Source organism: Lampetra fluviatilis, chromosome 29 (genome assembly GCF_964198595.1).
Source record: "Lampetra fluviatilis chromosome 29, kcLamFluv1.1, whole genome shotgun sequence".
NCBI classification, from domain to species: Eukaryota; Metazoa; Chordata; class Hyperoartia; order Petromyzontiformes; family Petromyzontidae; genus Lampetra; species Lampetra fluviatilis.
Genome location: NC_136303.1, coordinates 4108725 through 4252465, shown reverse-complemented (window position 1 = coordinate 4252465; position 143741 = coordinate 4108725). Strand labels below are relative to the sequence as shown.

Below are 143741 nucleotides of genomic sequence, written 5' to 3'. Positions count from 1 at the left end.
AAGTCCAGTTTACCATTGCAGTTCAGTTCACCACGGGAGTCCAATTTACCATTGAAGTTCAATTCACCATGGAAATCCAGTTCACGATGGCAGTATAGTTTACCATGGGAGTCCAGTTCACCATCAAAGTCCAATTTACCATGGGCAGGAGTCGGCTCATGAAAGACTGCTTGGTGACGTTATTTATTTATAAAGGACCGCAGTCCCGTATTCACCACACACAGCGTATTCACACTCTTGAAATAGAGGGGGGAGGGGGGTTACCGAATTTGAATGAATGGCTCTTCTTGTTACTTTGGTTGCTTACCTAACACGATTGACTCACTAAGCAATCACAACTGACGAGACACTCACCAGACACGCTCACTACCTCTGGGATACGCCGTACAGTATATAGAGACAGGCGTAATGCACACACACCCACTCACCCATGCACACACAATCACCCACACTCACTCACCCACTCACTCACTCACGCACACTCACTCACCCACACTCACTCACCCACACTCACTCACCCACACTCACTCACTCACCCACGCACACACACTCACACACACACCCACGCACACTCACTCACACTCACTCACCCACACTCACTCACCCACAAAGATCAAAGACAAAGATACCCCGTAAAGCCTTAACAGACTGTAGGGGCAAGTGCTGTTAGCGAGCACCTATAAAGGCCGGCACGCCACACGAGGGGGTGGGTGGCCAACACCACGCCCGGCCGCCTTTGTCTCCCTAGCAGCGATGTTTAAACATCGCACCAAGTACTCATTTGAGGCTGAGTCGATCTAGGGGAGGCCCAGGACCGGTTCAGATAATCGTCACTGATGTTTGGCGTGAGCGGGAATCGAACTCGGGTCGCCGGGTTCGTAACGCAGCGCGCTAACCGCTACACCACCGCTCCCCACTCACGCACACTCACTCACCCACACTCACTCACTCACGCACACTCACTCACCCACACTCACTCACTCACTCACCCACACTCACTCACTCACGCACACTCACTCACCCACACTCACTCACCCACACCCACGCACACTCACCCACACTCACTCACTCACCCACACTCACTCACTCACGCACACTCACTCACGCACACTCACTCACCCACACTCACCCACCCACACTCACTCACTCACTCACCCACACTCACTCACCCACCCACCCACCCACACTCACTCACCCACACTCACTCACCCACCCACCCACTCACCCACACTCACTCACCCACACCCACGCACACTCACCCACACTCACTCACCCACACTCACTCACTCACGCACACTCACTCACGCACGCACACTCACTCACGCACACTCACCCACGCACGCACACTCACTCACCCACACTCACTCACGCACACTCACTCACGCACGCACACTCACTCACCCACACTCACCCACCCACACTCACTCACTCACCCACACTCACTCACCCACCCACCCACCCACCCACACTCACTCACCCACACTCACTCACCCACCCACCCACTCACCCACACTCACTCACCCACACCCACGCACACTCACCCACACTCACTCACCCACACTCACTCACTCACTCACGCACACTCACTCACGCACGCACACTCACTCACGCACACTCACCCACGCACGCACACTCACTCACCCACACTCACTCACGCACACTCACTCACCCACACTCACTCACCCACACCCACGCACACTCACCCACACTCACTCACTCACCCACACTCACTCACTCACGCACACTCACTCACGCACACTCACTCACGCACACTCACCCACGCACACTCACTCACCCACACTCACCCACGCACACTCACTCACCCACACTCACCCACCCACACTCACTCACTCACCCACACTCACTCACCCACCCACCCACTCACCCTCCACTCACCCACCTACACTCACCCACGCACACTCACTCACCCACACTCACTCACCCACACTCACTCACCCACGCACACTCACCCACGCAAACTTACCCACACTCACCCACACTCACTCACCCACCCACTCACCCTCCACTCACCCACACTCACTCACCCACGCACACTCACTCACCCACACTCACTCACCCACACTCATTCACCCACACTCACGCACACTCACTCACCCACACTCACTCACTCACCCACGCACACTTACCCACACTCACCCACACTCACTCACCCACCCACTCACCCTCGCACACTCACTCACCCACACTCACTCACCCACACTCACTCACCCACACCCACGCACACTCACCCACACTCACTCACTCACCCACACTCACTCACTCACGCACACTCACTCACGCACACTCACTCACGCACACTCACCCACGCACACTCACTCACCCACACTCACTCACGCACACTCACTCACCCACACTCACCCACCCACACTCACTCACTCACCCACACTCACTCACCCACCCACCCACCCACTCACCCTCCACTCACCCACCCACACTCACCCACGCACACTCACTCACCCACACTCACTCACCCACACTCACTCACCCACGCACACTCACCCACGCAAACTTACCCACACTCACCCACACTCACTCACCCACCCACTCACCCTCCACTCACCCACACTCACTCACCCACGCACACTCACTCACCCACACTCACTCACCCACACTCATTCACCCACACTCACGCACACTCACTCACCCACACTCACTCACTCACTCACCCACGCACACTTACCCACACTCACCCACACTCACTCACCCACCCACTCACCCTCGCACACTCACTCACCCACACTCACTCACCCACACTCATTCACCCACACTCACGCACACTCACTCACCCACACTCACTCACTCACCCACGCACACTTACCCACACTCACGCACACTCACTCACCCACCCACTCACCCTCCACTCACCCACACAACCTTAAACATCTCTCACCGTGGCCCAATGCGCGTCTGGCCGGAGGCGCGCAAACAGGGCGGGGATTTCCGTCCGCGTCACTTCGCAGAAGGTCGTCCCCGTAACCCGCTCGGCTCAGCGCGACTCCAAAAGTAAAGAGAGAGAGCGAAAACCCCCCAACGCCGATTGTTTGGTCGTTTTTGTGTCGTTGCTGCTCGTTTCTCCGTCGGTTCCCGCACGAACTCCACCACCAAGCCCGACAACGACAACCCGGACCCATGCGCGCCCTCCGTCCGCCGCTCGTGGTTCCACGAGCATCTGCCGGAGCTCGAGAGGGTGAGTGGAATTAAAGGGCACGACACGCACGCACGTGGTCATCGTCGGCACGAACAACACAAAAACAAAAACGGACACGAAGTCGCACTCAAAACACGCGCCCGTGTTGCCCCGCAGTCCGTTACAACAACCGGTTCACACGAGTCGGGAAACCGGTAACCGTTTCGGGTGGAATTTCAGGGACGAGAGCGGCCAAGCGGCACGGCGGTTGTGCGAATTTGATTTTGGTGTGTTTCGTTTTTGTGAATTGTGCGCCATCATATATGTTGAAGACGGATCGTGTCGATTGACATTATATCCACGCGGATGAGTTAAGTTATTCTGCACAGATGTGTTGAGTTAAATTGTCTCACACGGATGTGTTGTTAATTGAAAGTATATTACGAGCTGCGCGTCGAGCGAAATTATCTCATACAGCTATGCGGAGTTGTTTTAGCTCATATCGGTGTGTAGAGTTAAATGATCTCACAGAGACGTGTGATTGCAAACACTATACAATATCTGTAGACTACGATCCACATCTATAGATTGTTGTACAGTATTGAGAAGCGGTGGTTACGAGTAACGCAAGCTAAGTGGAACTATAAAGTGAAAACCACACCAGTTGGCGATGGGAGTTTTTGCTGTAGTTGTACATTATTTACATTTACGTTGTAAAAGTTTTTTCCATCAGCAAAAAAAAATCTCTTTTAGAATTATTACGCTCTTACAATCACGCAATTGTGATTCACGGTTCTTTAATTCAATCTACCGCTGACCGCTCTTTGCGCTGTGAAGGCCCATTACCCAAAACGTCGGCTAACATTTATTCTAGGCAGTGTCGTATCGACGCTTGCTTCGAGTTTCGATTTTGCTGTACCTGTTGGGATAAATGCCTGTTACTGACTGTACAGAGTGGTCCACATGTCTTATGACCCCCCCCCCAATTAATCATTATTGATCCCTAACTTTTTCCTTTTTACATATTAATTTCTGCTTTAAATAAATAAATACCGTTTTTGAGAATTAAATGTGGGGGGAAGGGGGGGTCACACGACATCTGTACCACCCTGTACACTACATGCCTTTGATGGGTGGGGTTTGTTTGAGCCATACTTCACCACGTTGGTCACACAGAGGGATGGTGAAGAGATGGATCGGGCACCGGCTCACTTCGCACTCCTATCGTGTTTTTTTACATTGTTTGTTTGTAACTGTTTGTGAGAAAAGAGCTTCATAGCTCATCGGATTCCTCCAATGTCAATAAGTGTTCTGATACCGGTACATCACTTCGCCGCTGACGTTAGCCGTGACTCCTGACGAACAGAACCGGCACCTCGAGTTTCTATTTTGAACGGAGGAGACAGCCGAGGTGTTGGTTTTGTTGTGTGGATCCCACCATTTCGGTGGCTGTGGAAATCGAACCGATGACCATCAGTAACTCCACAGCTCTCCCTCGGAGGGATTGTCACGGAGGCGATTCACGTTCAAGCCACGAGAACAACAGGAACCACAGCGGCAATTACGCCGTACACTCAAGACACACGCTCTAACAACTCTTACACAGTTAGTACACTCTAATACTCATACACACAGACACACGCTCTAACAACTCTTACACGGTTAGTACACTCTAATACTCATACACACAGACACACGCTCTAACAACTCTTACACGGTTAGTACACTCTAATACTCATACACACAGACACACGCTCTAACAACTCTTACACAGTTAGTACACTCTAATGCTCATACACGCGCCCTAACAACTCTTACACAGTTAGTACACTCTAATACTCATACACACAGACACACGCTCTAACAAGTCTTACACAATACACTCTAATACTCATACACACAGACACACGCTCTAACAACTCTTACACAGTTAGTACACTCTAATACTCATACACACAGACACACGCTCTAACAAGTCTTACACAATACACTCTAATACTCATACACACAGACACACGCTCTAACAACTCTTACACAGTTAGTACACTCTAATACTCATACACACAGACACACGCTCTAACAACTCTTACACAGTTAGTACACTCTAATACTCATACACACAGATACACACTCTAATAACCCTTACACAGATACACCCGGCCGCACCAGGGTCGAAAACGGGTACCCGTACCCTACCCGATACCCGGCCGGGTATCGGGTAGGGTACGGGTAGGATGACCCGATTGCGACCTCTGGGATGAAGCCATGTTGCAGGCGCGGGTGGGTTGATTCTAGGATCTTGAATTGTGAGAAGAGACAAGACGTTGGGAAATGAGTGACAAACGGTGACTCACCAGTGACTCACGGCCTACCCGTACCCGGCCGCACCAGAGTCGCAAACGGGTACCCGTATTCGGGTAGCCGAGTATCGGGTAGGGTACGGGTATCGGGTACCCGGTTGCGACCTCTGCCTCGTGTGGTGCTGGCCGCGTTAGAGGCAGCAGACAGGCATCGCACTGGGGAAGAGAGAGAGACACGCGAGATGTTTCCGAGAAACCAGTGAGTTCCTGCTGTGCTGCTGTCATTAAGGGGAATTTCCCAGCCTTTCATTGCGTGTTCCAGTAAAGCCCTATTCAAGCCACAGCCCCCCCCCTCAGGCCACCCAACACCACAAATCATACAAACACGTCCGCCGTAGTATTACTCATGTAGTATTGGGCTCATACAAATATCCCCCCTATAGCCTTAACAAACTGTTGTGGGCAGTTATGAAGGGCAGAAGCAATCTGTCTCCCCGGTGGCGACGTTTAAACACGGCACCGGGTGCTCGTTTTGAGGCCGAGTCGACCTAGGGGAAGCCCAGGACCAGGTGTTTGGTGTCCGTGAGCGGGAATCGAACTCGAGTGTCCGGGTTCGTAGCGCACAGCAGGGACAAGCAAAACATGTTTGCAACGTGTCACAGTTGAGTTGCTAAGCTTCTAAAACTCGCACAGTGCTACAGTCAATGACTCACGCACCACACACTTACTCATTCACACTCAACGTTTTTCCGATTACCGGGTAAATTCTTTTTTTTAAAGCTCATCCTCCATGTCGATATATTAACTTTTTTTTTTCTAAATAATCGTCTATAGAACGTCTTATTTCGTCATTTCAACTCAACGCGATTGTTAATTCCTTCACGCCGGAGTGAAAAAAAAATCCCTTGCTGGCCAAAGATAGTTTCGGTTGCTGTATATGTGTTGAGAGCGATTTTCTGAAACAACAAGTTCATCTTAGGACCCCTCCCTGAGCCCGGCCCTGTTGTATACGGGTACAGGTTAAACAAGGTCGTGGGAAGAACCACATTTAGTCGAGCAAACTATGCAATGTCAGGGGCTTTATCATCGCATTCTATTCGTACGAATGATGGCAAATGTGTTCGGGAGCTGAATGCCAATGTTGAGGGCTGCTAGCCACAAGAGCGCTTGGGGAGAGATGTCTCGTGTATAGTTATTCTGCAACTTGAGTCACTACTTATGAGATCTTCACTCAAAACTGCTCTAGAGGAGTTGTACACCTCCCTAGCTGCCACTGCAATTTAGTGGCCTAAAATAAAATGTTTCGCTCCAGATGATCGCTGCAAAGTATGATCTGTGTTTTGATTTAGTGTGCTGATCTTAAAGGTGCATTGAAAAATGTTGACACTCCGACTGATGCTCCTGCTGTTGTGGAGTGACTCATGCAGCCAGCTATGGCTGCAGAGTTTGGTAGTACATGTTGTTTCCGTCGTTTATTGTGAAAATTCGGTCACAGTTCCTATGATCACTGTTTCATTGCTTTTATGGCTTTATTTTGGTGATTTTCGATACGTTTTTTTGGTTTGGCCATGTTTGTTTGTTGTAGTACAGAGTTAGACTGATGGCCTTAATGTAAGTTGTCTTGTGGTTGTTGTTGTTTGACTTGCATCCCACTGGGATTTTTGCACATTTTTGTGTACGGTGCTTTTTCTGCAACATTTTACTGTCTTTTCTTGGATTTTCTGTTTTCACTCAGTCACATATTCACTTTAAGATGTTTTTTGTTCATGTTTTTGTTTTTTGTTTGTTGCGGTTGCACCCGATTCAAGAGCCGAATGGCTCACAGGGCTATACCTAATACATGAACTTGAACTATTCCTCCGTTGAAGGGGCCCATGGCCACATCGGTCCACGATATGGTCCATTAGTTTGGGTTGCACGGCCACACTCGGACTACGGGCAGATAACCCCGTAGGTGTCCCCGACTGCACGTTTCTTAGCTGTCAACAGCACCAAATGCGGGTGGAGCCGTGTTCTTGTGCAGGGAAATTGAGTTTGCAGGTCCACACGGCGTACAGCCGTTTTAATACGAGCACGTAGTTTTGTGTTTGTTTGTCAATTTGTTTTGTGTTTTTCCCTTGTGATGGGACTTCGTAGCGCGAACGTTGAGATTCATAAGGGACACGGGGTCATCAATAAGGCCTGAATTGGGTCTGTATAAGTTATTGCACTGACAAGGGGTTTACAGGTGTGTTAAAGTCTCCCATAGACTTCAACGTTAAATTATCTCATAGACTCCAATGTTCAAGTCTCTCAGATTCCAATGTTAAAATCTCCCATAGACTCCAATCTTAAAGTCTCCCGTAGACTCCAATTTTTTATTCTCCCATAGACTCCAATCTTAAAGTCTCCCGTAGACTCCAATTTTGTATTCTCCCATAGACTCCAATGTTAAAGTCTCTCATAGACTCCAATGTTGAGGTTTATAAGGGTCACGGGGTGACCAATAAGCTCTGAATTGGTCTATAATAAGGTAGGGCACTGACAAGGGGTTGACGGGGATGCATTCTGTAGGTACGTTTCATCATTTGCAGGTAAAAGGTACGGACTGAAAATACTGGAGTCTAGCCGTAGAGAGCATGGGTTGACAACCTCTCAAAGAATAAGAAGATACATTTGTCATCTCTTTTAGTCTTTGACCAAAATAATTTGAGAACCGCATCACACGCACAACTCTACTTGTCCACAAACAGCAGCAGCAGCAGCAACAGATATACAGCAAGACAACAACAACAACACACAGTCTGAATTAATAAACAAAATAGGTCATGGAATAAACCGCGTCTGTTTAGTGTATAATCCTCCATTGATTAATCTTTAACAATGCAGTTTGTACATTTCGTTTTCACCAAGACATTCCATAGTGACCCCATTCCCTGCCATATTTAATCAATTATCTTTACACTAATTCTAGATTTGAAGCTTTCGTGATTGCAATGATTCATACTCTTAGTATCTTTACACTAAATTAACTTTAAGATAAGAGTAAAAAAACACAACGGCTGACGTTCATAAAAGTTGAAGGCGGTATAGTACTATATTAATAAAGCAAGTGCAGAATATCTTAACCGGAATTGATATCTTGAAAGCATTTAGCGCGGGGCCCTTGAAAGTGCGGGGCCCGTAGCTATGCAGTATATGTAGTAGTAGTAGCTATGTAGTAGCTACTACATATGTAGTAGTAGTAGCTACTACATGTGATGTAGCTACTTTTGCTACGAGGAAAATCCGGCACTGCAAGAGCCGCAATGCAACGTGGTAACGAGAGGGTCGTGGTCTTCGATAAGTAGCGTCACGAAGCGGTCCTTTAAGGAGCCACCGCGTGCGCCTCTCCGGAGCCGCAGGTTGTCGAGCCCTGGACGATGAGCTGCATCTGATGCGTGGCATGACCAGGACCAGATTATGTTTGATACGGGGGAGGAGGGCACGGGGCTGTTTAAATCTTTGAGAGGGGCTCCTCTTTGCATGTTCATTTCCTTCCCTTCGGGGCCGTCCATAAATGACGTCACGCGCCTAGGGGGGGGAGGGGGAGTCAGACATTTGTGACGATGTGTGACGAGGGGGGTGGGGGAGTGAGAAATGTGACGTCACGTCAAAATGCGCGACTTTAAATAAATGTAGACAACACGTTCTACTGAATTAAATAGACTTTTTAATAAATGTTTTCTCCTACAACATCAGAGTGCAGCGCCACATTAAATACGCACTACAATGACAATAGTTTAAAGCGACTTTGAGCATCTTTTATTTTGGGGGGGGGGGGGGGGGCAGAGCTTTGTGACGTCATATTTGAGGGGGGGGTCTGACTTTTTGTGACGCCGTGTCACGAGGGGGGGGGGGGGTCAAAAATCGTCCAAAATCGCGTGACGTAATTTATGGCCGGCCCCTTCACTGTTTAACCGGCACACTTCGTTCCACTCATTGTAAAGCTACGTCAGCGTTCGGACGAACTGTAACAAACAAGCCATTTTAATTTCGGCACACGACTGGTGTAGTTGTAGTAGTAGTATAACAAGCACAGTGATGCTGCGGCTTTAATTACTACAGAACCTATAGGATTCATCTTCTTGGTTCTTTCGGTAAAGTCACGTAGAAGGGAAATAATAAAATAATAAAAATTAAACATAATAAAATAATTCTCACTTTACCGAAAGAACCAAGAAGATGAATACCGGCAGTCACGAAAGCTTTATATCGAAATTTAACCTATAGGATGTTTCAGAGTACTACAGGATGGCGTTTCAGCCGTTAAAAAGCCCATAAACCCCTCCTGCGTTATTCCAATTAACGATGTTCAATTTCGCCTAGATGACGATACAAATCAGTAATGTGTTCAGTGTAAGACGAACTCACTTAACTGTCGGACCACGGGAAGGCTACCGCGCATCTCTCCGTGAATGAAAAAATCAAAGACACAGGCCGCCCCAGTAGTCCGATTGTGGCCGTGCAACCCAAACGAATGGACCATATAGTGGACCGATGTGGCCATGGGCCCCTTCAACGGAGGAATCGAATGAATAACTGCACAAGACATCTCTCCCCAAGCGCTCTCGTGGCTAGCAGGCCTCAACATTGACATTCAGCTCCCGAACACATTTGCCATCGTGGTCCGTGACATTGCATAGTTGCTTGACTAAATGTGTTTTTTTCTACTTTACCCTTTTTCGTGATGTCATCACACATTTATTTTTTATTTTTTATTTGAAGCTTTCGTGACTGCAGGAAATCATACTCTTATTTTTTTACCATTTTCGCCTTTAATCGGTTTCACAACCTCGGCAAAACACGCGTCAGCAATGGTGCTGACACGAGCAAGGGCAGCGTTTGACGAATCAATTCGTAGATTTGTCAATGAAATGCTTTTTAATAGAGATTGTGATCAGAGAAATGAGCATGCAGTGTGGGTTGATATATTACGCACATGAATGGTCTCATGGAAATGAGTCAAGCTGTATATACATTTGCAATCTACTCCTAATCTTCTCAGCTTTCTTTGGCATGGGTATGAGAGGCCACACACATCAGGGAATATTTTAATATGCGTAAGAGCAACATGTGACGTAACTTCACGTGACTGATTTGATAATGTTGAAGTTCTGTGCAAAACTAGCTACTACTGGCCAAGACTAATTAGATAATCTATCCAAATTTAAGGAAATAACAATTATTTGAACCTTTCGGATAGCTACCGATTTAGTGCTGCGTGGAGGCGAATCATCAAATAATACATTGTTTAAATGCATGCTTATACAGGCCACTATACTTCATTAGGGATTACCGTTGGTCGGGCTATTTTAAACAACACAATAGACAGGAAGGACAAGCTCAAAGGGTTTACACCATTGGAACCTCATTTGCCAGTAAACATATGATCGGGCGTGGACCAATCAACTTCAGCTTTAAAGCTGACTTGGGTGTGGACCAATCAACTTCAAGGACAGTGCACATCATCAGAGTTATGTTTTTTGTTTGCATTATGACTGCAGGTATTGTGGTCTATGTAAACATGACTCCTTGTAAAAAAGGTGTCAGTTTTGTTGCCAGATAGAAGGGTAAAAAAACCAATGATCAAGTTCAAAGGGCTCGCATAATGCACATGCATAATGTACGTTGACTCAGTAATCCGCCCCTCCCCCCCGCTTGCCGTTCCTTTATTCACAGCTTCTTGAGAAAGTGCCTTTGCTGGGTGGCCGTAATGAGGGGAGCAGGTGACCTCCTCCTCCTCTTCCTCCTCGTCGTGGGTCTGGAGTCCCAGGTGACCCTGCATGCCCTGTCCACGTCGGCAACGGGTAGGTCTACCGGCTTGACCACCTTTACTCGGAGGACATTCAAATTGGTCGCTTTGGCTCTGAACGACACCACTCTATATGTCCACCTCACGGTCTGTGTTCTATTTAAAGCTTTCGTGACTGCAGGGATTCATCTTCTTGGTTCTTTCGGTAAAGTCACGTAGAAGGGAAATAATAAAATAATAAAAATAAAACATCATAAAATAATTCTCACGACGTTTCGGCCACAACGCAAGCAGCCGTCCTCAGGTGAAAAACAGGTCTGTCGGAAAGACAGGTTCATTCAGACGCTGTGAACTTTCCCGAAAGACCCAAATAATATTCGTTTTCAATCGTAACAGCAATAAATACGTCAACAAAAGGTGGCGATTACAATTTTCTCACTTTTGTCATAATACAATTTATGTATATTTTACTAGGCCTGTGTCAATCTACTGTCGTTTGCAGGCCTCTTCCCACACCCAGTTGGTAATGATGGTTGTTTGGTTGAGGGGCGATGCCCAGGATCGGTTCACATATCATTCGCTACTGATGTTGTCTCTGCCCAGGAATCCAACTCAGGTCACCTTGGCTCCATGGTGCAGTCTGCTTAGCACCACCACCCCCACCTCCCTCCTCCAAGAAATATATTACGTGCAAATGTTCAACTGCATATTCCGATTCCTGCTACAGTTTTAACGTAACATTTTGCACTTCGATCTCCCAGTCATGAGGCATGCGTGCGCGTGTGCTCTTCTGGCGGAACGGTGGCGCAGTGGTTAGCGCACAGCGCTACGAAGCCACACACCTGAGTTAGATTCACGGCCATGGCTAACACGGGTGAACGAATGATATCAAAATCGGTGCTGGGTCTTTCCTTCCCTTGGTTGATGTAGTATCTGGTGCGGTGTGTATAAAACATAAGCACTGGGGGAGACGGTGCAGCTGGCGGCGTGGTTTTTCGGCCACGCCACCACCCTGGTGTTGTGCTGCTCATAAACAGAACGAGCCTCAAACCAGCCCGTTGACGGCTACGCGGGGAGCGAGATAAACGGGGGGGAATCTGTCTCGTGCGCCGTTGTCGTTGTGTGACCTGCAGGCCACGATGGCGTGCACGCAACGCGCGTGTCGTGTTCGTCTGAAAATGTCAACTTGACCTGGGATGCCCGGTGCACATGGACACCGGGCCGTGACGCCAAAGCATTGAACGTCACCTACAGAGTCTCCTTTTTAGACCATCGAAGGTAAAAAGGAAGTGAATTTAATTATAATGTGTGCCCCCTGCATTCATGAATTGCACCATTTGAAGTTGTGGTGATCTTTCGATTTAAAGCTTTCGTGACTGCAGGGATTCATCTTCTTGGTTCTTTCGGTAAAGTCGCGTAGAAGGGAAGTAATAAAATAATAAAAATAAAACATAATAAAACAATTCTCACGACGTTTCGGCCACAACGCAAGCAGCCGTCCTCAGGTGAAGACCAGGTCTGTCGGGGAGACAGCGTCTGAATGACAGACCTGGTCTTCACCTGAGGACGGCTGCTTGCGTTGTGGCCGAAACGTCGTGAGAATAATTTTATTATGTTTTATTTTTATTATTTTATTATTTCCCTTCTACGTGACTTTACCGAAAGAACCAAGAAGTTGTGGTGATCGTTTCAGCATTTTGCTCCCACTGGCGTTCAAATCTGTTACGTGGAAATCAACGTGAAATTGGAAATCTGCTGACCTCTCTTTGACTACGTTGAAATGCTGACTTCGACCTTATCCCCAAAACCTTGCACATCATAAGCTTTCAATTGACTCCTCATCCATTGAAATCGGTAGAACAGACTAGGAGGAGTTATCTCGATAAAGAAGCACGCCTGAGATCGATACATAACCAATAGATGCGTACTGTAAATATATTTATATATATAAATATATATTTATATAAATATATTTACAGATTATCCACATGCGGTTTATCCGATTCGCGGACAAAACCGCACACCTGACATTTTGACATAAATTAATAACTCGTGGATTTTCATTTCAGCTCAAATTCATAATCTAAAAACAGCTATACATTGTTATTCTTGGAAATGTTGATTGCAAGTCGCGTGCTTAAACAGAACAAATGTGCTCTGGTAAATCCGAAATCCACGTGATTGCATCTACAGTACAGTAGTTGCATATCTCTACAACGGTGGGCGGTGTTTGATTGATGTTGATTGGCGTGGCTCTGCTGTCACCCACTTAGTGGATCGAGTCTTCTGCGCGGGCTCAGGAAAGTGTCATCACTGAGTGCGCGCATCGATCGGTCGACCGTCAGTATTTGTTCATTAACAAACCCAAATTTCTCAACGTGAACATCATGTCTACCTATATTAGTGGTTTTTGGCATAGAGCTCCACGTAAAATGGCTTTTTTTTATTATCCGCGATTTTGAATTATCCGTGGCCATTCCTCCCCGCCATCATAACGGATAATCGAGAGTCTACTGTACATTGAATTGGAGTGTCATTTCCATACTGGAATATCGCAGTTTTACAGTCATACGTGAATACGACGTTAATGAGGAAGCATGCTCGCACGTTCTCGTTTATTCCGCTCACCCCTTCCGTCCTTTAAGGAAAGCGATCCTGTCGTGCAAGTGCGAAGATGATGCGTCGCCTGTGGCCGGTGGCAGTAAGGGCTGCTGGGACCACTGCCAAATCAACAACTATTTCGGAAGTTCTAGCTCAATAGAATTCGTGAGCGTGGCGCCTTGGAGCCATGGAGTGAGCGAGAAGCAGCTGGACGGTGTCAGTGACCACCCCTTCAATCTGTACAGATACAGTGGGTACCCTGCACTCATTTTATAGCTGATATACGCATCTGTGTACGTATGTTGAACTTCTTTCGCGCCGTACGTAGCCCACCGTGCTAATCGGAGGTGCGCAGGGGGAAGAAGAACTAATCGCGAAAAAACAGTTTTAAAGAAATGAGTTTTAAATCGAGATTTAAAAGTGCAGAGCTCCAGTGGCTTCCTAATACGTGAGGGAAGAGCGTTCCAGACGGCCGCACAAGCGCACCCGAAAACGCGCGATGCGGTAACCGGCTTTGTTCGATGGCAGCCTAAAAGCCGCTACTGCTGCGAGGATGACCGGATGATCAGTCATCGTATCTGCCTGAACTTTACAATTCTTATGCGTTTGGCGTGTGTTGTCTGGGCTAATTCCCCAATAGCAACACAACTCTATGCAAAAGTGAAATTTCGATTTAAAGCTTTCGTGACTGCAGGGATTCGTCTTCTTGGTTCTTTCGGTAAAGTCATGTAGAATGGAAATAATAAAATAAAATAAATAAAACATAATAAAATAATTCTCACGACGTTTCGGCCACAACGCAAGCAGCCGTCCTCAGGTGAAGAACAGGTCTGTCGGAAAGACAGCGTCTGAATGAAACACCCCAGGTTTGGAGCATCTATTTAAGCTGGGTTGGAGGGAGAAGAGAGCCTAGACAAAATAATTTGCATATCAAGAGGAATTTAGCATATTTATGGGAAATGCAGATATGCGATTAGTACTACTGCTAAAGTTGTTTGCATATTTGATTATCTTAACACGAGTCACAGTCCCTCTCTCCCCACCTGTAATGTCTGGACGCACAGAGATTGTTCGAACATGTTTTCAGCCTTATTTGAAAAGCTTAATAAAGTTTGTCAAATGTTTGGCGAACGATGTTACGTGTGACAGGCTGCGTGTGCATGTCGAGATTTTAATGCGGGAATATTCAATTTCATTGCAGTCATTCCGAGCTCACCGACTGGATTACGAGTGGAAGAGACCGACAACATGATGTACAGAGTGTCATGGAATGAAAAACATGGGTTTCACGTCGTTCATAATTATGAGGTCAGCTACCAAAAGGCTCCAGACGGAAAGTGGAAGGTAAACAACCACCAGTACTCTTTGGTTCTTTCGGTAAAGTCACGTAGGCGAAAAATAAAAAAATAGAAAAAAAAATAGAAATTAAAAAACAACGACGTTTCGATTGCAACACAAGCATTCATCATCACAGCAAGGACATTTTTACTGAAGTGGGAGATAAACCAGGGTTAGGGCAGTTAAATAAGTCAGAGAGGGGGAGGGTGGGGGGGGCGGCGGGCGAATGGGGAGAGGAATGGGAGCATTGCAGGGACGCTGAGAGCAAAGAGGCACCACGATCACTGCCAAGATCGATGATGGCGTCCAAAGCAAAATAGCCCACTGCTAAACGCTGAGGATGCAATTAACTCGGTAAAATAGACTAATACCCGGTATATAAGATGGAACAACTATGAACAGTGAAATTTTACTACCAGTACTCTCAATGGTTATGGCACGATAAACACCTGCTTAATTACCGTCGGTTATCTTCTTGGTTCTTTCGGTAAAGTCACGTAGAAGGGAAATAATAAAATAATAAAAATAAAACATAATAAAATTATTCTCACGACGTTTCTCAGGTGAAGACCAGGTCTGTCTTTCTGACAGACCTGGTCTTCACCTGAGGACGGCTGCTTGCGTTGTGGCCGAAACGTCGTGAGAATTATTTTATTATGTTTTATTTTATTATTTTATTACTTCCCTTCTATGTGACTTTACCAAAAGAACCAAGAAGATGAATCCCTGCAGTCACGAAAGCTTTAAATCGAAATTTACCGTCGGTTACTCTACAATCGATCGGTGGGTTGCTTCTGGTTGGGTGTAAAGCGTGGGCACTCGCACCTCGCGTAATAATGTCCGGCCAACGTAGAAGAGTAGGCCAAACACCCCTCGAGAGAACGGAATTTTTTAGTTTGTTTGTCTTAGAGCTCCCTGCAGTGGGACAACCCTTCCACCCAGCAGTGCTGCGAACGAGCACTTGCAGGGCTGCGCCTTGTGATATTAAACCCTTTGGCCCGATTTTGTTTTCATCCGCGGTGTCTCGGCACGCGCCGTCTTCCGTTGCCGTGGGCCACGCGGCACGACGAACCCGGAGACGAATTGAAATCCGTGCAGTCTGACAGTTTGTTTCGGATTTTTTGGGATTGTTAGCGACATCGATTCCAAGTCGCCCGCGTACGCGATGGGAACAACTGACGAGGAACATCGCCCCCCGCCCCCCCCCCCCACACCCTCCTCGTACAGGCAGGATAATGTCCACTTGCCAGGGTCGGCGCTGCATATCCCTTGTGCAGGGATAAGCTGCCATTCGGCGAGTTCCACCCCTACGGCATACCCCCCCCCCCAGGGATCCCCTAGCGTTGGTGTACGGTGTTTTTTTCCTGCAATATTTCGCTGTCTTTTATTGGATTTTCTGTTTGCACTTAGTCACATATTCACTTTAAGATGTTTTTATGTTCATGTTTTTGTTTTTTGTTTGTTGCGGTTGCACCCGAATCAAGAGCCGAATGGCTCACAGGGCTATACCTAATAAATGAACTTGAACTTGAAGTCATGCCCCTATGGTCCTCATCCTCCTAGGAGAGGGGGGGGGGTCCCCTAGGCGAGATTAATTGTGGCCGTTTTTGCGTCCGGGATCTTTCACGGGGTTGTCGAGAGCGGGGCTCAGGATTGTGCGGGGAGTTGTGTTGCGTTACGGGCGCGGTAGAAATGCGGGTCATGCCTACCATCTATTCATTCAAACGTTATTGCCGCGTCCGTGACTGTTGAATGCAGACGATGCGTGAGACCGACATGGACTACCTGATGTTTAATAAGAATCATCTCGGGAGCGGCGGCGACTTTAACTTGCGAGTCCGAGCAGGAATAAGGAACACAACGTTGTACACTGGGCATTGGGGCCCATGGAGCGCAGTGGTCCCGTATCAAGGTGATCTCTTTTTAAATATTTTATATTAAGTTCGCTTGCTTGCTTACGACCGTGCAAATCTTTCGGTCGTTTTTTAACCCACTTCCCGTGATCCAATCGAGCTGACATTTTCCACACAGACTCGTTGTGCGTGACAATTACACTTTTTTAGGACAAAAATATTATATTTAATTACCAATTGCTTAATAGTGCAATGCAATCATCTGACCCATAGGTGGCAGCCATCTCAAGCCAGAGGACGAGAGGACTCTAGCCGCCCCGCATATAAAGGATTTATAGTGAAAAACTTAGTTTTTACGGGTTATACTTGTTAATGATCTATATTAAAAACCCATTTCTTTAGAAATGCTTTTTTGTGTTTAGTTTGTTGTCCTTTCCCCCACTCCACACGCCTCCGATTAGCGCGGTTGGCTATGTACGGTGAGAAAGAAATTCAACATTCATGCATACAAACCACACCTCCAATTAGCATGGTTGGCTACATTTAACGTGGAATATACACTCCCCCGCTTTCACTGAAATATTCCATTTCAAATGCGTGACGATGAGACGATGCGATGTCAAAGTGTCCTGAGATATCCCTGCGTATCGGAAAGCGTTCTATTCAAAACAAAGCGTCATGAATCCGCACTAACCATCGTGTTGAAGAGGGGGCACAGTGCCACCATGATGAGACCCTCATACAGCAGTGGATTGATAATGGACTGGAAAATGTGTCATTATCGTTTAAGATTACTGTGTTATCATAGCTGTGGAGGAGTAAACATGGCTTAGTGTGATATTTTGGTATGTAAATTGCAGTGCCACCTTGCCTTAAGGGTCATTGAGAATTTCGGCAAGTTATTATAGACATCGTCACGAACACATTTTTATGAATAATCTGCATAGTAAGCGGCTAATGTGGATGCATGTTTTTTTCATATTATCATTATCACGTTCTGACCCCTTGCCCCTACTGGACATCTGTGAAAAAGAGCTTTATAGTTAATCGGATTCCTCCTGTATAAACACATTCTTCCTGCGGAGGGAGCTGGTAGGAACGTTGGGTTGCTCGGTCAATGGCCAGGGTCAACGGCGGCGTGGTGTATTCCGCAAATATGCCCAACTGTGAGGGCGGGCACAAGCCGGCGTGAGTAGGTTAAACATTGAGTTTTATAAGGGCACCACGGGGTGACCAGCCCCTCCCCACCCAGCCCCACCCCTCCAACCCCACCCAGTCCCTCCCCACCCTCCCCACCCAGCCTCTCCCTACCCTCCCCACCCAGGCCTTCCACCCCCTCCCTAACCAGCCCCTCCCCACCCTCCCCACCCAGCCCCTCCCCACCCTCCCCTCCCCACCCAGCCCCTCCCTCCCCACCCAACCCCTCCCTGCACGACATACGGATGGACACAATAATCCCCTGTGGGCTGGTGGAACCAGTGGGTTCCTACCAGTAATATATATTATGATTAGCATTACCATTTAATGGTGACATCACCGTCCCCCTTTGCACACTTTGTGCCAAGCATTATTTATGAATGGCATTTTTGTTCGTATGCTCACTGTTATCCTTATTACACATTTACACCCATTCGGGTAAAAGCCATTTCACAACATCGCCTCCCTCCCACGCCCACCCGCCCCCCCCCCCGACCATGAAACAACCGCAGACGACACCCGCCTATGAAGCACGGCGCCTCGCTCGACACTGATGGCGCGATAACCAGTGCCGGATGAAGCTAATGCGGGGCCTGTAGCATATGTTATAAAGGGGCCCTAAATAAGAAGAAAAATATATATAAATATTAAAACACACATTTTTTTACTTGCATAGTAAAGTAATTGTATTTTTTCATTTGCTCTACAGCCAGGTAATACGACAAATCGCTATAACCTTAAACACTCAGTCATTCATAAAAGTTGAAGGCAGTATAGTACTATAGTAATAGAGCAAGCGCAGAATCACTGAACTGGAATTGATAGCTTGAAAGCATTTAGCGTGGGGCACTTGAAAGTGCGGGACCTCGTAGCATATGTACCAACTTTTGCGACGAGGATAATCCGGCACTGGCGATAACCAACGTTCGCTCTTTTCGTCTTTTGATTTGTTTGTGGTGTGTGCTCAGTCACGGTTCCTAAAGAAGGCTCGCTGATCGCTTTGGTGATTCCCATCTTCGCCTGCCTCATCGTCTGCGGAGTATTGTCGGTGATGTGTCTCGTTTATCGCAAGAGGTAAGAAGAAGCGGTGGATTTTATCAAAACTACTGGCGCAGATGCCAAGACTTACGATTTTTTTGCAAAAAAACCCTCGTACCAATTTTCAAATAGAAAATTGTGTCGAGGCATTTCTTTCCCCCAAAGGTTTTATTTTTATTTCATGAAGCTGTACGATTGCCCTCAATAATAATTAGCCTACTGCGTAAACAGGTAGGCTTGGCAAGTGCGCCACAGTGCAGTGGTGCTGTGTCTGACTGAGACTGTTTAATATGAGCCCATAACATTTGCTCATGTCTATTTGAATGTGGCTGATGATGACTCTTCAACAAAGTCAGCAAATGCCCTCTTGATCAACTTTGCTATGAACAGCACACCCATATAGCTAAATCAGCTCAAGCCTCCCGTATATCACGTGACGTCTACGTGGCCACCCCCACTCTGAACCCCTCTCCCCGCCCACTGTCAAAATGGACGCTGTTCCGTACAGCAGCAGCAGAAGTGTAGTAGGTTCAATGAGACTTGGACGACGTAGTCGGAGGCACACTTATTTATTAACCATTTCACTCCATACAGGCCAAGGTATACAACACTCGAAGGGGTATCGGCCCCTTCACCCGTCTAACTGGGAGATCCCACAATCTCTATCCCGGCTAACCTACTCCCAGGTCCTCCACTCGAGAGCTAGGGGAGGCTAGCTGACCCAGCTCTGGCCAAGCTGGGATCACGGCACCCTTAGTCACTAGACCGGCTCTTACAAGAGCATCGGCTCTGGGCTCTCGGGGCCACGCCACTGGCTTGCCCTGGTCGGTCCTTAGAAGGACGGCGATCCAGGGGAGTCCCAGGGCCTATCTAGCCGGTCTTCCTTCTTCACTGGCTTAAGCTGAACACTGAACCCCGAGCCCACCGGCTCACCGCCTTATATAGCAACTCCCCCCCCCCGAGGGGTGGGGCCTTGGGGGATCACAGCGCCGTTTCAGCCCCCCAGGGCTAACCGATGTGGACGTGGATGTAAGCATCCTTCCGCGTGCGGCATAACCACCCCTGGTGTGTTTGTTCGCCCTCCCGTAACACCTCTACAGAAGCACCGATGCCCTGATGCAGCCTCTCCCTCCTCCTCCCTTTGCTCCCGTGTCTCTGTTCCTTTCCCATCCTTTACGTCTCATCCCCCGTTCCTCCTCTTCTTCTCTCTCTCTCGTTCCTTTCTCTTTTTCCTTGACAATATATTGCTGACTCTACCTCCCCTTCCCGTGGTGTGACATGGGTAACAGTTAGCCAGTTAATACCATGTGTTTGGACTTCATTAGTCCCTTGATCAACCATCAGCCGCCCTTTTGCTACGCTCCCCGTCGTTAACCCCACATTGAGCAGCGCGGTGAAAAATTGTCCAATTAACCTCCCAAGGCTCATATGGCCCTCATCCGTCAGTGACACAATGACTACGTATGCATTTGCACCTTGCACTGCAGAGTAAAGTTTATACTGCGTAAACTACACGTGCAGCACTTGCTTAGCTATGTTTCACCAATGTTACGAACAAAATCATTCCAGTGCAAGCACATGACAGTTATTATACGCAGTAAGTGTACTCAGTGGAAACACTCATTCGGAAACCCGCAGCATGCTTTGCATTTCAGGATGGCATCACCGTTCTTGCACACGTTCGGCACGTGGCCTTGCGATGGTCACCACATACTAAAGTGCCTGCCACAGAGTCGGCACTCTCCCATTAGCACGGTTGCCTGCTTACGGAGCGAAAGAAGTTCAACGTACATTTATACAGGACCGGTTCAGATAATCATCACTGGTGGTGGCTGTGAGCGTGAATCGAACTCGGGTCATCGGGTTCGTAGCGCATCGTGCTATCTGCTGCAGCACCACCGCTCCCCCCACACACACACGCGCACGCATGCGGGCGCATGTGTGTGTGTGTGTTCTGCGTATATACCGCACACACTATCCAACGCAGATGTTTTACTGCTCGACACGAATCGGGATCCGTCTCTCCCTCCACATCCATCTCAACCATCTGTGTTCGTCCACAGGCTGAAGAAGGAGTTTTGGCCGAATATCCCCAACTTCGAACCGTTCATCACGAACATCTTGGAAGGCGACGATCTCCGTTTTCAGGTAACTCATCTTTACTCGTGCCGTCATTTGTCGCGTTTGCCGAATGGCACCCCCCTCTCTCTCTCTCTCGAGGATACCCTGGGACGCTTTGGCACTGCCTACCTGCACTGGCTGTCCCTAGGGCTCGTTGTTATAATAGAGGCGCCACAGTGGCGAGCTGTTAACTACATTGCCTGCTATGCAGGAGGTCGTGGTACCGTACCCAACGCTGACGCCTGTATATTTGGAGTTTGCTTGTTCTCCCATTGGTTGCGTTCAGTTTTCTCCGGGTCCTCCGGTTTTTCCCTCCACATTTAGAATCGACGTGCGTGCAGAGGATTTGTCTGCTATAACTTTCCACGCGATGATGATAAGCCACTTCGTTGAGCTATCATTCGTGATAGCCAAGTCGCGTCTGAAAAAGAGCCGTATAGCTCAGTGGGCCTTACCTGGTAAAATAAAATACGTTTTTAAATAGTTTACGATAATAATGATGTCAACTTGTAACGCGTTGCCACACGGTATTCCTATTCTTGGTTTTTTCGGTAAAGTCACGTAGAAGGGAAAAAATAAAATATTTTCCCTTCTACGTCACTTTACCGAAAGAACCAAGAATATGAATCCCTGCAGTCACGAAAGCTTTAAATCGAAATTGACACGGTATTCCCTCACTCTCGAAGAGAGAGAGGGAGGGAGAGCGACTTGGAGGCACGATGAATCATCGACAAGCGGGAAAGGCAGCAACCAGGCGGTGAGCCGGCGCTACCAACAATTGCCCAAGCTCTACGGTTCTCTACATATATTTTTTTATATTTTCGGCCGATTAATGAGTGTTCGTGCGTGGGGGGGGAAATCGGAGCACCCGAACGATGCCTCGATGCCCACGGGAAGGAGGCAGTTTCGCAGCATCGGTGCGACCCACCAACCCTCTTCCGCCTTCACAGGCGTTCGCCATCAGTTGCTGCGTGTGCCACGGCGTTCCGTCTCTCTCTCTCTCTCTGCAGCGTTGCCCTGCCCTGACCCCTCTGCCCCTAATCCTCCTTCTTCACGAATGTCCAGTGTGGTCCGCATGTCTTGTGACCCACAATTAATTGACCCCCCCCCCCCCCCCCCAAATTTAGTTTCCCCCCTTCGCTTATTGATTTCTGCTTTCACATCTGTTGGTATGTGAAAATATTAAGAAGTTTTGGAGAACTAAACGGGGGTCACAACACATCTGGACCACCCTGTACTTTGCTCCGATTGCATGTCGATGCCGTGAACGTTGGCGCTGTCGTTGCGACGTCTCACGACCTTCAGCCGGGCTTGGCCATCGCTTTTATTTAACGGCGTTTGAGCGGCGGTGAGAGCGGTTCGCCAATGTGATTCCTGCAACTTTCTCTTCATCCCGTAGCTCTTCCAACAGAAGAAGCCTCAAGGCTGGATCGTTGAAGACCAGGCCCCAAGTAAAGTGGAAGTGGTCTCGGAGGTGGAAGTTAACGGTGTGGAGAAGCTGTTCGGCCTTCCGGTACCTCTGTCTCACCACCTCAGTCAACTCCAACATATGCAAGTCCGATACAGCAGCATCGCGCGCCCTAAAAAGACAATGCCGCTCTTCACCATCGTGCCGCCAGGGCACCGGCCCTTGCCAGCGGCCTCACGCGAATCAAACGACGCCGGCGGCGACACCGACACCGACGACGACGCGACGCCGTACTTTGGCCGCGCCGACGACAAGCTCCCGTTCCTCGACGGCACGCGGGCGGCGCCGTCTAGGGCCGCCGCCCTGGCCGCGCGGGGGACTGCTCCGCCGCAGGGGCTTCTGCCGCGCAACGTAGGCCGAGCGCAATCCTACGACAGGCTCCGGGACGGAGGGGGCTCGCGACGAGGAGGAGGCTACTCCGTGAGCGGCGCGAGTGGCGCTGACGACTACGTCTCTCCCTCGGCGCTTTGGAGGGAAGACGTTCGGCCGATCATCGGCTTCGGCGAGGCGGGCGCTGCCGGCCTCGTCGTCTCGATAAGCGCGGCTGCGTCGTCTGAAATGGCAACTGGCGTGGAGGGTAACGGCGCAAACGGCGGGTTAAAATACGTGACCTTGATTCACAACCTGATGCCCTTGAGTAGCGACGGACAGCTTGATCGCCGCTCTGGCTGCGTGGAATTTGAAGAGCGGCTTTCATTGGCTGATTACTGCAGGGAAGCTTTCCTGTCTGGCCCAGAATGCAAAATGACAAACTCTGGCGGTGAGCTTTGCCAAAGCGTCAGGGATCACATTGCGGCTGAAATAAGAACCGCAACGTCAAATTATCACGAGCTGCAAAGGTTGGAACCGCTTGAACAGGTGGCCAGCAGCGGACGGGTTGAATCGTGCGCCTTCAATCACGGCGTTGAAATGCACAACGGGTACGTTTCGGAGGCGGCAGCGTTTGACGGCGCCTCGGCAATCGTGGTGCGCGCGGGCGACGCCCCGCAGTACATCCGCATGGAGACGGCGCCACGGCTCGCCGAAGGCAACGAAACGGAGCAGGTCGCGCCCGGACGCGTGGTCGGCGGCGTCGAGCAGTTCGCCGGAGGTCGCCCGGCGCTCGCCGCCGCCGCCGATGACCCCAAGGGCCTCGCCGCGTCGGCGGAGTTCGGCGCCGGCTCCGCGCTGCTCCCTCTGGGCGGCTCATTTGCCGCCTCGTTGACTCGGCTCGCCTGCCCCGCGGCGAGTGCGGCGACCGCGGCGTCACCGCAGCCGCAGCCGCCCTCGGCGATCGCCGTCCAGTTGTACGCCGACGCGGTGGCGATGCAGAGCTACGCGAGCGTGCTGGTGGTGGAGTATCCCGGCGCTCACTGCCTTCCGTTGAGGTGTACGGAACAGGCGACGGGCGACTGGGTACCAGGGCACCCCCAGCAGGCTCTGTGCGGCGTCGTCGCTTGTTCGAGCGCGCTCCCTCTGGCTCGCGCAGGAGCTGTTTCCACGTGTGGCTACGTCACGCTGCCGTGACTGACGCGATGATGTTTTTTTCCGGCCCTTTTAGCCGTTGCGCTCAGGAAGCTTGCCTGTGGAATATCGCAACGGGGAATAATGGCACGCCGAAATAAAGGCATCGATATAAAACATCGACATGAAGAAAATGTACGAGACCAAAAACAATGATGTCTTTTGTTTCGGCGTCTTTTTTTTTTCTACGTCGAATATTTACAGCGAAGAGGAGTGTCTACAATTAATACCCGAGACGGAATAGCCCAGCCAGACTGCTCATTGTTGAAGCTTCTGCGACAGACGATGGGCGAGCGGCCACCGAGACCTTGCCCGCGAGCCCTGGGCGGTGCCAGTCGCCGATTCAACTGGCCCAGGTCACTTGTGCAAATAAGACCCTGCTGGTGGCTCGAGTTCTCACCTGGCTACATGGCGAGATGTTAGCTACCTCGCCTGGTATACAAGAGGTCGTGGATTCGATCCCGACCCTGACACCAGTATATTTGGAGATTGCATGTCTCTCTCTCTTCGTGTGGATTTTTCTCCGGATCCTCCGGGTTTTTTCCCTCCGTATTTAGAATCAGCATCACGCGTTGACAATATTTGGCCCCCAGAAATTTAAGCCACTTCGTTGAAATATCATTTGTGGCCAGGTCACTTCTGAAAAAGAGCTAAGTGGGTCTTACCTGGTAAAATGAAAAAAGTTTAGTTTACATGAACTGTGGCGTATATTGCTCCTGTTCATGGCTATGTCCCATTGCCTAAAATTATTTAATTTGCATAGCCCTTTATCCAGTGCTGGATAAAGGCTAATCCTGGCCAATTCTGTCACGGGGTTGTGTGGTAAATCACAACGGTCGTCAGTGCGAGTATTTAGTGACCAGGGGCCTGCCCAGGAATGGTTTAGATATTGACTTGCTGCTGCTGCAGGTGTTAGCTGTGGCCGGAAAACCAACTAAAGTTGTTTGTTCGGTTCCTAGTGCAGTGCACTGCAGAAGGTAATGTAAACTTTAAATAAGCATGCTCAGGCAGCACGAATGTGGACACATTTGCTCGTGGGAATATTGTAACTAAATATTACGCATCGCATTGCATCTCATGTTCTGTACCAAACTGCAAAAATGACATTAATATATTTTATTGAGAATAACATTGTTGTTCTGTATGAGTGTCTTCTGTTAACACCACATCACACCATTGATAAGGTTTGCGTTTTAGACTGAAAACACATTCCTGCGGAGGGAGCTGGTAGGAACGTTGGGTTGCTCAGTCAATGGCCAGGGTCAACGGCGGCGTGGTGTATTCCGCAAATATGCCCGACTGTGAGGGCGGGCACAAGCCGGCGTAACTAGGTTGAACGTTGAGTTTTGTAAGGGCACCACGGGGTGACCAGCCCCTCCCCACCCAGCCCCACCCCCACCCCTCCCACCCCCCACCCAGCCCCACTCTCCCTACCCAGCCCCTCCCCACCCTCCCCTCTCCACCCAGCCCACCCCTCCCATTTTTGGATGCACGACGGACGGACACAATAATCCCTTGTGGGCTGGTGTAACCAGGACGTTCCTACCAGTATAACTGTTTAGCAGCTCTCTGTGTCTATAAACACATCATTGCATCCGGCACTGCATGTCTGTGTCCAAATATATTTTTTACTTTTAAACATTCCAGTAATCGGTGCTTGACTGTTGTATATGTAGTCCTGTATATACATTTTGCAATATACTATTCTATGAATAAATAACTGATTTGCAGTGCTATACAAGAGTGAATGGTGTACAATCCACGAACATGTTTCTATTAGCTGTACAGATAAAACAACAATAAGAGATGCAACAAGACTTGATATTTTGTCATTGTATTTACACATTTCCTCCAAAGTCACAATATTTACAACAATAAAATTCAAGATCTTGTCGCCGGTTGTTGGGCACAACGCCGTCCACAGCCATCGCACGTGGTGGCGCTAAACCCACTCACACTTGGACCACGTGGTCCAGCCGCACACAGCACACCTGAGCGACAAGGGAAAATGGTCTATTTAACTTTTTTTTTATTTACCAGGTAAGGCCCACTGAACTATATAGCTCTTATTCTTGGGTTTTTTCGGTAAAGTCAAGTAGGTAAAAATTTTAAATTAATAAAAGTAGAATAAAAATAAAATAAAAATATTTGATACAGCAGTCGTGCTGTGACGGTTCCACCTGAAGACGGAAGCTTGTGTTGCCTCCGAAACGTCGTGATTTTTATTTTATTTTTATTTTACTTTTATTAATTTTTTTTTTACCTACGTGACTTTACTGAAAAAACCCAAGAAAATGAATCCTTGCAGTCACGAAAGCTTCAAATCTAGAATTATATAGCTCTAAAATTCGGAGGCGACCTGGCTAGCACAAGTAATAGCTCAACGAAGTGGCTCATCATCGTGTGGATATTTACAGCGGCCAAATAATCGAAGCGCATGTTAATTCTAAATGTGGAGGGAAAAACTGGAGGACCGGGACAAAAATCCACGCGGCCACGGAAGGGAACATGCAAATTCCACAGAAACAGGCGTCAGGGTCGGGATAGAACCCACAACCTCCTGTATACCAGGCGAGGCAGATAACATCTCAACTTAACGAAATGTCGTGAGAATTTTTATTTTATTATGTTGAATTTTTATTAGTTTATTATTTCCCTTCTACGTGACTTTATCGAAAGAACCAAGAAGATGAACTTAACTTTTAACAACTTTTTCCACTTCTCGGGGAAAAGGCGCCTCAGATGACGCACATCGCACGGGGAGACAAGCGTTGGGCAATAATGAAATCGCACTCAAAATTAAATGAAGTCAAATGTTGTATTACCACAGAGGCCTTTGTTCTTCGTGTGACCGGGCAACCGACCTGGCAGACACGTCAAAACAATTCACGCGGCCGAACTTGGCGTAATCTCCAGAGGGTTCCCGGTGTAGCAGGCTAATATAACCCCTGCCCCGACTAAACCCGGGTATAGTTTCAAGTTCATTTATTAAGTATAGCCCTGTGAGCCATTCGGCTCTTGAATCGGGTGCAACCGCAACAAACAAAAAACTAACATGAACAAAAAACATCTTAAAGTGAATATGTCACTAAGTGCAAACAGAAAATCCAAGAAAAGACAGCAAAATATTGCAGAAAAAAGCACCGTACACCAACGCTGTGTGCAAAAATCCCAGTGGGATGCAAGTCAAACAACAACAACAACAACCACAAGACAACTTAGATTAAGGCCATCAGTCTAACTCTGTACTACAACAAACAAACATGGCTAAACCAATACACTTTTCGAAATCACCAAAATAAAGCCATGAAAGTTTGTCCCAGGCCAGAGTATATCCGGGGGGATAAAGTGTCCTAGGCTGAACTCTACCCCCCGGGGGTTTAAACTAGACTGGGCCAGACCATATCCCTCCAGGCCAGAATATGCCCCATGTGAAAGTTCAAACGAACTTCAATCGATATCTAAAAAGCGTATAAATGGAAGTAAGAATCTCAGTTTGATCAATTGAAACATTTTTAGGGTTAGGGACAGGGTTATTATTATTAAAGTTTTTCTGGTTGAAGCAATCACAGTCTATGTGTTTACAGTTTTAAATAAAATGTTGGAAAAATTTAGTAATTCATGTGTTTATCGCTCAACACCATTACTATCATGGGGGTATGATTTGGCCTATCGGGGTACAAATTGGCCTAGGCCATAATATACCCGGGTATAATCTAGCCTAGGTCGTTTTAACCCCGGGTATACTACGGTCTGGGGGTGTACTACGGCCTGTTACACCGGCATGTAAAGCCAGGGCTTTAGTGATGCTGGCTCCGTTTGTCAAGGTCCAGACGGTCGCAACTACTTCACACCGAGAGAGATCCAGCACTGGACTGGCACCCAGCGTGTCTCACCAGTGCTAGCTAAGTTACCATCAGACATTGTTCACGACATTATGAGCCCCCAGCAAAAAAAGATTAGGCAACTGACGAGGCGGGGGGGGGTGAGAAATGTGATGTCACATCAAAATGCGCAACTTCAAATAAATATAGACAACACGTTCCACTGAATTAAATCGACTTTTTAAATAAATGTTTTCTCCTACAACATCAGAGTGCAGCGGCACATTAAATACGCACTACAATGACGATAGTTTAAAGCGATTTGATTATAGATTTGAAGTTTTCGTGACTGCAAGGATTCATACTCTTAGGTTTTTTTCGGTAAAGTCACGTCGTGATTTAATTTAGTTGTTTTCTCTTTTTTTTTACCTACGTGACTTTACCGAAAAACCCAAAGAGTACGATTTGAACCATGTTTTATTTATTTTGGGGGGAGGGGGCAGAGCTTTGTGATGTCATATTTGAGGGGGGGGGGAGGTCTGACTTCTTGTGACGCCGTGTGACGAGGGGGGGGGGTCAAAATATCGTCCAAAATCGCGTGACGTCATTTATGGACGCCCCCTTTGCGCACCGAGATGAAGAGACAAGAGGAGAGAGAGCGAGAGAGCGAGAGAGCTGCCTCCGAAGTCACCCACCATCGCGACGTGGCTTGAGACAACCAGCGCCAGGCTCCATGTGGCGAGACGCGAGCGCCACTTCATGGGCCAAGTTGGAAACACTGAGACAGCCGAGACAACAACAAACAATCTTAATTTTGGAACTTTCGTGACTGCAGGAATTATTCTTTGGTTATTTCGGTAAAGTCACGTATAAAGATGCTATTATTTAATTTAATATTTTATCTTTATACTGTGTGTATGCTATTATTTAATTTATTATTTTATCTTTATACGTGACTTTACCGAAAGAACCAAAGAATAACAGCAAACAACTTCCCGGGAATGATTGTTCAATATTGATTTGAAGTTCTAGATTTGAAGTTTAATACAGTAAATTCACCTGATGACGGAGACTTGTGTTGCCTCCGAAACATGATTTATTATTTTATTTATGTTATTATTTCTATTCGTTTTATTATTTATTTTCATTATTTATTTTTACCTATGTGACTTTACCGAAACAAACCTAATAGTATTGATGTCAAGCTTTCGTGACTGCAGGAATCCATACTCTTTGGTTCTTTCGGTAAAGTCACGTAGGTATAAAAGAAAATAAATCACGACGTTTCGGGCGCAACACAAGCGTCCGTCATCAGGTGGGTGTTAAATGTCAGGGTGTTAGGGGCCGTCCATAAATGACGTCACGCGATTTTGGACGAGTTTTGACCCCCCCCCTCCCCCCCTCGTCACACGGCGCCACAAAAAGTCAGACCCCCCCGCCTCAAATATGACGTCACAAAGCTCTGCCCCCCCCCCCTCCCCCCGAAACCATATTTCCATTTTGAAAATAAAACATGCTTCAAATCGCTTTAAACTATTGTCATTGTAGTGCGTATTTAATGTGGCGCTGCACTCTGATGTTGTAGGAGAAAACACGCATTACAAAGGAGGCGTGGGAAAGCTGCAATTGAGCATAAAATTCACTTTAAAATATTCAGCGTCTAACTAAAACTGCAGATGTTCACACTATTATATTGAAATTCTCTTATAATTATAAAATATTAAAAATAATTATAACTATAAAAAATACTTTAAACTTTGTCGTAGAACGAAGCAAAATGGAGAGTACAATTATAACGATCACATGTTCATTTCGCAGAATGAAAAGCCCTGGTAGAATCATTAGAATCAAAATGTTTGTCATCTCCGGCCGAGGCGTTTCGTGTTGCGAGGGCGTGAAGGAGGCAAATGATCGACACACTTCACCGCGCACGAGGGCAACGCGACCACTTGCGCGGAGATGGAGCGGAGAAATCAGCTCGTTTTCAGCAGCAGCAGCAGGAGATGGTTTGTTGACATCCATTGCAGGGTCGCGTGAGATCTAGAGGCCTCTAGAGAGATCACAATATTTATTTAGAACTGGGGGAAATCCGATGAGCTATAAAGCGCTTTCCCACCACCCCACCCCCCACAATAGGGGCACCGGGTCAGAACATTACAACACGAATACAAAAACACAACAGAGTGCAAAGTATGGGAAAGGTAAACAAAATCACTTACAAAAATAAACACAAATAAAAACTAAACAATGTTTTCATTGTAACAGGTCAAGCCCACTGGAGCTGTCGGCTTCTTTTGTACTAATAGATTAACAACGACGGGTGTTCGATTATATTAATTTGGTGCAAAATTAATTCCCTTTCAACAAATGTTCAGAAAGGAGAAGAAGAAAACAAATTCGATGTTAAGACACGCGGGACATTGAGTACAATTTAAATTAAATAAAAATGATCAACAACGAGACGACAGATCGTACAAACGTATCACGAGAAACGAGACAAAATCGATTTTTTTACATTTTGTGAAGTCGAAATCATTGAATGGGTGGGGGGGTGTCGGTGACGTCACTAACACAATCCCCCTACCAAGATGGCGGCACATGGGAATGGGACCCCAAAGGCGCCATCGTCGTGACGTCCCGCGACTCCCCCCCACCCCGCACCAAGATGGCGATCTTCAGCGTCTACATTGTCAACAAGGCGGGGGGCCTCATCTTCCAGTATGACAACTACGCCCCGAAAACCGAGGTGGAGAAAACCTTCAGCTACCCCCTCGATCTGGTGCTGAAGGTGCACGACGAGAAGATAGTCGTCGCCTTCGGCCAGAGGGACGGCATTAGAGGTGAGGCCCCGGTTAGGCCCAGGTTAGGCCCGTCCCTCCGTGTTTGCCTGAGAGGCGGTACCGGGTCTAAGGCCCCTCGGGCGGCATGAGGATCCAGCCGAGCCCGTGGTCTAGCAACGGCCTCCCTGGTGTTAATTGTAAACATAACGCTTCTGCCACTACTATACGTGTGGCTTTACATTATCGTTCTATCCGGGTATGCTTAAATTGACATTTGTGTCGATAAAAAGACCCGTGGCTGACCTTCAATTCGCAATCGTAATGTTGATGCTGAAACTGCTGCTTGTGGTAGACTTTGTGTTACTTCCTGTCATTGCCACCATCATCACCATCTGTGGTATATAAAATAAGTACTGCTTTGTGGATAGCCAACACACGGACGTTGTGTGTGTGTGGTCGGAGTGTGGACAGAGAGAGTCACGTACAGAAAGATCCCCCGTGTATGCCTTAACAGACTTTGTGGGGTCACACACACAGAGAGAAGCACGTAGGGTCAGTGAGAGAGACATTGACCCAGGGCAGGAGAGACGTACGGGGAGAGACAACAACAACAACACACGGATACACGGGAAGATAGACAACCACAGGGAGACGCACAGATGAAGAGAGACACACACTGGGAGACAGACATTGCGTGCAGACACGAAGGAGAACACGGAGACACGGAGAGACCCGGCCACAGACAGCATCTGTGGCAAGCATCTGTGGCATTTTGGCCAGACCAGCCCGGAATGTTACGAGAATTACATATTTTGAAGTTATTCGTATTGAGCCATGGATTTCGAAAAAATATATACTGACAATAGTCAAAATATTAATATATAGGGTGAGTCCATGCGTCCAATTTCATACGTCTGTTAATATGATTATAGTGTACAATATAGGAGTATGCAAATGCATACCTTGTACTCTAGTGGTAGTGCCTTACGCCTACAATTACTCTTATGAGACAGCCTAACAGCGTCTGTAAAATAGTGAAATGAAGCCTTGTTGGTGAGTCTTAGCTAAATTAAATCACGACGTTTCGGGCGCAACACAAGCGTCCGTCATCAGGTGGGACAACCACAGCGAGAAACAATTGCTGAAGTGGGCAAAAAAAAGAACCAAAGAGTATGGATCCCTGCAGTCACGATAACTTCAAATCTAGATTGAGTCTTAGCTAAACCGATTCCGCCCGCCCCCAGCCACTTGATCAACTCGCACCAACCAGCGTAGTGAAGTATGTTCAAACAACCCCCACGTCCCTTGCAGCGTGAGGACGCCCTCATCCAACATTGAAAGGGCTCCATATGTCGATACAGTATGTCCACTAAAAAATAATGCTCACAAGCAAATTCCATCCAAGACTATGGGAAGCTTGTGTTGCCTCCGAAACATCGTGATTTGAATTTTATTTTACTTTTTATTTAAAAAAAATTTTACCTACGTGACTTTACCGAAAAAACCTAAGAATATGAATCCTTGCAGTCACGAAAGCTTCAAATCTAGAACAAAACGTAGGTTTAATTTGTTGCGTCAGGGCCCATGCCAATAATTGCCGTCCGCTCTAAATTGAAAATCTCTCAACGCCCGCCGCCGTGTTGTTTCTCGCTGCGCCACTCTCTCCCGCAACAGTGGGGCACGCGGTTCTGGCCGTGAATGGCCTGGACGCGGTGGGACGCACGCTGCCGGATGGCCGAGATGTCCTGGCGGTGATCAACAACCCTGACAGTTACCCCTTGAACCTGCGCTTTGGTCGCCCGCGCCTCTCCTCCAACGAGAAGCTCATGCTCGCCTCCATGTTCCACTCGTAAGTACCCCTCCCTCCCCCCAAGTCGTGATGTGCGACTTGAGCGACCAGACGAAGCCGAGATCGGCATCAAGGTCGTACATATTGAACGGTCTCCCCGCGCCTCCGATTAGCACTGTTGCCTACATACGGTGCGAAGGAAGTTCTGCATGCATACATACATGAAGGAAGTTCTGCATCGCATGACATAGTCACTTATATCGCTCAGCAATATATATTCTAGATTTGAAGCTTTCGTGACTGCAAGGATTCATATTCTTAGGTTTTTTCGGTAAAGTCACGTAGGTAAAAAATTTAAATTAATAAAAGTAAAATTAAAATAAAATAAAAATCACGACGTTTCGATTGCTGTATCAAGTAAGAGTCTTACTTGATACAGCAATCGTGCTGTGACGGTTCTACCTGGGAAGCTTGTGTTGCCTCCGAAACGTCGTGATTTTTATTTTATTTTAATTTTACTTTTATAAATTTTAATTTTTTACCTATGTGACTTTACCGAAAAAACCTAAGAATACAGCAATATATAATTACACTTTTTTATTTTACCAGGTAAGGCCCACTGAGCTGTATAGCTCTTTTTCAGAAACGACCTGGCCACAAATGGTAGCCCAACGAAGTGGCTTATCATGTGGAAATTTATAGCCGCCAAATACTTTAAACGTATTTTTCTAAATGTGGAGGGAAAAACTGGAGAACCTGGAGTATCATCCAAGCGACCACGGGACGAGGTAATATGCGAACTCCAAATATACAGGTGCCAGGGTCACGATTGAACCCACAACCTCCTGTATACCAGGTGAGGTAGGTAACATCTCGCCACTAGTGTGAGTGTCCCACGTACCGACAGCCGGGTCGGGGACAGTTGACCAAGCCGGCAAACTCGGTGAGGCGCAGTGATCCACCTTGGTGATGAGAGGCCTCATCAGCCATGGGGCATTTATGGAACCGATATGTGACATATAATGGTGATGGCTCCTCTCATCTGAGACCCTAATACCTGTATACTCCTATTATTTACGGCCTAAATAGTGTCAAAAAATCACATGTTTGTGCTTGTCTATGGATAGGTCACACAGAAGTGGTCACCCAGGAATGTTAAACGAATCCAGATAAGAGGAGTCACCTGGAAGTGAATGAAAACTTGTCCTATTCGTGTTTATCCATGGATAAGTGATTGCCGAGAATCACTCAATTCATCCGTTTGTACAGCACCATTTTCAATCCACTGCTGGATGATGGCAGGACCTTCCTGAATGTAGCAGGACCTTCCAGAAAAAGAGTTTCGGGACCCCGTGAAGTTTTGCTGGATTAAGATCGTAAACATTGCATGCGTACGACCTTTTGTCAATCCACATTGGTCAGTGCGTGCTGATGAAGGCGGGCAACATAGACGTTCTGATCTAGTACAGTTCAATTAATTTTTCTGCACTGCTCTAATACTAACAATTTAGGGCGCATTATTGTTATTACACCGTTTAACAATGTACACGCCTTGCCTTGTCTGTGTTATGCAGACTCTATGCTATTGGGTCTCAGCTGTCTCCTGAGCTCAAGAGCACTGGCATAGAAGTCCTGGAGACCGACACATTCAAGCTGCACTGCTACCAAACTCTTACGGGTGAGTGCTCGCATGCTTTACATATTTAATAAAGTGGTGGGAAACCCGATGAAATTCAGTGGTTGTAAGTGACTAGGGCTTGTGGATACCTTTAGCGGACTGCGCTACAAACCCAGACACCTGGGTTCGATTCCCGGCCACAACTACCATCTAGCGAGTTGTCCTGGGCCTCCCCTAGGGCAACTCACCCTTAAATGAGTGTGGAGCGGTGTTTAAACATCAGCATAGGGGAGACGTATGCGGCTGGGCGTGGTGCTAGTAAGACCACCTCCACTGGTGCCATCGCAGCCTTATTAGGTGCTCGCTAACCGCAGTTAGGCCTCAACAGCAAGCGGCTTTTTGATGCGCTTTCCGATTTGAAGGGCACGCTTTTCGGCATGATGTCCCACGTTTGGCTCCAATATGCTGGGAGCTTCAGGAAACGAATTAAATTCCATTCAATTGAATTAGTTTCACTTGAGACATCAAGCTGAGACATCGTGCTGAACAACAGGGTGGGGTACAACCGGAAATCTCATCGGAGAGCCATAGAGCACAACTGCGAAAACCTACATGTAAGCCTATGAGGCTACACCAAGTATCATGGTCTTTGTGTATGTGCGTGTGTACTGTGTTGTGTACTGTGTGCAGGAGTGGTCGTGTAGCAGTTAGAGCGCGCTGCGTTAAAAACCTGGAGACCCGAGATCGATTCCCACTCACGACCAACACCAATGACGATTATCTGAACCGGTCCTGGGCCTCCCCTAGGTCGACTCAGCCTCAAATGAGTACCTAGTGGGGTCTGTTAACATCGCCGATGGGGAGACAAAGCCGGTCGGGCGTGGTGTTGGCCACCCACCCCCTTCGTGTGCCGCGCCGGCCTTCACAGGTTCTCGCTAACAGAACTTGTCCCAAAAGTCTGTTAAGGCTACACGGGGTGATCTTTGTCTTTGTGTGCAGGAACCAAGTTCATGGTGCTCTGTGAACCCCGGCAAGCAGGGATGGACGCTTTGCTGAGGAAAGTGTATGAGTTGTATGCGGACTACGCCCTCAAGAACCCATTCTACTCCCTAGAGATGCCCATACGGTGAGAGCCGTTGCATTCTGGGGCACACGGTGGTATCTCCTTCACAGGGTACTCCTTGCCAGTGTAGTGGGTTCACAAGCGACAGAGACGATGTAGTCGAGGCACACTATTTATTATAACTTCACACTCGGCACAGGGCAACGTATACAACACTTGAAGGGGTAACGGCCCCTTCACCCGTACTGGACTGGGATACACCCCTAGGCTATCTGCCTAACTGTTCTGCTCCCAGGTCCTCCGCTCAGGGTGCTAGGAGAGGCTATCTGACCCGGCCCTGGTCAAGGCACGGGTCACGACACCCAGCCAGACAGACCCGGCTCTTAGAAGAACATCGGCTCTGAGGATGGCGAGTCAAAGGAGTTCCAGGGCCTATCTGCCCGGTCTTCAGTCTTCACTGGTTCTTCGCTCCTTAGCTCCCCAACACTGCACCACGAGCCCTCTCGCTCCCCGCCTTTTATACCAATTTGCCACCGAGGGGTGGGGCTGTGTGGGATCCCAGCATCCCCCCACAGCCCCCCAGGGCGGTAACCGTTTGCGGACGTGGACACCCCTGTGGGCTTGTCCGTTTCCCTCCCGTAACACCCCTACACCAGTGAGCGTCATTGCGGGCGAAACCTGGCCGAATATCCAAGACATCGGAGCAAATAATGTCGGGGAAATGTAACATGGTTCAGGGGTGGAGTATTTGGCGCAGTGATTGGCGACTTGTGCACTGCTCTGAAACCGATGACCTGAGTCAGATTGCCGGCCACGACTAACATCAGTGGTGATATCTCAATCCGTCCTGGCTTCTACCCCCCCCCCCTTTCGCGAGTCCACACTAACTGGTATGCAATGTCGTAGGCTCACAGATTCACTCGCTTGTTGGTATGTTGGGTTTTGAAAAAGCTCCCATCTTCGCCACCCATGGTTACCACGGGAACACCCACAGTGCTGTTAAATAATCTCGTCAAATCTCAGAAGCTCAGCAGGATTTTAAGCTAGATTTGAAGTTTTCGTGACTGCAAGGATTCATATTCTTAGGTTTTTTCGGTAAAGTCACGTAGGTAAAAAATTTAAATTAATAAAAGTAAAATAAAAATACAATAAAAATCACGACGTTTCGGAGGCAACACAAGCTTCCGTCTTCAGGTGGAACCGTCACAGCACGATAGCTGTATCAAGTGGAAAACACCTAAGAATATAGGATTTTAAGCCTAAAAAATGCTCGGATGGGTGACCACCACGCACATGCAGCTTGTTATAGGCTGCACCTGGCCATCTGCCCTTTTGATGATGGTTAAAACCAAAGTGTTTGCCTTTGCTCGCCAAGGCGACATTGTCATCACAATGTGGCATTGCGAGATGACGGAATTGAGCGTGGTGCATTTTGCGAACTCACACGTCATGTGCCGCGTGACAACAATTCGTGGGCCACGTAATCTCACTTTATCATTCATTAATCACGCTTGTGAAGCCAACCGCACGTTGTAAATCGGTACAGAATCCATGCGTACGTGTGATTTTTTTTTTCTTTCTAGTATTTAATGGACATGCAAAGGGAGCCCCGTTGCAAGTTACTCATTCTTCATGATGATCTCACCTTCGCCCCGATAATCTGCCCCTTGCAGGTGCGAGCTCTTTGACCAGAACTTGAAGGCCGCCTTGGAAGCCGCTGAGAAAGTGGGCACGGCAGGGCCGGGTATATGACCTTGAGCCGTACGCGACGACATCACAACTGCAATTCCCCTGACACCGTTCTCTCCCAATGGAGTCTCGCCACGCCCAGGGTTTCCGTAATCTCATTTTTCGTGCTCGGGAATTTTCCATGTAAATTTACACGACATGACAAATAACACTGGTCAGCACACACTTTTTCTGGCATAAGGTATTCCAACGGTTTTAAGGTAATTTTTGGGGTGCTGATTCCAAATCTGGCATCAGATATCAAATATTGCATTTTCAATAAAAACTGCAGAAGAAAAATATTAAATAAATGTGGATGTCAACATAAAATTATATTATAAACACACTATCCTAAAAATACAGCACCATATTTTAACACTAAAGCAGTCACTGACTCGCAACAACTTGCAATCATAAGTGACAGAGTTAAGTTCGGGTAAAATCAATGAAAATGGGGTATGCCGATAGCATAAAATAAGATGTGATAGAGCAAATCTGAGATCAGATTTGGAATCAGCACCCTGAAATTAGTCTAAAACAGCTGCAAAAGTCCAGGCCAGAAAAAAATGTGTTTTTTTTGTTGACCAGTGTTTCTATGCTTTCAGTACGAATAAAGGTAAAAAAAGTCATTCGACTGCAGTTCGCTGTCTGTAAGACATCTTATATTCATAGCAAATGTACAATCTGTACGATGTGTATGTTGTAGTATCACCATATCGCGGCAACTCGACACCTACTCCCAACCGTTTGTACTGATCTCACGGGATAACTTTGGGCAATGTAATTATTATTATTATATGTATAAATGTTTGCCAGTTAACAAACACGTTTTTATTTATGTCTTTTTGTTGGTCCCTTGAATAAATTACTTCTGTTTCAGACGTTTCTTCTTAGATGTTCATCCTTTATTTTCTTCATGAGCACTCTCCCTCTACGTTCTATTTAGACGCAGGGGACTGTGTACAGAACGTCGATGATCTGCCCAGGTGGTGTGGTGACAGAGCGAGCTATCGGAAGGTTGCAAGCTCAAAAGCTGATTGGGAGGTTGACCCGACCCATCATCCCCTCTGGTGGTTTATCAACATGAGCACCACTCTGTGTAGAAGTTAACAGCAGTTCTACTATGCTAGACCTTCCCCCACCATGGGAATGTGGGATTACCACCACTGGCTCGGCTGTAAACGGGAGATGAGTGCTGCTTCAACACTCACCTGGGCAGGCAACCCCCTTTGACTTGACACTTTCACTGAACTTTGATTCTGTTTACCTTTGCACGCACATATCCTTATGGAGATAACTCGTAGACCAATCTACCAATTTCAATGAGTCATTTGAAAGCTTGCGATATGTATTGCATGCCGACAGGTTGAAAGTTGGTAATTGTTTTTTTTACCCTTTTATCTGGCAACCAAACTGACACCTTTTTTTACAAGGAGTCATGTTTGCATAGACCACAATACCTGCAGTCATAATGCAAACAAAAAACATAACACTGTCCTTGAAGTTGCCAGATAAAAGGGTAAAAAAAAACATTTTTCTACTGGAAAATGAGGTTCCAATGGTGTAGGTTGAAAGTTGTCAACAAAAATATTGACCCATGACCCGATAATTCAGCTCCGAGCACTGCGCATGTGTTCTACGACTTCCGACTGGATCATCATTTAAAAATCATGTGATGGAGAGCCGTGTGTGGAGAGAGCAGCTGGCATTGAATCTCAGCTTGTATACACTGGTGAGGTTGATGACAGCTGAGTGGCGAGTCAGGTGAGTGGTGAATGTCAAGGTGTCGTGTCGTTCCATCTGAAGGATGTGCTAGCCCTCGTGTGTATGAAAATTAATGTCATCTATTGGCAAATCACATCACTAGTAACATTGTATTTATAAAATGTGTATATATCACCAGACGTGTCCTTTACATACCTATCTCCACGTAACGAAAGTATTTCTTTACACAACCCATGGTGCCCACGGCCTTCTGGGAGTGAATACTCCCAGCAGCATTCACTACCAGTTTCGATACAAGTCTCAATTTATTCTTGTATTACCAAAATATGAGGGGCTGGGTGGGGAGGGTGGGGTGGGGAGGGGCTGGTCACCCCGTGGTGCCCTTATAAAACTCAACGTTTAACCTACTCACGCCGGCTTGTGCCCGCCCTTACAGTCGGCCATATTTGCGGAATACACCACGCCGCCGTTGACCCTGGCCATTGACCGAGCAACCCAACGTCCCTACCAGCTCCCTCCGCAGGAAAGTGTTGATTGACTATGATGCTTGGATCGCGGCTTTGCCAGGGAGGGTGCATCGTGGACAGCAGGGTCAGGACACGAAAATTGGGCCCTTTTTTAGTGCCGGTTTACATCTCAAAAATATGAAGACAATCCTCTGATCAATTTGTCCAGTCTCTTTTAGAGTTAAGTCCCAAATGGCAACAACATACTAACGTTTCACTTGTATTGGATCACCTTTACGGGCGTCTTCGTGTCCCTGTTACGGATGGACCGGTGGTAAAACAGATGGGCAAAGTTAATGCACACACGCTCTTACCGGAGTTTTGGCGAGGCGTTAAAAACGAACAATCGCACGAACCGAGCACTACACATTGTGGGGGACATGGCTCCGTTTATTGAGCTGACACCAATGTCCAACCGGGTCGTGCCTCCAACCGAGTCTCGGACACACAACCGCGTGGCACAACCGCGTTGGAAGTAGTTCGCGCGAGGAGCGGTTTTGGCACGGTGCGTATACAGAAAATGTCGCACCTCGTTTTCATGACCACTGGGAAACCCGCCTCCTGCCGGCCCAGTTCTAGCCCAGGTATATAGCACCAGGGCCTGGCTTCGCGTTCCCTTGGCTACGTGTCCCCACGGTGCGTGAGCCACGATGCTCCGTGCACTCGGCCCGTCCTACTCTACAAACCCCTGACCCTTCCCGTCCGCCTAACCAATGCGCAAGTGGCGGCGCTTGGAAATCGAGCTTACAAGTTGCCGACAAAGTTTGAACGCACGCATCTGCGTGTACAGCCCCTCTGTCCACACGCTGCTGGATGAGGGCCTCGCCTCGCAGGGCAGTCTGTGGCGGTTATTTCCCCACACTTTCACCACGCTGATCGGTGCAGGGCCGGTGAAGGTGGGCTGCATAGAAGTTTATAATAGCAAAGGAATCGCCGCACTTCCCTCCGTTTGCCAAAATGACGTAGCCGTGCAGGCGGCCGGCAATATAATAAGCCGTCGTGCGTGGCAGTCGCCGCCCATCCGAGGGGGTGGGGTTGCCCCATCCACCTGTTCTTTCAACCTTAACCGCAAAAGCAAATACAAACCCAGAAGAGCAGGTCACCTGACCGGGTGTGCAACCTCTAACAACCAGCCGTGCGTGGTGATCACCCCCCATCCCGAAACATCGTCCAGGATTGACCCCCCCCGCCACTTCTGCTCGGCTCTCAATATGTGACGAGATCGTGAGCACTCCGGCCGATTTGTTCATAGGCAGGCGTGGATTGGGGTGAAATGTGCAAGGTTCAAGTCACCTGGGTCTTTGTGTGCCGATGGTGGTGTTTTGTGTGTGCCGATGGTGGCTTACTTGCCGTGGCGTTGAGCAGCAACCAATAATTAATCCAGCCTGCGCGTAGAGATATGTTGCTTATTCCTTTCGCCCACCGACGTACATTGAACTTCTTTCGCACCGTACGTAGCCAACCGTGCTAATCGGAGGTGCAATAACCGAGAGGTAGTGGAAATTCGTTTACCAAAGGGTCCTTGGGGGATCTACTTGGAGGGAGCGGTGGGGGGTGAACCAATTGGGATTGATGCGGCCCTGGCCGGACTGCTGTGGAGACACGGGATATCCGGCCCAGCCTCGTGCCAGCCGCTCTTGAGCTAGGCCAGCTCCCCCCTACTGGTGGTTTGGGGGGGACACACACAAGGCATCAAAGGTTGGCAAAATCGTTCACAGCAGCCAGTTGCGAGAGTCCGTGTTCTATAAGGGGAAAATGCACAGGAATGAAATATCTCCACATTATCTCTTCCAGAGATGCATATGCTATGCCGGTGGGTTTCGCACTCACAATTCCTCAGGCCATACTCTGGGTCCACGTTACATGGTCCCTCCTGCTCGTCGTCGTACAGCTGATGTAGATGCAGAGCAGCGACTACAATTTCACGTGCAGGTGGTCAAGCCAGACAGCCGCGTCAGGAGCAGGGGAGTGTATCGCTGTGAAGGGTTCTCCAAGAGGATGAGACGCGTAAGAGTGCAGCCATGTAACGCGTGTGGACAGAAGTCTGGCTGATGTGAAGATACGGACTGGAGATAGGTTGTTAGGACTGGAGTTTGCCGACCACTGACTCAACACCGCTTACCGTCGAAATTATCTAAATCCTATTGTTAACAGCAGCAAATCTCAACAATCTAAGTTTTTTTTCCATTAAATTAAAATTATCTTAAAATACGATTAATAGCATGCTACCCTAGTTCCAGCATCGCATTTTAAAAACAGCAGCTAAAATTACCGTGGTCGTATTGCACGAGAAGTCGCCAGGCGTTTTTCCAACGCGCAGCGCAAACGCGGCCAGTGCGTCAACATTTCTCGCAATCTTTTGCAGTCGCTCACATTTCTTTTTTGCAAAGACGCATTCGCCGAACAACTCTGAATACTGCTGTCGCTGACAATAAAACACATTTGATCTGCTCACGCGGCCTTAGCTTTCACATTCAGCCTCGGTGTTTCTCACACACGCGCGCACACACACACACGCACACATTGCACACCTCTCTCACACTCACTCCTAGTATCCGCCCCCACCCTCCTCCGCTGTAAGCTCATGCTGCCCGCCGCCGGCCAACCTTGCGGATCCCGGTTCGACTCCCAGTCGTGGTGCGACGGGGGTCGGCCTGCAACGAGAGTTTGCGGGGGGGGGGGGTCGTGTTATGGGCAGAGGTCACGTGATTCGGGCACGAAAGAGTATGGATTCCTGTAGTCACGAAAGCTTCAAATCAAGAACGAAAGGCACTTTTATTTTATTTTACCAGGAAAGGCCAACTAAGCTATGTAGCTCTTTTTCAGAAGGGAAATGGCCACAAATGATAGCTCAACGAAGTGGCTTATCACGTGGAAAATGAATGCAGCCACATACTCTAAAACGCTTGTTGATTCTAAATGCGGAGGGAAAAAACGAAGAAATATCCACGCGACCACGGGAAGAACATTCAAACTCCAAATATACAGCAGCAGGCGTCAGGGTCGGAATCGAACCCACGACCTCCTGCATACCAGGCGAGTGAGTTAACATCTCCTAGCCACCGTGGTGCCACAACACAACAAGACACGATGATCAGTTCGGTTACTCAACGAAGAGGATAACACGAAAACAGCTCGGGGGAAAAAACAGCTCACCTCTGTTCCCACGTGTGCCGCTGGACGGGAGGTGATGGGGGGCGGGGCTGGGTGTTGCGTCGCGCTGGGCGTGGCTTGTCGGAGGGTTTCCTACCTTCTGGAGGCAGGACGTCAGGGTGGCCGGCGATTTTTAAGGGGAATTAATAATCGACTAGAAAAGCATCAGTCGATCACAGTGTTTAGGTCGATCGATCGACTTAATCGAGGAATCATCCCGGGAAGTAAATGGCGCTCTTTTCTTTACGGACTGGGACCTGCCAGAGGAACTTGGAGCGTCCACCAAGTTGTGTAGAACCACCAATTTAAGATGAGTGCGGTGCCATTGCTCCTGTGAGCAGGGGGGACGCGTTCATCTAACGGCAGCCAAAGTGTCGCTGCACTCAAAGCAGAGGTCGCAACCGGGTATCCGATACCCGTACCCTACCCGATACCCGGCTACCCGTTTGCGACCCTGGTGTGGCCGGGTTCGGGTAGACCGTGAGTCACTGGTGAGTCACTGTTTGTCACTCATTTCCCAACGTCTTGTCTCTTCTCACAATTCAAGTTCCTAGAATCAACACACCCGCGCCTGCAACATGGCTTCATCCCAGAGGTCGCAATCAGGTACCCGATACCCGTACCCTACCCGTACCCGGCCGGGTACGGGTAGGGTACGGGTACGGCCGAGTACGGGTACGGGTACCCGTTTGCGACCCTGGTGGCAAGAAAATGTTCTCTCCCTCTCCTGGTGCGCAGTAGGTCGTGGGTTCCACCTGGACCCTGACTCTGCCTATTGTATAACTGAAGTCGGCGTGTTCTCTCTCCCCATGGTGGTCACGTGGCTTGTTCTCCAGGCACCTCCGGTTTTGCCCTCGAGCACGTTTAGAATCAACACGCATTGTTTAGATCGTTTGGCTGCTCCTATAATTCCCGCGCGCGATAATGTTACGAGCCACTTCTATGAGCCGTCACGTGTGGCCAGGTTGCCTCTGAAAAAAAAGCTAACAGGTAAGTGGGTTTTACCGGTAAGTCGGTAAATAAAGCAACCGAGTATAGTTTAATTTTACAGCGGCTCACAACACACACCACACCAGTGCTAAACTACCGGCCTTACAAATCCAGACTGTTTACTGCGTCGTTGGCAGCGTGCAAACGCACTCGTGCGTATACAAAGCCTCTCAGCCTTATCCAGACCACTGGCTCAAAATAACTGCATGTGTGGCCGTGTTGTCGTTTTAGACCACCGACTCAAAAAAGTTTATGAAACTTAGGCCGTCCCATCAACAGGCAGCGGTGAAGTAAAGAGTGACACAACTGTAGATTGGTGTCGTCTTAATTAGGACTCACAAGTACAGTCACAAATGTTCGCCGCTGCCATAACACTGGTCAACACACTTTTTCTGGCACAAGGTATTCCAACGGTTTTAAGGTAATTTTGGGGTGCTGATTCCAAATCTGGCATCAGGTTTTTGAGATATCAAATATTGCATTTTCAATCAAAACTGCGGAAGAAAAATATTAAATAAATGTGGATATCTACATAACATGATATTATAAACACACTATCCTAATAATACAGCACCATATTTTAACACTAAAGCAGTCACTGACTCGTAACAACTTGCAATCATAAGTGACAGAGTTAATTTCGGGTAAAATCAATGAAAATGGGGTATGCCGATAGCATAAAATGAGATGTGATAGAGCAAATCTGAGATCAGATTTGGAATCAGCACCCTGAAATTAGTCTAAAACAGCTGCAAAAGTCCAGGCCAGAAAAAAATGTTTTTTTTGTTGACCAGTGTAATCATCCGCGAGCCCCATATGTGGGGAGCGCGTGTACCTTGACGCTATCTACCGGAGCCTGTGCACTTTGAAATCTCGCTTCTTCAGAACCGCTTTTTGAGTTTAGTTCATTGTCCTTCCCCGCACCTCCGCTTAGCACTTGATGAGAAAACAAATCATCACATCCTTGCAGCCGCCGTGCTGACACGCACCTGGAGAAGGAAGGTGGGGAGCGGCTGGGGCGGGGGAAGAGGCTCCGTCACTCAGTCCTCCTTCTCGCCCACGTGGCCCATGCGTGTGCGCACGTTCCTGAGCAGTGCCACGGCGACGGTGGTGGCGCCCAGCGCCACCTCGGCGAGCCAGAACGCCGTGCTCCAGTCGTAGTGCTTGGCCACGGTGCTGAACGGCAGCCCCGCCAGGAAGCCGCCAACTGCGGGAGCAGCGTTCGTTTAGGTTTTGACCAAACGCGCCAGCAAAAAAATTGTTCTGCGCCCCGGTATTTATTTACAATAAACAAAAACGTGAGGACGAACATTTTCATCGGCGATCATTTTTTTGACGAAATCAACGCTGGTCGTTTGCGCGCCATCGACGGACATCGGTAGGCGATTCGTCTGGACCGGTGCCGGGCCTCCGCCTAGGTCGAATCAGCGGTGGCGAGATGTTAACTACCTGGCCTGGAATACAGGAGGTCGTGGGCTCGATCCCGACCCTGATGCCTGCTGTATATTTGGAGTGTGCACGTTCTCCCTGTGGTCGCTTGGAGTTTTCTCCGGGTGTTTTTCCCCTCCCACATTTAGAATCAACGTGCGTTTAGAGTATTTGGGTGCCATAAATGTACACGTGATAAGCCCTTTCGCTGGGCTATCATTTGTAATAGCCAGGCCGCCTCTGAAAAATAGGCACATATCACAGTGGGCCTTACCTGGGAGTAAGTAAAAAATGAAAGTTACGTTTTTTCAAAAAAATTTTGGCTATTAATCGCGGGCATCCCTTCGCTGATCGTGCGGAGCGGGTGAACGGGGAGCTGCCTTGCCGTTCGCCATGAGCGCGACGATGGCGTGGGACGTCCCGCAGAGGTTGTGGGGGGCGCTCTCGTTGGCGATGACCCCGAACAGGGCGATGGGGCCGTAGGAGCAGAATCCAAACGCGAAGCCCAGAGCCAGGATCAGTATCTGGTTAAGAAGAAGAACAGGTAAGCGGGGGGCGGGGGGGGGACCGCTCCTAGAGTGAGCCGCAAGCTACGTCTGCCGGCATTCTCATCGTTGGCCCACCGCCGTTACCATCGTTACTGCAAACTTGAATAGGCGTTGTCCTAACGACATAATGTCATCATCAGCATCAACATTACTACAAATAATAATCAGCAGTTCGCCTGCTGTATTTCTTCACCTGAAGACGATTGCTTGTCTTCTTGGTTCTTTCGGTAAAGTCACGTAGAATGGAAACAATAAAGTAATAAAAATAAAACATATTAAAATAATTCTCACGACGTTTCGGCCACGACGCAAGCAGCCGTCCTGCTTGCATTGTGGCCGAAACGTCGTGAGAATTATTTTATTATGTTTTATTTTTATTATTTTATTATTTCCATTCTACGTGACTTTACCGAAAGAACCAAGAAGATGAATCCCTGCAGTCACGAAAGCTTTAAAACGATTGCTTGTGTTGCGATCGAAACGTCGTGATTTTTATGTTATTTTTCTATCTACGCGACTTGAAAGAAAGACCCAAAGAGTATGGATTCCTGCAGTCACGAAAGCTTAAAGTCAAGGAATAATAAAAATGAGTGTAATCACCACCACCACCTTCTGTACCATTATTAACTGTTTCACAACACCAATGTCACCACTATCATGAAAATCATCACCATCATCATCATCATCATCTTCATTTATACCATCACAGTCATCGTGATGGTGACCAATATACCACCATCCATTATGACTACCATCAATACCACCACTGTCACTAACACCACCATCGCACCATCATCTATTGACATCACCACCATGACCACCACCGCCAACACCACTCTCACTGTCATCACCACCACCACCACCGCCATCATCGCCACCATCACCACCATGGTCAATGTCATCACCACCGTCACCACCACCACCGTCACCACCACCACCGTCACTGTCATCACCACCACCACCGCCATCATCGCCACCATCACCACCATGGTCAATGTCATCACCACCACCGTCACCACCACCACCGTCACTGTCATCACCACCACCACCGCCATCATCGCCACCATCACCACCATGGTCAATGTCATCACCACCACCGTCACCACCACCACTCTCACTGTCATCACCACCACCACCACCGTCATCATCGCCACCATCACCACCATGGTCAATGTCATCACCACTGTCACCACCACCACCGTCACCACCACCACCGTCACTGTCATCACCACCACCACCGCCATCATCGCCACCATCACCACCATGGTCAATGTCATCACCACCGTCACCACCACCACCGTCACCACCACCACCGTCACTGTCATCACCACCACCACCGCCATCATCGCCACCATCACCACCATGGTCAATGTCATCACCACCGTCACCACCACCACCGTCACCACCACCACCGTCACTGTCATCACCACCACCACCGCCATCATCGCCAACATCACCACCATGGTCAATGTCATCACCACCGTCACCACCATCACCACCACCATCACCACCGTCACTGTCATCACCACCACCATCACCACCACGGTCAATGTCATCACCACCGTCACCACCACCACCACCACCACCGTTCCATAACAAACAGTCGGTGACGTTCGTCAACCAGGGACTCGTCGCGCCCCCCCGCACCGACCCCACCTCCCTTGTCCCCCGCAGTCCCCCAAGTTGAAAGTTAGTGGTTGGAGTTGGGCACCTGGTGTGAGTCCGGTCCGACGAACACGCGGAATGCCCACAGCGACACCGCCATCCCACCCATCATGCCGATGAGCAGTCCGTGGCGGGGGTTGCCATGGGAGCTGAGCCCCACCTGCACGGACCGGAGGGCGCACGTCGTCAAGGCAACAGGGGTTGCCACGGTGTCGAGATGATGTCACCTACCTCGCCTGGTATGCGGGAGAGGGGTTCAAAAATGAGGACCGATTCTCAAACGTACTCTTTAAACACATTTCGAGGGAGGGAGGCCAAAACCACGAGCTCATCCGAAATTCCCTCCCTTTCTCTGCAACGGTTACATTTGACGCACGTACGTATTCCGGACTTCTTTCGCACCGTACGTAGCCAACTGCGTACCCCGGTTGGCTACGTGCGGTGCGAATAAAGTCCAACATACGTACGCACAACCATGCCAATCGGAGGGGCGTCTTACGATCACATTCACGGACGGCGCTAAGAGCGTCCAGGGTAACCGGACACCGAGCCCGCTTCTCTCTCTGCCCACCCCCCACTCACTTCGAGTCGCCGTGCGTTCCTCGAGCCTCAGAAACTGCCAAGCAATGGATTTTGGAGCTGTACGACGTCGACAGCTGCTGGTAAAGATAGTCGCCCTCGCCACCGTGGTACCCGCGTGGCGAGGGGCACCCAGCCGCCTCGGCTACCGCCTTGGCAACGCTCTCGGCTGCACTACCGGTGGTAATGAACCAGCCCAGCTGCACTACCGATCCCACCTGCACCACCAATCTCTGCTGTACCACCGATCCCCTCTGTACCATCGATTCCTGCTGCACTACCAATTCCTCTGGCACCACCGAACCCCTGCTGCACAACTGATCATTGCTGCACCACCGATCCCACTTGTTCCACCCGATCCCCTCTGTACCATCGATTCCTGCTGCACTATCGATCCCACTTGTACCACCAATCCCCTGCAGCTCAACTGATCACCGCTGCATAAATGATCACGGTTGCGCTACCGATCCCACCGTCACCGCCGATCCCAACCGTCACCGCCGGGCCTCACCTTGGCCACGGCGCGGTCGGAGAGGAATCCGGCGGCGATGCTGCCGATGAGGCCTCCGAGCTCGAGGGCGCTCAGGAACGAGCTGCCTGCGCCGTCCGCCGCCGCCGCCGAGACGTCGTCGTCCAGCGAGGTGTCCAGCGACAACGAGGTGTCCGCACGCGCGCCGCGCGCCGAAAGGTGAAGACGATCAACGGTGAGCGAGATTGGAATATGGACCCGGCGGCTCTGGCCACAACAATGTGGAATTTCCGCGTGGCAGCCGTCGCCCCGGAGCGTACAAACGAGACGGGCGGTACACGAATGATATTGACGGTACGCACGACACAGTTAAACAACATGAATGAGACGGAGCAACACAGCGTGCAGATGAGACCTAGAGTACAAACAAAACAACACACACAAGACAAAAATATATTCCGGCCGCCTGCCACAACCTGCTTCCCCAAAGGTGGGAAACCCCACCCCCCCCTGCAAGCCCCCCGCCCATGACCTCCCGACCAGCGGCACACACGTGAACGGCAGCTTATTTTGTCCCCCCCCACCCCGCAACTATTTTCGTGGTTACGCACTCAGTCGAGTAGACGAGCCAATAATCGGCACGGTGATCGGCTACACCCAAGTGATCGGATTACATCGCGGCTCCACTCGCGTGCGTGCACGTGCATGCGTGTGTGCGCGCGCGTGCGTGTGTGTGCGTGCGCATGCGTGTGCGTGTTTACCCATGAGCGGCGAGTGCGTGCGTGTGTGCGTGTGCGCGCGTGTGTGCGTGCGTGTGTGCGTGCGCGTGTTTACCCATGAGCGGTGAGTGCGTGCGTGTGTGCGTGTGCGTGCGTGTGTGTGTGCGCGTGTTTACCCATGAGCGGCGAGTGCAGCTTCTCCTGGATGAGCACCAGCTGACCCCAGTCCGACAGGCACGTCTTCACGCCGAACACGACGAGGTAGGCCCCGGACAGCACCCACAGGTACGGCGAGGTGAGGAGCTCGCCCAGCGTGCTGTCCCGCACGCCGCCAGACCCTAGCCGGGGGTCACGGTCGGGGTCACGGCCGGGGTCAGGGGTCGGGGTCAGGGGTCGGGTCGGCCCGAGTGTTAAAGGGGGTGCCAGCGGTCTTGATGAGTTTCAGCGTTGGGGTCACTTTGAGAGTTCAGAATCAGAAAATGTATTTATACTGGAGAAATGCAATGAGCTATAAAGTTATTTTTTACAGATGTCCACCCATTCCCTTTCTGCCCAAAACCTTGCCCTTGCAGCCGATACTCTTGCCGTCCGTGCCCATGCCGCCCGTACCTTTCCCGCCCGTGCCCTCGCCACCCGTGTCCTTTCTGCCCATGCCCTTACCCTTTCCACCCTTGCCAGTGCCGCCCGTACCCTTACCCTTTCCACCCTTACCCTTTCCACCCTTGCCGGGCTGCACGTCGATGTCGGGGAGCCCCACGTCGCTGGGCTGGTCGCGGAGCAGCGCAGCCGCCGCCACGGCCGTCACCACGGCGACGGCGCCGGAGCCCGAGAGCACGGAGCGCCAGCCGAAGCCCAGGGAGAGCAGCAGCGCCGCCAGCAGCGGCCCCACGCTGCCGGCCAGGTTCATGCTGGTGGACAGCACGGCCCACCACGTGCCGAACTGGGACGGCTCGAACCACTAGGCCACGGCGGGGGTGGAGGAGGAGGTGGGGGGTGTGGGGGGTGCGGGGGGTGGTACCAGGAGTTAACGATAATTAGGGGACCAGTGGCCGCCATCCGCGGCACTAAAGGTGCTGCTGCCTGCTGTGGGTATTTGATTACACACATTGATCACTTTAAATCAACAAGTTCCTCCTATGTAGGGCTCCTTTCCTTTTCAGGACACGCCCCTTCTTCTATAGGCCCCACCTCTGTATGTTTAGGCCCCGCCTCTGTATGTTTAGGCCCCGCCTCTGTATGTTTAGGCCCCGCCTCTGTATGTTTAGGCCCCGCCTCTGTATGTTTAGGCCCCGCCTCTGTATGTTTAGGCCCCGCCTCTGTATGTTTAGGCCCCGCCTCTGTATGTTTAGGCCCCGCCTCTGTATGTTTAGGCCCCGCCTCTGTATGTTTAGGCCCCGCCTCTGTATGTTTAGGCCCCGCCTCTGTATGTTTAGGCCCCGCCTCTGTATGTTTAGACCTCACCCCTTCCCCCCGGACACGGCGTTGAGATGGGTTTGGGTCGTGGTGGAGGGTCAGGGGTGCGGCGGCCTTGACGGTGGTGACCGAAGTCCCTCTCAGATCAGCGAGATAAACTGAACTAAACTATTTTTTATTTTATTCAGGTCAAGCACACCTAGCTACATACTATAGCACTTTTTCAGAAGCGACCTGGCTGCCACAAATGACAGCGTGACAACAAAGTGGCTTATCAAGTGGAAATTTACAGCAGCCAAACACTATAAACGCATGCTTCTAAATGTGGAGGGAAAAACCAGAGCACCCGGAGGAAAATCTACGTGATCACGGGGAGAGAGAGAGAGACACGCAAACTCCAACATATAAAAGGCGTCAGGGTCGGGATCGAACCCACGACCTCTTGTACACCAGGCGAGCTAGTTAACATTTCACCACCGCCCGCAAGCCCGTGGGTGCAAAAGCACAGCCGTTGTCAACTCGGATTCCAGGGCACAGCTGACGGCTGACGTGAGTGGCGAGTGAATACCGAACCTGTCCTCGGTCGCTCCCTTCACCAACTGGCAAGCGGAAAAGCGCGGCGAAGGTCGATCAAAATATCCCCGTGACTGGCAAGGCGTGGAGAGGCGCACCCGAGTGGTTCTGTGATGGAAGGTGTCATCTGTCCTGCAAGTAATTTTGTTTAAGCTTTAGTAATCACAAGAAGGGTGTCCGTAAATAGAGGGCAGCAGCAGTCCTCGCACAACGTGGTGGAAGTGGATAAGATGGCGGTGAAGGCAATGGGAGAGCCAAATAGAGAGATTTTAGAGAGATGCGGGGGGGGGGGGGGGGGGAGATGGGGTGAGATGGTGGGGTGAAATGGGGGAGAGTTGGCGGTGAGATGGAGGGAGATGGGGAGGGAGGAGGATGGGGTGAGATGGGGATATGAAGTTAAATGGGGGAGATATGACAACGAAATTAAGGGAAACATCTTCACAATTCTGTCGGACTCAAATTGTAAATCTTGTGGGTTTACTCTCCAACACACCAGTGTGCTCCAGTAGTAACTAATTGACACGTTTTGTTTACGTCACAAACGTTACTAATCTTCTGTGTCAGGTGGTGGTGGATTAATGACACATTTATATTTACGCAATCTAACCCCGTAAAAAAATCTTCATGGATAATATTGGTCGCGAAAAGCCGACTAGGATTTCAACTGAAATTAAGGGAGTTGGAGACGGATAGAGATAGCGGGGAGATGGGGAGATGGGGACCAGGGAGAGACGAGAGGAGACCTGGGGGAGAGGCGATTGGGGTCAAGGAAGTGCAGTTGGCGAGACAAGCACATGGCGTGCGAGTTATTAAGTTCACACCGAGGTGGGAATGATCAGCACGCTGCTGCCTGCGAGAGAGAGAGAGATGGCTTCGCGAGCGAGGGGCGAGCGAGGGACGCGCGTCAGCAGGAGAGGGTGGCCGGAGGGGACTAGCAAGGACAAGTGATTCAAGGCCCTCCCCTCCCCCATCCCAGAGCTTAGACCACAGCAGGGCCACGCACAATATGAGAAAATATCTGACCAATCCAATATTCAGAAGTCTGGCCAATTTCTGCTTCATCAAGTGATTTGCATGTTGGAGGAAGCTGTGTCCAGAGAAAGCCCAACCCGTTTTAAGGGGAGATTTAACGGGCGTACGACTTACTTGCTGTACTTCCTCATATACGGCCGACTCATTGCCCAATTAAAAATCAGTCGTGTTGTTACAGTATACGCACATTTTTTGGGGGGGAAAATGCCATTAACTTGTCTTCGTTTTTTTTCATTTTCTTCGTTTTTTTTCATTTTCGTATTTTAAGGGGTATTTTATGTGCGTGGCAGATAGACCAGAAAAACCTGGAGCAAATCCAACGAATGCGCGCAACACCCCACATCTTGCCTACCTCGCAGAGTTTCACAAGCGATCCACTAACCCTGGCCTCCAAAAGCGCCGGTTCAACAACTTGCGTCACCTCGCCCAGCTCCGTAATATCAGAATGAGATTATTTATCTAGACTGTAAGAATCCGTTGAGCTACAAAGCTCTTTTATCACAGATGTCCAGTGGGGGCGGGTCAGAACGTTACAACAACAAACAATACAAAAGAAACACGATAGGATTGTAAAGTATGGGGAAAGTTCAACAAATTAATTAAAAATATACAAATAAAAACTAAACGATGTTGTTTTTTAATCTTGATTCGAAGCTTTCGTGACTGCAGGAATCCATACTCTTTGGTTCTTTTGGGAAAGTCACGTAGGTACAAAATAAAAATAAATCACAACGTTTTGGGCGCAACACAAGCGTCCATCATCAGGTGGGAAAGCATGGTCTGCTGCTGAGGCAGACTGTTTTATGTTGTTTTTTCTTAACTTACCCGGTGAAGCCCAGAGGTATGAACTTATTTTTTCGTTCAGAGGTGACCTGACACTGCACACGACATCCCCGCTGTGTCACGGCTACACATGAATGTTCTCCCTCCTGTGCCACCCACCACCCACCACTGTCTTGCCAACGCTTTATTTATTTCAGCCGAGTCTTGCTTATGTCATGTCGATGGTCTGGCCATACTTCACCACACTCGTCGGTACAGGGTTGTTGAAGAGGGATGGCCCAGGACCGGTTCCAGATATCATTCATGGGCATTAGCCGTGGCCGAGAATCAAACTCGTTTCAAAGCTTTCGTGACTGCAGGGATTCATCTTCTTGGTTCTTTCGGTAAAGTCACGTAGAATAGAAATAATATAATGTTTTATTTTTATTATTTTATTATTTCCATTCTACGTGACTTTACCGAAAGAACCAAGAAGATGAATCAAACTCGTGTTTACAGGCTCACAGCGCAGAGCTAATGTTCCAGTCAAAGCAAATTCATTCATAGAAGCAGATATCCATTGCAGACCAATTTTGTTCATCTGAAATGACGAAAGCCTATTAGGGCTCTGAGAAGCATGTGTGTTTGTGTGCCTGTGTGTTGCCGGGCATGGTGCTGGCCACCCACCCCCTTCGTGTGCCATGCCGGCCTTCATAGGTGCTACTCGCTCGCAGCACTTGCCACAAAGAGTCCGTTACAGCTACATAAGGGATCTTTGTCTTTGTTGTGCGCGTGCGAACATGTGTTTGTGAGGTTAACACGTAGGCTTTCGCGACCAATATTATTCATAATCAACGTTTTTGGGTTTAGATCGCGTTATTTATAAATGTGTCGAAACCCTCCACCACCCGACACGGCGAATTGCCCGATGATGCTGGATGCAATTACCAGCGAAACGTCGTGCTCAAATTGTAAATGTTGTGGTTTCACGCTTCAACACACCGGTGGGCTAAAGCAGTGAACTATTTGTCTTTTGCAAACGTGACACTTTTTTACTGATTGGCCGTGTCGGGTGGTGGAGGGTTACGACACATTTATAAATAACGCGATCTAAACCCAAAAACGTTGATTATGAATGTGTTCGTGAGCCTGTGTGTGCACTCGCGTGTGTACGGCGGGCGGTAGCGTGGTGGTTGGTGCACTGCGCTACGAACCCGGCGACCCGAATTCAATTCCCGCTCACGACCAATAAAACTGTTGAATAATAATTGAACCAGTCCAGGGCCTTCCCTAGGTCGACTCGGCCTTAATTGAGCATCTGCGTAAAACAGACAAAGACGGCCGGGCGCGGCGTTGGTGGCCACCCACCGCCTCGTACGTCGCACCGGCCTTCACAGTTGCTCGCGGACAGCGCTTGCCCCCAACAGTCTGCTAAGGCTACACGAGAGGGGGGGGGGGTGGCGGCGAGTGGGATCTTTGTCTCTGTGCAAGCAGCGTGTTTACGCCGCTGGCTCGAATGAAACGTTGCGAAAACTTCGCAATTAGCGGCGGCGGGGCGGCGGCGATGATATTTCTCACGAGAGCGTGCGGTGGCGCAACGCGTCCCTCGAGCCGCCTATTTTTGGGCCGCGGGCGTTCGCCCCTCGGCGGCCGGCCTGGGGAGAGGGGGGTTACGTGACAGCGCCGGGGGGGGGGTGGGGGAGCGGCAAGAGAACTGCGAGGTCAGGCGCGCAAGTGGGCACGGCGAGTCCCCGGGCGGGGAGGAAGCGGAACGCGACACCGCCGTGGGCTGCGAGTGATTAGTGGGCACGCGAACAACACAGAGATCCCCCCCCCATAGCCACGCGGGCTCGAGGGGAAAGTTCTGTTAGCAAACACCGATTGAGACTGGCGCCGCGCACGACACGACGGTGTGTGGGGTGTGGGCAATGCTACGCCTGGCCGCCTCGGGAGATCCGGCGCCAATGTTGCTTTTCACATTGCGCCAGGTAATCAGGGATGGATGCCCAGGGCGTGGTTAAGATATTCGCCGCTGATTTTGGCGGTGCGCAATTTTTTTTTTACCGAGGTAGCTCTTAGCGCAGTGCGACAATCACTGTCGTAGCGCTCCCCCGCACTCAACACAAAAAGACAAAGATCCCCACGCAGCCTGAACAGAATGTTCGGGCAAGTGCTGTTAGCGAGCACATGGCGCACGAGGGGGTGGTGTGACGAGCACCACGCCCCAGCCACCTTTTTCTCCCCAGTGCTGGATGTTTGCACCCCACGCCAGGTGCTCATTTTCAACCCAGTCAACCTACGCATGGTCCAGAACCGGTGCGGATGTACGCCACTGGATGTGAGCCGTGGCCTTTCTATAGAGACTCCGAACAGCCACACGAACGCTGGAAGGTAAAACATTCCAACAGGTGCGCAAGTAAAACCGAGCGAGCATGCCCCGAATGCACCTTCGATAAGAACAGGCGTTGTGTGTTAACCAGGGCAGGCGATGCGCTGCGGAGCAATGGGGCGAAGCGGTTCGCGAGTAGGGCGCTGTGAACCCGGCGGATTCTGAGTTCAAATCCCAGCCACGGCTAATGTCAATGGCCAGTGATATCCGAACCGGTCCTGGTACCACTCCGCCCCTCCCCCCCCCCCACCCCTTCGTTATTTCGCGTAATAATTGCGTCTGATAATTTTGTGTGGTAATTGTTTTTTCTTCACGCCAACAAGTCAGCTGTTTCTCAGACTTGTTTAGGCCCGCGGACCACTCAGGCGATGCAAACACTTTGCGTGGGTCGCCCAGCCCCTACCACCACCACTCCTGGTGACAAAACGAATTCACTTTTCTCTCTAAATACCACTCGTACTAAACGATTCGTATTTACCGGAACATAAAAGCACTTTTTTTTTTACGCAGCCATAATTTTCTTTTTAGGGGGGCATTTAGACCTTAGGGTTAGGGTGGTTTAACCAGGGTAGTTTACCCATTTAAATATCATAAGTAAAATATGAATGTCATTATTGTCCGGATAAACCTGCGTTTACATCACAGCCCCACGGACCACCTGGAGGACCGTCAAGGACCACCGGCGGTGGGACCGGGGGACCGCACCGTGACACCCGCCGTTCATAAAAGTGACACCTTGAGAAGCCACAATCATTCGAGGGAGAGTCTTTCTGGTTACGGGGGTGTACGGCTTACAGCAGTTAATGATCGCTAGAAAGTCAAAGTGATTTCCTACTCAAATGAGCACTGAGCTATCGGTGCTCATCTCCCACGGCGGGAATTCCACATTCCTATGCCGAAATCCAGCTGACAGTGAGTCTGGCTACTGCGAGATTTTTTTCCCCGTATATTGTACGGAGGCGGGCTGGCGGCGAGCGCACTGCACTACGAGCCTGGCGATGCGAGTTCCATCCCTAACGTTGGGCTCTCCCCCACCTTCAACAACCTCGCACACCGATTATTACGGTGAAGTATGGCCAAACCCTCCCCCCGCCCGCCCCGCCCCAATAACCGACACGGCGTGGGCAGACCTTCATCCAGCAGCGGATCGACACGGGGCTGTACATCACTTTCACTTACACTCAGCAACGTTTGGCTTGACAGCCATTACCGGGGTAACAGAAAAACCACCCCGGGGTAACCGCAGTAAGCCATTACAAATATTAACTCGACTTGCCCACAGGCATCAGAAGTGCGGTGCCAGCATTAGCCGTGCTCGACTTCTGACGGTGAACGGTTTTGGCCGTGATCTTTTTGCCGGATGCACTTCACCGTGAGAATAATGCGTCACCGGTGAGAGAGACGCCATGCACACGCTGGAGGCCTAAGGTAGCACCGTCCTCTTGGACGCGTTCCCTCCCCTCGCTGCCATTCCGTCGCCAGTCTCGTCCGTCGCGTCCAGTCGTGCGTCCTGCCCAGGCCCATTCACTCTTCTTAACCTTTTCCCATTCCGATGACGTACACGGTAACGTACGTGTACTGATGACGTACGTGTACTGTTCCAATGACGTTACACGTACGTACACGTACGTCATTGGAATGGCGTTAGAATACAAACTAAACTAACTTTATCGGTACCGAGGCTCCCACAAGGGAGGGAGGGAGGGCGTGTGGCACAATTTGGCGCCAGCTTTCATAAAGTCCGGTCATGTCGCTATAGTTCTCTGCGGTGAGTACAATGTGTTGAATAAAAAAAACGGCGCTATGCCTCGCTAAATAAAATTACCGCCAACCGCTTTCCCGTTCCGTGATTCAGCGGCGAAAGGGGAACCCCACCCTGCAACTTGCAGACGTCTCCGTACGGGAAAGGGTTAACTTTAAAAATGATTTCGATTTAAAGCTTTCGTGACTGCAGGGATTCATCTTCTTGGTTCTTTCGGTAAAGTCACGTAGAATGGAAATAATAAAAATAAAACATAATAAAATATAAATTCTCACGACGTTTCGGCCACAACGCAAGCATCCGTCCTCAAGAAGATTTCAAAATGATGTCCACGCGTTCTTCTCCCTGCCTCTCGGTGTCGTTCCCGGGGGCAGAGGTCAGAGCTGTTTAATATTTGACCCGGGCCGAGCGCCCCGGCACGGCGGTTGGGCGGCGGCCCTGTAGATAGACACTCAACGCAGCCAGCGGCTCAAAGGTGGCCACGTGACGCGGCGTGAAAGCCCACCAACGGCATCTGCCGATGGCAAGGGTCCCAGACCACGACAAATCTCCCTCCCGCCCTCCTTCCCTCCGCCACCAGCCTCCCTCCGCCACTCAAACCGTGACCTCCCCCCCCCCACACTCCCCTCCCTACTCCCCCCCCTCCCCTACCCCCTCCCGCCAATCGCCGAGGTCTTTGTGTGTCAGCAGGAATGTGCGTAAAAAGGGCAGCAAACATGTTTTGCTGGTAACAGATAATGTGGCCCAACCCAGACCCTGCTACAGGCCGGGTCAGCCACCAAACTGCCCCACCCCGCTGCTGTTGTTGTTGCTGCTGTTGTTGCTGAAGCTGCTGCTGCTGCTCCCATAGACTTCTGTTTTTGTGTGAAATCTCCGTGTTGGGAGCAGAGAACATCAAGAAGCCGGACGCGAAGGAGAAATGAACAGAGGGCTCCGCGCCGGGAGTGAAGAGCGCGGAGGCACTTCAACGAATCTTGACGAGGAAGGAAATCGGGGGTTGGGCAGGTGGTGGTGAGAGGGAATGAACTGAAGGAGGCGATTGGGGCAGGTGTCGTGTATAGGGTAGTGTATAGTAGTGTGGTGTATAGTAGTGTGGTGTATAGGGTAGTGTATAGTGTGGTGTATAGGGTAGTGTATAGTGTGGTGTATAGTAGTGTGGTGTATAGTAGTGTATAGTAGTAGTGTGGTGTATAGGGTAGTGTATAGTAGTGTGGTGTATAGGGTAGTGTATAGTAGTGTGGTGTATAGTAGTGTATAGTAGTAGTGTAGTGTATAGGGTAGTGTAAAGAGTAGCGTATAGTAGTGTGGTGTATAGTAGTGTGGTCTATAATAGTGTATAATAGTAGTGTGTATAGTAGTCTAATCAAGGCACGAGGAGGTGGGGGAGGGGAGGTGAGTAGCAGGGACGACAGTGAGGTGAGGAGGAGGGGAGTGAGGGTGAGGGAGCACGGGGCAAGCCGATTGGTGGTGAGCAACAAGGGAGGCTGAGCAGGGTGGAGGGCAGAGGTCGCAAACGGGTTTTGATTCCTTACCCGTACCCGGCCGCACCAGGGTCGCAAACGGCTACCCGTACCCGTACCCGGCCGGGTACGGGTAGCCGGGTATCGGGTAGGGTACGGGTATCGGGTACCCGGTTGCGACCTCTGTTGGAGGGTGGACACTGAGGTGATGAGGGGTGAGGAGCGGGAAGCTGCGGTCAGGTGACGAGCAAGGTTAGCATCGGAGTGAGGAATGGGGTGAGGAACGGAGTTCGTGTTCGCGGTGAGCAGCAGGGTGAGGAACGGAGTTCGCGGTGAGCAGCAGGGTGAGGAACGGAGTTCGTGTTCGCGGTGAGCAGCAGGGTGAGGAACGGAGTTCGCGGTGAGCAGCAGGGTGAGGAACGGAGTTCGCGGTGAGCAGCAGGGTGAGGAACGGAGTTCGCGGTGAGCAGCAGGGTGAGGAACGGAGATCGCGGTGAGCAGCAGGGTGAGGAACGGAGTTCGCGGTGAGCAGCAGGGTGAGGAACGGAGTTCGTGTTCGCGGTGAGCAGCAGGGTGAGGAACGGAGTTCGCGGTGAGCAGCAGGGTGAGGAACGGAGTTCGCGGTGAGCAGCAGGGTGAGGAACGGAGTTCGCGGTGAGCAGCAGGGTGAGGAACGGAGTTCGCGGTGAGCAGCAGGGTGAGGAACGGAGTTCGCGGTGAGCAGCAGGGTGAGGAACGGAGATCGCGGTGAGCAGCAGGGTGAGGAACAGAGTTCGCGGTGAGCAGCAGGGTGAGGAACGGAGTTCGCGGTGAGCAGCAGGGTGAGGAACAGAGTTCGCGGTGAGCAGCAGGGTGAGGAACGGAGTTCGCGGTGAGCAGCAGGGTGAGGAACGGAGTTCGCGGTGAGCAGCAGGGTGAGGAACGGAGTTCGCGGTGAGCAGCAGGGTGAGGAACAGAGTTCGCGGTGAGCAGCAGGGTGAGGAACGGAGTTCGCGGTGAGCAGCAGGGTGAGGAACGGAGTTCGCGGTGAGCAGCAGGGTGAGGAACGGAGTTCGCGGTGAGCAGCAGGGTGAGGAACGGAGTTCGCGGTGAGCAGCAGGGTGAGGAACGGAGATCGCGGTGAGCAGCAGGGTGAGGAACGGAGTTCGCGGTGAGCAGCAGGGTGAGGAACGGAGTTCGTGTTCGCAGCGAGCAGCGAGCGGAGCGACGAGCGAGCGAGCCGTGGCGCCCTCACCTTACGCAGCATCTTCCCGCAGGGCGGCCAGCCGAAACCCTGCGCCAGGCCGTTCGCGAACCAGATGGCCGCGAAGGCGGACGCAGAACCGGCGCCGGCGAATGCCACGTTGGTGAGGCCGACGAGGGCCAGTCCCAGCGCGAAGAGGGCCCGCGCGCTCAGCCGGTCCGAGAGCACGCCGCTGCCGAACTTGCTGATGGCGTAGGCCAGGGCCTGGCTGCTGGTGATGAGGCCTGCGCGCATCCCACGGGGTGGTGGAGAGGGTGGGTGGGAGATTGATGAGGTGGAGAAGAAGGTTGCGGAGGGAGGGGAAGGGGGGGATATTACATTTGGGTTGGTTTTTTTACCCTTTTATCTGGCAACAAAACTGACACTTTTTTTACAAGGAGTCATGTTCGCATTGACCACAATACCTGCAGTCGTAATGCAAACAAAAAACATAACTCTGATAATGTATGCACTGTCCTTGAAGTTGATTGGTCCACACCCGAGACAGCTTTCCTTAGAGCCTAGTCTCACATGGTGTTGGACCAGATGCCACCAAAAGGCGCAACATGACTCCTTGTAAAAAAGATAAAATGGTAAAAAACCAATTATCATATTTTTCTACTGGCAAATGAGGTTCCAATGGTACATTTGGGTTTTTGCACGGCGGTCAAAATGTGTTGGAGTCGGGCGGAGAGGATGGGGTGAGGGAGAGGTTGAGGGACGGGGTCAGGGTCATTCACAACCCAGGGGCTGCCAGAGCTCTGAACACACCACGAGTGAAAAGTGAATGCAAAGAGAAACGGCTCAACTTAGCGATGGGGGGGTAATGTTAGGGTTGGGTGGCAGAGCTCACTCACCAACCAGACTTTAGCCATACCACGAAGCCTAATCATTCTCGTCAACACAAGCCACTAACCACATCAGTCAACAAGACGTTCGCCCGACATCTGGCCTACTACTATTTATTTAATGCGACTTTGTTTCTTTGACCAGGCAAGGCCCGCTGGACAACCACAGCCAAACGCTAATATAACATCACACACACACAAAAACCACCCACGCATTAACCGTAATCCTAACCATAACCACACTAGCCATCTAGACCCTAGCCTTACCCCCGACTATAACCACACCAGCCAACAAGATGTTATTCTACCCAGAACAGCATCAGAAAACCAGGCCATGGCACAGCGGCCGCACATCCGTTAGCCATATGCACGGAGTCAGTCCCTCGGCCTAGATCAAATGCAAGAATAGATAAGAATAGAATAGCATGCATGGCAAGCGATCAATCACAGACTGCTGCGATAGATTAAGTTTCACTTCGCCATAGCCAAAAGAGAGGGCAAGACGCACAAACTGGCAACAATGAAGATCATCCGCACCCATCAGTTACGCTCGTACCTTTCTTTGATTTGACCAGTTACGTGTTAATTGTGCGCCGTGTATTTTTCTAAACGTAGTTTTTTTTCCGGCCGTACAGAGAGTGCAGCACAGGTACACAGACGAAACACTTTGCTCACTCGAGACCCAGACATCGCAACCTCCTGGCTTTGGCAATCGTCCTCCTCGACGACACTGGGGGGTGGGATCATCAACTGCATCATCAGAACGTCACACCAAGCAGGCCGATGTCGCACCACAAGACACAAGCCAGAGTGGCGATTGTGGACATGCAACTCACACTATGGGCCATATATTAAACCCGAAGAGGCATAATGATGCATAGACACTCAATGAGACTAATAGAGATACAATAAAGGGGCCCGTCCATAAATGACGTGCATTTTGAGGTGACGTCACATTTCTCAAACCCCCCCCCTCGTCACACATCGTCACAAATGTCTGACCCCCCCCCACCCTAGGTGCGTGACGTCATTTATGGACGGCCCCAAAGACACAAGTCACAGTCGTGCGAGTGTGGCCATGCAAACCCAAACTGTGGACCGTATAGTGGTCCCAAAGAAACACAGTGACACATCCTGATACACAGAGACTCACAGAGATTAATAGAGATACATACTGGTAGGAACCACCTGGTTCCACCAGCCCACAGGGGATTATTGTGTCCGTCCGTCGTGCATCCAAAAATGAGAGGGGTGGGGCTGGGTGGAGAGGGGAGGGTGGGGAGGGGCTGGGTGGGGAGGGTGGGGCTGGGTGAGGGGTGGGGCTGGGTGGGGAGGGAGGGAGGGGCTGGTCACCCCGTGGTGCCCTTATAAATCTCAACGTTGAACCTACTCACGCCGGCTTGTGCCCTCCCTCACAGTCGGCCATATTTGCGGAATACACCACGCCGCCGTTGACCCTGGCCATTGACCGAGCAACCCAACGTTCCAACCAGCTCCCTCCGCAGGAATGTGTTTAAAGACACAAGCCACAGTGGTGCGAGTGTGGCCATGCAAACCCACACTTTGGGCCGTATATTGTGAACTACTGTGGTCGGAGAGGAAAACGACACGAATTCTCCTCTAGACCAGGCGCGCAGACCTCAACATTCATCACACGTACGAAGAGAATACAGTACTCTGTCAGAACATTTCTGTACACTGGAGGAAATCCGATGAGGTATAAAGCTCTATTTTCACAGCTGTCCAGTAGGGGCACGGGGTCAAAACGTTACAACAAACAATACAACAAACACAACAGGAGCGCAAAGTATAGGAAAAGTTAAACAAATTAATGAAAAATATAAAAAAGTGGCGGTTTTTTCTTAACGTTAAGAAAAAACGTTAAGAAAAAACCGCCACTTTTTTCAAAATTTCTTGCTGTGGGTTTCACACCTGATGATGATTGCTTCTGTTGCAGTCGAAACGTCGTGAGAATTGTATTGTTTTATATTTTAATTATTTTATTGTTTCCCTTCTACGTGACTTTACCGAAAGAACCAAGAATATGAATCCCTGCAGTCACGAAAGCTTTAAATCGAAAAATATACAAATAAAAACTAAACTGTTTTTTTTACCTTACCAGGTAAAGCCCAGAGGTATGAACTTATTATTTTTGTTCAGAGACGACCTGACACTGCACACAACATCCCCGCTGTGTCCCAGCTACACATGAATGTGCTCCCTCCTGTGCCACCCACCACCACCAAGCACCACTGTCTCTTGCCAGCCCTTTATTAAATCTTTTATATTAAGCTCGCTTGCTTGCTTAGGACCGTGCAAATCTTTCGGTCGTTTTTAAACCCACTTCCCGTGATCAAATCGAGCTGACATTTTCCACACAGACTCGTTGTGCGTGACAATTAATGTTCGTGAAATTTTTTTCCAAAATGTTACACTTTTTAGGACAAAAATATTATATTTAATTACCAATTGCTTAATGGTGCAATGCAATCATCTGACCCATAGGTGGCAGCCATCTCAAGCCAGAGGACGAGAGGACTCTAGCCGCCACGCATATAAAGGATTTATAGTGAAAAACTTTGTTTTTACGGGTTATACTTATTTGTTTCAGCTGAGCCTGTCCGGGTTAGTGACCTGTAGAATATATCCACACCCGGCACACAACATCGAGTTGTGCCGCTCGCCCAATGGCTGTGGTTACTCCGGTTAAGTTTCTCGTGCAGCCCAGCAAGGATGCAATGCGCAGTGGTTGTAAATGTTTGGTATACTTTGGATGGATTTAAAAGCGGACCGGAAAATAACGCGACCAGTTCAGCACTGACAACTCCAAGCACTTACGATTGATTATGTAACGGTGAATTATTGCACGTTCATCATCCAGCAGTGGCTTTATCACGGCTGATGATGATGGTGATCATGAATTAATTCACATCCCTCCCCGGGACCCGAACAGTCATTCGGCTGGGTTCTGCAAACCGCATGAAGGCACCGCGTCCCGAATCTTGATTCTGAATCAATTGTGTTGGGGACGGGGGTGGAGGGGCGTCCTTGGAAGAAGCCACGCAGGGTCCCCCTCACTTCCATCCCAGCCCCCCCCCTCTCCCCCAGGCCCCCCTTCCATTCCAGCCCCCCCCCCTTTCTACCCCAGGTCCCCGCTTCCATCCCAGCCCACCCCCCCCTTCTACCCCAAGTCCCCCCCCCCCCTTCCATCCCAGCCCCCCCTTCTACCCCAGGCCCCTCCTGCCATCCCAGCCCCCCCCCCCCTTGTACCCCAGCCCCCCCCCTTCCATCCCAGCCCCCCCACTTCCATCGCAGCCCCCCCCCCTTGTACCCCAGGTCCCCCCTTCCATCCCAGCCCCCCCCTCCATCCCAGCCCCCCCCCCCTTCCATCGCAGCCCCCCCCCCTTGTACCCCAGGTCCCCCCTTCCATCCCAGCCCCCCCCCCCCTTGTACCCCAGCCCCCCCCCTTCCATCCCAGCCCCCCCCTCTTGTACCCCAGGCCCCCCTTCCTCACCCAAGTCGTCTTTCTCGAGCGTGACCTCCTGCATGACGGCCGGCATGACGAACGAGAAGGTCTTGCGGTTGAAGTAGTAGAGCGTGTAGCCCACGAACATCGCGGCGAAGATGGTCACCCGGTAATATCCGTAGTCCCCTTGTCTCGCCATCGCTGCCAGCAAAGACACGGACAGCGTTTGTGTGGCCGCGTCTGTGTGGCCGTGTGGCTGTGTGGCTGATTGTGTGTGTGGCTGTGTGTGTGTGTGGCTGATTGTGTGGCTGATTGTGCGGCTGATTGTGTGTGTGGCCGTGTGGCTGTGTGTGTGTGGCTGTGTGTGTGTGTCTGTCTGTGTGGCTGTGTGTCTGTGTGGCTGTTTGTGTGTGTGGCCGTGTGTGTGTGGCTGTGCGGCTGATTGTGTGTGTGGTTGTGTCTGTCTCTTCGACCTCCGGGGGACAGCGACCACGGCGTGAGACGCCGTGCGGAGTGCCGTCGGCGTGCGCTTTAACACGCCAGCACCACCACGATCCTCCCACTCTCCTCCCACTCCCCACTCTCTCCCCACTCTCCTCCCACTCCCCACTCTCCTCCCACTCCCCACTCTCCTCCCACTCCCCACTCTCCTCTTACCTCTTCTTCCCACTCTCCTCCCCACGAAAGATGGCTACACGAGGCGCGTGCTCCCAGCGGTTGGCGTGGCCGTTTGTGGTGGACGAGAGGCGCGAGCAGAGGGGGAGGACACTCACACATCATACACTCACTGACTCACACATCATACACTCACTCACACATACACTCACTCACTCACACATCATACTCACTCACTCACACATCATACGCTCACTCACACTACCACTGACTCACTCACACATCATACACTCACTCACTCACACTACCACTGACTCACTCACACATCATACACTGACTCACTCACACTACCACTGACTCACTCACACATCATACACGACGGCTGCTTGTGTTGTAAATAAAATTCAAGCAGGACAGCTGCTTGTGTTGTGGCCGAAACGTCGTGGGAGAATTTTATTTATGTTTGATTATTATTATTTTATTATTTCCCGTCTAAGTTACTTTACCGAAAGAACCAAGAATATGAATCCCTGCAGTCACGAAAGTTTTAAATCGAAACGTGAGCTTGGCTTTCATACGGGAGGAAACCGGAGAAACCCCACAAAGCATGCGAGATGGAGTAACACTCGAAAACATTGTCTGCCAGGTTGTGCAATAACAGTGTTTTTGTTAAACACGTGAGGCTTTCGCGACCAATATTAATCGCGCTTTAAACGGCATGCGTTTTTGGGCCATTGTCCGAATCGCGGGCAGTATATTTTTCTATTCTTAGGTTTTTTCGGTAAAGTCACCTAGATGAAAAAAAAATAATAAAAGTATAGAAGTAATAATTATTTTATTTCTACTATAACTTCAAATAGTTAATTATTTATTTTACCTAGAAATAATAGAAGTTATAAACATTTATATTATTACTTCTATTATTTGATATATTGATTTTTACCTACGTGCCTTTACCGAAAAAACCTAAGAGTATGAATCCTTGCAGTCACGAAAGCTTCAAATCTAGAATATATAATTTTTATAGCGACGAATATGTTGCGCTATTGTACTTGCTTGTATATTTTATTCCTAATGTAGGTTTTTGGGTCAGATCGCGTTACGGAAAGCGGATGGGGGACGTCAACATGAAAGCACTTAGCACCAAAACACCTATAGAAAACCTAAAACTGAGAAAGAGACCGTAGACAACGATCATTTATTTCTATTTTTAGTGTTTCTGAATAAGGGAGGCGTCAGGACGAACGGTCGCTAACTGCCTCGGGTCCTAAAAATTATACATTCGGAATCTCTTGATAGCGATTCCGCACGGAGCCAGGGGGGAACCCCCGAGTCCGTGTGCCAACCAAAGCAAATGCCCTTTTTAATCCTAACGGTGGCGCAGCCGTTTACTCATAGGTCCACTCTCTCCCTCTACGCTATGGGGCCCGTTGAGAATTTAAATAATAACATTTTAAAGCATTTGCGGGTGGGGCCGTGTCAATAGCATATGTAGGAATATACTAGTGGGATGGCAAAACTTTTAATTTGTGCGAAGGGAAAGATATTTTGCATTAATGCAACACGAGAACAGAAGTAGCATCCGACACGCGGTGCATTGTGGGTGGTGATGTTAATACGTTGGGATGACCGTTCTACCATTCAAGTACTTTGACTACTTAACGGTGACATATGCAAAGGTGTTAATCGTAATAACTAATGAATTAAAACGTTTCACAATTGATACCCAAATGGTGTTTAGGGGAAGAAAAAAAAACAGACACTAAATTTGTGTTTAAAAAGTCAAGCTTTACTTTGAAACACCTCTAATTAGATATAAATACTAAACACATTCGTTAGTAACACTGCGTTGAAGAGACAAAGTATTTAATCGGCGATTGTTTGGATTACTTGGGCAGTTTATTTTATACCGAATATTATTCCTGCCTATACGGTCTAGGGAATGTAATGTATTGGTGCGCGTAGCCTTTTGATTTCCCACTACTAACGCGAGATACGGCCTATCGCCATTGGCTAACATCGCCACCACGTGACTGCGATTAACCAATGAACTCCAAGCCCATGGTGTTATCGGAGTGCGTGGCTTGAGAACGACGCCGCTTACAACGCGATCACGGATCAGTGCAAAATCCTCGCACGGCGTCTCTCACTACCACCACGTTACCGCGGTTATATTTTGCTACTCTACAAGCACCGCCATTGGGTAGAATCACAGCCAAGCTTGACAGCCAGCAGACATCTGTAGAACCGATTGAAGGCTCCACAGCTGTCGCGCGATAAAGCCGCGGTCGGAGCGCGCTTTTGTGACGATGGCGGGAAGTTCGATCGCGAGCCTCGCGCCCAAAATCAATCGATAGGCGCCTCGCCATTGGCTCGCGGTAGGACCCTCTTCCCCCCCCCCATCATCACAAATCAACCACGTGCCCGGCGCGCGACCAATGGGGAGCCGCGATTGCTCGGCGGGGCGGGCTGCAGCTTTGCAAGGAATGGGGGGGGGGGTGAAGGGGGCGTGGTTGAGAGGGGGGGGGTGAGAGGGGGTGTGAGGGGGAGAGAGGGGGTGGGGTGAGAGGGGGGGGTGAAAGAGGGGCAGTGAGAGGGGGTGTTGAGAGTAGGAGTGAGACGGGGGTTGAGAGGGGGGTTGAAATGGGGGGGGGGGGGGGTTAAAGGGGGGTTGAGAGGGGGCGTTAAAGGGGGGGGGGGGGGTTAAAGGGGGTGAGACGGGGAGTGAGACGGGGTGAGAGGGGGGGTGAGACGGGGAGTGAGAGGGGGGGTCGTGAAGAACGCTGCTGCTACCGGGCAGTTGGAGGCAGCCGCCCTCCTAACAACAACAGCGGAGGGCAGAGGGAGCGACGCTCACAACAAACGAGCGGAGGCGCCTCGGGGTGGCTAAAACGCGCAGTTGGCGCACCTGCCAGCGATTCGCAGTCAGTCAACCCCCCCCACGGCATCTCGTGGGTCTGTCCCGTGAGCCTCCGTCCTGACAGCAGCGAGACCTTGGGACACTTTCACGTAACGGCCTCAAAAGTGCACCTAGCCTGGCACAGGCGCCGCGGGGGTGACGTCACCGGCACTTTAAAGTGGCGAATGTTGTTGTTGTTGGGGGAGGGGGCGCAGTGGGAGGGGTCGGAGTGGGGGGGAGGGGTCGGGGGGGATGGAGTTGGGGTGGAGGGAGCGGGTTTGGGGGTGGGAGTGGGAGAGGGAGGTGGGCCCCCCACTCACCCGCCCCTCCCACCCACTCCCCCCGCCCCTCCCACCCACTCCCCCACCCCTCTCCCCAACCCCCGCCCCTCCCCCCAACTTCCCCTGCCCCTCCCCCCCACTCCCCGCCCCTCCCCCCAACCCAACTCCCCCTGCCCCTCCCCCCCACTCCCCGCCCCTCCCCCCAATCCCCCTGCACTTCCCTCCCACTCCCCCGCCCCTCCCCCCAATCCCCCCGCCCCTTCCCACCAACTCCCCCGCCCCTCCTCCCACTCCTCCGCCCCTCCCCCGCCCCTCCAATACACTCCCCCGCCCTCCCCCCACTCCCCCGCCCCCCCCCCCACTCCCCCGCCCCTCCTCCCACTCCTCCGCCCCGCCCCTCCAACCCACTCCCCCGCCCTCCCCCCCACTCCCCCGCCCCTCTCCCCCAATTCCCCCGCCCCTCCCCCCATCCCCCCGCCCCTCCCCCCGGCGGTGGCGGGAGTCGCCGCGATTCGCGCTTCAATCAATTCCGCAGCGAGCGTCTTGCGCGGCGCGCCTCGCCCATTGGCTGGCGGCGCGACCCCGTGACGCCGCTCGGCCAATGGGAGCCGCGCTTGTTGCGCGTGCGGGACTACGGGGATTGCATTCGCGGCCTTGCCGCTGCTGCTGCTGCGACCCACGGGCCGCTCGGTGCCTCCACACACAGAGGGTGGTGGTGGTGGTGTTTCTGCTGCTGCTACTGGCACCGCTGCGGGTCCTGTTGGGCGAGGAGACGGAGGAGGAGGTGGTGGAGGAGGAGGAGGAGGAGGCGGCGCTGCTGAGATGATGGCTCACAGCGCCGTGCGCTCGCGGTTCCCCGCGAGGCCCTGGCGCAGGCACGGGCGGCCGCGCTCGCGGCACCGCGGCCCGGCGGGGGTGGGCGACGCCGTCGGGCAGCAACAACAGCAACAGCAACAACAACAGCTGGTGGTGCAGCAGCAACAACAACAACAGCAGCAGCAGCCCCCTCGTAGGCGGAACGAGGGTCCGGCCGAGGCGATGGAGCGAGCTCTGCGCGCCTTCAGCGCCTCGTTCGGCTCCAGCAGCGGCGAGGTACGAGCCACTGACCGCCACCAAAACAACGACAACAACGACAACAACAACGACAACAACGACAGCAACAACGACAGCAACAACGCCACTTACACGTTGACACACCGCTTAGTGACAGGCCGGAGCTGTCACCATCATCATCTTCATCACCATCACCATCTTCATCTCATCATCATCATCACTATCTTCATCACATCATCATCTTCATCATCACCATCTTCATCTTCGGCCGTGGTCTGTCCACTCGTGCTGTATGAAGTCCACTTACACATAGACACACCGCTTAGTGACAGGTCGAAGCTGTCGTCACATCATCATCTTCATCATCATCATCTTCATCATCATCTTCCGTGGCCTGTCCACTCGTGCTGTATGAAGTCCTGCCCACGCCGTGTCCTCGTTGTTTGAGAGGAGTTCTCCACGCTGGGCATTGCGGTGTTGGTAAAGGCAGCCGGGGGGTGTTGTTTGGGGGGGATTTGACAGACGAGAGAGTACAGAAGTACAGGGCAGCGATGGATGTGGCTACTTGTTTCGTGCAAGGTTTGTTACCCATCCGAGCCAATGTCCAGGCACAACTTTGATTAGCTTCCGAAGGTCTGGCTTATTCCCATGGTGTGGTCGGTCACAGCGTGTACGCAAGTACAATCAAAAACAACAACAACCACCATCATCATCACTTCACAAGTGGATGAATGTCTAGCTTCATCCAGCAGTAGATAGACCATGTCCACCCCATCCTCCACTGCCCAGTGCTGTTTCCGTCTTTGTCTTTAATTCCTGATTCTTATTTCATAGTCGGCGGTGTTCCATGTTGCTTTGACCGCCGCTCCGACACCACAATCTCGGCCAGTGTAGCGAAGGCGATGCCCTCCCCCCCCTTGTTCCATTGACATTGTAATTACTATTCGTCAATTAACTACTGACACCTTTATCCCAACAAACTCGGCACGTTAATTCCCCACCGAGCCGATTGCATCGCTCCATCTCCTCCTCGCTACTACTTCTACTACTACACAAGTCACTTTTCCATGAGCTTACTTTAGTTTGTTATTGTTGTTGTTTTAAAACAAACTGACAATGCGACGTCTCTGTATTAATGTGGCGTGTAAATGCGGACAGCTTCTCTCTCAAGACGCTTTGTTTTTGTTACACTGAAGCCGAAGCGTGGACAGTAATACATCATGTAGAGTTTGTTTAGTTCAGTTCTGTACATATAATGGGGGAAACCAGCTGCTCCTGGCTATGGTCTGTCTCAGTATCGTGTGCGTGTGAATTGGTCATCGTGGTTGCGAGAATGAATGAATAGTGGGGGAATTCATACAAAGTCTGCAGTTTTTGCGGACAGCGATTTGACGAGTTTACAAGCGATCTGGGCTCTGTGATGTCGCTTAGCGATTCTACTCTTAACGATTAAAGTACCGAGGAATCGATTCCAAAACGCGCGTTCTTATCTTACGCACGTTGCGTTGGAATCGATACGTGCTCTGGATCGCCACCCGGAACGCCGGGCCTCGATTTGTTTGTCATCACGCATTCACGCGGATCGTGACTTCTACGGTTGTGATTCGTGGATCGCGAGCGATTGAATCGACGAATCGATACGAGGCGTCCCAGCAATGGTGCAAATGACAATTGGCAAGTACATAAATAGAGCTTTTTTGTTGTTGGGGTTCGATCGCGTAAAATATAAATGTGTCGTTAAACCCGCCACTACCCGACACAACCAATTAGTGAGGGTTGCCACGTCAACAACGTGCCAATTCGTTACGCGTACAGCAACACCGGTGTGTTGGAGAGAAAATCCACAACATTTTTTTGAATCTTCTTGGTTCTTTCGGTAAAGTCACGTAGAAGGGAAATAATACAATAAAAACATAATAAAATATTGTATTATGTTTTATTTTTCTTCTTCTACGTTTTTATTATGTAATTTTTGTATTATTTTATTATTTCCCTTCTACGTGACTTTACCGAAAGAACCAAGAAGATGAATCCCTGCAGTCACGAAAGCTTTAAATCGAAATTTCGTTGAATGTTTAGGATTTGCTCTCCAACGTACCGGTGTGCTGAACCAGTAACTAACTGGCATGTTTTGCTTACCTGATAAACCTTACTAATTGGCTGTGTCGGGTGGTGGCGGGTTTCACGACACATTTATATATTTACGCGATTACCCCAAAAAAACCTCTTATATTATACGGATGATATTGGTCGCGAAATCCTACTACTACATGTTAAACTGACCATTGGCAGCCTTATCCACTGCTGGTCGTTTCGTGCGCGAGGTGCCGCGTGGATTATTGCATCACAGGATCACGAGATTTCGTTTCAGCAGCGGAATAGCTTTTTCATAAGATGTAAATAATGATGATGATCCACTACTGGATGGAGACCTTCCCACGCTGAGCCGGTAATTAGGGGGTTGTTTGAGCATACTTCACCACGCAGGTCAACGCTGGTTGGTGAAAGGTGGGCCCCCCGCCCCCTCCCAAGGAACCGGTTCAGATAAGGCTGGCAACTGATGTTTTTTTGATCATAGCCGGGGATCGAACTTAGGTGGTCTTGTCTGGAGAACCGTGCACCTTCCTGGTGCCAATGCTCCTCCCCCACATGCCTAGTGATTGTTGTTAACTGCGGTTAGGATGTTACGTATCTCTGACCAGTTGCATATCATTTTAAAGTATTTTTTTTGTCACCACGAACTTACTGACAAACCAAGGCAAACATTTCTTCATCTGCCACTGGTCTCATGCTTTATTGTTTAAGTTGTATTTACGTATGATATGTTGAACTTCTTTCGCACCGTACGTAGCCAACCGTGCTAATCGGAGGTTCCGGAGGAAGTACAACAACCTTAACAACGATACACTGTAACTGTGTTGTGCTTGTGGTGGCGATGGATGTTAAATGTCTTGTTTATCTCAGGTGTATAATGTATCCACGCGCGTGTGTGTGTACATCCCTTTGTCATTCCACTGCTGGATGAGGGGAATCCCCACGCCGTGTTTGTCACCGGGGTTATTTGACCATATTTCACCGCGCTGGCCATTGCGGGTAGAATTTGACGGGGAGCATGGACTGTAGATGCTTCGAAGTGGGGTACAACAATTATTGTTTTCCCGCATTCAACATAAACCTGCCACCAGGATGTTAACTCCCTCTCCTGGTAAGCAGGGCGTCGTGGGTTCGATCCCGACCCTGACGCCTGTATATTTGGAGTTTGTGTGGTTTTACCCCATGGTCACGTGTATTTTTCTCTCCGGGTCCTCCGGTTTTTCACTCCGCATTTAGAAACGCACGTTTAGATTATTTGGCCGCTATACATTTCCACATGATAAGCCACTTTGTTGAGCTGTCATTTGTGGCCAGGTCGCTTCTGAAAAAGAGCTACATAGTTCGGTGGGCCTTAGCTGGACATTTAAAAAAATATTTTTTAGTTTAACTTGTTTCTATTGTTTAGTTCAGCTCACAGTCCATGCTCACAGAGCCGTCATTTGAGAACTCCGATTCACTTTTTATTTGTAGTTGAGTTCACGCTGCGGTTGCACTTTGTATACGTTCTGTTAAAGTTGTGTTCACAGTGTGCTTGAATTGCATTCGCGCTGCAATTCCGTTTCACCGTATGGGCGGTGGATGTTCTCATTGCTTTCTTTTCTTTTGCTGCCACCATCGTTTGTTTCCCAAGGCCACCACCGGCCATCGTCCCTTCTGGCGAACTGTCAATATGATGTCTTCAACCTACTTTAAGCATTTATTTATCTCTATTCAACGCGTTCTACTTTCTCTCAATTCCAGGCAGGCATCTCTGGCATGCTTATTCAGCCGCTTTTCAGCTCGTGTTATATTGTGATCCTTTTCCATTGTCAATGTCCATGTTTTTTATACAAAAAAAAACACTTTCCTCTTTAAGCACATTTGGTCTGTTGCCTTTCATTATCAAGTTCTTTTTTAAATAAAGAGGCAGGTGATAGCAGCTTGGAGTGCTTTTGGAAAACTGGACCTTGACACAAACACCTCTCAAATGGGTTCTCGCGCATAGTCTAGCTACGAGGTCGTTTGTGATTCAAAAAGATTTGCTGCAACGAATTAACTTGGGGCATTACTGTTTATGCAGGACCTGGTTCTTTGTTTACCTAATGTGTGTGGTATTATATAAACCTGGATAAGTAAAAGGACATTGTTCCACGATACATTTAGAGTTTATCTTTTTTTTATGTAAACTGGATGAGAGCTTGTAAGAGTGGCAGAATAACCCAGTGTGTATTGGAGTTCACAGTGTCGGTGTGCTCAAACGAACACGGGGCTTTATGCACATTACCATTGGCAGCCATGAGCCAGCGGTGCACAATTCCACATTACTATGGCAGGTGTCAGAATGGCCATTAAACAGCAGTCACAAAACCTTAGTCGAAAGTTTAAAAGGTTTATTTATAGAATTATTAAGTGGTTTGACACACAAAACAGAATGGACCATCACCATTCCAGCATGGGTGAAAAAAGTCTGTTCATCCTTCCGACACCGTGGTATTTGTACGCGCATTTCTCGTCAAGAAAGGTGGACATTATTTCCACGTGAATCACAGTGCCGATTGGTTGCCATACCGGGTGCAAGTAAATCGCCGCTTCATGATGGTAGGAACGATTGCCCGCGCCTTTCATTGAAACGCGAGTCAATTTTTGGACACCGTGGCCATTTGTGAGCAGAAAACCTCGCGCAATTTGAAGAAAAACTTGGAAGAGAAATTTCCGATTAAGCGCGATTGGTGACTCATCAACGGTTAAGAGTGTAATTTGTCAGCATGTGGCGGCGAGGTGACTCATGCCCTTGTGCCTCAAAAAATGCCATTCGCAATAATGCAGAGAACCCTAAATTTCGATTTAAAGCTTTCGTGACTGCAGGGATTAATTCTTCTTGGTTCTTTCTTCTCGACGGACTTGTTCTCCACCTGAGGACGGCTGCTTGCGTTGTGGCCGAAACGTCGTGAGAATGATTTTATTATGTTTTATTTTTATTATTTTATTATTTCCATTCTACGTGACTTTACCGAAAGAACCAAGAAGATGCAGAGAACCCCTTTGCGGAACCCCGCTTCTAACATGACCACGTAGTGTTCACCCTATGGAGAAAGTCGCCACCACCACCATAGCAATGTGGAATTATTGACATGACTCGGGGCTGCTCGTGCAGACGCTTGCTGCCGCCCCCCACGCTTGTTCGACGAGGTAATTCACGAGAAATACTTGCCAGGTGCGTAACAGTAATTCAATCCGTCTTCCAAAATCAGTTCTTGCCACGCAAAGTACGCGTGTCAAACCAAACACGTGGGCATCGATGTAAACACAAAGGTTTTAGCGCATTTGAGTAATTTGCTCATGTTACATTTTTGGTTTTCGGTGAACCAAATGTGCAAATCGGAAACGGGACACGGTATAAAGAAGGCCAAAAGCAAACTAATTAAATCTTTGTTTACTTCCCCCTCAATTGTATTGTGCGGTCGCTGTGCACCCCAGGGGGTTGGGATTTTATTTTTACAAATCTGCATGATCCATAATACAGTTTTTTTTGGGTTAGATCACATCATTATATCAATGTGTCATTAAACCCGCCACCACCCGAGAGCCAATTAGTAAGGGTTGTCACGTAAACAGAACATGCCAATTCGTCACTAGTACAGCAACACCGGCTGATATTGGATGATATTGGTCGAGAAAGACTATGTGTTAATCTAGATTTGAAGCTTTCGTGACTGCAAGGATTCATACTCTTAGGTTTTTTCGGTCAAGTCACGTAGGTAAAAATAATAAAAATAATAGAAATAAAATAATAAATCACGACGTTTCGGAGGCAACACAAGTCTTCGTCATCAGGTGGGACCGTCACAGCTAAATTTACTGTATCACTTGATGCATCACTTGTGTTGCCTCCGAAACGTCGTGATTTATTATTTGATTTATATTATTACTTCTATTAATTTTATTTTTTACCTACGTGACTTTACCGAAAAAACTTAAGAGTACGTGTTAATCTGCATAATCTGCTAACCCTTGCATCCTGAGCACTGGATCACCACCACACCTGTCAAATTTTGGCTGAATTAGTGATGGCCTTGGGTTTAATGCCACTTTTGGCGATATCGCTAAATCGTTTCGTGCAGAAACCTCTTACCGACTGTCTCTTACTGCAGTCCATCGCTTGTCCAACCTCAAACTAAAGTTTGTTTTTTGCTGTTTTTAACCTTCTACACACCTGTGCAATTTTCGGTTTATGAACGGAGCAGTCTTAAAGGAATGCACGGCTCTACAAAACCAAACGGCTGTTTCCTGCCACGTTTTCGAGCGAAAATTCCAAGTTGCTTACCTCCGTTTTCCACTGTCAAATTCGTAGCATTCTCCACGTGCACCTATCAGAGGTGGGACAAAGTCATTGTTATGCAAGTCCAAGTCGAGTCGCAAGTCATCAAATTCATGACTCGAGTCTGACTCGAGTCCAAGTCACATGACTCGAGTCCACATCTCATAGGTGGGACAAAGTCATTGTTATGCAAGTCCAAGTCGAGTCGCAAGTCATCAAATTCATGACTCGAGTCTGACTCGAGTCCAAGTCACATGACTCGAGTCCACATCTCAGAGGTGGGACAAAGTCATTGTTATGCAAGTCCAAGTCGAGTCGCAAGTCATCAAATTCATGACTCGAGTCTGACTCGAGTCCAAGTCACATGACTCGAGTCCACATCTCAGAGGTGGGACAAAGTCATTGTTATGCAAGTCCAAGTCGAGTCGCAAGTCATCAAATTCATGACTCGAGTCTGACTCGAGTCCAAGTCACATGACTCGAGTCCACATCTCATAGGTGGGACAAAGTCATTGTTATGCAAGTCCAAGTCGAGTCGCAAGTCATCAAATTCATGACTCGAGTCTGACTCGAGTCCAAGTCACATGACTCGAGTCCACACCTCTGGCACCTATGTTCAACACCCTACAGAGTTCCATCATCTGGCTGTAGGTTTTCCCTTTGTTGTACTCTGCATGTTTACTTGCATTGCCTGTCTAGGTTAGCTGCCCTCCATCTCTTGCTCACCTGGGTGGATTGCAGGTGTAGAGTGGTCGAGACTCTTGATTGTAAGGCTAGGCATGCAAAGATTAATTTAATGAAGAAATACATATGCATAGAATCGTGCATTTGAGAATTGGTTATTTTTCACGAGTGATTTTTTTTATGTTGGCTTATCAGGACTATGTTTGATTACAATACAAGGAACAGAACAAATACAATAGACGGTGCAGGTGAGACAGAATAGACGAGACACGACCGTATTTGTATGTATGTTTAACTTCTTTCGCACCGTACATAGCCACCCGGGCTAAACGGAGGTGAAATTGCCAACAGTAAAAATGAATACATTGAGACACAGTGCAGGTGAGATGGACAGGACAGATGAAACGCCACAAACAAGGCACCAATTACAGTACAATGAGAGTACAAATGAGACCTATGAACGAGATAGACAGGACAAATGAAATGCCACACAAGGTGGCATCGCGTTACAATGACATGTTACAAATGAGATGAAAAAATAACTCTTGATACAAGTCCTGTTCCCGAAGGCAATTTACCGTACCACCAACACAAAAGGTGCCGATCGTTCCACATCTAGGAAACGTTGCCATTGAGCCCTTTTTTTTAAACTTCTTTTTTGTGTTCAGTTTTGTTGTCCTTCCACCGCACCTCCAATTAGCACGGTTGGCTACGTACGGTGCAAAAGAAGTTCAACATACACACAATCATACCGTTTACACTATGAGACCTCCTTTACCAGTGGCAAAATATAGTAGTAGGTTTTTACCCTTTCAACTGGTACAAAACTGACACCTTTATACAAGGCATCATGTTTGCATGATGCCTTGTACTATATTTTGCCACTGGTAAAGGAGGTCTCATAGTGTAAATGCTTACCCCGAGCTCTCAATACTCTGATAGTGCACTGTTGTTGAGTTGTACGCCTTTTGGCGTCATCTGGTCCAACACCAATGGAGACTAGGCTCTAAGGAAAGCTGTCTCGGGTGTGGACCAATCAACTTCAAGGACAGTGCATATCATTACCATTATCAGAGTTGTTTCTTTTTGTTTGCATTTTGACTGCTTGTGTTGCGGTTATTGCAAACATGATGCCTTGTATAAAGGTGTCAGATTTTGTACCAGTTAAAAGGGTAAAAAGCTACTACTAAATCATACCGTTGTTGTTTTTTTTGGTTGCAGGAGGAGGACTTCCAAGGTTTTCCCAAAAACGACGCAAGCAAGCGCAGCGCTCGCCGCCGGCCCAGCCCCGCACCGTCGCCAGGTCGACCACGAGGCAAGTGCCACCGTCATGGTTGTTCATCATCGCCGCGTCAGCAATGCTTAGAAGTATCTTCTTGGTTCTTTCGGTAAAGTCACGTAGAATGGAAATAATAAAATAATAAAAATAAAACATAATAAAATATAATATTATATTACCGAAAGAACCAAGAAGATGAACCCCTGTGGTCACGAAAGCTTTAAATCGAAATTTAATGCTTAGAAGCCTAGCTACGAACCCTGGTTTGTGTCGGCTCGTGATTAAACCGCACCTCCGATTAGCAAGGTTGGCCACGCACGGCACGAAATAAATTCTGCCTGCGTTCGTGCATACAAAGCGGATATATCTTGTTGGTTCTTTCAGTAAAGTCACGTAGAATGGAAATAATAAAAATAAAACATTTCGGCCACGACGCAAGCAGCCGTCCTCAGGTGAAGAACAGGTCTGTCGAGAAGACAGACTCTGACTCTGTCTTCTCGTCACGTGACTTTACCGAAAGAACCAAGAAGATGAACCCCTGCATTCACGAAAGCTTTAAATCGAAAAAAAAAGCGGATATAGTTTACGGTTGTTGATCGCCGCGACGGCCGTCTGGAACGCTCTTTCATCCAGCATTAGGAAGCCGCTGGAGCTATCCACTTTTAAATCTCGATTAAAAACAAATTTCTTTAGAGCAGTTTTATGTGTTTAGTTTGTTGTCCTTCCTCTGCACCTTCGATTAACGCGTTTAACTACGTAGGGTGCGAAAGAAGTTAAACATACATACAAACCGGATATAGCCCTCTGATGTGTTTTGTGGGTTTCACTGCGGGCTGTTCAGCGTGGTGTCTGCTGTTTCACTCCATGTGCTTGCTGGGAGCCTCTTTGGTAACTGATTGGAGCAGCTCATGTTCGCCCTCGGTTGCGAGCGCCCACCACGTGGTGCGTGATGCCGAACAGCATGTGGTACAACTCAGAATGACATCAGAGAGCTGTACTAGTACACCTACGAAAACCTATGATGTAGCGGTAAACTGGTTTATTGTATGTACGTATGTTGATTTTCTTTCTCACTGTACATTGCCAACCGTGTTAATCGGAGGTGCGGTTTAATCACGAGCTGACACAAACCAGGATTTGAAGCCAGGATTCTAAGCATATCCAAATTTGTGCTTCATACAGCAGCAGTATGTAGGCATCGTCATGCGGTGATTACGATCGATTCTTATGCATCACATTGTGCGAGTGGGAATGGATATGAAATGTACACGCAAACGATGTGCTAATCATACATTGATGCTAAATGTGCGAACAAAACTGCAGGTAAGAACGAGACGGTGAAAATAGACTAAACAGAATTGTTCCTTGCGTCGAATCGCGACCCTGACCCGTGACAAATAATCGACGCTGGTCAGGCAGGAACTCCGGCCCTTGGTGTGACGACGGTATCCCAACTTCCTTTTCCTTCCTCTTCCCACGAAGGCCGCCCCCCGCGTAGCGGCTCCGACGAGCGCTCCCCGGAATCCCGCCGCCGCAGGGCGACCTCCTCGGCTCCGTCCAACGCCACCACCCCGGGCCTGGCGTCGCCCTGGCTCCACCTCGACCTCAACCCCGTGGTTGACCTCTCACCCGTAGGGCGCAAGCACGGCCGTGGGAAGCCACGCTCTGAGAGCCGCCGCTTGCGTGAGTCGGCATCGCCGCCCGTGCCGCCCCGACCGCCGACGTCTTCTTCATCTCTGGCGTCGGAGCAGCAACGGCCGCGGGAGTTGGTGCCGGAAGTGGAGGAGGAGGCTGAGGAGGGGGCGGAGGAGGGGGCGGAGGAGGCGGGCGAGGAGGAGGAGGTGGAGGAGACGGAGGGTCGGCGCTTGTCCAAGCGGCGCGAACGCGAACGGCGCAAACGGAAGAAGCGGTCGGCGGCGGAGAAGAGGGCGGAGAAATCACGCGGGAAGCGGAAACGGAAGAAAAAGAAGCAGCAGCAAAAGAAGCAAGAGAAGCAGCAACAGCAGCAGCAGCAACAGGACGAGGAGGAGCGCAAGCGGGAGGCAGAAGCAGAGCAGCAGCCGTCGCTGGAGAAACGAACATCGGTGGAAAACAACAGCGGCATCGCTGCCGAGGACGTGGCCATGTCGGACGATTCCATCGCCGGCAGCTCCCGGGCGCAGGCCGAGGTCCCGCTGGCGCCGGTAGCAGCGGCGTTTATACTGGAAGTCCCGGTCAGAGACGCTAGCGAGGACGGTGCCAGGGCATCCCGGCCACGCGGTCGCCCGCCCTCAACGAGCCGGGAAAGCGACGGCGTCCTGGCCAAGCGCAAGCAGCGCGTTGATGCCAGCCTCGCGCGCCAGCTGCTGCAACGAGCCAAGAAGCGTGGCCGCGGGGGAATGGGGGGCGCCGTTGTCATCAAGCCGGGCAGCGGAGGCCGGAGGACAGCTGTGGCGTCGGCAGCGGTGGCTGTGGGAGGAGGGCGCCGGGCGGGACGGCCCCTGCCCGTCGGAGTGAGGCCAAGCGGCAGCTTGGGCCGGGGCGGGCGGAGGGAGCGGTCGCGCGTGGGCCGGCGCTTCGTGATGCCGGCCGTAAGCTCGCGCTCCTCCCGCGTGATCCGCACGCCCAAGAGGTTCATCCAGGACGAGGGGTTTGACGCGGCTGTAGCGGCGGCGGTGGCGGCGCCGTCTCCGTCTTTGTCGGCGCAGGCGTCTATGGCGCACCATCACCACCATCACCATAACCACAATCATCACCAGCAGCAGCTACAGCAGCACAGGCATGTGCAGGGAGGCCCCGGCATTGGCAGCCGTGGGCGCCAACGCGGGTCGGTGACCTCGACCACGTCTTCCTCACCCTCGTCGGAGTCGTGTGACTCTGACAGCCAGTCGGGCGAGGAGGAGGAGGAAGGGGAAGAAGATGAGGAGGAGGATGACGAGGAAGATGAGGAGGAGGAGGAGATCGAGGAGGAGGAGGAAGACGACGATGATGAAGAGGAGGAAGAGGAGGAAGAGGAGTCCCAGAATTCCTCGGGCTCGGCTTCACGGTCCGACAGCCCTGGGGGGTCGTCCGAAGGCTCTGACTCGGAGCGCCGGCTCGGAGAGCTAGGCTCTGCCGAGCGCGCCGCACCGCCCATGATGCTCAACGGCGAGCGCCGGCTGGGCTCGTTGGGGCAGACTTTGTCCCACGCGCTGGGGCCCACGGGGGCACCGCCGACGGCGGCGGCGCCCCAGCTACTCACGACGTGGGTTTACCCGCATGCTCACCCCCACCCGCACACCCTGCCCATGCTCGTCCCGCCACCCGCTCGCGCCGCGTGCGCCGCAGCCGGCGCCGGCGCCGCCGCGGGCACCGCCCGCCGCTCTATCCTGCGCGAGCCGACGTTCCGCTGGGGCCCGGTGGCACCGCCGGGCTCGGCGTCCGCGCCGGCGGGCGTGCCGGACGGTCGCCAGCAGCCGACGTTCTCCTCTGCTAAGTACGCCAAGGCAGGCCTCATCCGCCAGCCCGTCTTCGACAACATCCGCCTGCCGCCGCTCACGCCGGAGGAGGTCGGGCTGGCGCCGCCGCGGCCCGGCCTGGCCGCCAAGTCGGCCTCGTCGGTCTCGTCGTCAACGGCGGCGGCGGCGGCGTCGGCGGGTGCCCGCCCCGGCCGCTTCTCGTGCTCGCCGGCCGTGGCTTGCGGCCCTGGTCCGGCGCTGCTGGCGCCGGTGTCGTCCCAGCCGCCCCCGTTCGCCCCCGTCGCCGCAGGGCTCTCGTCGCCGTCGTCGGCCTCCTCGTCGACCTCCTCGTCGGCGTCGTCGGCGGCGGCTGCCACGGTAGCGCCGGCCACGTTGGTGGCGCCGGGGCGACCGTTCCCGCCGTCGGGGGTTGCCGCCGCCAACCTGCCCGCCGCGTGCAGGTTTCCCGCTCAGCGTCAGTTCGCGGCGCGTCAGAGGTTCGACACCGGCGCCACGACGGCGACGGCGGTGCAGCCAGCGTCCCCGGCAAGCGCCGGGCGGCGACCGCTGCTGCGCGCGCCCACGTTCACGCCCACAGAAGCTCACCTTCGCATCTACGAGTCGCTGTCGGCCGCCTGCGCGCCCCAGCGCCCGTCTGGCGAGCCGGCCCGGCCGCTGTGCCTCCAGCACGGCTCCCCGGCCGCTTCCGCCGCCGTCGCCAGCGCCAGGCGCAAGCGGCCGTTTTCCGGTGGACGCGGCGGGCGCGGCGGATCCAGGTCCCCGTCGTTGTCGCGGGTCCCCACGCACGGCATGAGAACGCGCAGCAGCCGAGCGGCGTCCCTCGCCGGCGCTCTGTCTCCTTCTTCCTCGCCGGCTACGACTCCCGGGGGCGCCGGCGGATTGCTGGCGCCGCAGTCGCTGTTCCGGCCCGACAGACGCCAGCGGCAGCAGTGGGGGAACGACGGCGGCGGAGCCGGCGATGCCCTAGCAGCGGTGCCGTGCGGCTCTGGGTTCGACGGCGCCCCTCAACCGGACGGGGCGGCCGTGGCAAGCGCCGGCGCCGACTCGGCCGCGGTTGGGGGGCTCCTGGCTCGCATCGGCCGCGTGCCGGCATTTGGCGACCTCGTGCCCCCAGCCGAACGGCACAAGCGTCTGCAGAGGCGCCAGCGCAACGGCGAGGAAGAGCAAGAAGAGCAAGAAGAAGAGGAGGAGGAGGAGGATGGTGGCAGCAGCATGGCGAGGAAGCGTAAGAAAAAGATGAAGAGGAAAGGCAAAACAATGCTGATGATGATGCGGCGGAGGAGGCAGAGGGGCGCCGGTTCTGAGAGCGAGGCGCAGGACCCCGATGCCGCCGCCGCCGCATCGGCGCAAAAGCCCCTGGTGTCCCCGGAGGCGACCGCCGAGGAGGCGGAGGCCGTGAAGACGCGCGCCTCCGCCAAGCGCCAGCGAGAGAGGGCGGCCGGCGGGCAGAGGCAGCAGCGGCAGCAAGGGCAGCGGCGCGCGGAACGCTCGGACGACGATAACGACGATGGCGGTGACGACGGTGAGCCCGGCGACCACGACGAGCCGGGGAAGGGGGAAGAGGACAGCGCGGGACAGAGGGAGCGGCCGCCGAGGCAGACGGCGGACCGCAAGCTGCGCACGCTGCTGCAGAAGGCGCGGGCGCAGCTCCATCGCATCGAGAGGGGCAAGGCTCGACGGGCGCAGGTGGGTGGTGGCGCCGTCGGAAGCTCTCGTCTTGACGGCCCATGTCGTTCACCCCTCCCCCCAACCCCCCTTGCCTGTAATGTCGTCTTGAGGCATCGTCTGCGCTTGCTCGTTGCGGTGGTCTGTAATCTCCATAATATAGGTTTTGTGGGTTAGATCGCATGAATATAAATGTGTCGTAAAACCCGCCACCACCCGACACGGTTTGTCACGTCAGATTTTGTCACGCAAACAGAACACGCCAATTGAGTTGACGCCTGATGAAGGTAGTTATAATTACTGCCGAACGTCGTACTCCGATTGTATATGTTGTGGATGTGTACTAGTAACGAATTGACATGTTCTGTTTACGTGGCAAGCCTTACTACTTGGTTGTGTCGGGTGGTGGCGGGTTTAACGACACATTTATATTCACACGATCTAACCCAAAAATCCCTATTTTTTGGATGATATTGGTGACGAAAGCCTACGTGTTAAGCACTATTTAACGCGTCCTTATCAAAATCGAGTTGTTGTCATAGCCAAAGCCGTCGATGCCACCACCGCAGACATCGCCAACGCTTTTTGGCCTCCGTCAGATCTCACAGCTGCTGCTGCTGCACAGTAGACATGCGGCCTCCCAGGAATGCCCTCGAAGTATCCCACCATCAGGTGGTTGTTGTAGCTTGCTGACCCACCCCGACTGGACATGTGTGAAAAAGAGCCTCACGGCTCATCGGATTTCTGCAGGCTAAAAAAAAGATCACTCATTCTGAGATAGTGAAGAAGAGTAAGATCTTGGGAAGGCAATTGCCTGCCAGTTAACAGCTTAGAAATAAACATTGCATATATTATACAAATACTGTACAAGTTTATTGGGGGTGCAGTTATTAGTGGTACTAGCGCTATTAACCAGTTGCCCAAGTTCAATTACCAGTGTGCTAACCCCTGCGCCACAGCTCCCCACATTAAAACATAAAGAGAAAGATCCACTGTGTATAGCCTCAACAGACTGTTGGGGCAAGTGCTGTTAGTGAGCACCTATGAAGGCCGGCACGGCACCCGATGGGGTGGGTGGCCAGCACCACGCCCAGCCGCCTTTGTCTCCCTAGTGGCGATGTATATGCACCGCACCAGGTACTTATTTGAGGCTGAGTCGACCTGGGGGAGGCCCAGGACCAATTCAGATGGTCGCCACTGATGTTGATCGTGAGCGGGACTCGGGTCGCCGAGTTCGTCACGCAAGTGCGCTAACCGCTATACCACCGCTCCCCACAAGTGGAAGAAAGGGTTACCAGGATGAATTAAAACCCACATATGAGATAGGGTTGCCAGGATAAATTAAAACCCACGTACGAGTAAAGATCAATATTGGTCGATGACTCGTAGCATTGTTGCACAGTGACGGCACGACTGATGCAATTCCACCGGTTCACATATTCGCCATTGTTGTTGGTCGTAAGCGGTAATCGAACTCGGGTCGCCGGGTTCGTTGCTCAGCGTGCTAAACACCACATCACCGCCCCCACCACAAACAAAAGACTAACGCACGCACACACCTGGTGGAACGGTCCACCGCACACGCCGAGTACTGCCGATGCTGAAGCTGTGCCCTGTGGTGCCGCTGAAGGCGACAGGGGCTGAAACTCCTGCCGCGACAGCAGCCGGCGCATGGAACCACCGCGAGAGGCCGTCCCGTAAGCGCAAGCGGCACGCCCCGCCAGAGAGCGGGCCGTCAACGGCGCGGGAGGTGAGTGCTATCGGCGCCACGTCACGAGATGGAGAATTCACGAGGTTGTCTTGAAGGGAAGCCGTTCTCTGCTTCCCGTGACCTACCGCTCGCTCTGTCACAGATGCCCGGCTCATGACATTATATTAGTGTCGGTCTCGTGACATTATGGCAATAGGCGCAGTGTTTTTGAAATTTGGGGAAAGACAAAAATAATCATAGAATACATGAATTGATGTGGGTGTAATTGAGTAGTTCAAAATAACGCATCACTTGAAGGTGGCCTGGTCTCTCAGGATGCTGATGATGAGACAGAGTAGGCACCAATGAGATGCACTGCTGGAATACTGGGTTTGAATCTGGGTTCTAGATTTGAAGCTTTCGTGACTGCAAGGATTCATATTCTTAGTTTTTTCGGTAAAGTCACGTAGGTAAAAAATGAAATAGAAATTAATAAAAATAAAATAATACAAATCACGACGTTTCGGAGGCAACACAAGTCTCCGTCATCAGGTGGGACCGTCACAGCCAGATTTGCTGTTACAGCAATTTTATTATTTTATTTTTATTAATTTTATTATCATTTTTTACCTACGTGACTTTACTGAAAAAACTACGAGTTTGAATCTGGGTGTTCGTGGGTACTCAAGCGTCGTGCGTTGTTGGTCTCTGCCCGATCGGCAGTGACTACCCTAAAAACAAATACCATCCCATTCATCATCATCGTCATCATCACGATCCATGGGCAGATATCCCGTAGGTGTCCACTGCACATTTCGTAATTTATTTCAAATTTCCTGTTTTTTGCCAATATGCTCAAAGGTGCCACATCTTTCCGGCACCAATCTCTTATGTCGTCTTCAAGCCATTCGCTGTGAGGTCCTTCCATATTTCCAAACAACACACTTTTAATTTTCCTGTTGTTGTACATCCTACATATCTGTCCAAATAGTGGCAGTTTCACCATGACATAAAATCGTATTAAATTTTGATTGTCACCCTTCATCAGCCTACGTCGGCTCGGCGGACCCAAAAAAAAGAAAAACCCTGCGATTGTTTGCGGAATGAATGTTTGACTGATATTTTGGATGGTGTCGCACACGATCGCTCGCTCGCTCGCTGGCGCACACAGCACAGCGACAACTCGTCGGAAGGCCCCGCCGAGCCGGGTGGAGCTCGTGGCCCGCGCATCAAGCACGTGTGCCGCGGGGCCGCCGTGGCCCTGGGCCTCCCGCGCGCTCTGCTCCTGAGCGCTCACCCGACCAATGGCTCAGCCGGCGCCGCCGGGTCCACCACGAACGCTGGCCTCGCACCTGCACCGGTGGCCGAGGGCAGGCGCAGCGGTGGCGCTGGTAAGGGATGGGTGGGTGCGTGGCAGTGTTCATTTCGAATGAACAAGACTATCTTTCACTGCTTGAGAATATTGGCACAAGACAAAGGAAAGTGGAAACAAATGACGAAATGTACAGTGAACACCTATGGGCTATCTGCCCATGGATCGTGATGATGATGAGACTATCTTTCGCCGGATAGACGAAGCGAATGACTAAATGAAATCCAGAGAGAGAAAAAACAACTGGACTTAGACTTTGGCTAAAGCAGGATTTTGTGACGAAATAACGGTGGGTATGTGGGTGAGTTGATGGGTGGGGGGGGGGATTTATCCTGGGTTTCTGGTCTCTGCGCCAAGCGCGAGAACGGCATGTGATGTCATCTTGCCATGCGCGTCTCCGATGATGTCATTACAGGCATCCCGAATCCAGAATCAGAATATTTATTTATTGATACTGGAGGAATCCGATGAGCTATGAAGCTCATTTTTACAGATGTCCTTTAGGGGCGGGTCAGACTGTGACAACCAAAAACAATACAAAAAACAGCATAGGAAAGGTAAACAAATCTATACAAATGAAATTAAACTTTTTATTTTACCAGGTAAAGCCCACTGAGCTGTTAGCTTCTGTTTCAGAAGCGACTTGGCCACAAATGATAGCTCAACGAAGTGGCTAGTCGCCATGTGGACATTTCGAGCAGCAAAATAATCCAAACGCGTGATTTTGATTTCTGAACGTGGAGGGAAAAATCGGAGAACCCGATTCTGGCCAGTCTTGCTCTCTTGCTTTCTTTTCCACCTAATCCCCCCCCTCCTTCACCAGCCTGGACTGCCCAGTAGGTTGAAGTATGGTCAAAACTCCCTTTTAACTGACATGGTGCGGGGGGAAGGCCTTCCAGCTCCTGGTCTATTGAGAATGGCTGTAATATTTTACGTTTGATCATTTGAATTGCATTTCTGGTTAATTAAATGTATATGCGATTACCACCAAAGACATTCGACTTTCACTTCATAGCAATGGAATAAATGTTTTGGAATTTACTGACAACGCAATTTAATGACTAAACAGTCGGGATGAATGCCAAGGTTCACTGGACGTGTACGTTTTGACGCTAACAATTGACTTAGTTTATCTCTAAATTTAATACATAAAAAAAAATGCGAAAGAGCTAGAAAGCACGAGCAGAGCGCGTGACATCAATGGAGGATTCCCGAATTCCATACAACAGGTAAATACAGTAAGTTTATATATCTTGAGAACCGCTGGTGCACGTACACATCTTGTTGCCTATTGCGTGCAGCTTCATTAGCGAACAGTGGTCTGATCACGGCTTTTTTGGATTCCTTATATATTGAATGCCTGAATCCGGCTTCGAGAAGTCGTACAACAAGTTGCAGGCTACTGTGTGTCGCAAGCCTTTGGGCCCTCGTTCGACGATCACGATAAACATCCCATGGAGCCACGCGGCACGCTCACCGACGATTCTCTCCCCGCAGACGCTGGGAAGGCTTCAGACGGTGTTGGCGGTGGTGCCGCCACCGCCGGCTCTGCCTCCGCGGACGAGGGGCAGGCGGCATCAAGAGAGGCCGGCTCCCTGACCCCGCGCGTGACCCTCACGCCGTGCGACTCGGTGCACCGCGGCAGTGCACCGCTCTCCTGTTCCGCGGTACGCCGTGCCGCGCTCTGCCAGCTGTCGTTCGCTCGCTCGCTCGCCCCGACGTTGTCCGCTTCTCGGCGGCTCAATCGGGCTCGGAGCTTAGTTGAGTTTGCCGCGGCATGGCGATATTGTGCAACATCGCATAGTATAATGGTTCCCCGCAGTCGATCAGCAAGTCGCGTGGCAGAGGGTGAAGTGTGTGTACCCAGGACGTCTGACCAACGTGGCAGAGTAGGCCAAAACATCTGCTCTGGGGGCTTTCTAAAGCCCTCTTTAGTTGCGTAAGCAAGAAACTACAGGGCTGCACTTGTGTGTGTATACATATTGTTTTACACCACCAGCCTTACCTGCCCTGCAGAAAATACCCCATAAGCATCCCTGCCCCTCAGCGGACGTCACCTGTCACCGCCATCCGAACGAATACATTGTAAGGTCACAGTCATTACGCACAAAGTGCTTGCCACAATTGAACCACGATACTTTGTTGATCTCGTCAAGGAGAATAAAACAGCACGCAAATTCAGGTCATCCTCGCAGCAGCGGCTTTTGGCAGACCATCGAACAAAGACGATCACCGCATTGCGCTTTCAGATTCTGCGGCCGTCTGGAACGCTCTTCCTTCGGATATTAGGAAATCACTGGAGCTATGCACTTTTAAATCATCTAGATCAGGGGTCGGCAACCTACGGCTCCGGAGCCGCATGCGGCTCTTTACGGGCTGCTTCTTGACGATATGTACGTATGTACAGTATGTACTCAGATGCATTGCGGCTCTGAAATACTGAATTTTGTACCGAATTGGAAAGAAATGGCTCTTCTTGTTATTTTTGTTGCCGACCCCTGATCTAGATGGACAAATTCAATTCTTCAGAACTATTTTCAGCATATAGTTGTCCTTCATATTCTTAGGTTTTTTCGGTAAAGTCACATAGGTAAAAAATAAAAATTAATAAAAGTAAAATAAAATAAAAATAAAATATTTTAAATTAATAAAAGTAAAATAAAAATAAAATATTTTATTTTATTTTACTTTTATTAATTTAGATTTTTTACCTACGTGACTTTACCGAAAAAACCTAAGAATATGAATCCTTGCAGTCACGAAAGCTTCAAATCTAGAATTAGTTGTCCTTCCCCCACACCTCCAATTAGCACGGTTGGCTACGCACAGTGCGAAAGCAGTTCAACTTATGTACGCGCAAACATCCCCGCCCATCCCCTCCCAACAGGCGTCCGAATCGCCCTCCTCAAGGGTGGCCGAGTCCACAGTCAACGAGGCTGCTCAGCAGCCGGCGTCGTCCGCGTCCCCGCACGGCCCGGCCCCTCCCACCGCCACCACCGCCGTCGCCGCGCCCCCCGCTCTGGTTTCCATGCCGGCGGCAGCGGGGGCGGCATCGGCGGCCGCTCAGCCAGCGGCAGCCCCCCCGGCGCCAGGGCCGTCCGGAGGCAGCGGCGGTCGGCGCACGGCGATGAGGAGGCTGCGCCGTTCGCGCCGATGCGGGGAGTGCGACGGTTGCCGGGTGGAGGCCGACTGCGGCGAGTGCGCCAACTGCCTGGACAAGCCCAAGTTTGGAGGTCGCAATATCAAGAAGCAGTGCTGCAAGTGAGTGGCCAGAGCCCCCAACCCCCACCACGCCGCATCTCGCTCGCCAGTCACCTCTCAATTGTCCAGGGAAAAGGGGGCGGTGCGGGTGGAGGGATGGTCCTGATCGCCCCATCGATAGCCAAGTTCGTTTAGGCAATCGGTCGGCAACCTGCAGCTCTGGAGGCGCATGCGGCGCTTTAGAGGATCGCTTCGTGACGCGTTATTTACTAAGGACCCACCGCCTCGTATTCACGTTGCATTGCGGCTCTTGGAATATTGTGGGGTTTTTTTCCCCGAATAAAAAAAAAAATTATCGTCTTGTTATTTTAGTTTGCTGAGCCTTGATGTCGACCAATGGACGGAGCGAAGATGTACAAACAACACAAATTCAATAAGAGGCAATGCAAAGGATTCATACTCGGTAAAGTCACGTAGGTAAAAAAAATAATAAAATAATAATTTACTGTATGATACAGTAAATTTGGCTGTGACGGTCCCACCTGAAGACGGAGACTTGTGTTGCCTCCGAAACGTCGTGATTTAATTTAGTTATTTTCATTTATTATTATTTTATTATAATCATTTTTTACCTACGTGACTTTACCGAAAAAACCTAAGAGTATGAATCCTTGCAGTCACGAAAGCTTCAAATCTAGAAACAATGCAAAGGATACGTTCATTACGATACAAATTGCTTTTTGCTTTATCCACTCCCATGACCGCTGATTCTGGTTTGTCCATTTAGTCTTCAAACGTAACCTCAGTTCTAAGTTAATCGTGGGATCATTTCTATTAAGTTGGCGTGTGTCAGCATTTGTTTTGGCTTGTGTGTGTGTCTTATGTGCTTCTATGTATGTGTTTTATGACCGTGTCTGAAAATCCGAGCGTTGGCATTTGTGTCCATCTGTATATGTAATTACGTGTCTAGATGTATGTACGTGTGTGTCTATCTGTATCCGTCTTTTTGAGCATATTGTCTCTGTGTAGGTAAGTGTAATTTAATATATTATTGGATGTCTGTATGTTTATTGTTGCGGAGCGAAAACATAGTGGTTAGTGCACTGTGCTCCTAACCGGGCGAAATGAGTTTGTGCCCCGGCCACGACTAAGATCAGTGTGGCATGTACAGTACTATCAAAAAGTTCTTGTTCTCGGCCTTCACTCGGTCAATTCGGCATGTAATGGGTACCTGGTGAGCTGTGTAAACATAACAACTGGGGACAAGGGGGCGTGGTACCGACTTCGTTTTCCCCTCGTGCACCGTGGAGGACCTCACCCGGTGCTCGCTAGCATAATTCTGCCGCAACACCCTACACCTTTGTCTTTGTCCGTCTGCTGTATCTGTGCGTCTACCTCTGCTCCGATTCCCCCTCGTTTTTTTACCCCAGGATGCGAAAGTGTCAGAACCTACAGTATTACACGCAGCCGGACAGCACACCAAAGCAGGGTACGTTGGCACGCGGGTTTTTTGGTTACAGAACGAAATGCCTGGCATGATTTGCTACGATTGTTGCCGTTGCTGCTGCTGCTGCTGGTGGTGGTGGTGGTCTGCTGATGCAACTGTAATTGTCTGCTTAATGCTTTCTTCACCCTCACAATGTGTGACTCCTTCACGCCCAGTGTTACCGTCCGTCCGATGTAACCTCCGCAATTTGTGATTCCGTCAATATTTTGCTAATTGCATTGTTTAAACGATGTCGCACATCTTGATGTGTTTTTTTTATTTTTTTAACAACCGGTGTCGCAACTTTTATGAATTTAAACGTAAAAATTAAGTTAAAATATGAAATCATATTTTTGTAAACGTAATTTTCTGTTTTTTTTTATATATAATAATAATACTGTCATTTATTTATCTGTAAAATAATCAATTAGATTCAAGGCTGTGCTTTCAGCGAGGTCTTTCATTGGAACGTTTGGCCAATTCCTGTTTTGGATGGGGGAGGAAAGCCGCGTTACGTGGAGAAATCCCACCATACATCGAGGGGACATACACTCAAACGGTCTGCACGCATGGTTTGGCAAACCCACTTGGCTGTACTCTAACCTCCGGTCCACCTTGCAAGCCCGGTAGATTTCGGAGCCTTGCCCATCTCTACGTGGCCCTCCAATCCTGGCTTCAATCATTAAGCCATATTTCTTCACCACTGCTGGTTCGATAATATTATGCAGTCAGGTGCGCTGAATATCAAATGAGTTCATGAACCCATCTGCGTGGACCTTTTTGAGTATTATCCCTTCGCATGCATGAGTTTTCTCCCGGCGTCCCAGTTCTGTCTCCGAGCAAAACACTAATTCGGAAGGAATCGGTCGGGGGCATCCCAAGGTAGCAAGACTCTCCCATCCAAGAGTCTTGAGACTCGGTGAAGCTTTTCCTGATAAATAAATGACATTGTCATTATTTTTTATTGTAACAATATTATATTGATTGCCAAAAAAGTGTTAAAAAAGTTAAATAAGTAGGTCGTGCAATGTCTGCATCCAGTGAAAAAGACAGACAGGGGTAAAGCGGGAAGGAAAGAAGATGCTCAGGTTGAGGCGGAAGCCCCGGGGGGAGCCAGGGACTCGCCTAGTGAGGGCGACCCAGGCTGGAGGAGGGCGGGCAGGCAGGGGCCGCTAGCTCAGACCCAGGCTCCGCAGGCTCAGCAGGCCTCGCAAGTTGCTAGGCCGCGCGATGCTGGCAAGCCCTTGGGAGGTAAGCATTCTGGCATTCGCTTCTCTCGCTTTCTCTTTCTTGTTATCCTGTCATACGAGAGCGTTTCAATACGTAAAGAGATGAACGGCACTTTCCAGTAAAATTTCACGTCGTCATTTGCAAATTTTCACTGCGTTGCCATCCTCAGGCGCTGTGCACCTGCACCAGTGGCTCATTTGTTTCCTAATGGTAGCAGCAATGAAGTAGTGGTTGTCGTTAAACCACGGCCACAACACTACATGCACATCCTCCCGTCACTGTTAAACCACCTTTCACGTGAAACTTCCTTTAAAGTTCCGAACAAACATGAGTCCGAAGCGGACTCGGGCTTAACTGTCTGCTGGATATGCAGAAGTTTCCGTCAAAGCTTTCCCAACAATTATATCGATTAACGTTATGCTAAAAACGCCACTCCTTGGACAGTCCACGTTGGTTTTGTCCAGCATGTCCGAGCATGAAGTGCTGGTGACAAGAAGTGTTACATTTCCTGGAAGGCAAAACGTCATCAGACTAAATGTGTCCCAATATTTTTTTATCACGATTACCTTTCTGGTGAAAGCTTGCGACCTTAATTTTCTCGTCGTTCACATTCAGTCCTTTGTTGCTTTATCGTCTCGCTCGTACTGATGGATCCAAGCTGCGTTTGTGATGATAATGGAAAAAATAAGTAAACATATGGCCTTTACACAAGCATCTGGCTGTCAAGGCTCAACAAAAATTAATTGTATTTTCTTTGTGGCCTTCTGTTTAAGACTACCAAGATGATGCGCCATTTGCCACGCGATTTTTACTCTTATCGGGATTGCACCAACAATAAATTACACAATTAGTATCAAAAAGTCTCTTTACCTCTTGAAAAACACTCGTATTAAACCTCTACCCATGGACTAATATCATTGATACAAGGACAAGTTTTAAACAAATACCTCCCCACCTTTGTCATTAGCACTGCCTTATAACTAACAGAATATATGGAGCAAGCCAATGTATTCGGGCATTAGCCCTGCTCGGACGAAGGGCCATTGTCAGAAATATTAGCCGTGCATGTATGTTGAACTTCTTTGGCACCGTACGTATACCAACCGTGCTAATCGGAGGTGCAAATGCCGGTTGGTCGAGGTTGTTTGACCATACTTCACCCCGTCGAGGGTTTACAAAGGCATAGAAGTACAGTACAACAATGGGTGTTGCTGCACTGCCTTCGGCTGCCAACCTCGACGGGCCCCCGCAGCCTGTAACACCTGTTATGCTTGCTGGTTGCCCATCCCCGAGGACTATCCGAGCTCAACCCTGCTTAGCATCCATGATCTGACGAGATCGGGTGCGTTGTGGGTGAATTGGCGGAGACGTTGGCCGACTTTGTATTTATTCCGTTAGAGGTGCAGCGGCAGTGACAACGGTGGTGGGTGTTTTTTTTTATTTCTGCGCGTGCATCGCTGCATACTTAATATCTCTGTTATTGTTGTTGTTGACAATATCAATAATACTCGACACTGTATTATTGTTGTGGTGAAGTCATTTGCATGTGTAATGATGCTCCGCTTGGCAGCCAGTAAAGGTCATCTAGCTACACTGCCAGCTAACAATTTGAATTAACGGTCGGAGCCTGAAGTGTATTAAGTGAATGTGCCCGATTGAATGTTATTCTAACTCTTGAGCCCAATCCCCCATTGTCACGTGGGGTCGGATGCTTGGATTTTCTTTCTCCATGAGCTGTTGTGCCTCTTCTCTCGTCACATATACTGTCCTCGTATCTTAATTCACCACATCCTCCCATCTCGCCCTCCAGTCTCCCTCTCATGCTGCCTTGCTCCGGTGGTGTCTGTATTGCCCATCTAGTTTATGGTTCCCTGTTTGAGTCTGTGGGTCTGTGCAAGTTTGTGGGTCTCTATGTGAGTGTATGTCTCTGAGCCTGTCGGTCTATGTGAGTGTGTGGGTCTCTGTGAGTGTATGTGTCTCTGAGTCTGTTGGTCTCTTTGAGTGTACGTGTCTGAGTTTACGGGTCTCTATTTAAATGTGTCTCTGAGTTTGTGGGTCTCTGTGTGAGTGTATGTGTCTCTGAGTTTGTGGGTCTCTGTGAGTGTATGTGTCTGAATTTGTAGGTCTCTATTTAAGTGAATGTGTCTCTGAGTGTGTGGGTCTCTTTGAGTGTACGTGTCTCTGAGTCTGTGGGTCTCTTTGAGTGTACGTGTCTGAGTTTGTGGATCTCTATTTAAATGTGTCTCTGAGTTTGTGGGTCTCTATGTGAGTGTATGTGTCTCTGAGTCTGTGGGTCTCTATGTGAGTGTATGTGTCTCTATGGGTCTCTTATCTCTATAGTTTATCTAATTGCATCTCCCCTCTCTCTAACTTTCTCAACAATAATTGTAACCTGTGCTGAAGCTTTAATTTCTCAATTATTTACTTTCCCCGTAGGGATTATCCCAACGGCCAACTTGGCATCCCTATCTCTGTCCTCCCATTCACTCTCTCGTCAATCTTCTGTGTCCGCACTTGCGATTCTTATTATTCTGCAGCACTTTAAATCGATTGCACATGATCTCTCTCCCATTGCAACGGGCGTTTCACTCGAGCGTTGCGTCATCAGCGCCCCTTGACATTCAAATATCTTCCCGATTTGAAGTTTTTGTGACTGCAAGGATCCATACTCTTTGGTTCTTTCGGTAAAGTCACGTAGAGGAAAAATTAAAATAACTAAGTTAAATCACGACGTTTCGGAGGCAACACAAGTTTCCGTCATCAGGTGGGACAACCACAGCAAAAGTAAATTTCGATTTAAAGCTTTCGTGACTGCAGGGATTCATCTTCTTGGTTCTTTCGGTAAAGTCACGTAGAAGGGAAATAATAAAATAATAAAAATAAAACATAATTAAATAATTCTCACTGAGAATTATTCTCACTGAGAATTATTTTATTCTCACTGAGAATTATTTTATTCCTTTCCCCGTAGGGATTATCCCAATAAAATTCTCACTGAGAATTATTTTATTATGTTTTATTTTTATTATTTTATTATTTCCCTTCTACGTGACTTTACCAAAGACCCAAGAAGACAGCAAAAGTAATTCTATTTCTTGCTGTGGTTGTCCCACCTGATGACGGAAGCTTGTGTTGCCTCCAAAACGTCGTGATTTCATTTAGTTATTTTAATTTTTTATTTTCACCCCCGTGACTTTACCGAAAGAACCAAAGATTATAAATATCTTCCCTCTTTCTAATGTCGCAACATCGCCACTTCAGCCACCGATGAGCGGCGATGAGTAACGCTCACCTCTGTGTGGGCTCTACGCAGTTAGCTCGCCTTGATCGCTGCATATGAAGTTACCCCCCCCACCTCTCACTGAGATCGCTTGCTGCGCTTGTTGAAGGGAAGCTAGCGTACGCATATGCAAATGAATTTACCATAAGTCACTCGTTACGTCGCATTCTCGCTTACCAATGCAGCTTTCCTTACTCTATTAGGGGTGTAACGATGAAGGAAAATTATGAATGTGTTCAATTCACCTTTTTTCACCCTATTTATGACCACATTGTTAAAAATATCTATTTCGTGAATAGAATCGTGGCCACCCCTACTAGCCAATTGCGTTGGTCAAGCGTCATGTTAATAACACGTGCAACACGCGGTGAGTGGTCTATACGTTTTGAGAATGACGTGGTATAAAAATTTTACTTTTATAGGTAAGATAATTTGGAGAACATGGTAAATCACCTGTCATTCCTTTATCTCCACAAAAAGAAAAGAATATCTTTTCGTTTGGCCATCCTGACTTGACGTTTTAGTTTTTATGTGAAAGTAAAAAAACGGGTGAATAATTTACTCAATGTATGACCCCTAATGCACCTCTGCAGTGCTCCATTAGACTTTGCCAGGTGAAATACAATCTCAATATAAGCACAGTTCTGATATGAGCGACACGTGCTTACATTACATTTCAAATGCAAAGGGCGCCTTCTGAGATGAACACACTCGGGATTTACACAAACCTGGCCTTGCTTCACAGAGCCGCTATTTTTGCAGCTTATTCTCTGTTATCCATAATAGAGGGTTTTTTTCGGTTAGATCGCGTAAGTATAAATGTAGCGTTAAACCCGCCACCAGCCGACACAGCCAATGAGTAAGGGTTGTCGCGTAAATTGAACGTGCCAATTCGTTAATAGTCCAGCACACCGGTGTGTGTGAAATAAAGCCACCACAACATTTACAATTCGAGTATCATGCCGTTTCGCCAGTGATTACAACAACCAGCATCATCAGGCGACAGCCAAACCCACAACATTTCTATTTACGTGATCTAACCCAAAAAAACCTATTGTGGATGAGATTTGTCGCGAAAGCCTACTGCATGTTAAGCCAAAAAACATTTTAAATATATATTTTAAGTCAAAATTTCACGTTTTTTATGTGGAGATATCCGAAAATTAAGGTGATTTATTCAATGTATTAACACCGACCGTTGGTGAGCTATGCATATATTAAGCATGTAAATATCGGTGTGTAATAAATAATCACAGTCCTTAGTCGTTATATTGCTGGATTGTTAGCCTTCCCACGCCGCGTCAGGAATGGGGGCTGTTGAACCATACTTCCCCACTCTGGTCAGTGCGGGTTTGGTGAGTGCACAGGGTTTCACATTCAGATTTCACTCGCCACCGATGTTTGCCGTGGCCGTTTTTTAAAAATGCAGTTCGCTAACCAACTGCGTTGCAGCTCCCTCCAGATGTCGCTCCAGTGAATTCGATACACTTAAGTGATTTTTTTTTTTTACAATAAATTCTTTGTCATTCTCAAAACTTATGGACAGTCGGTCACGTACATCCGCGCATGGTAGGGGTGGAACAATGCATCGGTTTATTGATTCGTATTCTATTGCCGGGCTCAGGACGCATATCGAATTGCGTTTATTGAAATTCTATTTTTCAGTCGGCACACGTTTGCACCTATTGGGTTCACGTCACGTTTGGCAGCCGCTAGAGGCATTACCATTCATCGCAGTGTTTAAAGACAATCAATTTTCGAGTAGAATCGCGACACCCCGAATCGCGATAATGAATCAAATGACCAAGGCGTTGTATCGTTCCACCCGTAAATGGTATGCAGCAGAGTTATATCCTATGGCTATCCTTTCCCTACCTTACACATACCTGCGTACACACACAGACACATGCGCACACGCGTTGTTCGTGAATGCGTCACGCTCTGCTGCACGTTTTTATAGCTGTGCTGGTACATGTGCGTCTGTCTCTGCAGTCGTGCTTGGAGAAAAATCTACCAAACGGGGAACCCAGTTGCGCACAAAGAAGTCCAAAGAGAAGGTGGGTCTCTGTGTGCTCCTGGCACGGTGGCAGACATGCCACTTTTGCACAGTGGGATGATGGTGGTCGTACAGAGGATGAACACTCAAAGCTCCCCACAGATTCATTTAATCCGTGACTACTGCTACCTCTCGATTTAAAGCTTTCGTGACTGCAGGGATTCATCTTCTTGGTTCTTTCGGTAAAGTCACGTAGAAGGGGAAATAATAAAAGAATAAAAGTTAAACATAATAAAATATTTTATTACGCTTTAATTTTATTATTTAATAATTTATAATGTTTAATTTTTATTATTTCCCCTTCTACGTGACTTTACCGAAAGAACCAAGGATATACTGCTACCTCCTTGCCATCTCGCAGGCTATGCACACAGCACCTCGTATTCACAGGCAGTCTCCCCATATCTAAGTACTAACCTGGCTCAACCTCCTTCGCTCACGCTTTTCGTCGAGGAGGGGCGTGCTGGTCATGGTGGTTGGGTTGTGTGTGTGCGTGCACGCTACACCAGGTATGCACCAAGTGCAAGAGACTCTCCTGCTCTCTAACTGTTCTCACCTGGTTAAACAAAATAAACTGGAATGGTGCTCGATGATGATGATGCCATAAAATGTGAGGATAGTCAACTCTTGGGGTCAAGGGTCGGAAGGAAAGCATGTGCCAGATGAATAAAAAAACACAAATAATTTAAAAGGTGTCCAATAAGATTTTAAAACGTATAGTTAGCGTTTCCCTCTGGAGAATGGTGGAGAAGATGTCGAATATTTCGTGAGTTTTCTTAATGTTTCTTAAAGCAAACGTTTCGCTGTACTTCACTACACATTCACATGGACACTTTAGTCGTCAGTTAGGAACTGCTCAAAGATTATCCAGCTCTCGTGAAAATGTACTTTTCCAAACATGGTCAATCCTCAACCTGCATCATCTGATCACGGATGCAGCGTTGTTAACTGTGTATGCACTCTACAAATCTGTCTGTCTGCCTTATAATGCCATTTGTAATCACTGGCATGTTCTGTTTACGTGACAAACCTTCCTTACTGGCTGTGTCGGGTGGTGGGCGGGTCTAACGACACATCTATATTTACGCAATCTAACCCAAAAAAAGCCTATGTTATGGATGTGTACGCACTGCTGGATTGTTAACTGGTGGGTGTGTGTGAGAGACGTGCCAAGCAGGGAGCCTATAACAACGGGCTAATTCACGACACGGTCTCGTGTCTCTTGGAGTGTCCCTTCAGTAGCGCGTGAGTCCATGCCGTTGTATGTACGTACGTACGTGCGTTGAACTTCTTTTGCAACTTACGTAGCCAACTGCGCTGATCTGTTCGCAGGAGAAGGGCAGGGAGGTGAACAAGCCGGAGGTTGTCGTGGCGACGGTTTTGAGCAACGGTGGCAACGGAAAACCTCGCGCCATCCCTGATGGCGTGCACCGCATCCGCGTGGACTTCAAGGTACCCGTTTTTTTTCATACCGTGGTGGCGAGATGATAACTACCTCGCCTGGTATACAGGAGGTTGTGGGTTCGATCCCCACCCTTGTTGACGCCTGCTGTATATTTTGAGTTTTTGTGTCTCTCTCTGCCCGTGGTCGCGTTAATTTTTCTCCAGGTCCACCGGCTTTTCCCTCCACATTTAGAATCAACATGCATTTTTAGTTGCTATAAATTTCCACATGGTTATAAGCCACTTCACTGGGCTATCATTTGTGGCCAGGGCACTTCTGAAAAAGAGCCATGTAGCTCAGTGGGCCTTACTTGGTTAAACAAAACATAGTTTAAATCGTTTATTGTTCACGGTCAAGAGGTAGTCTCGTGCACTGCCCGTTTGTTACCGTCACTTCTTCGCTGTCGCTTGTCTCCTAGAATATCTCGTATTTATTGCAAAGTCGACGTGCGACCGCCCAAGGACTGCTCCCGTAGTTCTGTCATCACTGCCACCATCTGGAGTTAGGCCTTTCTTTTGGTTACTGACCCCTGGGAACCGCTTCTATCAGTCGGTAACCTGCCCTCTTCAATGTGACATCATCTTGCAATGTCACAAGTAATGATGCCATCAGAAGGCAAATTAAAACAGCGCAATTTTTTTTTATTGCCACGTTTTGGGCAACACTTTAAGCAGGTTGTCTTAATTTTCTATTGGGCAATTCCCTAATAGCCGCACAACTCTATGCTGAATTCTGTTCACATCGCATTGTGGTTACGAGAGTTAATGTGATTCACTATTTCTATTTTAGTTGGAGAGTGTTAAAATTGATCGACACTTTAATAAAATCGAAACACCCTGAATTGCGACAGCCTATTGAATTGTGGGGTTGTGGTGGGGAGCGGGGGGGAGAGTATTGTCTTGCTGAACTGCAGTGAGGTTAGCGGCGAGACGCTAGACGCGTATTTGCGTGTTGCGTTCGCAGGAGGACTGCGACATCGACAACGTGTGGAGGATGGGCGGCCTCTCCCTCCTCACCTCCGGGGTGATCGCACCGCGAGTCATCTGCTTCCTGTGCGCCAGCAGTGGCATTCACGAGGTGCGAGTGACCCCGTGACCCCGGTGACCCTGTCATTATCACGATCACTATCGTAGTATCATCATACTCATCGTCATCATTGCATCCCAACCAATATCTTCATTGTCATCGTTATCATCATCCAAACCAAAATCATCATCTTTGCCACCGTACTCGTCCGATGAGCACGGTTGGCCACGTACGGTGCGAAAGAATTTCAACAAAATTTTGTATTCGCGCCATTTTAATAGCGCAAGGCTATCACGAAGGCGCTGTGTTTCACAGACGCAGTCTGCACTAGTTTCACAGTCTGGGGCGATCTTACTCCGTGCAATCCCAGTTGAGTATTTCCATCACCACCACCATCATCAAAATTGTCACCAATCATTGCCATCCTTACCTTAATAGGTGCTCGCCAACAGTCTGCTGCTTGAGGTTACGGGACGGAGCGGGATATTTACTTTTGTCTATCCGTAGCTGGTGTACTGTCGCGTGTGCTGCGAGGCGTTCCACTCGTTCTGCCTGGGAGAGGGCGAGCGCCCGCTGGAGGGAGAGATGGAGAACTGGGTGTGCCGGCGCTGCAAGTTCTGCCACGTCTGCGGCCGTCAGAACCGGGTACTCGCTCGCCGGCTCGCTCCCCTCCCTCCCCTCAACCACCGACAGGGGGCCCTGGATGTCGCCGCTTATTGGCGCCAGCGTTGAATTAGTTGGCGTCGATATCTCCTGTACCTGTTTTCTGACACGCTCTGCGAGATTAAGTTGTCTTGTGGTTGTTGTTATTTGACTTGCATCCCACTGGCATATTTGCACAGGGTTGGTGTACGGTGATTTTTTCTGCAATATTTTGCTGTCTTTTCTTGGATTTTCTGTTTGCACATAGTCACTTTAAGATGTTTTCCTGTTCATGTTTTTTGTTTGTTGCGGTTGCACCCGATTCAAGAGCCGAATGGCTCACAGGGCTATACCTAATAAATGAACTTTGAACTTAATCAATTATTTGTCCTTCTCGTTGTATGATTCCGATAGCTCAGTTGGCCATATGTCAGGTAAAAACCAGAGCGGAAACATGTTAATGACGCGTGTATTCCTTCAGCGTGAATATCGTTTTGTGTTTGTGCGTGTGGTAGCTTCTGCAGTGCGACAAATGCCACAACACCTACCACTCGGAGTGTCTCGGACCGAACTACCCCAGCAAACCGACGAATCGCAAGCGCGTTTGGGTACGTGGATACTGAAAACTAATTTCTTTAGAACTGGCTTTTTGTGTTTAATTTGTTGTCCTTCCCCCACACCCATGATTAACACACTTAGCTATGTACAGTGCGAAAGAAGTTCACCATTCATACACGCGCACCGCGACCACACCTGCTAACAGGGCGATGACGTAGCCCGGCGGTAGCACGTTCCCTGGTATGCAGGAGGTCGTGGGTTCGATCATGACCCTGACACTTGCTGCATATTTGGAGTTTGCATGTTTTCCCCGTGGTCGCGTGGATTTTTCTCCGGGTTCTCCAGTTTTTCCCTCCACATTTCGAGTGAACATCACGCATTTGGAGAATTTGGCCGCTATACATTTCCACGTGATAAGCCACTTGGTCGAGCGATCATATGTGGCCAGGTCGCTTCTGAGCAAAGAGCAATTTTAGCTCAGTGGGCCTTACCTGGTAACATTAAGACAGTTACTAACCAGGCTCATACCTGCGTCGCTCCTGATCTCCGACGAGATGGGGCGTGTTGTTCATGGTGGTTCGGTTGCGTGTGTGTGTGTGTGTACGTGTGCTCGCGCGCGTATCGGTCAGGTGTGCACCAAGTGCGTGAAGTGCAAGAGCTGCGGCGCCACAACGCCCGGCAAGGGCTGGGACGCGCAGTGGTCGCACGACTTCTCGCTTTGCCACGACTGCGGGAAGCTTTTCGACAAAGGTGAAGCGCTGACCAGACGCCGCCGGAACCGGTGGCCCACAAGTGGTCTTATTTCTACCTTCGCTGACGAGCTGTTGACGCGGCCATCCATATCGGCTCACGATTACAACCCCCCGGGTTCCTCTTCTTGGTTCTTTCGGTAAAGTCATGTAGAGGGGAAATAATAAAATAATGAAAATTAAACATAATAAAATACAATTCTCACGATGTTTCGGCCACAACGCAAGCAGCCGTCCTCAGGTGAAGAACAGGTCTGTCGGAAAGACAGCGTCCGAATGAACACCACCAAGCTTGGCAGCGTATATTTAAGCTGGGTTAGAGGAGGAGAGCGCCTTGACAAAGGAATTTACATATCAACAGAGGAATTAGCATATTTATGGAAAATGCAGATATGGGATTAGTCACTACTTGTGGAATGTGTAGGTGGTGGGGGGGGGGGTCTCAAAGTCATATTATGCTCGTGTATTATGTAGGATTAGCAGTAATAAAGGGAGGAAGTAGGATTAGCAGTAATAAAGGGAGGTAAATTTTAACAGTAAGGAGCTGCAGCAGCCACACCACCACGTAAAAAAAAACTAAAATATAAACTACATCCAATATCATCAATATACTAAAAAAAAATCCCCCGGGTTCCACTACACGGCCGAGTAGCGCCGGGGCCGTGGCACCGGGTGGTTTTTCCGCTGCGGGAGCCAAGCTGTGCCGCTGTCACCACGTGCAATATAAGTGGATATGTTTTCACGAGTGAAATATTCCCGTCTTGAGATGCGGTCATCATTTCTGACGCTCTAGAATTCACATTGTGTTGTACTGCATTGAAGGCCCACTGAAATCGATGAATCGTTACTTACCTACTTGCTTGGGTCTGCATACAAGACAAATACAAAGGTCCCCCATGAAGCCTTGACAGAATTTTGGGTAAATTTCTGTTAGCGAGCACCTAATGAAGGCCGGCACAGCACACGAGGGGGTGGGTGGCCAGCACCATGCCTGGCCGCTTTTGTCTCCTGAGTGGTGATGTTTATACACCGCACTAGCTACTCATTTTATGCCGATTCTACCTCGAGAAGGCCCAGAACCGGTTCAGATATTCATCACGGATTGTCGGCCGCGACCGGTGATCTTCATTTGGGTCGTGGGGTTCATGGCGCAGTGCACTGACCGCTACACTACCTCTCCCCACACACACACGCAAGTACTTTGAATCGCACACTTCCAGTGAGCTGGAGGACTTGAATCGCCGGTTTTAAAAGTGACAGCCGAGAGTTGGGTGCCGGCCTCATCGCTGTCTGACTGAGCTCCTGTGGGCTCACTCGCTCCCTCCACCGTCTTCTCGCAGGGAACTTCTGCCCCGTGTGCAACCGATGTTACGACGACGACGACTACGAGAGCAAGATGATGCAGTGCGGGAAGTGCGAGCGCTGGGTGCACGCCAAGTGCGAGAGCCTCTCCGGTGAGTGGGGGCCGCCCCGCAGGGGAAGGGGGGCGCGAGGTGGGGCAGAAGCTGTGTCCTGAGGCTTCATTGTGGGTGCCGCAGGGGATTGTTCCCGGTTTGTTTCACACACGAGGGTGCTGTGTTCGTGAATGAAGGTTATTTTAAGGTTAGTTAACTCCCGTCGCAGCAAGATGCGCAAAGAGGTATGGAGAGGTGCATATTTGCATTCACACTCAAGTTACCATTATAATATAAGTAATTATGCTGAATCGCAGCAATACCTTGGTTTATTTTAACACGCATTTCTTTTCTCTCAGTATTTTCTTGCACATGTTGTCCAAACATGGCGCACAGCAAGCACTGGTATTGGTCATCTGCGAGCAAAGTCGTACAGCAATCGGTGTAGCAGTTTCGTAGTTTTGAAAACATGTGAAGCGTCCTTAGATGGGCAGATGAACAGATAATGGACAGACAGATAATAATGGATGGACAGATGGATAACAGAGCTGAATGCACTGATGAATTGTTAACAGACAGCAGATTGATGGGTGGATGGACGGATAACACACGGATGAACGAACGGACTGACATAATTTCGGGAAATATAAATGAGTAGCCTTCCAATTCCCCTAGAAGTCTCCCCCGTTTTCCGATTGACCCCCCCTTGCTTGTGTGACTACCCCCATCGCGGCTGTGGTTGTGGTGTTGCTTGGGGGGTAGCGGTATTGTAGCGGTTAGTGTTCCGCACTACGAACCCGGCGACCCGAGTTTGATTCCTGCCCACGGTGAACACCGGTGACGAATATCTGAACCGGTCTTGGGCCTCCCCTAGGCCGACTCAGCCTCAAATGAGTACCCGGCACTGTGTGTGTAAACATCGCCACTGGGGAGACAAAGGCAACCGGGCGTGGTGCTGGCCACCTACCCCCTCGAGTGCTGTGTCGTCCTTCATAGGTGCTCGCTAACAGCACTTGCCCCAATAGTGTGTTAGCACTTTCCCATACTGATGACGTCCACGTACTTCATTGGGACGGAATCGGAAGAAAAATAGAATAACTTGATCAGTGTTGAGGCTCCCACAAGGCCCTGTGGGAGGGGGCGTGTGGCACAATTTGGCGCCAGCTGCCGTAGAGTGCGGTCGTGTCCCTACAGTTCTCGGCGGTGATCGCAATGTCTTGAAAAACAACCTCTCTTCATGAAATTAACACGAACCACTTGCGCGTTCCGGGATTCAGCGGTGAACGGGACCCACCCTGCAACTTGCAGACGTCGGGAAAGGTGTGTTAATAGGCCCTACGGGGGGGCGGTGGCTTCTTGTCTTTGTTTGGTGTCGCTGTGCGCAGACGAGATGTACGAGATCCTGTCGAGCCTGCCCGAGAGCGTGGTGTACACGTGCGTGCGCTGCACCGAGTCCCGGCCGGCCGAGTGGAGCGTGGCGCTCGCCGCCGAGCTACAGGCCGGCCTGCAGCTGGTGGCTAGCGCCCTCGCGGCCTCGCGCGTTTCCGCCAGCCTGCACCGGCACCGGCAGGTGGGCAACCGCCGCGCCCAGCCACCGGCGCATTTTGGGGTTGGGTTGCCACCTCTTTGAGATGCAACAAAAATATCTCGCGACACCAGAATAAACTAAAAACTAAACTATTTTTTATTTTACCAGGTAAGGCCCCACTGAGCTGTATAGCTCTTTTTCAGAAGCGCCCTGGCCACAAATGATAGCTCAGCGAAGTAGCTTATCACGTGGAAATGTATAGCAGCCAAATACTCTTAAACGCCTGTTGCTTCTAAATATGGAGGGAAAAACCGGAGGACCCAGAGAAAAATCCACGAAATCACAGGCATAACATGCAAACTCCAAAGATACAGCCGGCTTCAGAGTCGGGAACGAACCCACGACATTCCTGTATACCAGGCGAGGGAGTTAACATCTCACTATCGGAGATTACTGCATTTTAAATGCTTTGTATTGGTGTTTTATTATGCCACGAACAAAAAAAAGGACGTTTGATGTCCCAGAAAGACTTGCCAAAATTCCCAGTAATAGAACAATCCTGGGATAACCGGTCATTTTTACGGCACTAGGCCACTGACCCTCGACGAGTGAGGAGCAGCTCACGATTAAATCGGCATGCACGTAAATATATTGCATTAATTGTTTTTTTTCAAAGCACGGTTCTTCCATTACTCGAAGATATTTCTCGGGAATAATCCCAGCGTTAACTATACGATTGTCAATCCCCGTCGAGTGACCGTAATAACAGATGCCTCACGTACGGATCTTTTTTAAATCCTTTATATTAAGTTCGCTTGCTTGCTTACGACCGTGAAAATCTTTCGGTCGTTTTTTAACCCACTTCCCGTGATCCAATCGAGCTGACATTTTCCACACAGACTCGTTGTGCGTGACAATTAATGTTCGTGAAATTTTTTTCCAAAATGTTACACTTGTTAGGACAAAAATATTATATTTAATTACCAATTGCTTAATGGTGCAATGCAATCATCTGACCCATAGGTGGCAGCCATCTCAAGCCAGAGGACGAGAGGACTCTAGCCACCACGCATATAAAGGATTTATAGTGAAAAACTTAGTTTTTACGGGTTATACTTGTTTTACCCTCTGTATTTCTACAGTCAAGCAAAGCGGCCAGCGAAGCTCAATCGGGCACCCCAGCTGGCGCTGTGGACAGCCCTGTCGCCACGGATACGGAGCGGCAGGACCTGCCCACGGACCTGGAGGGGGTGAAGCGGAAGCTGGAGCGTGGGGCCTACAACAGCTTGGTTAGGCATCCGAGCACAATGCCTGCTCCCAAAAATTCACCAATTAATTTACTGGGCACGTCACGTAAAAATGGGTTGAAAGAGATTTTGTTTTACGCTCACGGTATATGCAACGAATTGTAAGTGTGCAAATGCTTACAAATAGAACTTAAATGATGTGCCATTGTTGTGTTTGGGGGTAATGTAGTGGACAAAACTATCCATACTGGGCAGAAAGAAACAACATGATTGAGATGATTAAAACGAGACGAAAAAAAGAATCTTCGATCAAACTGTAAAACCAAATTGTGACATCTTATGCAATCATTTTTCGCCGACGCCCTGCGACCTTATGTCATTAAAGCCATTATACGAGCTCTACTTTAATAGAGCAGCGATTTTGCTGCTGCTTATTTGATCTGCTAATTGACGCGTTGATTGCCTCGTCAGTGTGTTATTAGAGCAGAGGGTCCGACCCGGCCCAAGACTTTATTTCAAATGCCCCATGGCCACATGAGGCTTACCACTTCCATATGGCCCACAAAATATATTTTATTCCTCACTGCAAGCATCTTGGCTGCACAAATCTGGGTTCCAGAGGGATATATTTTGACAACCTGGCAACAACCGACATGTTTCTGATTGTGGCACGCGCTCAGTAGTCAATTCCGTCACAGAAAGGGCCTCTTATAGTGACAGAATGTATCGTTTCTAGTGTCTGGACCCGCCATAGGTATCCAAACTGCCATTTGCTCCACAGTAAGGAAAAGCTTCCTGACCGAGTGCGGTTCGCAATCAGAAAGTCGTGAGTTAAAATCCTTGTCGGGGTTCAATCCAGCCTTTTACCCCTCTGGGGTCAATCAGATGAGTAGCACTGTGTGGGAAGTCAACAGTTGCCTTCCTTTTCAAAGACTTGTGCCCACCACAGCAATGTAGGCTTTCCACCATTGGTTCTTGTGTCCACTTAACAATGTGGGATTTCCACCATTTGCTCTTGTGCCCACCATAGCAGTGTTGCTCTTGTGCCCACCATGATAATGTAGGATTTCCACCAATCCGCTCTTATGCCCACCATAGCAATGTGAAAATTGCGACCATTGGCTCTTGTGCCTGCCATAGCAGTGTAGGATTTGCACCGCTCTGTCATGCTCAATTTGTTGCTGTTGACGTTGCCAGACGGGGTTTTGCGACGACGTGACGAGGGTGCTCCAGTGCGACTCCGACGTCACGCAGCCGGAGGTCAAGCGAGCGGCCGCCACTCTCAAAGGGCTCTTCACCAGGGTTCGTCGCGCGTCCCCCGGGTCACCGATTTTTCCCAGTTCTCCATCTTCATACCAAGTGCGCGGGGTGATCTCTGGCCCTGCAGGCCGGAGTACAGACCGCGGCTTCATTTCCCATGGGCCCGCAAGCCACATGTGGTCGATCGCTTCGAAATGGCCCCCGTGAACGATAATTATCGTGGCGAGCATTTTTATACGAACTAGTCGGGTACTAGGCGCCACGATGGCGAGATGTTAACTAGCTTGCCTCGTATGCAAGAGATTATGGGTTTGATCCAGACCCTGATGCCTGTATATTTGGAGTTTGCATGTCTGTCTACCCGTGGTCGTGTGGATTTTTCTCCGGGTCCTCCGGTTTTCCCTCCACATTGAGAAACATGCGTTTAGAGTGTTTTGCTGCTCTAAATTTCCACGTGATAAGCCGCTTCGTTGAGCTATGATTTATGGCCAGGTCTGTTCGGAAAACGAGCTCGATAGCTCAGTCGGCCTTACCAGGTTAAAATTTGTTCATAAATAAATGACAAGAGAAAGGGAATATTCTATACATAGCAACAGAGCGAGATCAATTTGAGTGTGCCACCCCACCCACCCCCCCCCCCCCCCACTGGCTCCGCCAGTGACTTCATGTATGTTGAACTTCTTTGGCCAACCGTGCTAATTGGAGGTGCGAATAGACAGAGAAACGATGTAACCGAGACATTAATCAGGCACAGAGAAAGAGAAAGACAGACAGAGGTTGACACAGAGAGACAGAGCACGGCTCTACTCGGGGTACGCTGAATGCAAAGCCCGCCCTGAATGACGTCGTACCGCTGCTGCTGCTGCGCCATGTGTGAACTAACGACGCATCTGTGTCATCGTCCGCCCCACAGCAAATGGAGAAAGTCTTCCCGTGGTTTGACATCCGAGGATCAAGGTTCTGGGACCAGAATCGCACCCAGGATATGTGAGTTGCATTGCATTGGGGAGGTTGGGGTGGAGGGGGGATTGTAAAGGATCCAACCCCCCCTTGTAAAATCTTATAGTGCAATTAACCCTTTCCCATTCCGATGACGTACATGCGTGTACGTCATAGGTTTTTCTTCCGACTCCGTTCCGATGGCGTACGTTTACGTCATCGGAATAGAATCGAATCGAAACAGAATCGGAAGTAAAAGGCCAACGCGGGAGTGCGTTTGGCACAGTTTTGACGCCAGCTATCATTGAGTGCGGCAGTCGTGCCGCTACAGTTATCTGCGGTAAGTACAGTACAATGTCTTTAAAAACAGCGGCGCTACGCCTTGTTCTTAGTAAAATTGACGCCGAACCGCTTGCGCGTCGTTTCCGAGGTTCGGCGGCGAGCGGTGACACCCACCCTGGAAACGTGCAGACGTCAACGGAACGGAAAAGGGTTGAGAATAGGCTCTCGCAGCATTTCCTCATGCACAGGGGATCGTGCCGTGAGCATTCCCGTTAGCGTTCAACATTATTTTAGAGCTCGTTTAATATTACCTTTGTCGAGCCTCACCTCGCCCCCCCCCCCCCGAGTGTTTTACTAATACTCCCCCCCTTTAAACAATCTCACGCTGCAGGGTGGTGAGAGTCTGTTTTTAATCGACGGGTCTATGTACCGAGCGACTCGCCTAACAAACGTTCAGCCTCATTGTCGTCGCAACCGTTTCCATCCACGTTTATAAATGCGCTTTATGATTATTTGGATGGTATAAATGTCCACTTGATAAGCCACTTGGTTGAGTTATCATTTGTGGCCAGGTCGTTTCTGAAAAAGAAGCTAATAGCTCAGTGGGTTACCCGTTAAAATTCTGACCTGCCCCGAGTGGACATCTCTAGCTCATCGGATTTCTCCAGGGTAAAGAGATATATATTCTGATTTCATCTCGCGTCTATTTTCTACAACTTTGCGCTCCCTACGTGACCGATCGACCGACGTTCTTTCCTTCTTTCCTCCTCCCCTCTCTCCCGCGCACGCCCAGTGGGCTGTTGCCCAACGCCGTGCTGCCCCCTTCCGCGGACCACGATTACGCGCAGTGGCGTGAGCGCGAAGGGGAGGGGGCAGCGCTGGCCGCGGGTGGTGCCCCCCACAGTCAGCCTCCACTCCTCAAGAAGATCGTCCCGGCGCCGCGTCGCAAGGCCTCCACCGACGCTCAGGACGACGGCGGTAAGGGCAACCCTCTGGGCCCATTTTTTTTTACTAAAACTAAACTGAGTTAATGATGACGTCACCCTGCTGCTGCTCTATATAAGAACGGGAGACAGAGCAGAGCCTCACTATTCTGGCGGATTGCCCGATGATGCTGGATGCAATTACCAGCGAAACGTCGTATTCAAATTGTAAATGTTGTGGTTTAACGCTTCAACACACCGGTGGGCTAAAGCAGTGAACTATTTGTCTTTTGTCAACGTGACACTTTTTTACTGATTGACCGTGTCGGGTGGTGGAGGGTTACGACACATTTATAAATATCGCGATCTAAACTCAAAAACGTTGATTATGAATAATATTGGTCGCGAAAGCCTACGTGTTAAACTAAACTATAAACTATTTTATATTTAACCAGGGAAGGCCCACTGAGCTGTTTAGCTCTTTTCAGAAGCGACCTGGCCACAAATAATAGCTCGACAAAGTGGCTTGCCATCACGTGGAAATGTAAAACACCGGCCAAATACTCTTTAAATGCGTGTTTCTACATTGCGAGGGAAACATTGGAGGACCCGGATAAAAATCCACGCGATCACGGGGAGAAACATGCAAACTCCAAATATACAGGCGTCAGGGTCGGGATCGAACCCACGACCTCCTCTGATTTATCCATGTTCCCCTCCACATTTAAAAACATGCGTTTAGAGTATTTAACTGCTATACATATCCACGTGATAAGCTACTTCACTGAGCTGTAATATGTGGCCAGGTCGCTTCTGAAAAAGAGCTATGTAGCTCAGTGGGCCTAAGGAGCTCGTAGAATTAAAATGAGTTTAGTTGAATAAATATCAGTCTGTATGGAGCGTTATTTAACTTGGGCTGTGTTACGCTGTCCGGGCGTGTGCTGCCACCTGTCTTGCAGCTGGAGCCGACGGTGGCGGCGACAGCGCCATGGAGGTGGACGTCCCAGTTGACAAGGAGGACAACCGCCAGTGCATGCTGTGTCTCGGCTACGGCGACCAGAGCTCAAACGTACGCGCCGCACACTCTAAAAAACACGCGACTCTCTTCCACTGAGATTCTCTCTCTCACGACTCTGTCTCGGTCTTGCGTATTGCTCGATGAATAGCCAATGTATGAGTGTCCAGATTAGTCGTCCTGGAAATGGCTTCGTTTTGGATGTGTGGGGGGGATTGCACGACTGTGTGTGGTTGATGGCCTGGATGGTGTTTCCACAATCGCCTGCCAGGCACTTTCATTGAGTGTGCACGTTGGCGCCCCCATATCATTTCTTATTCTTTTCATAACATTTTGAAATGCCAGCAAAACTTACATTTTTAGGTGGGGCACTGCTCCCCATTATTCTGCGGCTTTTCAGTCGATAGTTTTCTTTGACACACCTTAGCCAACGAATATTAGGAACAGTAACAGTGCCTTACTCTGGTTCTTTTGGTAAAGTCACATAGTCTATGTCACAGTCTATGTCAGCAGTTCTCCTGCTGTATCTGTTCCACCTGATGATGGTCGCTTGTGTTGCGATCGAAACGTCGCGATCTATGATTTTTCTACCCACGTGACTTTACCGAAAGAACCAAAGAGTGTGGATTCCTGCAGTCAAGAAAGCTTCAAACCAAGATAGTAACAGTGCCATTGCGGCACCAAAACTCTGGAACTCCTTCCCCTTGTCAGGTCATGACTTGAAAGACACTTACAAATCTTCATATCTCAACTAAAAACGTATCCGTTTGAAATAGCTTTTTCTCTCTCGACTTATTTTCAAACGTCTTTCTCACTTCTTCTCGCCTTGGTTGATGTTAAACTCTTTGCCGCCTTTCCATGCATAGCGCCCTGAGTACGACTGTTCAAGGGCCGATTTAAAGCTTTCGTGACTGCAGGGATTCATCTTCTTGGTTCTTTCGGTAAAGTCACGTAGAAGGAAAATAAAAAAATAATAAAAATAATAAAATAATTCTCACGACGTTTCGGCCACAACGCAAGCAGCCGTCTTCAGGTGGAGAACAGGTCTGTCGAGAAGGCAGAGTCTGAAGTTGTGTTTTATTATTTTATTATTTTCCTTCTACGTGACTTTACCGAAAGAACCAAGAAGATGTTCAAGGGCCCTTTGTAAATTGTTATTGTTACTATTAAAAGTTGCACAGCTCCCAGCGGCTTCCTAATGTCGGCAAAGGAAGGGGCGTTCCAGAATACAAGGTTCGACCGCCAGCGGCTAACAAGGGGGGTGCGACCGACGGTCTTCTTGCAGGAGGCGGGGAGGCTGCTCGGGATCGGGCAGGATGAGTGGACGCACTCCAACTGCGCCGTGTGGTCGGCCGAGGTGTTCGAAGACGACGACGGATCGCTCAAGAACGTCCACGCCGCCGTGTGGCGGGGCAAGCAGCTGGTACGTGGGGTCCGATTGCCGGCACTGTCCCGTCGCTCGCTCCCCTCCCTTCGCCAGCAACTCCGATCGCCTCCGCTCAGTTTTCTGGGGGTTCATACATTGAGATCGCTTCACGCACGCAGCACAGCTTTTATTGGCGAGTTAAAGCTTCAGCCAACCTTTTCCCGTTAGGAGACGTCTGCAAGTTGCAGGGTGGGTCCCCGTTCACCGCTGAATCTCGGAACGCTCGCAAGCGGTTTAGCGTTAATTTTGTTTAGAGAGGCGTAGTGCCATTGTTTTTAGAGACGTTGAACTGTGCTCACTGCAGAAAACCGTAGCGACACGATTGCCGCACTCTGTGATAGTCGGTGCCAAAACTGTGCCACACGCCCTCCCGCATTGGCCTTTTACTTTTGATTCCGTTCAGAATCGATTCCATTCTAATGATGTAAACGTACACAATCGGAACGGGAAACGGGTTTAAATGATGTCAGGGGGAGATGTGGCCCGGTCGCTCGCAGATCGGAGGCCTAAGTTGGCACTGCTGGGGAGCCTCGTGATTAAACGGTGTTACACATTTCACCGCTTGTTGAATGAAAAAAGTGTAGGTTTGCTTGTTGTGCAGGCAGCGCCAACATCAGAAAGCACGCGTGGCCCTTCACCGTGTAAGCAGGACTAGTGGCTGAGTGGGTGTGGCTGTGTAAGAGTGAGTGGGGCTCAAGGAGGAGGAAGAGGCTGCCAACTCACCACGTGTCCCATTTGAACCTCCCAGGAAGTTCAACAACTCCTTCCCCCCCCCCATATCTGACGCATTTACTTTGACGATCAGTCGAATGCGACGATCGTGATCGTTTCAGGTCTCTGATCGGCACGGTTGGCTGCGTATGGCGCGAAAGAAGTTCAAAATACATCCACATGTGCACGTACACACACCCTCTGTTATCCATAAGAGGGTTTTTTGGGTTAAATCACCAAGATATAAATGTGTCGTTAAACCCGTACGGGTCTCACGTAAGTAAAATATGCCAATTAGTTACTTGTTCAGCACACCAGTGTGTTGGAGAGTAAACACATTTATATTTACGCGATCTAACCCAAAAAAACCTCTAATGTGGATAATACCCTCCGTTATGTCACTGTCGAAATGTAGCTCAAATCGGCACCGTGTCTCCCTTGTTGAAGTTACACAGTCTTAAAGGAAACTGGAGTCACGTGAATAACACAACAGCACGAACATCTGGCTACATTCGCGTGCCGGTTTGACCCGATGAGGTCTGTTCCTCCCCCCCCCTCCCAAGCGGTGCGAGCATTGCGGGCGCATGGGCGCTACCGTAGGCTGCTGCCTGCCCGCGTGCCAGGCCAACTTCCACTTCATGTGCGCCCGCGCCCGCAGCTGCGTCTTCCAGGACGACAAGAAGCTCTATTGCCAGCGGCACAAGGACCTCATCCGAGGGGAGGTGCGTGGAAGCGAGCGAGTGAGCGATCGTCATCAGCGGCATCGTCATCACTTAGGGTGCCGCTGTGGCGAGATGTTAACTAATTCCCTTGCCTGATATGCAGGAGGGTCGTGGGTTCGATCCCAACCCTAATGCCTGCTGTGTATTTTGAGTTTGTGTGCTCTCTCTCTCTCTTCGTGGTCGCGTGGATTTTACTCCTGATCCTCCAGTTATTCCCTCTACATTTAGATCAATGTGCATTTAGGGTATTTGGCTGCTGTCAATATTTCCAAGTGATAAGCCACTTCCTTGAGCGATCATTTGTGATCGCCAGGTCGCTTCTGAAAAAGAGCTGTATAGCTCAGTGGGCCTTACCTGGTCAATTAACATAGTTGAGTTTTTAATTAACTTAATATACATGCCGTGCCTCCCATGCGGTATATCTCGTGGCGCCTTGTGGCGGTGGACCCCTCAGTAGCAGCTCTCACTGTGTGGCGCAAGGTGGACGTTAGTTTGCCAGCACGAGGCGATGTTGCCACGTGCCTTCGTAATTCAATCGTTCGTCCACATGAAGCCCCAGGAGGCACATGGCAGCGGTCGTAGGCGCTGACGTCTGTGCCGTGATGGGAATTCACAACGAGCTTGAAGCCGGCTGCACAGTTGACCCCCTTTGTCCTGCTGCTGCCTAAAATAATGTCCGCAATTGAGAACCTTGCTGGTGTGCATGAGTATGCACCGAGTATGGTAAGGACACATGGCATGCAAGACTTGCTGCTAGTGCTGTGCCTGTGGTCGCAATTGTGCCTTTTACTCTCCAGAAATCACCGTGTGTGTGTGTGTGTCATTACTCGTGCTGTGAAGAGTTGTTCGCATGACCCGTCGGCGATTGGCCTGGCTGCCTCGGTAGTTCCGGGGGCTCGCCGTCGCTGCTGTCGGTGAGGGGCCAGCTGTGGCACTGACGTCGCTTTCTCCCCCTCTTCCCCTTTCCTCCCCATCCTCATCCCCCCTGCACTCCCCGTGTTGTCCCCGCGCACGCAGGTTGTGGCGGAGGATGGGTTCGAGGTCCTGCGTCGCGTCTTTGTCGACTTCGAGGGGATTGGCCTTCGTCGGAAGTTCCTCTCCGGCCTGGAGCCCGACAAGATCCAGATGATGATCGGTGACTGCAGCCTCCACCGCTATCGCCGTCTCTGCCATCATCTTTGCCACCTTGAGAACCGCCACCACAACCACTGAATCATTACGCAAATAGTTAAAAGTGATACATTTTTCTAAACTTTGCCAAATGTAACGGTGCTCAGGAGGGGCAGTTGATCTTTTTAAGACGTTTTGTCTAACCCAGGGGTCGGCGACCAAAATGAACAAGGGCCATTTTTTTTCTAATTCGGTAAAACACTCAATATTTTAAGAGCCGCAACGCACGCGAAGATCGTCACGGAGAAGTCCTTAAAGAGCCGCGTGCTGCTCCGAACGCGCACATTGCCGACCCCCGGTCTAAACCGACAATGTTGAACATTCCCAGTGCCTAGAATACACAGTGGTTTGTTACGATCCGTTCTTCACCGCCGTGTGTCCCCTGCGCGTGGCGTGATTCAGGTTCTCTGACCATCGAGTGCCTGGGCGTCCTCAATGACCTGTCGCTCTACGAAGGGAAGCTCTTCCCCATTGGATACCAGTGAGTGACGCGTTTAAGCTTTCCCAACGCAGAAAGATGCACCACATCTCTGCCGTTGGGCATCCAGATGTTTGCGAGCGCTCTCGGATGAAGTGCTGCACTCGGACGGGTGCGTGGTAGGGGTGGCTCTCGGATGAAGTGCTGCACTCGGACGGGTGCGTGGTAGGGGTGGTGTGTTCCTGGTTTTTTAGATTGTCAAGAAAAATCAGAAATATCAGAGGGGTTCAGAAAACAACACTTCGCACGATCCGAAAATGTTTTCCTCGGATTAATCCAAAAAATGTGACAACACAGGAATTTTAGTGAGTTGATGTTCTCAGCCCAGCCGTCAGTGATGTCTCTCTGTCCGTCCCGCCACCGCCGCCGTAGGTGCACGCGTGTCTACTGGAGCACGGCGGACGCACGCCGCCTTTGCGTCTACACCTGCAAGGTCCTCGAGTTCCGTCCGGAGAGCACGACCACGGACGTGAACAGCACGCTCATCCACGGGGAGAACCAGACCATCACGCACAGCCCGCCGCCACCCACCGCCGCTGGTGCGCCACGGCTAGCGTCATTGGCCTCACCTAGGTTGACTCAGCCTTAACGGAGTACCTTGTTCAATGTGTAAACGTCAACGCTGGTGATACAAAGGCTGGCGATACCACCCCCCCGTCGTGCAACTGTATGTATGTTGAACTTCTTTCGCTCCCTATGTAACCAGCAGGGCTGATCGTAGGTGCGGGGCGGAGGACAACAATCGTGCCGACCTTAATAGCCGGTCGCTAACACCACACGCCCAACAAAAACAGTCTGTATGGCTACACGGTGGGCCAATCTTTGTTTTTGCACGCGCAACACGCAGGAGGCTTGGACGTGGTGATGACAGTGCAGTGCTCGGTGGCACCCATGGCGCGCCCGTGCCCAGCTCCCCGCCCCAGCGTGCCCACCAGCTTCTCCCCGACGCGACGACCTTTGCCCTCACCGGGTACGTTCCCATGCCCTCGCCAATGCTCGCACGTTGCACCACAATGTTGTTAACCGTCGCGGGTGGTCAAATCCGCGATGTGGGGCAAGCTTCTTGGCATGTTTAAAAAGTGAGTGATGATGATCGCGATGTGTAAAACTAAAACTAAACTATTTTTTATTTTACCAGGTAAGGCCTCACTGAGCTATATAGCTGCTTTTCAGAAGTGACCTGGCTATAACAAATGATTGTCCAATGAAGTGGCCTATCATGTGGAAATGTATATCAGCCAAATACTCTAAATGCACGTTTATAAATGTGGAGGGAAAAACCAGAGGACCCGAAGAAAGAGCCACGTGACCATGGGAAGAGAGACACGCAAACTCAACATTTTCAGGCGTCACTTTGGGATCAAACCCACGACCTCTCGCCACCGTGGTGCCCTTAATAACAAACGCACGCTGTCAGAAAAAATGCGACGTCTTGTGCCCACAACTACAGAAAATGTTTTTACAAATAACTAACTTTAGTGGGGGATAGTTGGTTTACCTTTAGACCTTCGATCATCATGGTTAAAGTTTTACTGCATCGTAGCAACCCCAGCGATGCGCTTTGTTGTTGTGTGGCAGGCGGCTCTCCCAGCAGGAACTCGCACATCCTGGCGATCAGCGACGGCGTCGTGTCGCCCACGCGGCGCAATGTCGCGGTACGTCGTCCTGCCCCGCTCCCCTCGCCAGGGCACCACCACCTCCTGCTGCACGCCCAGCACGGCAAGCTGCAGCAGAGGCAGCAGCAGCAACAGCTGCAGCAGCAGCAGCAAGAACGACTGCAGGACAAGTCACAGCTTGACAAACAGCTGCTGGAAAAGCAGCAGCAGCAGAGGGTGCAGCAAGAGAAGCAGCAGCAGCCAGAGAAACAACACAAACAGCAGCAGCAGCAGGAGGGACTGTCATTAGATAAACAGCAGAGACAGCAACAAGTCAAACAACCAGAAAAACAAAAGCAACAACAGCAGGACAAACAGCAAGAGCGGCAGCAGCCAGATAAGCAACAGCAGAGGCAAGACAAGCAGCAGGCGGAAAAGCAACCGCAAAGGCAGCAGCCGGAGAAGGAGCAGCAAAAACAGCAGCCAGAAAAGCAGCCAAAGCAGCAGATGGAGAAGTTGCAGCAGAAACAGCAGGACAAGCAGCAGCAGTTGGAAAGACAGCAGCCAAAACAACAGCTCGAAAAGCAACCGCAGAAACTGCAGGACAAGCAGCAGCTGGAAAAGCAGACGCAGCAGCAGAAACAGCAGCTGGAAAAGACACAAAAGCCACCACAAGAGAGGCAGCAGCAGCAGCAGCAAGAAAAACTGAAAGAGCAGCAGCTTGAGAAGCAGCCACACAAACAGCAGGACAGACAGCACGCGGAAAGGCTACAGAAGCAACGTCAGGAGAAGCAGCAAAGGCAACCACAACCGCAGCAACAGCACAAGCATCATGAGAAACCGTCTCCGTCAAAACAGCCAGCAGAGAAACAGTTGAAACAACAGTCATCAGAGAAACAGCCAAAACAACAGCCTTCAGAGAAACAGCCAAAACAACTGTCACCAGAGAAACAGCCAAAACAACAGCTGGCAGAGAAACAGTCTAAACAACAGCCATCAGAGAAAACTCCGAAACAACAGCTGGCAGAGAAAAGTCAGAAACAACTGTCTACAGAGAAACAGCCAAAACAACTGTCAACAGAGAAACAGCTGAAACAACAGCCAGCAGAGAAGGGTCAGAAACAACAGCTAGCAGAGAAACCGTCTAAACAACAGCTGGTAGAGAAAATTCAGAAACAACAGTCATCGGATAAACTTTCTAAACAGCAGTTGGCAGAGAAACAGTCTAAACAACAGCCGGCAGAGAAAACTCCGAAACAACAGCTATCAGAGAAACCATCTAAACAACAGTCAGCAGAGAAACCATCTAAACAACAGCTGGCAGAGAAAACTCCGAAACAGCTCGCAGAGAAACCGTCTAAACAACAGCTGGCAGAGAAAAGTCAGAAACAACTGTCTACAGAGAAACTTTCTAAACAGCAGCCGGCAGAGAAACAGTCTAAACAACAGCTGGAAGAGAAAAGTCAGAAACAACAGCTAGCAGAGAAACCATCTAAACAACAGCTGGCAGAGAAAAGTCAGAAACAACAGCTAGCAGAGAAACCGTCTAAACAACAGCTGGAAGAGAAAACTCCGAAGCTCCTGTCTACAGAGAAACCGTCTAAACAACAGCCGGCAGAGAAAACTCCGAAACAACAGCTAGCAGAGAAAAGTCCGAAACAACTGTCTACAGAGAAACTGTCTAAACAACAGCTGGCAGAGAAAACTCTGAAGCTCCTGTCTACAGAGAAACCATCTAAACAACAGCCGGCAGAGAAAACTCCGAAACAACAGCTAGCAGAGAAAAGTCCGAAACAACAGCTAGCAGAGAAAAGTCCGAAACTCCTGTCTACAGAGAAACTGTCTAAACAACAGCTGGCAGAGAAAACTCCGAAACTCCTGTCTACAGAGAAACTGTCTAAACAACAGCCGGCAGAGAAAACTCCGAAACAACAGCTAGCAGAGAAAAGTCAGAAACAACTGTCTACAGAGAAATTGTCTAAACAGCAGCTGGCAGAGAAAAGTCAGAAAACACAGACAGCAGACAAAAGTCTGAAACAACAGCCGCCAGAGAACCCACTGAAACAACAGCATACAGATAAGCAGCTTAAACAACAGCATGTAGAGAAGCAGTTAAAACAACAACAACAGCAGGCAGAGAAAAGTCTGAAGCAGCCAACAGAGAAGCAGCTTAAACATCCAGAAAAACAGCAAGAGAAGCATCACCAACAGAAACAGCAGTCCCAGCAGAAACAGTCACAGCAGAAACAGGATCGGCCAGACGAGAAGGAGCATCAGAAACAACAGCAGCAGCAGCACGAGAGACAGCACGAGTTGCCACCACAAAAGCTACAGCAAGACAAGCCACGTGAGTTACAGCAGAATCAGCAGCAGCAGCAGCCGCCACAGAAACAGCAAGAGCAACACGTGGAAAAGCAGCAGCAACAGCAGGTTCACCAGCAGCTGAAAACACAGCACAAGCAGCAGTCTTTGACTAAACTACCAGACAAGCATCAGCAAGCCCCCTTTCCACAAAAGCAGCTCCAACATAGCCTACAAGAGAAACAGTCAGACAAGCAGCACAGGCAGCATCAGCTCACCCAACAGAAGCAGCTTCCCAGGCAGGAGAAGCCACAGCAGCAGCAGCAGCAGCCGCAGCAGAGACAGCAAAAACAGCAGCCGGGCCAGCCTGAAAAACCCCATCAACAAAGGACGCAACAGCCAACGCAAAAACAGGTGCACGGCAGCCAAGACAGCCAGCTGGAGAAACGACAGCAACACTCGCAACCGAGGCAGCAGCAGCAGCAACAGAAAGCGGACGTCAAAACGCCCGCCCCCAAAGCGGCACCACACCCCCGCCCTTCCCTCAGCGTTTCCGCCCCGACGTTGACCACCACGGCGCACACGGCAGCGGCGTCTCTGCCGGCAAGCGGGCTTGGTGCCAGGATCCGGCAGCCGGCGCCGCCGCGGGGCAGGCAGCTCCTGCCGCCGGCGCCGCCGATCGGGCAGAGAATGGCGGCAAAACCTCCGTCGGCCTCCCCGTCGCCGGATGCCCGCCCGCAGGATAGACGCTCCGTCTCCAAGCCTGCTGGTGGCGCCGCTCTTCAAGCCGGGGCGGCACGGCGCACGTCGCCGGCCTCGTCCATCGTTGCGTCGGTTTGCTTGTCGTCATCATCTTCGTCATCCGATGACGACGACGATAAGAAGAAGGGAGGGAGGGCGAAGAAACAAAGGAAAATGACGGCCGCGGAGGAGGCCATTTTGGCAATGCCCCTTACGGCCATCCCTCCGCGCCCGCTGGCTTTGGGTCAACAAGGTCGGCAGAGCACGGTCAAGCAGCCCCCTCCGCTCGGCACCACCCCAGCAATGGCTCCGGCAAAAGAGACTCCGGGCAAGCCGCCCAGAGGTGTCCAAACACCATCCGTCCTGCCGAAAGGGCCAGCGGTTGTCCCGGCGCCGGCAGCGGATGACGGCGATGAGGCGAAGAGGTCGAAGGAGGAGGCCCGCAGGGAGGTCGCTTTGGCGGCGACGGCGGTGAGGGTCGGGGGCAGCGGCGCCACCGCTGACGATTTGTGCCGCGAGGGCGACGGTGGAAAGGGACGTTCAAGCGAGGCGTTCGCGACCGCCCCGTCGGCCCCGGCGGCCCCGTCAGCCACGTCGGCCCCGTCGGCCCCGTCGGCGCCGTCGTCAAAGCGGGACAAGAAAAAGAAGAAAAAAGACAGCGGCAAGAAAAAGACGAAGGACAAGGACCGGTCGAGGGAGAGGCGGAGGAGAAAGTCGGCCGAACGGCGGTCGCGCAGCGAAAGTGCTGGCAAAGCGGCGTGCGCCGCCAACGGAGAGGGCGACGGCGACAAGAAGCAGGGGCCCAAGTTGCTGCCGAGCGACGATGCCAGCAGCAGCGTCGGTTCCGGCATCGGTTCTGGCGGCGGTGACACCAGAGCGCCGGGAGGAGAGCCGGCGTCGAACGTCCCGTGCGACCGGAGAGATGAAGCGCTGCCAAAAGGAACCACTGTGCCCGTGGAGGCCTCGGCGTCGGCACCGGCGGGCGGACAGACGAGGGAGAAGTCGTCGGAACGTCGATCCGACGGTGCGGACGGCGTCAGGAAGCTCCCTCCCGCGGCAGTGGAGATGCAGCCGCCCTCTCTCGTGGCGGCGTCGGCGGACGGCGCGCTTGTCGGGGACGGCGAAACTCGGAGAGGCGGCGGTGAGAGAAGGTCGCAGAGCAAGGTGCGCGGCGGTGGCGCCGGCAGTGGCGCCGGCGATGGTGCCGGCGGTGGAGCTTGTGTTTCCGGCGTTTCTGGATCAAGCGGCAAGAAGGAGCGGGCGAAGATCTCGAGCGACGGTGCCACGTCGGATGTCGCGCGAAGCGCAGACACTAGCCGGTCGGCTTCCCCGGCAAAGACGGGCGCAAAGTCAGGAGCGGAGGATTCGGAACCGGCTCGGCCGCCGGCGGCTGCGCCGGCGCAGCCGCCAGCGCAGCCACCGGCACAACAGAGGGAGCCGCTGGAGTGTCCGCTGTGCGGGCAGTCGTACTCCAACAAGTCACAGTCGCGCTTCGAGCGGCACGTGGCGCGGTGCAGGCACCGAGCGAGGAAGTCCAAGAAAGGGAAGGAAGTGAAGAAATCGCAAACGGCAGAAGTTCCATCGGCGTCAACCACCACCACCACCACCACGAGCAGCAGCACCACGAGCAGCAGCACCACGAGCAGCAGCACCACCACCGCCGCCATCGCCACCGGTGGCAGCGTCGGTCACAAGGCTGACGGAGAATCTGAGAAAGACGTGACTGCGGAGGTGGCGTCGGAGCAAGCGCAGGCGCGCGAGACTCGCCCGGAGAGGCAGCCAGAAGAGATGCAAGGGCGCGATAGTGACGCGGACCCACCACACGCACACCACCACCACCACCACCTTGCGGCAGCCGAAACCAGCCAAGCCGCTGAGACGGGCGTTGGGTCGCCCGAGCTCCAGGACGCAGTGCAGCCCGAGCGGCCGCACTCGCCGACACCCAGCGGTGAAGTGAGCGCTGGGCAGCAGCAGCAGCCTCAGCAGCAGCCTCAGCAGCAACAGGAGGAAGAGGAGGAACCGGCGAAGGTGGTGACGCCATTGCGCCGTCGCTACCCGAAGCGGAGCGCCCGCGCCCGCTCGGCGACGTGCTACGGGCTGACGCCGTTCTACGGCGTGCGCTCCTACGGCGGCGCCGACGCCGGGGACGCCGGCGCCTCGCCCTACGTCTCCCGTGGCAGGAGGGGGGCCGGTGGCAGCAAGGACCCGGCTACGCGCGGGCAGACGGACGGAGCCGACGATTACGACGACGATGACGACGACGATGACGGCGAGGACGACGGTGACGGCGATGGCGGTGGCGGAACCCGTGGCCGCTTTGGAGAGCGCAGCTGCTACTTCAGTTACCCGCGCACGGTGCTCGGGATGGACGAGGTGGGTGACAACGAGGAGCGATTAGGAGGAGGGAACTGGTTCGGCGAGGAGGCTCGTGGTGATGATGACTACCTGCCGCGAATCGGACAGTTTGATGGGGCTGCCGACGACGACGATGACGATGAAGACGATGATGATGACGACGGCAGCAGCACCAGCTCCGACAGCGAGGCTTCGTCGAGAGCGCCGTTTGACGACGACGACAACCACGGATCCGACGCCGCCGCCGCCAGGTCGAGGAACGGCAGCGACGATGGCGCCGGTAACGGTGAGGAGGAAGAGGAGGACAACGAGGTCAACGATGACGATGAAGGCGACGATGACGATGGTGGCGACGATGACGACGACGCCGACGACACGGAGAGCAGCGACGGGGTCGCTGATCGCAAGCGACGCACGCACGGGCGCAGCGCCAACAGCGACGACGACGACAATGATGATGATGATGACGACGACGAAACCAGCGCCGGCGACGCCAGGCCCGGCAAGCACCAGGGCCACCGCATGCTGACCGGCCTCTCGGGCCTCACTCCACCAGGTGTTTCATTCGTGGGCGACGGTCTCCCTTTGGCGGCGGCACCAACGCCGGCGGCGGTGGCCACCACCGCCACTACCTCCTCTGCCACCTCCTCGTCATCGGCGGCGGGGTCGGCGCGGGCCGACGGGGACGCCGGTGCGGACACCTCGCCTCGCGGACCCTCCGACAAGGCCCTTCTGGAGAGCTTCGGTGCGGGCGGCTTTCCCGAGTCGGTCATCGGTGCCATCAGCGATGACTTTGGCAACATCCTGCCGTCTGACATCATGGACTTTGTGCTGCGCAACGACCCCGTGCTGGATTCCAGCGAGGAAGCATCGGATCTGGTGGCCGGCGTGGTCGCCGGTGTGGTGGCCGGAGCCAGCACCGGCGGAGGCAGCGGCGCCGGAGCGGTAGCGGCGCCGGTTGTCTCGTCCACGCAGGGGCCGGCCGCGGTCGCCGCGGAGCAAGCGGTGGCGCCGCCTCTGGGCACTGTCCTGGAGCCGTCGGAGGAGCTGGTGGCGGCCGTGACGGGCGGGAGAGGGATGGGCGGCGACGGCGAGGTCGTGGCCGGCGGCGCGGCCGGCGTGGTCGCGGTCGCGGGCGTTGGCGGCGCCGGCGTTGGCAGGGAATCTGACGGCGAGCGGAGCAGCCTCATGGACATGCTGTCCCAGCAGCTCGCCGGCGTCCCGGCCGAAACGTCGGCCGTGATCGTCGGAGCTGACGGAACCACGGCCCCCGCGGCGGCGTCGCCGGTGGCGGCGCCGTTCGGTGAACTTCCGGCCGACCTTTGCGTGCTGACCACGCACGGCCCGGCCGGCGGGGCCGGCACCGCCCTCGCGACAGCGGCGGCAGCGACGGCCGGCGGCGGCGAAGGAGTGGCGTACGGTGCTTTGCCCGCATCGTCCGGCGGCGGCCCCTCGCCGCAGGCGGTCGTGCTCGGCGTCCCTGCGCGGGAGCAAGCGCCCGCCACGGCCGACGCCGGCATTTTCGCGGCGCTGGCAGGCGTCCACCCCGCGGCAGGGAGCGTTGAGACACCGACCGTCATCTCTCCGGGGTGCTGCCCCGGCGCCGGCGCCGGCGCCGTGGCCGCCGTCCCCACCGCTCAGCAGCAGCAGCAGACGGCGCCATCGGCAGTCTCATCAGCGGCGACGGCGGCGTCGCCGTCCGTCGTCGCTCCGTCAGAATCGCTCATCCCGCCGGCAGCCCCCGCTGTGGAGGAGCGCGACGGCGCCCGGGGCTCGTTCGCGTCGCCCCTCTTGGGCGCTTCGATCGCCGTCGCCGGCGGCGCCCAGACGGTGCCGACCGCTGCCGAATCCCTGTCGGTGGCGCCGCCGCAGGCGTCGGCGCTGTCCTTCGGGCCGCTGATTGTGGTGGACCAGAATGGGCAGCCGCTCTACATCCTGCAGCCGCAGGCGTGCGGCGAAGGGCTCGGCGCCGGTTTCGCGCTGGCGCCTCAGCCGTCCGTGAGCTCGACTGTGCAGCAAGCGCTCCCGTTCGGCGTCGAGATGGCGCTGACGGCCGGAACGGCGCCGGGCTTCTTGCAGCCGACGTCGGTGGCAGGGGTCGGCACAGGAGTGTCCGGCGCCCAAAGCTTCGTGGGCTCCAACTTCGTGCTGACATCTTCGCCGGTGACGCTCGGCGCTCAGACGCAGAACTTCGTCTTGGGCGCCGGCATGAGTTCGCTGCTGTCACAGCAGCAGCAGCAGCAGCAGCTGGAGAGAGCCTTCGCCGGGCTCGGCCAGCAGCTGGGCAACGCCGTCACGAGCACGGGCGCCGCCGCGTACCTGACCCCTGGCGCCGTCCAGCCGGTCGGCACGCAGGCGGTGCTCGCGCCCTTCGGCACGCAGCTCTCGCTGCAGGAAGCCGGCATCGGCATCAACGCGGCGCTGACGGTTCCTGCGGCGCTCCAGCACCAGCAACAGCAGCAGCATGCCGGCGCGCAGCTACCCGCGGTGGCGGCGCCAGCGCAGGCTCGCGTCGGGGCCGGCACGAGTAAGAGGCCCGCTAGCGCGAAGTCGTCGGGCGCCGCGCGGAGGAATAAGAAGATAGCGCCGTCTTCGCGTGCCACGGAGCCGGCTGGGCCCAACATGGCACTGCTCAATTTCACGCCGGCTGCTCAGACGGAGGCGAGCGGCGGCAGCGGCGCCGACTCAGCAGCCCGGCCCATTCAGCGCACGCTGCCTGCCATTCTGCGGCGCTCGCAGTCGGGTCTGCTGTACCTAGAGCAGCAGCAGCAGCAGCCGGTGCCTTCCTCGGCCGCCCTAATTAACCCGGCGCTGGCGTTCGGGGCGCAGGCGGTTTCCGGATTTACCAGCGCTGCCGTCTCGTCGGTCGCAGACCCATCCGTTTCGTCGGCGGTCAGCACCGCGCTGACCATGAACGTGATGAGCCTCATCCCAACGCAGCAGCAGCAGCAGCTCAGTGCCGCGTCCACTGCCTCCATCTTCGGACCGCTGCTGGCGGCCGGCGGGGCCAGCAGCGCCTCGTCCATCGTCGCTTCCTCAACCTCGTCGCCAACCTCCGCAGCGCCTTCGTCGTTAACTTCTTCGCTGCTCGGAGCTGACGCTCAGCCAGGCGGGATCAGCGGCCTGCTGCTCAAGGCGAGCCAGCAAAGTCTCGGTCTGAACCAGCAGCAGCAGCAGCAGCAGGTGCAGAGCCACATGCACCTGCAGTCGCAGCTTCACCACCAGCAGCAGCAGGCGGTGCCGGTGTCACTGGGCGCCTCCCTGCTGTCGCAGCTGTCGCACGACTGCGCGTCGGTGCAGCAGTTTGGCGCGGCCTGCCCGCTGCAGCCGCCCCCGTCGCACGACGCCCTGAGGACCATCAGCACGGTCGACGGGCGCGCCATCGGGGTCATGACCTCGCCGCTCGACCTCCCGCTGCCGCCGCCGCCGCCGCACGCCCACAGTCAGGGTCACGCCCAGGGTCACCAGGCGGCCTTCTGCCGGGGCGGTGGCGGCGAGCCGACCCCGTCGCACGGTCACCACCGCGCTCGCGGCAAGCGGGCCGGCTCGCCGGCGCCGGGCAGTGCCGGCAAGAGGGCCCGCGGAGTCCTCGTGTGGACCGACGCCTTCGGGGTGCAGCACGGCATGTTGGGGGCGGCGGCGGCGGCGGTGGCGGCGGCGGCGGCGGCGGCTCCGTCACCGGCCGCGGCGGCCTCTTCGTCGATGTCTTCGTCGTCCTCGTCGTCGTCGTCGTCCTCGTCGGTGTCGTCGTCGTCGTCGTCGTCGCCGTCGGCTGGGGCCACGGCCGCGATGACGAGGTGAGGGGCGGGGGGGTGTTACAGAGGTGGCGATTTGTGGATTTATCGAGTCGATACATAAAATTGCGGTTGCAGTCGATGAGCACAGACCCCAAAGGCCTAAAACGTGAGGCTGTCGACAAAAATAGCACGACTAAAGGTGTAATGTGTAAGAGTTCAGAACGGGAGCAGTGTGAGGAAAGGAGCCGTAAGAGAAGTGTTGTTTTGACCTTCGGCACGATATGTGTGGTTGTATGTTGAACTTCTTTCGCACCGTACGTAACCAATTGTGCTAATCGTACTGCGTTCCCTGGTGATAGATCGCAGTACGAATGAAATGAAACGGGCTAGTTGATTGTTACATGAATGCTTTAATATCCCTCTAAGAATCGGCTATTTCCAATTGCCATTAGGGCTGTCCCTCTGCAAACTGGGCACTGCATACTCTTTGGTTCTTTCAGTAAAGTCACGTAGGTATAAAATTAAATTAAATAAAATGTTCTACCTACGTGGCTTTACCGTAAAAACCAAAGAGTATGGATCCCTGCAGTCACGAACACTTCAAATCTAGATTGGGCACTGCATATTTGGTTCTTTTGAATGTGGATACAGAATTGAATCGAAATGTAAAATAAATGTTTTCATATTTGTATGAGCCACCATTACTTGTCATTCCTTGACCTGTGATAGCTTTTTCCCACGCATTGGCCGTCAAATCTGCTAAATTACCGTGCCAAAATCTCACTCGTGCCCCCCCCCCCCCCCATTCTGGTAAACGCGAAAGCCCTGTTTGGCCCTGTTTTGTTTTTTTGTTACATTTTAATTTCTTTGCGTCCGTTTGCGTTTTCCCGTTGCAGCGCCGCGTCGCTGTCGAGCGCCGACCAGGCGGTGCCGCAGCCGATGGCGCCCGACGCCCAGGTGGAGCTGTACGGGGGCGTGGGCGGCGGCGCCGTCGGGGACGTGGAGGAGATGGACGGGACCGGCGCGGTGCACGCCGCTCACGGCGACTGCGAGAGGTTCATCGATGGTACAGCCCCGCCCCGCCGCCGTTGTCAAACACGCGCGCCTGCTTGCGTGTGCGTGCCGAAACACGCGTGTGCGTGCCGAAACACACGTGTGCGCACTCCCGCACGAGTGCACGCGCGCGCGCACACACAAACACACACGTGTACACTCACGGACACATACAAAATGTGTCTTTAGTTTGTTGTCTTCCCCCGCCCTCTGCCGTACTTGCCGACTAGGACGGTTGACTACGTACGATGCGAAAGAAGTTCGAAGTTCAGCATACATACATTCATATAAAGTTAAAGGTCCCCCGTGTAGCCTTAACAGACTGTTGGAGCCAGTGCTGTTAGCGAGCACCTATGAAGGCCGGCACGGCACACTTGGGTTTGGGCGGCCAACGCCACGCTCGGCCACCTTTGTCTCTCCAGTGGCGATGTTCACACAGCCCACCAGGTACTCATTTGAGGCCGAGTCGGCCGAGGGAAACCCAGGACCGGTTCAGATAATCGTCACTGGTGTTGGCCGTGAGCGAGAATCGAACTTAGGTTGGCGGTTTCGTAGCGCAGCGCGCTAACCGCGACACTACCGCTCCCCACGCACAGACGCACGCACTCAAGATGCGTACACACAAACGGAAAACGGCATACATGCGCAAAAACCAGTCTCCAACAAAACTTGCATCCGACTCTTCTCCCTTGCACCTCCTAGCCGGCTGCGATGACGACGACGACGAGGAGGACGACGACGACGACTGCGATGAGGACGCCGGCGACGTGGTGCACACGCTGGAGGCTGACGCTGACGCTGAGGAAGAGGAGGTGGGGGGTGAGGAGGAGGAGGGGGAGGATGAGCAGCAGCAGCAGCAGGAGGAGGAGCAGCAACAGCAGGAGCAGACGGTCGGCGACGACGACGACGACGTCGGTGGTGGCGGCGACGACGATGGCGGCGAGGAGGTGGCGTTTTCGTCCCCGCTGCTGGTGCTGCGCGAGCGGGAGGAGCGCGAAGAGGAAACGTGCGGCCGCTGGGAACGCCGCCGCAGCAAACCGGGACTCCTCTTCGAGATCACGAGCGACGACGGCTTCAGCACCACGTCGCACTCCATCGACGGTGACGCTTTGCAAACCATCCGCCACCCGCCTGGACTTGTCTGTTGCGCTCGGCGCAGTGACACTCCGCACCGGCCAGGTGGCGCCGGCCACCGCTCGCTGCACTAAACGATAAACTCGCGGCAATGGGGTTATACTCTCCAACACACCGGTGTGCTGAAGTCGCAACGAATTGGCACTTCTTTTTTACGTGACAAACCTTACTAATTGGCTGTGTCGGGTGGTGGCAACCAAACACTCGAAACCAAACACCCGAAACGCGTGATGTTGATTCTGAATGTGGAGGGATAAACCAGAGTTCCCAAGGAAAAATCCTTGCGACTACAGGGAGAGAAACATGCAAACTCCAAAGGCATCAGAGTCGGGATTTAACCCACGACCTCCTGTATACCAGGCGAGGTAGTTGACATCTCACCACCGTGAAATCCCTATTTTTTAGCAGGATGAAAACCATTGGTTTTATTGAACTCGCTCGCTCGTTCACCCACTCACCCATCTCGTCCGTCATCCTTGCCTCGTCTCTCTCTGTCTCCAGTAATTACGTCTTAAGTCGGTGAGTTCTTCACCAGTCTCCTAAAATTGCGTGCCCGTGCGTGTGTCTCTCCATGTCTCTCCGCGTATCTCCCCGTGTCTCTCCCCGTGTTTCTCCCCGTATCCCCGCTTGTCTCCTTCACGCGTCTTGGCATCTCCGCCCCCCGTACAGAAGCGTGGAAGGCCGTCACGGACCGGGTGCAGGAAGCGCGAGCCAACGCTCGCATGAAGCAACTCTCCTTTGCAGGTGGGATCCTTCAAACTGTGAAAAAACTGTGAGAAAAAGGGCTTCGTAGCTCATCGGATTTCTCCAGGATAAATAAAGTTTCTGATTCGGAAACCCCCCTCACTCCCCCTCACACCTCCCCTCATCCTCTTATGACCCCCACCCCCCCTGGACCTCACACCACCCCTCCCCCCGAGCCCTATCACGCGCTGTTTACTTGTACGTTCATTGCTTTGGCAAATTCACCCAGAATGCACTTGATCTCATGAGATCTCGGAAGCTAAGCTGGCTTTTTGATCAGGTTTTTAGACATCCATAATAGACAACATGTTTCTTTGTATTCAAACACATAAAAAGATATATATATTTTTTTTCTTCCACGGAATACAACTGGATTCTACTTTGCTACATTAACTGCAGGCGACTGTCTGGTTTTGAACACACGAACTCTGCAAGTTTGAGCTCAGGGCTTTGATCTCCGAACCGCCCAGTCAGCTGACCCAGCAATGCGTGTCTCGATATTCATGGTCTCTCGTGGCGATTTGTACAATCAGCGAATTTCTGTAATCGCACTTGAGCGGGGCGACACGAGTTCGATTCCCACTCGCGTCCAACACAAGTGGCGATTATCTGAACCGCTCCTGGGCCTCCCCTTGGTCGACTCGGCCTCAAATGAGTACCTGGTGCGATGTTTAAACGTCGCCACTCGGAAGACAAATGCGGGCGGGCGGGCGTGCTGCTGGCCACCCACCGCCTCGTGTGCCGTTCCGGCCTACTCAGGCACCACACGCTAACGGTACTTGTTTCCCAACAGTCTATGGAAGGCTATTCCGGGGGGGGGGGATCTTTGTCTTTGCTTGTGCATCAGGTGTGAGCGGCGTGTGCATGCTTGGGCTGGCTCACCACGCCGTCATCTACCTCATCGAGCAGCTGGTGGGCGCTCACGCGTGCCGGGGATACAAGTTCTGCTTCCACCAGCAGCACGAGGCGGCCGAGCTGCCGCTGAACCCGCACGGTTGCGCGCGCGCCGAGGTTTACCAGCGGTACGCGCCAGCGGGGGCTGTCGCCTCGTACACAAATGCGACGAGGATTTCACCTCTCGGATAGAGCCCCGCTTTACAATAAGAATGTACGGATGTTTGTGTGTGTGTGAGCTTCTTTCGCGCCGTACGTAGCCAACCGTGCTAATCGGAGGTGCGGGGGAAGGACAACAAACTAGACACAAAAATGCAGTCGGAAAGAAATTCGTTTCCAATCGACATTTAAAAAGTGCATAGCCTCCAGTGGCAAAAATCATAAATTCTTAAATAGTCATTATTTAACACTTAGACTTTCGCGCCCAGTGTTACGTACTTTAGTTTAAATCGCGTATGGGTATAATGATTAACGGTGTTGATTATAATAAAATGTACGTCTTGTGAAGAACAATCGATTGTCATAGAGCCGACGGGTTATAATCTACCATCCGGGGCCTATGGGATAACCGCTGAAAGCAGGTATCCTCTATGGTTGCAGTCGACAGTTTGTCATTCCGTCGGGGATAACAGAGCGGCATCTCCCGCCACAGGCAATCGTCCTTCGACATGTTCAACTTCCTGGCGTCGCAACATCGAGCTCCTCCGCCGTACAACCCCCACGAGGAGGAGGAGGATGAGATCCAGCTCAAGTCGGCTCGGTTCGCACGCCCGTGGCTCATGTTCGCCTGCTCCCTTGCTCCCTCCCTCGCTCGCTCTCTCGCTGTCCCTCCCTCCCTCGTTCCATTCACCCATCCCTTCCTCACTTACCGCTTTCCTCCCTCTCTCTCTCCTCTCCATTCTTTGTAACCTCAATACCAACCCTCCTGCCCCCCACCGCCCCTTCATCCATTCCTCTTTCCCTCCCTCCCTACATCCCGTCCGCTCACCCACTCGCCATCGCTTACCACCGATTTGCTCGATTTCGCGGTTAAAGAACTTGTCGCCGATGGAGCCGGCTGGGTGAGCAGTGGATGTTGCGATGCCGTTTACAGTCGTGCCACCAGTATGGATCTGCCCATGGCGATGCGCTTCCGCCACCTGAAGAAGACATCCAAGGAGGCCGTTGGCGTTTACCGGTAATGGCGAACGAGCCAACTTTAGACACACCACCGATCATCTCCCCTAATCGTAACGAAACAGCCAAACTAGAAACTCGTCTCACGCTCCGCACTCGCCACACCGGCCAACCTGACGCTATGACCCTAGCCCTAACAACACTCACCAGCTGGGCAGTAAACATTTACCCCTAACCACACGAACCGCAACTAGACATTAATCCTCTCCAACTGTAGCCACACGAGCCAACCAGACACTCATGATGTCCACTAGCTCTAACCACACCAGCCAATTGAACTCTAACCCTAACCACAGAAACCAGACAGACACTAATCCTTATCCCTCACCATAATCACACGAGCCAACCAACCAGACACTCTCCCTAACCATTAACCCTAGCTATACTAGTCAAGTATAAACTATCTTTACCTATAATCATAACCATACTAAACAAACCCTGTCCTTCACTTTGTCCCTTACCACGCTACTAATCAGACCATCGCCTTACTAGGAAAAAAACAAACAAACCCACACAACCGGCCTGTAGCGCTAACCCCCACAAATTCTAGCCCACCTCTGGTGCTCGCATGGCCCCTTTTTTCACTCTGAATTTGTTTTTTACTTTTAGTGCTCTCAGCAGACCTGATTGGTGTGCGCCTACATACGCGTGTGTGTGTGCGCGCGTTCGTGTGTGGTGAGCCGTCGTGTAGCGGTTGGCACACTCCGCTACGAACCCCCGGCGACCCAAGTTCGATTCCCGCTCACGGCCACCACCAACACCGGTGACGATTATCTGAACCAGTCCTGGGCCTCCCCTAGGGCGATTCGGCCTCAAACGAGTACCCGGCGCGATGTGTGGTAAATATCGCCACTGGGGAGACAAAGGCGGCCTGCATAGGTGCTGCTGCTCGCTAACAGCACTTGCCCCAACAGTCTCTTAAGGCGATACGTGGTGTGGGGGGGGAATCTTTGTCTTTTTAGCTCTGCCATACACGGGCGGGGCCTGTTCTGCAAGCGCAACATCGACGCCGGAGAGATGGTCATCGAGTACTCGGGCATCGTCATTCGCTCGGTGCTCACCGACAAGCGGGAGAAGTATTACGACAGCAAGGTGGGCGAGAGCGGCACTCTCCGTACGACGAGTCGTACTCTTGGGCTCCGGCTTGATTCCCACTTGCGCCGCCGGCGTCAGGAGATGAGGAGTCTTTTTGTTGCAATTGTTGAGAATCGGAATTCGAATATTTCTGGAGACTGGAGGGATACGATGAGCTCGAAGGCTCTTTTCACAGTTCCTTCGTGATAAGCAGTTCTGTGGATAATCTAGATTTGAAGCTTTCGTGACTGCAAGGATTCATACTCTTAGTTTTTTGGTAATGTCACGTAGGTAAAAAATGAAATTAAAATTAATAAAAGTAATAATAGAAAAAAATCACGACGTTTCGGAGGCAACACAAGTCTGTGACGGTCCCACCTGATGACGGAGACTTGTGTTGCCTCCGAAACGTCGTAATTTTTTAAAATTATTCTTTTATTTCTATTATTACTTTTATTAATTTTAATTTCATTTTTTACCTACATGACTTTACCGAAAAAACTAAGAATATAGTTCTGTGCATAGACTGGTCACCATCATAGAAATGTGGAATTTCCACCATTGTTGGCTCTCAAGCAGGAATGCAGTTGAGCATCGACAAATGTCTGTGTGCTTTGTCTTTGTGGGCCAGTGTGACATCTTTATATATTTATATATTACGTGGTATTACCATTGTGACACGAGGTGCTGCAGTGCGTCGTCCCGTGTTATAGAGCGGCCCTCCGGAAGAAACAGAACTGCTCCTGGATTCGCTTCCAATGCCCTCCTATGCAGACGAGAGGCAACCGCTGTCTCCACTGCCGTCCTCACGACTGTCCCCGCCGCTCTCCCCGCCGCCATCCCCCATCGCAGGGCATCGGCTGCTACATGTTCCGCATCGACGACTTCGAGGTGGTGGACGCCACGATGCACGGCAACGCGGCGCGCTTCATCAACCACTCGTGCGAGCCAAACTGCTACTCGCGGGTGATCGGCGTGGACGGCGCTAAGCACATCGTGATCTTCGCGATGCGGCGGATCGCGAGGGGCGAGGAGCTCACCTACGACTACAAATTCCCCATCGAGGACGCCGGCTCCAAGCTGCCGTGTAACTGCGGCGCCAAGCGATGCCGCAAGTTCCTCAACTGAGAGACGCTGAGCCGTACTTGCACCGCCTCCCCCCCCCCCCCAGCGCATCCCTCCCCACCCTCCCGTGTCCGGCACGAGAGGAGGGACGGACGCGTCTCGCGGAAAGGGGGGGAGGAGAGAGTCGCGACGGTATCGTTGACGGCGGCGCCGATCGCCGGATCGGACGACCGGGTTGTGCGACCGCGACGACGACGGAGTTGGTCGGGGACTCGATGGGAGAATTGAAGTCTCACGTCCGTGTGCCTCGGAGCTGAGGGGCGGCGGCGGCGGCGGCAGCGATGGACCCGCCAAGCTCTGTACGAACTGCCCCCCCATGTCTTGCCGGTTTGAAGCACGGGGCCGATTGATTTTTTTACCTGGGGTTCAACCGGTTGTTCCCGGCGCAATGTGCGCGAAGCTGGCCCGTGTTGGGTCGTGACCTCTGTGAACCTGGCCACGCCGTCGCGTGCAGAGGTCACACGTAGCATATGACGTGGAAAGCAAGAGCTCGATTTGAGTCACGCTTCAACGATGATGATTTAAAAACAACAACAACGAAAAAACACAAAAAAGAAGAAAAAAAACACCGCGGCACGTTTATGTAGCATCCCGTCAACGGATTTTGGAAATTTTGTGGATAGTGTGTGCTCGGTCGTTGACAAAATCAAATGTACTCGGACTGAAACAGTACTCGCTCCTAACTTGCCGGGATGTGTCGTGGTAGGGTCGCATACCTTGCGGACCGTGCTGAGTTTTTTTAATTGCATATATATATTTTTTATTCGTTGGGGTTGACCATCGTCGAAATTCGTTGCCCTTGAGTGACCAGCCGGCCAGAAGGCCCCCGCACCGACTTGTCCGGTTTGCCAGCACGGTAAAAAGTAAAATTCCGTTCCCTTTTGAGAGGAGAGCACTTTGCCGCCAAAATACATTTGCGAGATCTCGCCCCCCATGCAACTATTTGCAGCGAGTTAAACAAAAAAAATGTCCCCTTGCCAGCGGTTTCCACGTGCTGCTACCGCCACTGCCACCACTGCAGTTCGTGTCCACGCGAAATCACGACCGTGTCGTGCTCTGCACGTTTGCCAGTGGGGGGGCGATGGGGGTGTCCAGAGAGTGACCATTCGATTCCCACCCCCCCCCCCCCCCTTTGAATAAACCTAAGCGTGCCGTCTGCCGTACGGGGCGGACGTTAAAAGACTTGGCGACGCCATCGTCGTCACTCGCAATAGTCGATTCGTTGCTTGTCAATTGTCAAGATCCCAAGTACTAAATTTTATATATATACGCACAACTAAATTGTGATTTAAAAAAAAAAATGTACTGTCGTTACGTGACTGCGGCACTCCGGGTCTCCAGTGCTAAAGATCTCGACCACGTTCTTAATTGGCTTTCAACCCGTTTGACGAAAGGGACTATTTTTTCTTTCTATCGGTCCCCATAGGTCCGTGGCGAAAAAGCCAAGGATGTTGTCGCGTGGTTGGCATGGGCCCTAGTGCAGGCATTGAAGTGGGCCCACCTTGTACAACCTCCTCTTAGCCCGGTACCTGTGCACCCTCCTCCATCCCGTGGGACCCCACTGCAATTGCAGCGTTCGCGTGCGAGAGGTTATAAGTTCCCATCCCGTCTAAGGGGGGGATGGGGGCGTTGGCGTGGTAGAGGCAGCCTATTGTTCCTCCGAGGTTGACGAAATGTAACGCCGCTTCTATGACATTGAAAAGCAGCGCTTTTTTTGGGAAGATTGATCACTGCCACAAGGTTACAAAACGTCCACCAGTGGTTCGGGCTCCAACCGATTGGGGGTGAACCCTTCTTGAGAGTTCAGGAGCGGTTGTACGGCGCGGATCTGTCGCCCGCGTTTTACCCCGGGGGTGAATGCTGCGAGCTTTGTAAGGGGGGGAGGGACCGGTGTTTTTTCAGGCCACGGAGCAAACCATGACGCCACGATAAGTGATTATTGTTGCTCGCGTAACCGGGCACCGCAACCATTCCGTGGCGTGCGTGAAACATCATACGTCCGTGCATTCTTACGTTGAGCCGAGCGAGCGAGATAAGGGAAGTCGCCCAAGGGAGCTGGGGAGCAGAGAGAGAAAGAGTTTGCTCGCGTGTTTGTGATGTGCCTGTTTTGCACCAAGACGTACGTAATAAGTGGGGTGCGCGTGAGCATCGAAGGCAGGGCAGGACACGCATTGTAATGTAGATGCCTGCCACATGCGCTGACTACACACGCTTGCACACTGATGCATACGTACATATACGCACACATGTACAGGTCTGCATACGTTCACGTGTACATCCCACAACATGATCATAATGCCCATATACACACATTCAGATATACATTCACGTGAATATAAAAACCATGTATGTATGCAGACTGATATACACACACGCACATGTCTGCATAATGTATGCATACCACCTAATATGAATGCCTACATATAAGCATACAGAGATATATAATACATACACATATACGTGGCACCTAACACTGTTATACTGTTTGTTTATACGTAGACTTATGTGTAAACATACTGCACAAAATTGATGCTATCCACTTATATAAATACGTGTGTACATAGCGCCAAAATTGGATCCAAACATACCCAAGTAAGTAAGTACATAGGCAAATACACAAGTAAATAAAGGCACATAGAATACACGTGTGTGTACAATTTAATACACACATATGAAAGTCCGATTATTTCCAGGTGTACATCAGCTTGTGTACAGCCCCATATGTACGCAAGTCTGCGTACACATATGCGCCCTAACACCCGGGTACACATACTGAGGTTGCCGTGATACAGCGATACCACCGCATGTCATACGATCCACTATTATCGTTTCGGTCATTTGGCAAGATATTGTCATAACGTGATAACCGTTGGTCGTAAAAAAAAAACTTATAAATATTTCAATTCCTGATAAAATATTAAACGTGACAACGATGCGGTGGAGTTCACAATGATGATTTAAGTTCTAAAGGAAAGCAACCGGCCCCCGTTAAAAAGTTATTTGTAGAAAGAAAAATAATCCGTCCTTATTGAGGGCACACACGCCGATTGTGTGACGTTGCCATTTTTCTGACAGCGTGTGTGATTGTTGTTAAGGGCGTCACGGTGCCGAGATGTTAACTCCCTCGCCCGGTATACAGGAGGTCGTGGGTTCCATCCCGACCCTGACACCTGCTGTATATTTGGAGTTGGCGGGTTCTCCAGGATTTTTCTCCGGGTCCTCCGGTTTTTCCCTCCACATTGAGATTCAGCGTTTACGCATTTGGAGTATTTGGCTGCTATAAATGTCCACGTGATGACAAGCCACTTAGTTGAGCTATAATTTGTGGCCAGGTCGCTTCTGAAAAAAAAGAGCTGTTATAGCTCAGTGGGCCTTAGTGGGTAACATTTTTTTTTTATAAATTGTAGTTGGTTATAATACTTAGCTGGAGTGAACTGCAGATGATTAACCTTTCAGCCATCCTTAAAAAACAATAAGACCAAAAAAATAGGTACACAATTACGTTATGGAGAAACCGAGCTTTGCGGTAAATGGAAATCGTAAACATTTGGTGTGGAATTCGTCTCGTGAAAATTAACGATATTACAGCAGGCCTTGCTAACTCATACCCACATAACACAGACAAATGCACCCCGCCCCTCCCCTGTAACAGCACTTGCCCCAACATACCCACATCTACCCGTACATACAGGGATGCATACGTACATCCAGATACCAATTGGACTACTTATGCACTCGCCCATGTACGATATGTTAGAGAAGCTTATGTACACGCACATTTTACTTGCGCAAAAATGACCACATGGCCATACGCACTCATACTTGTGGATTTAGTGAACGCGCATAAATACGCGTGTGCTTTGCAAACAATAAACATTCACACACGTGTAAAATGTAAATACACTTGCATGTTCCGTTTCAACACATGTTGCACACGTGCTTATGCACGTACACGCATACATGTACACGTATACATACACATGCAAAACGCACGTGGCAGGTGGCAGGTTTCCTGGATGTCGCGTGAATTGAGAAAATTAATACCAAGCTGTTACAATAGAGCGAGAGAGAGAAAGTGGGGGGGGGGGGGGTGGTGGGGGGGGAGGGTGCATGGGGGGGGGGGGTTAGGAGGGGGCAAGAGCCCCCCCCCCTCGATTTTGCTGCAAATTAAAAAGAAAAAAATTACGTATATAGCAAACTCTACCAAACCTTACTTTCGTACATGAAGGCGTTTATAAGATTTACATTTTATATTAACGGTTTCGCTAATTTCGTTTTTAAAATTTTTTGGGGGGTAAAATTCCCCGTTATTTAACTGTTGCCTTATGCTGTTGTGAATGCGCGTATGGGGTTGCGTTTGTGTGTGTGCGCGTGTGCGTGCGTGTGCGCGGGGAGCGGTGGTGCGGTGGTTCGCGCATTGCTCTGCTATCCCAGCGGCGACCCCCTGGGTTCGATTCGCAACCGTGTGGACAACGTAATTGGCAAAGCGGTTTAACCTGAACCTGTTCTGGGCCTCCCCTCGGACGACTCGGCCTTAAATGAGTACCCGGTTCTGGTGTGTAGAACATCAGCACTGGGGGAGACAAAGGCGGCCAGGTGTGGTCCGAGCCACACCAGCCTTAATGCCTTAATAAGTGCTCGCCCACAGCTCTTCACCCAACAGTCTGTAAGGCTAACTTGGGGGATCTTTGTCTTGGTGTGTGTATGTTTTCTTCTCTGTGCGTGCGTGTGTGCGTGCGTTGGAGTTTTTTCATTTCGGGATTTTTGTTGTCAATGGACACTTATGAAATGTTAACAAACTGCAGTGAAATTATGAAAAACGGGTTTTTCTCTCCCATCATCCAAAACAAAACTTGCAGCAAAATCATGGGACAAGCGATAACTTTGAACGTCGTCACTCGTCGTATCTGCGTTTGTCCGTCGTCGTCGTCGTCCGTGTACTAAGTTGGTCGCTGGGGTTTTTTTTTTAGCGACATTTTAATAACCATAGATGTGTATTTAAAATTAAAGTAATGACAACAAAAATACAGCGATCACTAAAGGCGGACGGGTAAGTTCTTTTTAATAAAAAAAAATAGTGAAATGTAAAAAAAAATGGAAAATAAAAAAAAATACCCATACTTTTTAGAACTAGTCGTCTAAACCTATAGGGATCGTTCGTGAATGTATAATTGTGTTCTCGCTTGAGGCTGTGTTTTTACAGTACTGTCATGTTGAAACAGAAAAGCACTAACAAGGATACCAGTATTTGTGGTCCTATCTTTTGTAAAAAAAAAAAAATCTTTTTTGTCGAGTCGGTCTATCTTGTGCTTTATATTATTATGCAGTATTATTATTCGTATAAACTTGGAGAGCCCTATAGAGCATTGTGTCTTGTTGTTGGTGGTGCTGGTGAAAGAGTGTGGGGAGCGGTAGTGTAGCGGTTACTGCGCTACGAACCTGGCGGACCCGTGTTCGATTCCCGATTACCAGTGACAATTATCTGAACCGGTCCCGGGCTTCCCTTAGGTCGACTCGATGCAGTGTGTGAACATCGCCACAAGGGAGACAAAGCCGGCGGGCGGGGGGTCTTTGTCTTTAACAAGTACCCCCCCCCAGCTGTCCTGAAGCCCCACGCATGAGCCTCCACCAAGACACAAGAGGCTGATGGCGACTCCACTTGAAGAATGGCGATGCAGTTTCACTCATCTGCGGGTCCTCCTGTACCACACGAGCCCATCTCCGCCGGCCCGTGCCGCACCTGTGCAGCCCAACCCTAGAGAGGGCTGCTTGGATCTACAGGAGCCAGCGGTTGGCTACCTACGGTGCCGAAAGAAGTTCAACATACGTACTACCAACCACCTTTGTATTCCCCGCTGCTGACAGCAACCACTGCCTCCCAACCAAGGTACTCATTTTATACCATTGGAACCTCATTTGCCAGTAAAAAATATGATAATTGGTTTTTTTACCCTTCTATCTGGCAACAAAACTGACACTTTTTTTACAAGGAGTCATGTTTGCATAGACCACAATACCTGCAGTCATAATGCAAACAAAAAACATAACTGATAATATGCACTGTCCTTGAAGTTGATTGGTCCACACCCGAGACAGCTTTCCTTAGAGCCTAGTCTCACGTGGTTTTGGACCAGATGACGCCAAAAGTCTTTGAGTTGTGCGCCTTTTGGCGTCATCTGGTCCAACCCATGTGAGACTAGGCTCTAAGGAAAGCTGTCTCGGGTGTGGACCAATGAAGTTCAAGGACAGTGCACATTATCAGAGTTATGTTCTTTTGTTTGTATTATGACTGCAGGTATTGCGGTCTATGCAAACATGACTCCTTGTAAAAAGGTGTCAGTTTTGTTGCCAGATAGAAGGGTAAAAAACCAATTATCATATTTTTACTGGCAAATGAGGTTCCCATAGTGTAGAAACCAATTATCGTACTCATTTTATGTTGGGTTGAGCGTTGGACGTGATTCACCCCCATTGATCCAGGATTTCTCACGGTAGGATTTCACATGTGAAGGATTTGGGTTTTTAAATCCTTTATATTAAGTTCGCTTGCTTGCGCACTTACGACCGTGCAAATCTTTCGGTCGTTTTTTAACCCACTTCCCGTGATCCAATCGAGCTGACATTTTGCACACAGACTCGTGGTGCGTGACTTTATTTTCGTGAAAATTTTTTTCCTAAATTTTCAACATTTTAGGAAAAAATAAATTATATTTAATTACCAATTGTTTAATGGTGGCAGGCAATCATCTGACCCATAGGTGGCAGCCATCTCAAGCCAGAGGACGAGAGGACTCTAGCCGCCACGCATATAAAGGATTTCTGGTGAAAAACGTTGTTTTTACGGGTTAATTTTTTTTGTAAAGTGTTCTTTAACTGTGTCCGTTTGTATTCTAGGGCTAATTGCTGAGACATGCATTTGGCGGCGTCTCCATTGGTCCTGGCGACCCCAAGGGGGAGAGAGGAAGCCCAAAGACTTGGTGGTGGGAAATTTCTAAAGCTCGACTTTAAGAAACAAATTGTTTCGTTTTAGTCTACCTGTGTGCTGCAGCTGCGGGATTCCGACGGAGGGAATCATCTGGGGAGGGTGGAGCGTTTCCCCGCCGCCTTGCCAACGAATGACACCCCTGAATCTTTTAAACGCGCGCGGACGCACCCAGCCAAGGACTCGAGAGGCAAGATCTTAACGTTTCGCCTTCAAGGCTACACTTTATTGCTTTCAACGAAGCATCTAAAACGATTATGAAGAATTAAAAAAATAGGGGTGAGAGTTTACTAAGCAACCTCCATAAACCAAACATCGCTCACATCATCATCATCGTCGTCGTCGTCACAGCTGCATTAGAGCCAGTTTTAACATTTTAACACGAAAACAATGCAACCCGTGCCTAATTAATTGCGTTTTATCTTACCGACTTAACTCGATCCAGCTCACATTTCCCCCCCCCCTCTCCCGCCCCCATCTCCCGTTTACCTCCCATCAAGTACGAACGTGGTTTCTGAACAGAAGGAAAATATCGCGCAGATTTAACTAACTCGCTCGTCGCGTACATTGAACTAACTCAAGGCATTGAGGACTTTGCTTTGCAACCCTCGTGTTAAACCGCCACGGCACGCGAGCGCTTAAAACACCCCCTACTACAGCCCCATATCCACTCTGCAGGGCATCGATTAATATCGACTAATATCGATTTTTATTTTATTTTAATATCGACATACAGTACATGTACACACACATCGGTGGCGGAGTGGTTAGCGCACTGCGCTGTGAACCCGGCTACCTGAGTTCGCATCCCAGGCCGGAGCTAACGGCAGTGTAGGGCGAGCGACATCTGAAACTCGTCTCGGGCAAACACCTTTCATCTCACGTTGCGCTAACCAGCGTGGTGAAGTATGGTCAAACAACTCGCCCATTCATCCTTCAAGCAAGCAATCGAGGCCTTCACCCGGCAGTGGGTTGACTAAGAGCTTAGTCATCAGTATTACATAGACACGCATGGAATGTGCGCGCTTCTTGGATTTGGTTAAGCAGCAAGTGTCGTCAAGAGTTCTCATAACGCATCCAATCACTAAAGGCTGCTACATATGTGACAATGGTATAAAAAAACGTGGTTATCGAATCGCCAGAATTAATTGAATTGTTGATGTGAAACTTTACACCCCCCTCCCCCCCCCCCCCAGCACTCATTCTGAATTTAAGATAAATCTAATTCACTCTTGAGGATTTTGTTTTTGCGTCTCCCAAATCCAAAAGTATTTGAAGATCGAAGCGGCCAGCGGTCTCCGTGGACTGCCCAACGACCAGAGGCGCCCTGGCATTGTTGCAAGTGGGGGAGATTGTGAGCCTGGTTTTTTGTTGTTTGTTACATACGGCGATGGATATGGGAGAGAGGGAGAGAGACCGTCCGGAGAGGGTGCCACAAAACCCCCACGTGGCCTCAGCCAAACAACAAAGCAATGCGGGTCACCTGGGAATAGCACGGGGTGGAGCAGTTGGCTTGGGCTGGTGGAGATGGTGGGCCAAGAGATGGCAGAGAGAGCAAATACATTCTTGAATCAATCTGTGCGGAGCTCTGAGCGCGAACCCCCATCCTTCCCCTGGTATTGGGCGGTGGGTTTTTTATGGTTTCCTCCAAACATGAAGCCATGCTCTGTATTGAGAGATGTTAACTACCTCGCCTTGTGTACAGGAGGTCGTGGGCTCGATCCCAACTCTGACGTCGGTATTTGAGAGAGTTTGCATGGATTTCTCTCCGATTTTTGCCTCCACGTTTATAATCAACGCGTGTTTAGAGTGGTTGGCCGCTGTACATTTCCACACGGCGATGAGCCACTTCGTTGAGCTATCGTTTGTGGCCAGGTCGCTTCTGAAAAAGAGCTACATCGCTCGGTGGGCCCTTTACCTTGTAAAATAAAAACAATAGTTTATAGTTTAGTCGTGAATAAGTCCGTGCGGAGCGCTGAGCGTGGTTGGTTTTCTCAGAGTTTTTGTTGTTGTTCTGGTTTCCTCCAAACATGGAGCCATCCTCCGTATCAATGGGATTCACGACCAAACATTCCCAATGTTGCAGTCACGTCTCGAGACTCCGCGTGCGACCGTTTGTTTTAAGAGCGGGGGAGGTGGCGGGCGGGGGGAGGGAAGTGCGTCTTATAATCGAGAAAAAAAATCAGCGTTGTCTCCTCCAACCTAAAAACATACATTTAATGTACAGTGCTGTGTCAATCCACTGCTGGATGAAGGCCTTCGCCATGTCTTGTCGGTCATGGGGGTTGCTTGACCATACTTCACCACGCTGGTCAGTGCCGGTTGTTGCCGGGCAGGGGGATGGGATGGGGGGGGGGCAGGATCGGTTTTCAGATAACTCGGGTACACCGGGTCTGTGGCGCAGTGCGCTAATCGCGGCACCATCGCGCCAATTTTACGACGATGTAAAGTGTGCAAACCATGGTATGAGCAACGGTTTATTTATGATGGCCAATTGCCCTTTAGTCATCATCATCACCACCACCTCCCACAATCCTGTGATGTAATCATCCACCCAGCAGCTGCAGTCATCATCATTACTACCAGCCAAGGTCAATCCACTGCTGGATGAAGGGTTCCCTCCATGCCCATGTAATCGTGTACCCAGCGCCTGTAGATGAACTGATTTTAAAAATATATTCTTTGGGTATTTCGGTAAAGCCACGTAGATAGAAAACAAATTACGTGGCTTTACGGAAAGACCCAAAGAATATGAATTCCTGCAGTCATGAAAGCTTTAAGTCAAGACACGTAGGTAAAAAATTAAATTAAAAGGCTCAGTCCCTTTTACACGCACCTTTACATCATCCACACCTAGTTTGCACAACAAAGGCTCATTCCTAACAGCGTCCTTCAGCCGCACCGAACCTCACAACAATAATATGCAGGGCCTACCTTGGCTCCTCCCACCCTCAACCAATATATATAAAAATACGGGTTTCTTGGAATTTCTCTCACTTGATACAGCAATCGTGCTGTGACTGTTCCACCTGAAGACGGAAGCTTGTGTTGCCTCCGAAACGTCGTGATTTTTATTTTACTTTAATTAATTTTAATTTTTTACCTACGTGACTTTACCGAAAAAGCCCTAAGAATATGAATCATTGCAGTCACGAAAGCTTCAAATCTAGAATTTAAGTCAAGAGTTTTCGATGTCCGTCTCCTCGACGCGTTCCGTTCCTTGGCTGCTGCTGCTGCTGCTGCCACTCTGTTGCTACCCTTGTCCACCTCGACCATCGTCCCTTCTGGACATGGCACCTCTTGCCTAAATCCACAAATTGCCGTCCTTCGTCCTGTTTGAGAGATGTCATTAAAGTCACGTAGAAAGAAAATAAATTAAATCAAATCAATTTTCTTTCGACGTGACTTTACCGAAAGAACAGAACGCTCCAAATCCAGTTTAGATGTCATTAACTTTCGTATGATCTCCAATCCACGTGTCTCTCTCGCTCTTTCTGTCTCGATGTAATTCCTTCATGTTTTTGAGAGATGACATTAACTTTTGTATGATCTCCAATCCATGTCTCTCTCTCTCTCGCTCGCTCTCTCTGCCTCCATGTAATTCCTTCATATTTTTGAGATATTTCATTAACTTTCGTATGTTCTCCAATCCACGCGTCTCTCTCTCTCTCTCGATGTATTCCCCAGCGGTGCATCTGCCCGTGCTTCTTTGCGAAAAACGTCCGGGCTTTTTATTGTTTGTTCGATCTCCGATTTCTGTTCACGGCTCCGCGGTATCTCTGAACGGCGTTGTCGTCACAGCCCCGGGATAGTAGGATGCATGAAATTACTCGAGTGAGAGTAATTGTACAGTGCAGGCTACGAAGCTCAATTTCACGACCTATTCACCGGTATTGCAATCGGCTAGTAAAGTAAAAGAGGAGGGGTGGGGTGGGGTGGGGGGCGCGGTGTTTCGGGGTCGGGCTGGGGAAACATGATAACCCACAGACCCTCACTCTCCAGAAAGCGCATGCCCTTTGTTGAGAGGCGGTGGATTAATTGGATGAAACGAGCGAATTAAGTTCATCGTGCGACCATCTGTGTGGACATAATAGAATAACAGTCGATTGTGAAGCGTCCTAATGCAATTATCTTGGCTAATCTTCATATACGTGCTGGAGCTCATCGAGTCTTTCTTTTTTTTCCAGGTCAACACTCAACCGTATAGCATTTAGTTGGGGAGGTGGGGGGGGGATACCTGCCATGACATCAAACGCCCTCGACATAAACACACGCGTTATAATCACAAACATCCAATTGTGTATGACCCCGTCGACCGTTGAGGCTAGGTGCTGTTAGCGAGCACCTATTAAAGCCAGCACGCACGCACGCACTCGCACATACAGAGGGAAACGCTCCTTTAAGGCGACCGTGCTGGGACGGCTCGGTACAGGTTCTGTAACACCACTCCGCCGCTGGTGTTGAGCCATGGCCGTTTGTTTGTTACTTGGTGTCACCGGGATCACAGCGCTGTGGGTTAAATCTCTCCTCCGCCAAATCCCCACCACACAAAGACAAATATCCCCCAGTTGGGGATAGCCTCAACAGACTGTTGGGGCAAGTGCTGTTAGACAGTAGCACCTATGAAGGCCGGCACCGCGCACTAACGGGGGTGGCCAGCCAGCACCACGCCCGGCCGACTTTGTCTCCCCAGTGGCGATGTTTACGCACCGTGCCAGGTACTCATTTGAGGCTGAGTCGACCTAGGGGAGGCCCAGGGCCATTACAGATAACCGTCACTGGTGTTGGCCGTGAGTGGGAATCGAACTCAGGTCGCCGGATTCGTGCGGGAATCGAACTCCGGTCG

The 143741-nt window shown here is 50.8% G+C and overlaps 4 protein-coding genes and 1 non-coding gene across 6 annotated transcripts; 3 read left to right on the top strand and 2 right to left on the bottom strand.

Moving 5' to 3' along the window:
* The first annotated feature begins 2916 nt into the window (after positions 1–2916).
* Positions 2917–25469, top strand: LOC144942961 (uncharacterized). Its single transcript, XM_078870024.1, has 9 exons — positions 2917–3208; positions 11149–11276; positions 12355–12499; positions 13867–14072; positions 15024–15166; positions 16919–17072; positions 19179–19284; positions 21312–21396; positions 22769–25469. Exons 2-9 carry the CDS (start codon positions 11183–11185, stop codon positions 24341–24343), a joined length of 2508 nt encoding a protein of 835 aa, XP_078726150.1. The 5' UTR covers positions 2917–3208; positions 11149–11182; the 3' UTR covers positions 24344–25469.
* A 5338-nt stretch (positions 25470–30807) lies between these two features.
* On the top strand, positions 30808–38023 carry TRAPPC4 (trafficking protein particle complex subunit 4). The gene is made up of 5 exons (XM_078870023.1): positions 30808–31004; positions 32619–32793; positions 34308–34411; positions 35351–35477; positions 37088–38023. The coding sequence occupies exons 1-5, from the start codon at positions 30830–30832 to the stop codon at positions 37164–37166; spliced, it is 660 nt and encodes a 219-aa protein (XP_078726149.1). The 5' UTR covers positions 30808–30829; the 3' UTR covers positions 37167–38023.
* Positions 38024–39710: 1687 nt separating this feature from the next.
* On the bottom strand, positions 39711–64424 carry SLC37A4 (solute carrier family 37 member 4). The gene is made up of 10 exons (XM_078870020.1): positions 64325–64424; positions 63900–64052; positions 59550–59782; positions 49636–49882; positions 49101–49262; positions 48248–48333; positions 47204–47317; positions 45330–45468; positions 44506–44723; positions 39711–42027 (listed from the first exon to the last, which is right to left on the bottom strand). Exons 2-9 carry the CDS (start codon positions 64048–64050, stop codon positions 44557–44559), a joined length of 1299 nt encoding a protein of 432 aa, XP_078726146.1. The 5' UTR covers positions 64051–64052; positions 64325–64424; the 3' UTR covers positions 39711–42027; positions 44506–44556.
* Positions 64425–65694: 1270 nt separating this feature from the next.
* Positions 65695–65831, bottom strand: LOC144943083 (U11 spliceosomal RNA). The gene has a single exon (XR_013639453.1). It is a non-coding gene; the product is annotated as a U11 spliceosomal RNA (small nuclear RNA).
* A 2598-nt stretch (positions 65832–68429) lies between these two features.
* Positions 68430–135981, top strand: LOC144942956 (uncharacterized). 2 transcript variants are annotated; one of them, XM_078870018.1, is made up of 37 exons: positions 68430–68738; positions 76996–77089; positions 78689–82176; positions 83786–83905; positions 85017–85236; positions 86715–86884; positions 88105–88478; positions 89849–89907; positions 90946–91155; positions 96407–96471; positions 97803–97922; positions 98878–98991; positions 99448–99585; positions 100098–100190; positions 100770–100890; positions 102230–102343; positions 103669–103853; positions 104954–105100; positions 106256–106360; positions 107232–107305; positions 108333–108517; positions 109422–109531; positions 110763–110900; positions 112178–112336; positions 113354–113471; positions 113909–113987; positions 114357–114523; positions 114832–114954; positions 115563–124773; positions 125610–125779; positions 126469–126867; positions 127570–127644; positions 128492–128666; positions 129191–129298; positions 129632–129715; positions 130677–130806; positions 131641–135981. In XM_078870018.1, the coding sequence occupies exons 1-37, from the start codon at positions 68469–68471 to the stop codon at positions 131914–131916; spliced, it is 17988 nt and encodes a 5995-aa protein (XP_078726144.1). In that variant the 5' UTR covers positions 68430–68468; the 3' UTR covers positions 131917–135981. The 2 variants fall into 2 exon arrangements, with proteins under 2 accessions (XP_078726144.1, XP_078726145.1); XM_078870019.1 differs by lacking the exon at positions 90946–91155.
* Positions 135982–143741: the final 7760 nt, after the last annotated feature.

Coding starts and splice junctions, on each gene's coding strand:
- LOC144942961 (XM_078870024.1), top strand. CDS start 11,183: ATGAGGGGAGCAGGTGACCTCCTCCTCCTCTTCCTCCTCGTCGTGGGT. Junction 15,167..16,918: donor CTCCAGACGGAAAGTGGAAG/GTAAACAACCAC, acceptor TGTTGAATGCAG/ACGATGCGTGAGACCGACAT. Junction 17,073..19,178: donor CGCAGTGGTCCCGTATCAAG/GTGATCTCTTTT, acceptor GTGTGTGCTCAG/TCACGGTTCCTAAAGAAGGC.
- TRAPPC4 (XM_078870023.1), top strand. CDS start 30,830: ATGGCGATCTTCAGCGTCTACATTGTCAACAAGGCGGGGGGCCTCATC. Junction 31,005..32,618: donor CCAGAGGGACGGCATTAGAG/GTGAGGCCCCGG, acceptor CTCCCGCAACAG/TGGGGCACGCGGTTCTGGCC. Junction 34,412..35,350: donor CTGCTACCAAACTCTTACGG/GTGAGTGCTCGC, acceptor CTTTGTGTGCAG/GAACCAAGTTCATGGTGCTC.
- SLC37A4 (XM_078870020.1), bottom strand. CDS start 64,050: ATGGCGAGACAAGGGGACTACGGATATTACCGGGTGACCATCTTCGCC. Junction 49,263..49,635: donor GCCCGGCAAGGGTGGAAAGG/GTAAGGGTGGAA, acceptor ACCCCCGGCTAG/GGTCTGGCGGCGTGCGGGAC. Junction 45,469..47,203: donor TCGGACCGGACTCACACCAG/GTGCCCAACTCC, acceptor CTTCTTAACCAG/ATACTGATCCTGGCTCTGGG.
- LOC144942956 (XM_078870018.1), top strand. CDS start 68,469: ATGATGGCTCACAGCGCCGTGCGCTCGCGGTTCCCCGCGAGGCCCTGG. Junction 85,237..86,714: donor CAGGCGCAGCGGTGGCGCTG/GTAAGGGATGGG, acceptor CTCTCCCCGCAG/ACGCTGGGAAGGCTTCAGAC. Junction 112,337..113,353: donor AGGACCTCATCCGAGGGGAG/GTGCGTGGAAGC, acceptor CCGCGCACGCAG/GTTGTGGCGGAGGATGGGTT.